Below are 118328 nucleotides of genomic sequence, written 5' to 3'. Positions count from 1 at the left end.
CTCCCCAATGTTACAGCGCAAAAGTTAAGTAATACAGATGGATATTGAGCAAACAAAAAAAGTGTCCTAAAGCACTTCATCTGCTTGTTTTGAGAGGTCAATCTCAAAACAATGCTTTATTCATAAAGTGCCAAGTATGTGAAAATCTGAAGGAAAACTTTGTCGAATCATTCTCTTCTTTGCAACCTTCCGGGACTGCAAGCTGGAGAGGGAAGAACCAGAGAAAATAGTTGGCAGAGCAATGGATGTGCCCAGAAGCGCTGAGTTCAAGGAAACGTGCCAGCCAGGCAAAAACTCTCCAGGAAGGTGCAAAAGCTGGGTTGGTGAAGGGTGTGTCCTAGGGACAGAGGGTGAATATGGTCATTGTTGTTGTTTAGTCGTTTAATCGTGTCCGACTCTTCGTGACCCCATGGACCAGAGCACGCCAGGCACTCCTGTCTTCCACTGCCTCCCACAGTTTGGTCAAAGTCATAGCAGGGGGTTGGACTTGATGGCCCTTGTGGTCTCTTTCAACTCTATGATTCTATGCTGGTAGCTTCGAGAACACTGTCCAGCCATCTCATCCTCTGTCACCCCCTTCTCCTTGTGCCCTCAGTCTTTCCCAACATCAGGGTCTTTTCCAGGGAGTCTTCTCTTCTCATGAGGTGGCCAAAGTATTGGAGCCTCAGCTTCAGGATCTGTCCTTCCAGTGAGCACTCAGGGCTGATTTCCTTAAGAATGGATAGGTTGGATCTTCTTGCAGTCCATGGGACTCTCAAGAGTCTCCTCCAGCACCATAATTCAAAAGCATCCATTATTCGGCAATCAGCCTTCTTTATGGTCCAGCTCTCACTTCCATACATCACTACTGGGAAAACCATAACTTTTACTATACGGACCTTTGTTGGCAAGGTGATGTCTCTGCTTTTTAAGATGCTGTCATAGAATTGTAGAGTTGGAAGGGATGCCAAGGGTCTGAAACATCCATGGCAGATGTCCATCCAACCTCTGCTTGAAAACCTCCAAGAAAGTCCACTACTTCTCACAAGAGTCCATTCCACTGTCAAACAGCTCTTAATGTCAGAGAGTTTCTCCTGATGAGAATGGTCACTTGTCCAATTCTGTGTGTGTGGCTGTTGCCTCCAGACAGTGGCATAGCGTGGGGGGTCAGGGGGGGCTGGCCGCACCGGGCGCAACATCTGGGGGTTAGGGTTAGGGGGCGCAAATCCACGGGTTAGGGGGTGCAAATTGCTTGCCTTGCCCCAGGTGCTGACAACCCATGCTACGCCACTGCCTCCAGAGCCTTGCCATGTTGTAGAGGCTGTTTTCGCTTCCCCCCGGCCACCGTTGAGCATCGTGGGCATCGCCAGGCCCTCAGTTCAAATTTGGCCATTCTGCGGCAGCCTAGGACTTAGAGAGCGGACCTGAGGTTTGCAGTTTTCATTCAGGTCCGCTCCCCGGGCATAAAAGATGGGTGACGCTGCTCTCAGCCGCTCAGTCGGCGAGGAGCATCAACCACCTAGCCGTCCCTCTAGGAATCACTGTTGCTCTCATTATTTTCTTTTAACCTTTCCTTTTCAGATTTGCGGACTTTGCTATGGTTTCTCAGCAGTTGCCATATTCAGAGGTGGGAAGGAATTTTTTCTGCGCTGCAACTTTGGCAATTTAGGCCTTGGTCAGAATCCTTTAGTCTGTCATATGACCTGGGGGTGAAGAGGTGACTCACCTTCAATTCTGCAACGGTGACCCCCCCCCCGTTATGTGCAAATACAGTAGTACCTCGGGTTAAGTACCGTACTTAATTTGTTCCGGAGGTCCGTTCTTAACCTGAAACTGTTCTTAACCTGAAGCACCACTTTAGCTAAGTACTTAACCCGAGGTACCACTGTATTTTCTGCAGAGAAGATACATACTGCTATTTCAAATAAAGGCAGCAAACTAGAAAAAAAATACTAATACTTTTATTTACCTGAACATTTCTACACAATTCAACCTGTCCACAATGCAATCTTAAGTTAATTATTCCACTTCTTGTCACTGTTTGAAGAGGAATGTTGTAAACTTAGAAACTCTGAAATTGAAGAATGTTTGAAGCTGAACTTCACCAAAAGTGTACCGATAAGACGGGTACAATTTAGTCAACGTCAGAAATTAAGGAGAAGGGTAAGACTGAACACTGCTTCATAGATATTTACAGGATTATAATAATTTGACCATTCATATCAAATTAAAAATATTTGAGTCGCTGCTCATGGTTTTTTTGGAGCATGGGGTCAGTAAGTCATAGTTCCTCTTCATTCTACACTGGTCAGAGACTGCATCTAGAGTAGAATCGTACAAATCCTGATCAAATTTGCACATGACACCAAACTGGGAGGGGTGGCTAACACCCCAGAGGGCAGGATCACACTTCAAAACGACCTTGACAGATTAGAGAACTGGGCCAAAACAAACAAGATGAATTTTAACAGGGAGAAATGTAAAGTATTGCACTTGGGCAAAAAAAATGAGAGGCACAAATACAAGATGGGTGACACCTGGCTTGAGAGCAGTACATGTGAAAAGGATCTAGGAGTCTTGGTTGACCACAAACTTGACATGAGCCAACAGTGTGACGCGGCAGCTAAAAAAGCCAATGCAATTCTGGGCTGCATCAATAGGAATATAGCATCTAGATCAAGGGAAGTAATAGTGCCACTGTATTCTGCTCTGGTCAGACCTCACCTGGAGTACTGTGTCCAGTTCTGGGCACCACAGTTCAAGAAGGACACTGACAAACTGGAACGTGTCCAGAGGAGGGCAACCAAAATGGTCAAAGGCCTGGAAACGATGCCTTATGAGGAACGGCTAAGGGAGCTGGGCATGTTTAGCCTGGAGAAGAGGAGGTTAAGGGGTGATATGATAGCCATGTTCAAATATATAAAAGGATGTCACATAGAGGAGGGAGAAAGGTTGTTTTCTGCTGCTCCAGAGAAGCGGACACGGAGCAATGGTTCCAAACTACAAGAAAGAAGATTCCACCTAAACATTAGGAGGAACTTCCTGACAGTGAGAGCTGTTCGACAGTGGAATTTGCTGCTAAGGAGTGTGGTGGAGTCTCCTTCTTTGGAGGTCTTTAAGCAGAGGCTTGACAACCATATGTCAGGAGTACTCTGATGGTGTTTCCTGCTTGGCAGGGGGTTGGACTCGATGGCCCTTGTGGTCTCTTCCAACTCTATGATTCTATGAAATCTGTCAATTTTCGTTACTCTCTTCATCTCATTTTTCCAGTCTTCAGCCCTTCACGTCACTTAGTGATTAAAAAAAAGTCCACATTAAAATTTCTAAGTATTTTTGTGCAAATATATCCTTATATATTGCAATTTTGCATAATATACATGTTTTTGCAAGCAATCCTCCCCAATATTATGCATTTTTGAATGTTGTTTTCACTAATGTATGCATTGCTATGCACACTTTACCCTAGTATATGCGTTTTGGAACACATCACTTGGCAGGAGAACTGCATTTCAAAATTCTGAGACGGTTGGATTTCAAAGGACCGCTGTATTTTGCTTCGTGTATTGTTTTGGAAAGTGTGAAATAGGTACGTTCATCTTTAAATATTTAAACTGAGCTGAATTGTTCCCTCTTTCTTTATCTGAAGCACTATTTCTACTTCTGGGTACCACATTTTAAGAAGGATAATGACCAATTGCATCAGGTAGACAGAAGCAGAACCAGGGAGACGAGGGATTCAATATCCAAGATTAAGGGAGGACAAAATAGCGGGCTTCAAATATCTGAAGGACCGCAACGCAGAAGATGGAGCGGACTTTTCTCTGTCGTTCCCAAAGGTAGATTGTAAATTGCAGCAGAGGAGGTTTTGGCTGAACGTTAGCATAAGTATCCTGACAGTAGGAGCTATTTGACAATGAAATAACTCTCTCAAAAGGTGCTGTGTTCTCCTTCACTTGAGGTGTTCAGTTGGACAGCCATCTGTCAGGGATGCTAGCCGTGCGACTAGTTCAAATTGCTGATGGGAGAGCAGGCTGCAGGCATATGGTCTCTGTCTTAAAGAAGCTACACTGATGTTTTCTGCGTTCCAATTCAAGGCACTAACCTTGATGTTTAAAGCCCTAACTAGCATGTGATCTGAATATCTACAATAATGCCTTCTTCAATATCAATCTGCCTATGCTGTAAGATTAGCAATTAAGGACCTCCTAGTGACCACAACGGGGACGCGGGTGGCGCTGTGGATTAAACCACAGAGCCTAGGACTTGCCGATCAGAAGGTCGGCGGTTTGAATCCCCGCGACGGGGTGAGCTCCCGTTGCTCGGTCCCTGCTCCTGCCCACCTAGCAGTTCAAAAGCACGTCAAAGTGCAAGTAGATAAATAGGTACCACTCCGGCGGGAAGGTAAACAGCATTTTCGTGTGCTGCTCTGGTTCGCCAGAAGCAGCTTAGTCATGCTGGCCACATGACCCGGAAGCTATACACTGGCTCCCTCGGCCAATAAAGCAAGATGAGCGCCACAGTCCCAGAGTCGGTCACGACTGGACCTAATAGTCAGGGGTCCCTTTACCTTTACCTAATCACCACAACACAGGATAAGCATGTAGTGTAGGGGTCCGGGGAAGAGCCTTTTTGGTAATGGCTCCTTGCACGTGTAACTCCCTGCCTTCTGAACAGGATGATAACAACAACAACAACAACAACAACATATTATTATTATTATTATTATTATTATTATTATTATTATTATTATTATTATTATTTGTACCCCGCCCATCTGGCTGGATTTCCCCAGCCACTCTGGGAGGCTTCCAACAAAGATTAAAAACACATTAAAATGTCACACATTAAAAACTTCCCTAAACAGGGCTGCCTTCAGATGTCTTCTAAATATCAGGTAGTTGTTTATTTCTTTGACATCTGGTGGGAGGGCATTCCACAGGGCGGGCACCACTACCGAGAAGGCCCTCTGCCTGGTTCCCTGTAGCTTTGCTTCTTGCAGCGAGGGAACTGCCAGAAGGCCCTCAGCGCTGGACCTCAGCGTCTGGGCAGAATGATGGGGGTGGAGACGCTCCTTCAGGTATAATGGGCTGAGGCCATTTAGGGCTTTAAAGGTCAACACCAACACTTTGAATTGTGCTCGGAAACGTACTGGGAGCCAATGTAGGTCTTTCAGGACCGGTGTGATATGGTCTTGACGGCTGCTCCCAGTCACCAGTCTGGCTGCCGCATTCTGGATTAGTTGCAGTTTCCGGGTCACCTTCAAAGGTAGCCCCACGTAGAGCGCATTGCAGTAGTCCAAGCGGGAGATAACCAGAGCATGCACCACTCTGGCATTACAGTCTGCGGGCAGGTAGGGTCTCAACCTGCGTACCAGATGGAGCTGGTAGACAGCTTCCCTGGATACAGAATTGACCTGCACCTCCATGGACAGCTGTAAGTCCAAAACGACTCCCAGGCTGCACACCTGGTCCTTCAGGGGCATAGTTACCCCATTCAGGACAATGATCTGTTCCCATCTCCTTTATAGCCTTATGTGTTTGGGCAAGATGCATCTTTTTGGGTGGGTCTCAGGAGGAAATACCCAGTTAGACAAATGGATTAGCTGCTGCTATTAGTAATGGCCGACAAAGAGTGATTTGTGATGAGTTGTTGTTGTGTTATATTATAGTATTATTTTCATCTTTGAAGGTATTATTGATGGGAAAGGGAGTGCAGGCCTTCTTGATATTGGCACCCAGACTGCAGAACTACCTCCCAAAATAGGCTTAGTTGCCACTTTTCCTTTGCGTTTCAGAAGGATGACAAAGTCTTGTGTTATTCCACTGTACTTTTATTCTGTTTTTATTCTACTTTTTAAATTATTTTTTGCCTGCTGCATCCATCTGTTTTTAAACCAAGCCCATCTCATGCTACTGTTATCATGATTGAATAGACGTAGCATATATTTTTTCAACATGGCTTTTATTTTATGTTAGGGTTTTTATTTTGGAAGCTGCCCTGGGACCCAAGGGTAGAATATTTTTCAAAAATGGGAAATAAAATGGCAAACTTTCATCCAGCCTAGTTTGGCCCTAGGAGTGGCCTGCACACACACACATTATACTTATATATTGCAGGAAAATATAAACCCATCAAATGCTTTATCTACATGCACTTGAAGAAAAAACGGAAGTCTTCTCAGATTATTCTGATGATTCATGTGATTAGGGCAGGATTATGACATGACAACCAGAAACATTCGATTCTTGAAACTTGTCAGATCAGGAATTAAAGTGTGGAAGATTCACTTGAGGTCAACAACCAGAACCTTGGCCCAGACTTTTATCCCCATATAGATAAAGTGACACCAGCCAGGAAAAGCTCAAAGTCCCTCTTTTTTCTTTCTATTTTAAAGTGTTTTGGATAAGGCATATTTGAACTGCCACTGTTCCTTTGAAAGATGGGCTGTGTTGATTGTTTGTTATCCCTGTATTATAGATACAGATACTCCCCCTGGGTATCTGCCTTTCGTTTAAATTTCGTTTGCTGTGACCTATCACTTTTTAAAAGATATTTTTAAATGCCTGACTGCATCCTTTTTAAGAGCCCATCCACCTAGTTAGTCTCAGAGTTTATTATGCACGTGCACGCTCTGGTTTGGACAAATTATATCACTGCCTAACCAAGTGTAGAACGTTACTGGGGCTTGAGCTGTGCTCTGCTTTAGAACTTAAACCATTATTTGGTGGAATAATCAATTGCAAGTAATATTGCATGGTACACCATTTGTTATTATAGTCTCAAGAATACTAAAGTATTGACACATTTGGGACGCAGGTGGCGCTGTGGGTAAAAGCCTCAGCGCCTAGGGCTTGCCGATCGAAAGGTCGGCGGTTCGAATCCCTGCGGCGGGGTGCGCTCCCGTCGTTCGGTCCCAGCGCCTGCCAACCTAGCAGTTCGAAAGCACCCCCGGGTGCAAGTAGATAAATAGGGACCGCTTACTAGCGGGAAGGTAAACGGCGTTTCCGTGTGTGGCTCTGGCTCGCCAGAGCAGCGATGTCACGCTGGCCACGTGACCCGGAAGTGTCTCCGGACAGCGCTGGCCCCTGGCCTCTTAAGTGAGATGGGCGCACAACCCGAGTCTGGCAAGACTGGCCCGTACGGGCAGGGGTACCTTTACCTTTACCTTTATTGACACATTTTAGGAAAGTACTGGCGTTACTATGTTAATTCACTGCAGTGTATCACTCAGAAAATGTTTCCATCTAGTCAACAAATATGCAATTACTAACTTCCATAGAAATGGAACTTTCTAACCTAAAGGCAACAGGTGTGACTGGTCATATATACATTTGTAATTATGCATCTTTTTCTGCTGACATGTAAAAGAAAGACCTTGATACTATGGGGCAAAGTTTGTTTCCTTTTTTTAAAAAAGAAGTTTATTGGTAAAACACACAGCTTTTTATTACTGATAGACTTAATGGAAAAATATACGGTACTGCCCTTGACCCACAAACTTTGATACAGTGATGTTCCTATTTATAAATTCTCTGCATCTGACTAGAATGTATGGAAAGTAAACATTTATTGGGCTTCTTATCAGATTTTTCCTCTGTTGCAATCTTCCAGTTTATCTTTATATTGCTTCATGGCATGTATTTTTAAACCTGGAGATTTTAAATCTGACCCTTGGTTTGTTTCATACTTTAAAGCTGAGTATTTTGGTATGACGATGTGCAACCTGATCCTATCTAATGTTTACTTAGAAAAAGTCCAACCAAGTTCAGTCAGAGAGGTGTGCAGATAACTGCCGTTTCACACAGCAATCCTACACATGTCAACTCAGAAATAAGTTTCATCCACTGGATAGATAAGACTTACTCCCAGGTAAGGGATTGCAGCATACAGTCCTTTGTTCACTATGGTGAATAAGAAATAAGAATGAATAAATCATTCCTAAAGAGGTGGAATAATACATAATACATAATATAAAGCAACAGAATTTCCCCAGATTCAATCGACAGTATATTAACAATAATGTGAAGCAATGTGGTCTAGTGGTTAGAGCGTTGGACCTAGGAGACAAGGGTTCAAATCTTCACTCAGCCATGCAACTCCCTGGGTGACCTTGGACCAGTCACTGCCTCTCAGCCGAACCAGGGAAGAGAAGGGTTAAGCATCTTGACATATCCCTCCACACCAGCACTTTCATGAACTGTCAAAAATCAAGTTTGGGAATTTGTGTTTGCCAAGACAGTTCTGCCCTTGCAGGAGAAGCAAACTCCATTGAAAAAAGGTAAAGGTAAAGGACCCCTGGATGGCTAAGTCCAGTCAAAGGTGACTGTGGGGTTGTGGTGCTCATCTTGCTTTTCAGGCTGAGGAAGCCGGCGTTTGTCCCCAGGCAGCTTTCCAGGTTATGTTGCCAGCATGACTAAACCGCTACTGGTGCAACGGGACACCGTGACGGAAACCAGAGTGCACGGAGATGCCATTTATCTTCCCGCTGGAGCGGTACCTACTTATCTACTTGCACTGGCGTGCTTTCGAACTGCTAGGTGGGCAGGAGCAGGGACTGAGCAACGGGAGCTCACCCCATCGTGGGGATTCAAACTGCAGACCTTCTGATCGGCAAACTCAAGAAGCTCAATGGGTTAGACCACAGCGCCACCCATGTCCTTTGAAAACTCAATTGAAAGAGAGGTTAGCATACAAAATAAAAATTTTATTAAATCAGGCAGGCAGGAAGGGGTGTTCTTTGGGCAACTGCAGACCCTGGGGTCAGCCTTAGCTGGCATTTATATGCTGAATGTGGACTGAAGTGAAGAATTACTCCAGCAGGTAGGCTCAAGGAGCCTCACATTTGCAAGTTGTCTTGGTTGCGAGGACTTCTTCTTCATCACTTCAAGCAAGACAAACAAACTAAAAAAGCTCCTCAACCACCTCTTAAAGTTCAGTGCATGAAATGACAACACCCTCCAAAAGACATGGAAATTTGGCGGGATGTTTATCCCACCTCCAGGGTGGCACTGTGGCGTAAACCACTGAGCCTTGGACTTGCCGATCGGAAGGTCGGCGGATCGAATCCCCGTTGCTCGGTCCCAGCTCCTGCCAACCTAGCAGTTCAAAAGCACGTCAAAGTGCAAGTAGATAAATAGGTACCACTCCAGCGGGAAGGTAAACAGCATTTCCATGCACTGCTCTGGTTTTGCCATGCTTAGTCAGGCTGGCCACATGAGCCGGAAAAACTGTCGGCTTCCTCGGCCTGTAAAGTGAGATGAGCGCCGCAACCCCAGAGTCATTCGCAACTGGACTTAACTGTCAGGGGTCCTTTACCTTTACCTTTTTATTTTTTAAAATTTTTTTAAAAGAATTTTATTGAGTTTTCCAGTAATTGTATAAAAACAACATAAAACAATAATGTAACACAAACACAAAAAAACATAAAATAACAAGTATAATTTCATTACCTTTTTTTTTCCTTATACCTTACTTTCCCGACTTCCCCATACCTCCCCTCTCTGTATTCCAATTTCTATTATGTTAGTTCAGCAAATCCTTCCCCTTAATTTCATTTAAACTTTTAACCCTTCTTTCTTATTACTTATCCAATTCAGCTGAAAACCACGCAATTTCTAAGCCAACGCCATTCTAACATTCATTAATTTTGCAGTATTTCTTAAGATAGTCCTTAAATTTCTTCCAATCTTCTTCCGCTGTCTCTCTCCCCTGGTCTCAAATTCTGCCCCTCATTTCTACCTTTACCTTTTTAATCCCACCTCCAGGTGGGGTCTTTATTTTACCCCCAGCAAATACCTGGAAAAGGGCTGAGGTAATTGTTTTTGGCACAGATCTAGTAACAAAAAGATCATGGTTTATCAGCTCCTAGAATCATAGAATTGTAGAGTTGGATGGGACCTTGAGGATCATCAACCACCTACAATGCAGGAATAAGCAGCTGTCCCATATGGGGTTCGAACCTGCAACCTTGTCCTTATCAACACCAGGGCCTCTAACCCACTGAGCTATCCAGACTGGTAAGCTTCCATGCATTGTGCACACTGGATAGCTCAGTGGGTTAGAGGCCCTGGGCTGATAATGCCAAGGTCACAGGTTCAATTCCCATATGGGATATTCCTGCATTGCAGAGATTTGGACTAAATTATGCTCATGGTCTCTTCCAGCTCTACGATTCTATGGCTGGAAGGCTATATTTTGTTTGGTAAGTCATACGATGTGCATAGAACTGGGCTCACTCATTTATTTAGTTTTATTATTTAAGGTCAAAAGTCAAACAAACCCAAACTAAAGCTAAGTTCCAACTGGACAGAACATATTAGAGACTTTCCCAATATCCATAGCTATCAACCTTCCCTTTTTTGTGGGAAATTCCCTTATTCCAGCGCCGTTTCCCACTGCTTCCCACTGCTATCCCGGATTGTTAGATATCCCGTAGACTGTCCCTGGGACAGGTGAGGCTGCTGATCCCTTATTTTCAAGGCTAAGGTAAAGGTAAAGGGACCCCTGACTGACTCTGGAGTGGCGGCGCTCATCTCGCTTTATTGGCCGAGGGAGCTGGCGTACAGCTTCCAGGTCATGTGGCCAGCATGACTAAGCCACTTCTGGCAAACCAGAGCAGCGCATGGAAATGCTGTTTACCCTTCCACCGGAGCGGTACCTATTTTCTACTTGCACTTTGACGTGTTTTCGAACTGCTAGGTGGACAGGAGCAGGGACTGAACAACGAGAGCTCACCCCATCGCGGGGATTCAAACCACAGACGTTCTGATCGGCAAGTCCTAGGCTCTGTGGTTTAACCCACAGCGCCACCCGCGTCCCATTTTCAAGGCTACTGATCCCTTATTTTCAAATCTGAAAGTTGACAGCTATGCCAATATCCACTATCTGCTTCAAAAAGAATGGGGTTTTGGAACTGGAATTGAGCAGGCAAATCCACTGCTTGCCTCTGATTCTCTGCTGACTATCGTTGGCAACTCCCGGCAGTGTTTGAGTCTACCATCAAGGACTGGCAAAACAAGTCTAACTGACGGCACTTGGCAAGTAGCCTAAGTGGTCCGCCCAGCTACTTGGCACTTTCTGGCAGAGTTAATGGCAATCAGGAAATGCTTTGATGCCAGTTGACTTTGATGCTAAGCTAGAGTGACAAGAGAATGTTCCCCCCAAAAAACCGATTGTGGAAACACGAATAGTGATCTGTAAATAAACTATAGTAACCCAGTGCTAGCAATTCGTTCTTTCCTCATAACGATGTTTGATTATGAGAGATCTGATGCAGGGCTTTTTCCCCCAGCACCTCTCAGGTGGACACCATTGCCATTCTAAGACAATAAGGGAGAAGTTCACGGTGTGTTACGGCACCTCTTTTTCTAGGAAAATAGCACTGGTCTTACATTAGGAAGCAAAGGTAGAAAGTGAACAAACAGTGAAGTGCAATACAACATCTTTTTTTTATTAATGTCTCATGAGGTTCTTTGAGTTCTCTTGTAAAGGTGCTGGAAGAGAAGAATGAGGAATTGCCTGTTCAAAGAACAGTCTCTCAAAACAGAGAGAAGAAATTTTGTTAGGGATTGTAGGAAAAGACCTGCCAAGGAAATTGAAGAACATATTTATGTATGCGACAACGGCGGCAAGAGTCTTAATAGCACAAGGATGGGTGTGGAGTTATGCGACCCTTCAGCCAAGGAGATAAGTAACTACACAACCTTTAGAAGACATCTGAAGCCAGCCCTGTAAAGAGAGATTTTTTAAAAGTGCTCAGTGTTTTCTTATGTTTTATGCATGTTTTATGCTGCCAAGAGTGGCTGGGGGAACCCAGTCAGATGGGTAGGTACAAATGATATTGTTGTTGTCATTTAGTTGTGTCCGGTTCTTCGTGACCCCATGGACCAGAGCACGCCAGGCACTCCTGTCTTCCACTGCCTCCCGCAGTTTGGTCAAACTCATGCTGGTTGCTTCAAGAACACTGTCCAACCATCCTGTCCTCTGTTGTCCCCTTCTCGTTGTGCCTTCCATCTTTCCCAACATCAGAGTCTTTTCCAGGGAGTCTTCTCTTCTCATGAGGTGGCCAAAGTATTGGAGTCTCAGCTTCAGGATCTGTCCTTCCAGTGAGCACTCAGGGCTGATTTCCTTCAGAATGGAGAGGTTTGATCTTCTCGCAGTCCATGGGACTCTCAAGAGTCTCCTCCAGCACCATAATTCAAAAGCATCAATTCTTCGGTGATCAGCCTTCTTTATGGTCCAGCTCTCACTTCCATACATCACTACTGGGAAAACCATAGCTTTTACTATACGGACCTTTGTTGGCAAGGTGATGTCTCTGCTTTTTAAGATGCTGTCTAAGGTTTGTCATTGACAAATTTTATTATTATTATTATTATTATTATTATTATTATTATTATTATTATTAAATAGGACATCCCTATTTTCACCGGAGAAATGTTGGAGGGTATGTCTTTACTGGCCTGACCTTACCACTATTTGGGTTTTGTATCATTGTTTATGAGTTCAGAAACTGTGTCAGAGAACGTGAATGGTTTGCTGCACTCTCTTAAGAATGTGAGAAGGATTAGGATGTTCTAAGAAGTACCATAGAAGTACCTTTCTGTGTATTTGCTTCCTTATTAGCATTTTTGTTTTTTTAGCAGCTAAAGCTCATCATTGAAGGTGTCCGGAACATCTCTGATACTGAAGATTCATTGTGTGCATAAGTGACTACTTAACTAGGTTCACCAATGGTGCGAATGGATAATTTCTGCAAGATCTTTGGCATCCAGGAAGAATGGTAAGGTTTTGTTTTATTTATACACATTTAAATCTAGCCTTGTTCACCTTTCCCACTACTACTGGAGTTCTCTGATTTTGCCTTTGTGAGCTCACCTCACCAATTCATAGCAATAATAATAATAAATGATTTTGAGTCTGCCCTGTCATAACGCAAAACAAAGAAAAACAATTTTGCAGGCAGCTTTAATACTTACAGGTGTACTGCATCTTTTTTATCATTATTTCATTATTATTTATTTATTGCCCATCCTTCATCCTAAAATCCCAGCATGGGTTACGGCATGGGTTACAGATTCAGATTAGGATCAGATACAGCATGTGCCAATCAGTTTCTGTATAATATTTAAAAGGTTATTTAAACTACACACCCCATGTAATATTGTGGCCACAAGGCAGCCAAAATATTTTTGGACAACTGAAGATCAGTACTGGTGCCAGAGCAATTTTATCTGGTCCGTGATGACTCCCTGACAAATTCCAGAGAAGTTGTCAAATATCAACAGTTTTTATCCTCCTACTGGCTCCACTTTTATAATTAGGGGGGGAAACCAAGTATTATAAAAACTATGAAAGACCACTGTGTCTCCTTTACAAGGAAACTGGCCATGTACCACTGTTTGGGAAGAGTGCAATGCTCCATGCAACATATTCTAAAATGGATTAGTTGTATCTTGAAACAAGCATTTTATCTTTTTGGTTTAAAAACACTCAGTCAAATTCATTTCAGCACATGACAATAAATTTGGGGGAATTTGTATCCAACCAATATCTCAATTGGTCACCTTTCACAATCAAGAAGAGATTACACAGACTTGATTAACCAGAGTGAAAGATAACAAACAATGAACTTAAATATTTTGGGGGCAACTTTCTTCTTTGTGACAAAAGAATTGGCACTGAGTCATTATTATTTTTTATTATTTGTTGAATTTATAAATTCGACACAATCCTAATTTTTTAATTTTTCTGATATTAATTGAGCTATAATCTACAAAATATTGCTTTATAGCATATATTAGATTTTGGCAGTTCTGTTAGGTACTCTTCTTACAGAGGCTCTACTTAAATTAATGGACTTTGCATAATAACACATATCACTTGGAAAGAAAAAGAATGAACATTGATTTCAAACCATAATAACTGATCATTTCACAGCAGATCATTTGGAACTCCTGTATGTTTTTAGAAACTGTTTTTTTTTATGGGGGGAAAACTGTGTGCTTGTTTCTGGAAAGAGCTAAACTGGTTTTGACAGTTACTGTCTTGGAAAATGCAGTTTGGACAGGGGTGTACAATTTTCTAACAGAGAATGCTCAGGACTTCATCAAGCTACGGTTTCCAAAATTGTTCGTTCGAGTTACATTGGTTTGCCAAGGCAAACAAAGGCTTTGGTTTCGCTTGCTCATACAACATTTTGTTTTTTGAACAGGGCATATTTAAGCCATCATTCTATATTTCACATTCAAGTCTCAACCTGACTCCCACCCACTACTTTGTATTATTTCATTTTCCCCATCAACCTGTACATTAATAACTGGTTGTCATACAGTATCAGTTGTCATGTTCTGCCCTACAGTACAGAAGGAATTGAGTTTTCATTTGAAAGCCTTTCCATCATCCTCTTACATGGCGATTGTTGCATGGCAAATGTTATAAAGCGTGTTCTCCCTGAAATGAGAGCACGTGTTGCGGTGGGGTCTGCCAGGCCAACCCTCTGTTGCCAGGCAGGTTAAATGGTGATTGCCTGAAGCAATGATTGGATGACCAGGTTGCTGGGGCAAATTGCATGTTGCAAATTGGGTCGGTGGGACCAAAGGCTTTAAATATTGGGGCACTCTGCTTCTGCTTTCTCTTTCGCTGAGTGCATCAAATCACCCGCCCGCCCGGTGTTCCGGTTGACCTTGCTATGCCTGTCATGGGGGTCGTCTGCCGTTGGGGCAGGGGCCTAGTAGGAATTTTGTCCATTTGGCTGATTGGCTGGTGCCATTTGGTTTTTGCCTACTACTTAGCAATTCATCACAACTTGTAAGGTTGTGGTTACGCATGGGTTATAAAAATTGGTGGTGGAGGGGTCAGGATAGGCTGGGCCTGCCCCTCCAATGATGGTGTGGAAGGGAATTCTATTAAAGGAATCCTGGGGCTTGCTACGTTTTCGTCCAATCCCTGAAATGGGACCAGGGCTGGCAAGCCTTGGGGAGCTGGTTGGGTGAGCGGTGAGGGACTGTCGCTCAGCTCAACTGATCCCCAACACTGTTTCCCCTTCATTGGCTTCCGATGGAGTTCGGAAAGTCAGTTCTGTCCCAGGTGGGGAGACAGATAGTCTTAACCAATGCCTAAGCAACCACTCACAGATTATGTATTTTAATAAAGCTGTGGCCAAAATTACACCAAAAACCTTAAACAAAAATTACATGTGATTTGTGAAGGAAATAAGGATGATATGTTTTTAGATAACATGTTTTGTTTTAATTTTGAATAAAAAAGTACTTTAAAAATAATAATAATAATTTTTGCATCCAATGTGATGTGGGTGAGAGGATTCCTCCTTACCTGCCCCAGGCATTTTTTCTCCCACTAGGGATTGAGTTCTGAAAAGCAATCGCTTCCATTCTCAGAAAACATCCACTCACATCTCCTGTCATCTCTCTCTCTCTCTCTCTCTCTCTCTCTCTCTCTCTCTCGTGCCTCACGCCCAGTCCTTAATCTCTGCTTAAATCACTCTCAACTACTCCTTCTACTTCTGTCCCCTCCCAACTTTGGACAATCCTTTCTTACACCCGTGACATTAGGGAGAGGGTGAGAAAAATTAAACTTCATCAAAGTATTTTCTATGTATTTCAAAGTATTCTCCCTTCCTCCCCCCCCCCCCCCAAATTGCTCAAGATAGTTCTGAGAAACAATCTAACCCTCAAGATCACACCCTGCTGCGTTTGTTCCCTGTTCTGCTGGTTTATGACATCTCCCAAAAGGTCTCTTTGGCAATCCCAGCCCAAGAGAGGCCAGTCATGGAGTGAAACTTTGTGTGCATGGATCTGTTTCGTCACATCTGCAACTCGCCTGCGCAATTTTGCAGCAAACAACAGTTTTCTAGCCTGTTCACTGCACCAGGGCTGTACCTGGGGAGGAGGCAAAAATAGGGGTGATAGCCTTGCCCCCAAGCAGTAGCCTTGCTACTGCCCAGCAAGGGTCTCAACCTCTTCCTTTCCTAGGGAATTAGGGTGGAGGGTCTTACTAGCCCTGCTGCTGCTAAAGCAACGACAAAAGAAAAATATCTATAGCTTCCAACATTTTTCAGATGAAAATGGGGGTGTCCTACTCAGTGCCTTTTTTCTGGGGGGGGGGACACAGGGGTCCAAAATAAATGGTTAACCTTACCAAATGCTAAAAAAACCTAATAATTAACAATTGTCTAAAATTGTCACACCTTGAGCCTTTGAACCTGAGGCCCGACCCCAATTGGCTGTGGGGCCCGTCATATCTTGCCTCGTATCACGGCAGTGGAGGCAGTTCTATTTGAGCAAGTGTTTTCTTAATTTCACCTCTTTAATGGCTGCTTTCTAGTCTTTTGGACACGGGTGGTGCTGTGGGTTAAACCACAGAGCCTAGGGCTTGCCGATCAGAAGGTCAGTGGTTCGAATCCCCGCGATGGGGTGAGCTCCCATTGCTCGGTCCCTGCTCCTGCCAACCTAGCAGTTCGAAAGCACGCCAAAGTGCAAGTAGATAAATAGGTACCGCTCCAGCAGGAAGGTAAACGGCGTTTCCGTGCGCTGCTCTGGTTCGCCAGAAGCGGCTTAGTCATGCTGGCCACATGACCCGGAAGCTCCCTCAGCCAATAAAGCGAGATGAGTGCTGCAACCCAAGTCGGTCATGACTGGACCTAATGGTTAGGGGGGTCTAGTCTTTTACAGTGGTACCTCAAGTTACAAACGCCTCAGGTTACAAACTTCACTAACCTGGAAGAGTTACCTCAAGTTGAGAACTTTGCCCCAGGATGAGAACGGAAATTGTGTGTGCAGCGGCAGCAAGAGGCCCCATTAGCGAAAGCACGCCTCTAGTTAAGAACAGTTTCAGGTTAAGAATAGACCTCCGTAATGAATTAAGTTCATAACTAGAGGTACCACTGTATTCTTGTTTTGTATTTATGAGATTGCATTTCTGATCTCTAGTTGTGGTTTTATTGTAAGTCGCCTTGATTGCAGTTCAGGTAGAAAGGCAGGACAGAAATCATTTTAATAAAATAAAGCTCCAAGTCTGAATGTAGATAAGCTCATAGTGTTTGGCATATCTCAGGGTTCAATCTTAACCCCCATTCTCTTTAACATCTACATGAAACTGCTGGGCGGGGTCATTTAGAAGACATCTGAAGTGACATTTTAATGTGTTTTAAATCTTTGTTGGAAGCCGCCCAGAGTGGCTGGGGAAACCCAGTCAGATGGGCAGGCTACAAATAATAAATTATTATTATCTGGAGTTTGGAATACGTTGTCAGCAATATACTCATGACACATAGCTCGGCTTCTCCTTTACATCTGCAGGTGTGGCAGTGGAAGTGCTGGACCAGTGTCTTGCCTCCGTAACGGACTGGATGAGAGCCAACAAACTGAAATTCAATCCAGATAAGACTGAGGGAATTTTAGTGGGTGGTTCACTAGACCGGATGGGTGGGAGATTGCCTGCTGTTGATGAGGTTATCTTCCCTCTGAAGGAGTGAGTATGCAGCTTGGGGGTACATCTGAATCCTTTGCTGTCGCTCGAGGCTCATGTGGCCTTTGTAGCACAGAGTGCCTACTATCACTGGCTCCCGGTACGTTTCCAAGCACAATTCCAAGTGTTGATGCTGACCTTTAAAACCCTAAACGGCCTCAGTACAGTATATCTGAAGGAGCATCTCCACCTCCATTGTTCTGCCCAGACACTGAGGTCCAGCGCTGAGGGCCTTCCGGCAGTTCCCTTGCTGCAAGAAGCCAAGTTACAGGGAACCAGGCAGAGGGCCTTCTCAGTAGTGGCACCCACGCTGTGGAATGCACTCCCACCAGATGTCAAAGAGAAAAATAACTACCAAACTTTTAGAAGACACCTAAAGGCAGCCCTGTTTAGGGAAGCTTTTAATGTTTAATAGGTTATTGTATTTTAGTGTTTTGTTGGAAGCTGCCCAGAGTGGCTGGGGGGACCCAGCTAGATGGGCGGGGTATAAATAAATTGTTGTTGTTGTTGTCGTCGTCATCAGCTTCGGCTGGTGGCCCAGCTATGCCCCATTCTGGACAGGGATAGCCCAACTTCCGTAACACATTATACGTGGGGCGGCCTCTGTAGATAGTTCAGAAAATCAGCTGAACTCACCACTGCAAGACAGTTTGACCGCATAGCACTGACCCTGGCCCGACGACACCGGCTGCCAATTTGCTTCCAGCCCCAATTCAAAGTACTGTTTTTGACCTAAGTAAAAGGTAAAGGATCCCTGGACAGTTAAGTCCAGTCAAAGGCGACTATGCGGTTGTGGTGGTCATCTCGCTTTCAGGCCGAGGTAGCTGGCGTTTGTCCACAGACAGCTTTCTGGATCGTGTGGTCAGCATGACTAAAGCACTTCTGGCACAACCAAACACTGTGATGGGAGCCAGAGCGCACGGAAATACAATTTACCTTCCCACTGCAGTGGTACCTATTTATCTACTTGCACTTTTGAACTGCTAGGTTGGCAGGAGCTAGGACAAAGCAACGGGAGCACACCCTGTCACGGGGATTTGAACCGCCAACTTTCTGATCAGCAAGCCCAAGAGGCTCAGTGGTTTAGACCACAGCGACACCTGCGTCCCTTAAATAAAGCCTTAAATGGCTCAGGGCTGCAATACCTCAAGGACTGTCTCTCCCCATAGGAACTGACCTGGTATCTGCCATCATCACCCAAAGCTCTTCTTCAAGTGCTGTCTCCACGAAAGGTCCTGAGGCAACACGCCTTTCCTGTTGGGCTCCCTGCTTGTGGAATGCTCTTCGCAAGGAGATTCACCTGGCACTTTCATTACATAGCTTTAGGCACCAGGTGAAAATGTTCCTCTATAACCAGGCCTTTGGCTGATTAAACAATCTATGAGCTTTTAAATTGGAGAAGGGTATTGTGTTTGTTACCTCAGATGTGTAGATGACACAACATTGATGGCAGAAAGTGAGGAGGAATTAAAGAACCTTTTAATGAGGGTGAAAGAGGAGAGCACAAAATATGGTTTGAAGCTCAACATCAAAAAAACGAAGATCATGGCCACTGGTCCCATCACCTCCTGGCAAATAGAAGGAGAAGAAATGGAGGCAGTGAGAGATTTTACTTTCTTGGGCTCCATGATCACTGCAGATGGTGACAGCAGCCACGAAATTAAAAGACGCCTGCTTCTTGGGAGAAGGGCAATGACAAACCTAGACAGCATCTTAAAAAGTAGAGACATCACCTTGCCAACAAAGGTCCGTATTGTTAAAGCTATGGTTTTCCCAGTAGTGATGTATGGAAGTGAGAGCTGGACCATAAAGAAGGCTGATCGCCGAAGAATTGATGCTTTTGAATTATGGTGCTGGAGGAGACTCTTGAGAGTCCCATGGACTGCAAGAAGATTAAACCTATCCATTCTTGGGGAAATCAGCCCTGAGTGCTCACTGGAAGGACAGATCCTGAAGCTGAGGCTCCAATACTTTGGCCACCTCATGAGAAGAGAAGACTCCCTGGAAAAGCCCCTGATGTTGGGAAAGATGGAGGGCACAAGGAGAAGGGGACGACAGAGGATGAGATGGTTGGATAGTGTGCTCAAAGCTATGAGTTTAACCAAACTGCGGGAGGCAGTGGAAGACAGGAGGGCCTGGCGTGCTCTGGTCCATGGGGTCATGAAGAGTCGGACATGACTAAACGGCTAAACAACAACAACAACAACAATTGTTTTTGTTTGTTACTATGTTATCTGTTTTTGTGTTTTTATATTGTAAACTTCCCTGTGATTCTCAGATGAAGAGCAGCATAGAAATTTAATTAATTAATAATAATAATAATAGTAATAGTGGAAATTACGTTCCTCATTTCCATGTGATTTGTTTGCAGGGGAAAAAATCTGCTTGCAAATAATATGGAAATGAGTGCTAAACTTGCATGGCATTCTACTTTATTCACTTCGGTTCCGGACGTGGCTTTTACGATGTATGAAAGCTCAGGTATAATATGGAAATCAAGTTAGGGAAATATCTTTAAGATGGAATACACTGCCACGTGAATGCATCCCTAGTGTACAACCTAGAACATAATCGCCCAAATGGTGCTAACTTAATTTTAATTATCCTAACTTGTTTGTGGCGGGGCGGGCAAGATAAACATCACGCCAAAACCTGTGTTATCAAAACTCCCCCATGTAAATGAGTTCAAAGGAGTTGTCCCCAGTACCCACTGATACCAGATTGAAACTGTCTCAATAACTGTAACACCCTTGTTTTCCCCATCTGGTTATTCTACAGCTCAGGGTGAGAGATTTAACACAGAGACAGTTCATGTGCCTAAGGAGGCAGGTGCCATTGTTTCCAGGTGGTTAGAAGTATTGTAATGAGGTGTTTCCCACAGAGATTATCATGGAACAAGATGAAGCATGCAAGCAGTTTACCACGTGGTTAGCACTACAAAGGGTGGTGACCAACAGGGCTTTTTTTCAGCTAGAACTTGCCCGAACTTTGTTCTGGCACCTCTCAGGTGGGCGCCATTGCCATTATAAGAGAAAAAGGTAGACCTTCATGGTGAGTTCTGGCACCTCTTTTTCAAGAAAAATAGCACTGGTGACCAAACCACTTTATTGAGAACAAAACTTTAACACACATTAGGCATGATAAATAGTCAGAAAGTCTCTAGACTTCCCAAGTCTTGTGTAAGAACCTGGAGTGGAACTGATCTAGACTCTAGTGATCTGGAACATCATAAAAACACAGACTGGATCCTTTAACATGACAGATCGATTCACAATGTTCCTGTGTGCACTGTTCAGTCAGCCTATCCTATGCATTGATGCTGTTTTGGATATATCTTTCACTTACTTTGAACATTCCCTAAACAAATAATCCTTTAAAAATATGAATGGTGATAATGGTTGCTTTAATATGTCTTTAAAGCATTTTCCTCTTTCTCAGTAAGAGTATTGGGAAATGATCTATAATGAATTGGGGGAGGGGGGAGAATGTTTAAAAGTACTTTCCCGAAAAAAGCCAGAGTCCTTTCTGTTGGGAATAATTCAAACTGAAATTCCCAGGTGTCAAAAAAGGTTATTTATGTATGCAACAACTGCGTCCCTGTGTTTTGTTAGCCCCAAAATGGAAAATGAGCGGGGAAGAATGTAAATAAGTTTCGATGGATGCAATAATGGAATACTGAATGGCATACTTTCTGTAAAGTATGCATGGATTTATGATATGTAAAATGAACCACGGAAAGAGAAGAAGGGAAGTCATTGATATCTTAAGGATGTAAAAATGAGTACTTTAAATTGGAAATAATAATAATAATAAATTACCCACACAAACATTTTTCCCTTTCTCTTAGGAAAAGTTTCTGGCTTTTCAAAAAGAAGACTGTGTTAGCTTTCAAGCTTGTGCAGCCAACTCTTGTGTGTAATTTCACATTTTAATATCATGTTCAATCACATATGCACTTGTCCCCACCCAGGTCCTCGTAACATATCACAAAGTACCCACAGAGAAGATTACTTTAGAAATCTTACTACAGATATATGTCAATCATAGTATAGGCACCTGAGCATTATGGATTAAATGTAGAGCCCCATATTGCTATGGGCTTGATCAGGATGCTACTCCTAGACTTTTTGTCCATTCTTAGTCTGCAACTAAGTACACATTTTATTTCTGTATTAACAGGTGCCCTTATCAGAGCACAACCAATTTAAGGAGATGGGGGGGGAGGCCCAAAACTTAAAATATTTATTCCAAAATATATAAACAACACTTAAAATACAAAAATCCATGGAGGACAGGGCGTAAGATAACTGTTCTTTCAAAAGATAATTCTAGCCATGACCCTTTGTAGCTTGGGAAAATATTCTCACTCAATGTCATGTGTCACAGTTTACTGATACAGTGGTACCTCGGGTTACATACACTTTAGGTTACACACGCTTCAGGTTACAGACTCCACTAACCCAGAAATATTGCTTCAGGTTAAGAGCTTTGCTTCAGGATGAAAAGAGAAATTGTGCTCCAACGGCGCGGCAGCAGCAGGAGGCCCCATTAGCTAAAGTGGTGCTTCAAGTTAAGAACAGTTTCAGGTTAAGAACGGACCTCTGGAACAAATTAAGTACTTAACCTGAGGTACCACTGTATAGGCAATGACTTTACCAAGCAGTTGACATGAAGATAGGTCCTGCAAGCTTTATCTCACATTAATGCAGATGATCATCTATAGTAGAAAAGATTTCCACATCGTAAATTACCGGTAGTTGTCTGTACTAGCCCAGAACTTGTTCCCTTTGCATTAATGGCAATCATTTCCTATTGAACGGCTCCCAAGTCTTTGTAAAGGATAAAATAAAGGAAATTCATTCAAAATTGTTTACCATATTGGCTTTCTAGAAACAAGCAAGGCATCTGGGTTTTGCTATTGGCTTTCTTTACATTCTGGTTAGCAACTCAGTACATTACTTTGATTTCGCCTGACTAATAGTAGCTCGCGCAAATATTTTGGCATACTTACTAGACCAGCCTTATCCAGTGATTGAATAGCTATTAAGACACTTCTCCTCCCATCAGTTATTCCCTGTAAATGCTCCCTCAATGTCTTCATTAGAAATATGAGTCAAACATGGGGTTGGGAAGCCCAACGTTGCCTCATGACATGCAGTTCCACCCAAAGAGAATGATATCAATCTGCAGTGCTTCAAAGGAAGGAGTACGGCCCAGGAAGGAACACTGTGGAATGGGAATAACACCATACACAAAACAATCTTCAAAACAATTGTTTTCAAAACCATTTTTAAGCTCGTTACCTTTGCTGTCGCTTCTCCCCCTGCCACTGTTTTGCTGCCCTGGAATTTTCTTTAATTCTGTGTGAGTGCAGGTTAACTAAGAGCACTCGGCGCAGTCTTGGAGACACTTTTTGTTGATTACTTCATATATTCCAGGTCCAACATGCACAATTTCAGGAATGTCCGGGTTCAGTCAAACATTCATGCATCGTCTATGTGTTGTCTCAACTGTTGCTGGATAGATGTCCCTGGGGTATGACTTCTGTGCAGTTACTTTTTATCCATGCAGACTACCAAATACTGCAGTTTTATGGAGACTTCCAAGAAGTCCGACTTTCTCATGCTTAAATTTGTCTTCCTGGAAGAATGCGGGATGTTCTTAGACAGGTATAACGGGTAAGATTAGTGGTGCTAGCTTTGCGTGCCATATTTTCCAAAACCTAGAAGGTAGCCTGCAGAAATGGCTTACTTAGTTCAATGGCCTCCCTTAGCGGACTTGGATTAAATGCCACACCCTTTAGAACCTCATCTGAAAGTTCTATTCAGATCCATTTCCCCCACTATTACTGTGCTCAGAAGCATGCCCAGTTCCCCCCTAATCACTTCTGTGTTTCTTCGTAGGCTAGACCTTTCCCCTTTATGCATAAATAAGCAGCGACTGCCCTGCACCCCCTGGGAATTTGTAGAAACCTGAAAGTATCGTGATTTTTAAATAGGTAGTGTAATTTTTGAGTTTGGGCCCATCATGCCAAGAATCGGGTGAAGTCATGCCAAAGTCACATGTTGGTCCACCACCTTGATTCTGAATGATGCCTGGCATTCAAACGTTGACAAATACCACTTCTCCCAGCTTGGAAATCCTCACGCCAAGTTTGGCAATGCTATCTTGAGAGAAGGCCAAATGTACGCCAAAAAATGGGCACAGTCATACCAAAGTCACATTTTGGTCTGCCATCTTGATTCAAAATGGCACCCAGGGTCCAAACATTGACAGAGTGTGCTGCTCCCACCTTGGGAATCCTTGTACCAAGTTTGGCAATGATGTCTTGAGAGAGGTCCAATTGTATGGAGAACAAACCGACAGCAGACAAACCACTTTCCAAAATATACAGTAGATGTGGTGAGCTATTTTTTGCCATAATGACATCTGTTTTTGGCAAGACAAGAAATGAAGAACTTTGCAATTGCATAAAGCGTGCTGTCTTTCATGGAGAGCACGTGTTGCGGTGGGGGCCGACAAGACACTCCAAAGTTGTGGGGCAGGCTAATTGATCATTGGCCACTGTTGTGATTGGGTTTCCCTTGTTGTTGGGAAGAAGTTAATGCTGCCATTATGTGATTGACAGCCTGAAATGTTAAAACTCTCTGCACGAGGCGTAGAGCTTCCTCTTTTCGCTCCGTGCATTGGATTGCCCGTCCCCCCTCCCTATATTTAGGGTTGTTCGTATTGACCTTGCTATGCCTGTCATGGGGTCGTCTGCTCTTGGGGCAGGGGCCCGGTAGGAATTTTGTCCATCTGGCTGGTTGGCTGGGGCCATTTGGTTTTTGCCTACTGCGTAGCAAATTGTCACAACTTGTAAGGTTGTGGTTAGGCATTGGTTTATGGTTTGTTTGGTTGAGGGGCATGGATTGGCTGTGCCTGCCCCTCTAATGCTGCTGCTGCAAGGGATTCCGTTAAAGGAATACAGGGGCTCACCATTGCTTTTGTCCAAACCCTGTCAAGGGGCTAGGGCCACGCAAGAGCCCCTGGTTGCATTTGGGGAGGGCTGAGGGCAGGTTCCCTGCTCTGTCGCTACCCCAAAATGTATTCTTCTTTTCTGACTTTCGCAGGCCTGCAAAATGTCAGTCTGTCCCCCACTGGGGGGCAAATAGTCGCAATCAATGCCTAAGCAACCACTCACATGTTTGTATTTTAATAAAGTTGTCACCAAAAATTATGCCAAAAACCTTAAACAAAATTTCTGTGTGACATGTGAGTTATTTGGGGTGGCTTGGGGACCTCGATATGCAAATAAATACATACCGTATTTTTCTCTCTATAAGACGCACCAGACCATAAGACGCACCTAGTTTTTGGAGGAGGAAAACAAGAAAAAAAATATTCTGAATCCCAGAAGCCAGAACAGCAAGAGGGATCGCTGCGCAGCGAAAGCAGCAATCCCTCTTGCTGTTCTGGCTTCTGGGATAGCTGCGCAGCCTGCATTCGCTCCATAAGACACACACACATTTCCCCTTACTTTTTAGGAGGGAAAAAGTGAGTCTTATAGAGCAAAAAATACAGTAATCACTGCAGCCAAGCCAGGATCTGTTTACTTTTGCCCAGGACATAAATTCCCCTTTTATTTGGGCTAGCATCAGTATGTAGTTCAGTTTGTATAATTTTGCTAGGCTTCTAGGTATTATGATACGTAAAAGCTTCAGTGGGAATTCTGTATTTAACCCAAATGGAGTTTATGTGAGGAATTCAAATACAGGGAGCGGTCGTTTTGCCTATGTCCAACTGATGTGCAACTGCCATCCCATCCCATGGAAAGGATTAATAAGAATTGTTCCTCTCAGCGACATGCTGCTATTAAAAAACACCCCCGAATTTCAAGGTACTTATCTAATATTTCCTACCCGCTGTTGAAAAAAAGACACATACTTGCATCCACTTATTTGGAGAGCAGGTATCATCATATCCCTGTAAGAAATGGATTGTGTATCTGTGGAAATGGTTGTATATAGAATTTAGTTCATTATTTATTGCGCTGCCCTTTGCATGCACGTCCTAGAAAGAAATTGGTATCTTATTTTGTGTCGCAATGGAGCGGGTGCCCAATTCAGGACATAGTGATCCATCTGTTATCTGATGAATATGAGTATATATACTATCAAGTTACACTGTCTGCAATTGCAGCAAAGAAAATTTGAGCAAGAATTTTGAACCAAATGTCAGTGACTCGTAAAAGTAAACTTGTTAATTGGAGAAAGGCTAAAATTAGCAGCAAGCCCAAGGAGTTAATTCCGATCTTATTTGAAGCGGATATGATATTTACTTATGCTTTATGTAGGCGCATTTTAATTGTATTTGCGATGGCCTATGGCTAAAAGCAATAAATATTTATCGTATCGTATTCTTTCCAAGCCAAGCCTATTTACTCATATTACTGCCTTTGAGCCCTGATATAGCCTTCCAACTGTTCAAATAAATATATCTCTCATACCTATTTTGTGCTGCGCTCTCTTGATAAATTTCCACTCCACCCACCAAAGGCTTTGCTGGCATCAAAAGATACTGTTGCCTATCTTTTTTTAGTCGCTTTGCTGAGATGTATTGCATTTAATATTCTCTGTGTGAGGTCCGAGAGCAGCCAGCTGGGAATAAAGTATGTCGGATGTCTATTTATGCATTGCGTGAGCCAGACAACCCCTCCCCCATGACCATCTCCCCAGAAATAAGACATGGGATACTTACATTGGGTCAAATTAGGCCACAGCTTTATTGATTACGGATGTAAGGCTTTGGCAAGGCATTGGGTATAAACCATTGAACAACCATCCCGCCTGCTGGGGTATGTTTGTTAGGGGTCAACCCAAGGCAAGAGTTAAATTATTATTATTTATTCAGTTTAGATTCCACCCTCTATCCAAAGATCTCATGGAGGTGTACACCATCAAGGACATAATTTACACAGCATAAAAATAAAAAACATAATACACAGCATAGTAACAGTTCTTCCACACACCCGTGCATGCAGCAAGCCAAATATTATTTATTTGCCAAAGGCCGGGGAAAAGAGGAATGTTTTCACCTGCCCTGGCAGGTAAAAACATGTAATGATGGCTCCAGGTGAGCGTCTTCGGGGAGAGCATTCCACAGACAGGGAGCCACCTCACAAATATCAGTAGGATACTAGTTTATTGGGACAATTCTTTCACATTAGTGCCTAAAGCAGGCATAGGAAACTCGGCCCTCCAGATGTTTTGAGACGATAATTCCCATCGTCCCTGACCACTGGTCCTGTTAGCTAGGGATGATGGGAGTTGTACTCCCAAAACATCTGGATGGCCAACTTTGTCTATGCCTGGCCTAAAGTCTGTCATGCTAACCTGGTCCCATGCTGTGTTTTGTCATAACAGTTGCCCCCAGTTATCTCTGATCGCCATATATACTAGTAAGGTAAAGGGACCCCTGACCATTAGGTCCAGTCGGGGCCAACTCTAGAGTTGCGGCGCTCATCTCGCTTTATTGGCCGAGGGAGCTGGCATACATGTGGCCAGCATGACTAAGCCGCTTCTGGCGAACCAGAGCAGCGCACGGAAACGCCGTTTGCCTTTCCGCCAGAGCAGTACCTATTTATCTACTTGCATTTTGATGTGCTTTCGAACTGCTAGGTTGACAGGAGCAGGGACCAAGCAACAGGAGCTCACCCCGTTGCGGGGATTCAAACCACCGACCTTCTGATCAGCAAGCCCTAGGCTCTGTGGTTTAACCCACAGCGCCACCCGCATAGCTTACATAAAAATGCAATGGAACTGTAAATAAAGCTGTGGAGAACACTGCTGCTGTTTTTCTGTCCTGCTTTCGTTGTGCTGTAGAGCAAGAGTGCTCTTCAGAACATTGGCCAAGCATCACAAAACAGCTAATAAAGTGGAATTATGTGTGGACACAGCAGTATAAATCCACTACAAATGCGGTATATATTTTTCAATGGCAGATTGCAAAAATACACCCAGAAAATAAAAAGTCTGGAGGGGTCCTAAGAAGAAAGATTCAGTCCCCTCCCTTAAATGGAGTACTGTGTCCAGTTATGGGCACCACAGTTCAAGAAGGACACTGACAAACTGGAATGTGTCCAGAGGAGGGCAACCAAAATGGTCAAAGGCCTGGATACGATGCCTTATGAGGAACGGCTAAGGGAGCTGGGCATGTTTAGCCTGGAGAAGAGGAGGTTAAGGGGTGATATGATAGCCATGTTCAAATCTATAAAAGGGTGTCACATAGAGGAGGGAGAAAGGTTGTTTTCTGCTGCTCCAGAGAAGCGGACACGGAGCAATGGATCCAAACTACAAGAAAGAAGATTCCACCTAAACATTAGGAAGAATTTCCTGACAGTAAGAGCTGTTCGACAGTGGAATTTGCTGCCAAGGAGTGTGGTGGAGTCTCCTTCTTTGGAGGTCTTTAAGCAGAGGCTTGACAACCATATGTCAGGAGTGCTCTGATGGTGTTTCCTGCTTGACAGGGGGTTGGACTCAATGGCCCTTGTGGTCTCTTCCAACTCTATGATTCTATGATTCTATGAAGCTAACTGGATTCTTAACTAAATATTAGATCAGCTCCCAATGAAATGGAATATGACTTCATTTCAAGATTGTATAGGGATGCAATCTCAGCTGTGAGATTCTTTTCCTGCCTCAGTGTTGCAAACATTCTGGTTCATCTGTTCCCCATCAGCACAAAATCTGACTCACTGGATTTGCCAGGCTACATACACCTCTGCAGTTGCAAAACAATTGCAAAATGTTCAACAAGATTAAGTTTGCTTCTGGGCAGCCTGTCTAATGAGCATTCATCCTGATTTATTTGCACAAAGTTTATGGAGAGGTCACATGGCACTGGCTATTTGTTGAGCATCCTTCCTGGTCGGTTATGTCATGTCAAACAATTTTTAATTCCACCGTCTCCAGGGCATTCCGCCTTCAGTTCCCTTACCACAAAACGTCCAGTTTTCGTGGGGAAAGAGGTTTGCTGTGCACGAGTGCAAAATCCATTTCAATTGTACAGCTGGACTTTGCAGGCATGCAATTGGCTTGATGTTTCCATACAGAAGTGTCAAAAATAATTTCACATTTGACGTCCTTTGTCAGTTGCCTGCCAGTTCTGTTCATGCCAGTTTGTTTATTCGCAGTGCCACACAAATCAGTGAAGGGGGGGAAACTGACATGGAGACGGTGCTGCTACAGACCATTCAGGACAGATCGTGCCAATGTATCAGTGGCCAGGGGTGTACAAAGTGGGGGAGAGGGGTGGTCCTCCCCGAGTGCCACTCTGGGGGGGTGACAAGATGGCTCATGCCTCCCCCCATGTGCTGGTCCAGAGGGTTAACCGTGCGGTGAGGTCCGAGTCCAGTCTGAGGTCAAGGGTGCGGTGTGGAGGCTGTCCGTCAAAGCTGAAGCTGGGTCCAAGGCAGGGAGTCGGGTGAGGTCAGGAACTCTGGAAGAAGAGCAGGTCAGGGTGCAGGCAGAAACAGGCTACCAACAATGTTGCTCCTGCAACTTGGGACTGGGGCTGGCTGGCCTTTATCTGCTCCGAGGCATAGGCGGCCCCGGTCCACAGGTGACTCGCCTCTCCTGGCCTAGAGGCGAGCACTCCTCCTGCGAGAACTTAGTTCCCTCCGCCTCTCTACCCTGAGCCTCTGCAGCTCAGGAGAGGCTGGAGGGTTACCAGACCCAGAGGCAACCTCAGCTTCCCTTGAAGAGTGGAGCACCTGCAGGCAATGGGTCCTCCATCACCTCAGGAGCCAGAGCAGACTTAGCCGGTGCCTGCACCTGAGGATTCAGCACAGGTGAGGACCCTTTAGGCTCAGGCCCCAGTCCTGGCTCAGCTGGTTCTGGAGGCGGGGAGTCCTGTGCAGGCTGGGATTCCTCAGGTTCAGCCTCCGAGTCCGAATCCCAGGCCATCACACCAGGTGGTTTGCACCGCCCCTCGGTGTCCGGCACTGGGTGCCGGAGTGGATTCCTCCACCACTGTCAGTGGCTAGAGAGGGCTTTCTCAAGCCTTAAGCAGCAGGATCCACAGGGACAGCAGATCTCAATGTAAATCTTTAATCCCTGCTTGTTCCTGAGGTAGCTCTTCGCTCATCCCTTCTTCCCTGGTCGGGTGGGGTGCACCATTTTGTGGTTTGCCTCAGGCACCAAAATGTCTTGGGCAAGGCCATACATTGGCACGGTCATTGGCATGATCCAGTCAATCAGAAAAACAGTGGATCTTCATGCTACGGGAATTTATTTAAGGAATGCATGATGCTACCATGCTACCATTCATAAGAAAGCCTTAAGTCAGCTTACAAGCATAATTAAAAAATAAAATACAATTTCCCCAATACACTTGAAAGAGCCCAGTGATAAAAAAACAAAACAACAGCAGTTTAATCACCCAGTGCAAAACAAATTGTAGGTGGGTGGGGGAGGTTTTAAGATTCTTTAAAAAATTTAAAAGCTTGAAAGAGATATGGGACCAATGCTGAAATTAAACAGATTTGCATCTTCGCTGTGGCACTTGGTGTACGGAACCGCCATGTAAATATTGCAGTTAGCTCCCAGGCTTCTAAGTTAGCTATTTAAATATTGCAGATAATTTATCCGATCTACATCCACATTCTTGGCATTCCATTTCCTGGAAAGGCTCTAAGCATCTCAAGGCTAGCCAAACAAAACCGGTTAGGATAGATAAATCCCTGTCTCAGTCTGAATTAATTGAGGCACTCCACCATCATCATTAATAATCTGGATCCACCCTGAGTGTCTAAGGATAACGTGAGGCACCCTTTGGTTAACTTGTTCAGCACAGGTGAATAAAAATCCAGCTCTCAGCTGCTGCTGAAACAGGAATTGCTGGAACTCAAGCCTGCCAACTAAGGGCCGAAATTCATGCAAACTTTTTGTGTGTGTTTTTAAGGCAGCACACAACCCCTTTCCTCCGAGATTTCTTAGGGAAATGCAGGTTTAGGATGTGGTGATTTAAAAGTGTGAAAAAGGTGGCTTGGGGAAATTTGGAGCAAGGAAGCTGAAGGCAAGGGCAAACTTCAGCACCACTTTCTCTGTTCCTAAAGCTATTTTTCTTTTTAAGAAAATCCTTCGGAAGGTGTTGAAGAATGGAAAACTGAGCAGCGCTTAACTCCCCCCCCCCCCCACCGCCCGTTTCTCCATTCCAAATCAGCACTTCAGGCTGCTTTGAAACAAAGTAGAAAAGTGATTAAGTACACTCAACGATTCTCCCCAAATTGCTTTTCACCAGAACTTGTTTTCATAAAGAAGTCACACAGCAGTCAGGACTATGCATACCTGTATTTGTATGTAGAAACAAATAACCTATTCAGGTGTTTGGGCTTAAAGCCAGGAGGGAACAAACACCCAAGCCTTACCCCTCACCATCATCCAGACCTCCTCATGTTCAAACAGAAACTAAGCACATTTATATTAAAACACTTAGAATTTTCCTGTGCTTAGGAACCTTGAGATTCCCAATACAGTGGTACCTCGGGTTACATACGCTTCAGGTTACATATGCTTCAGGTTACAGACTCTACTAACCCAGAAATAGTGCTTCAGGTTAAGAACTTTGCTTCAGGACGAGAACAGAAATTGTGCTCTGGCGGTGCGGCGGCAGCGGGAGGCCCCATTAGCTAAAGTGGTGCTTCAGGTTAAGAACAGTTTCAGGTTAAGAACAGACCACCGGAACGAATTAAGTACTTAACCTGAGGTACCACTGTACACTCAGAAGTCCCCTCTGTCGTCTTCTTCTTCTTTGTCTTCCAGGAACAGGGTCTTAACAGTGAGTCCGTAAGTGACTGTGGAGGCCAATTCTGGATCCACACATCTATGGTGGGGACATAGGTTTCTGGGTGGGAGTTGATCACGGTGAGGGTTTGCCAAATGTGCCTTCCTCTTAGCACGTTTTTCTCTTTCGTCCTGAGTTCAAGCATCTTCAAAGTCCATGACACCTTTGGTCAAGGCTGTTCTCCAATTGGAGCACTCGCAGGCCAGTGTTTCCCAGTTGTCAGTGTTTATACTATTTATATTTTATGAGATTTGCCTTGAGAGAGTCTTTAAACCTCTTTTGTTGACCACCAAAATTATGCTTTCCATTTTTAAGTGCCATCCTACTGAATGCGCAAAGGTCTGAGGCAGAACTTGCACATGTGGGAGCATGCACACCGATATACAGCAATTCCATAAACCACGCCCGTTAAAAACAACCAGTTGTTTTTTCAAACAAACAAACACCATCTTAAAGGATCAAATCCAAATATCCCACTGGAGCCCTACAGGAGCAGTGGCTACTGCAAGGAGTGGCCGACCCTTCTCTGCCACTCCTTCACATAGCTGTCAACTTTTCCCTTTTCTCACGAGGAATCCTATTCGGAATAAGGGAATTTCCCTTTAAAAAAGGGAAATGTTGACAGCTATGCTCCTTCAAGGGTTGTCTGGCCACCTTCAAGGATTGTTCTCTGAAGATTCCTTGCTCCCATCCCTGTCTCAATGCTGCCACGTGGAGAAGAAATGCTGTCTTTTGAACTTCAGGGACCTTGCATCCCCCATACACAGAGAGGATGCTCTCCAGGAATTTATCCTAATGTCAGTTCATTTTTACCTTCTACACCTGGAACATTGTGCTCATGGTAGAAACATCCAGGGACGTGGGTGGCGCTGTGGGTTAAACCACAGAGCCTAGGACTTGCCAATCAGAAGGTCAGCGTTCGAATCCCTGCAACAGGGTGAGCTCCTGTTGCTCGGTCCCTGCTCCTGCCAACCTAGCAGTTCAAAAGCACGTCAAAGTGCAAGTAGATAAATAGGTACCACTCCGGCGGGAAGGTAAACCGCGTTTCCATGCGCTGGTTCGCCAGAAGCGGCTTAGTCATACTGGCCTCATGACCCGGAAGCTGTACGCTGGCTCCCTCAGCCCATAAAGCGAGATGAGCGCTGCAATCGCAGAGTCGGTCACGACTGGACCTAATGGTCAGGGGTCCCTTTATCTTTACTAGAAACATCCAAGCAACCTAAAGCTGGAGAGAGAGAGAGAGAGAGAGAGAGAGAGAGAGAGAGAGAGGGAGAGGGAGAGGGGATTTTGAGGAAACATGACACATTTTATTGAACACATCAGAGGCAACAACAGGGCGAGGACACTACCATCGACACATGTCAATCTCTGGAGTAATCTGCTAAAACATTGAGCGTGGTGCTACCTAATGCCTGCAACCAATGTCAATATTTACATGGTTTGTTAAATAATGTACACACAGGGATTTTTTTCAGCCGGAACTCACCGGAACTCAATTCAGACACCTCTCAGATGGGCGCCATTGCCATTATAAGAGAACATGGTGAGTTCCAGCACCTCTTTTGCTAGAAAAATAACACTCTGTTGTGCCTATGATGGATGAGTAAGAGGGAAGAGGGGGTTCCTTTGAGTAAGACCATTTATCTGGCTTTCCTACTGAAAATAAATAAAGCCAAACTATTGCTGAGAGGAATAACTCCTTCCTACAATCCCATCCCTGATACACCGCTATGCACATCTCTTTTTTAAAGTTGCTGGCTTTAAATAACAAAAATTTACATGTTTTAATAGTCGCTCTTTGGTCTCTCCTTAGCTCAGAGTTGGCTCAGATGTACTATTTCTGACAAGAGCATAGCTGTCAACCGTCCCTTATTTGGCGGGAAAGTCCCTTATCCCAGCGCTGTGTCCCGCTGCTGTCCCTTATTGATGATGTCCCTTCAATTTCCTGGGTTTCAAAGGAAGCAGCTCCTCTCCCTCCCTCCCTGCCGGCCAGGGAGGAGGGAGGCTCCAACTGTGTTGCTTGGCTGCAGTGCTCACCCAATAAGGAGTCTAGGAACGACTGGGGGGTGGAGCTTGCATGCCTTGTGCTGATCAAATTGGCTGCGTTGCCTGGGGACTCTCCTTTGCTCAGCGCTTCCCAGCGGAGAGGTGACGGTGGTTTTCCTTGCTGCATCCCCTTTGCCGGGTTGCTGCGCTGTGGGAACCACCAGTTGAGGCTTCGTTTGGCTGCTGGTTGACTAAAATCCCTTATTTTGGCTGCTGATCCCTTATTTTCGAGGCTGCTGGTCCCTTATTTTCAAATCTGTAAGTTGACAGCTATGGACAAGAGCCAATATGACAGCTCTGGCAGATCTGGTGATTCTGATAATAGCCTCTGTGGGGAACCATAAGGATTTCTGGGGGAATCGGGACCTCCAAAAACATAGGGAGCAAGTTAAAATGACGGAAAGGCACAGGGGGACATAGAAAACAATAAAAAAAAATTAAGGCTGCTGCTGCCGCTGCTACCACCACCAACACATTTTGGGAAGATGGGAAGGACAAAAAACCTTTGTGCGATCCAGATAGGTTGCAAGTTACAGTACAGTAATGCTGGCAGTGTTTGGGGTTAAGATAAGTGTTTTCTTTCAGCAAGAGATGTTTGCCAATGGATTAATAACTCAACAATCTGGGGCTTAGCCCTGACTAAGAGTAAACCCTGCCTATTCATCAAGCTGATCTCTCTCGATGCCTGTTTCTTTATCTGCACAATCAGTTCAATAAACAGATAGCTTATCCTAGGTGTTTTCCGATGGTTAAAAAGATCACTGTCACCACCTCCCAGAGCTTTTATTAATGGGCCGCCAGGCCAAAATGGGCCATTTCAACACTTGGACAGCTCAAAAATTCAAGCCGTGAAAAAAGTTGATGTGAAAAATGACTGCTTAACAATATGAGGTGTAAATTGGTGCCTGAAATTATCATAAAAGGACAAAATTATTGAATCTGAGCTTTGAAAAGTCTAACTAGGTTTATCTCTTCAATGAGAGCAAGAATGTATTGATCTCAAAGAAGCGGTGGGGAAGTAGAAGTTTTCAGCTTTCCTAAAATCTCTCCTCTCTCTAAATGTCTCTCCTTATTGGCAAGGAAACGAACGGTTGCTGTTTTTGATTTCTTTGAAGAACATCACAAGTGCATTCTAAGGGCAGCGGTGTCCAAACTTTTTTCAAAGAGGCCCAGATTTGATGAAGTGAAGGACCGTGAGGGCCAACCAAAGTTGTTAACCTTTTTTTAGCATTGAAGTTGTTGAGCTATTTTTAGGGTTGAAGTTGTTGAGTTTTTAGGATTTTACCCCAGGAAATAAAGTGCCACAGGGGCTGGATTAAATCGACCAGCGGGCCGGATTAGGCCCCCGAAAGGAACTTTGGATATGCCTGTTCTAGGGGGTTAAGATACTGCTCAGGACCTGCTTTCAAAGCTTGGGTAGCTTCAGCAAACAGATGTTCTTTTCTGCTGCTTTCTTTCAAAGGATCATAAAATCACAGGCAGTCCTATCCTGTGTGTGTGTGTGTGTGTGTGTGTGTGTGTATTGCAGGAAGCTGTTGAAAATGTGTCTTTGGGGATTAGCCAGACTTACCTTTTGCCCTGCTTGGGCCATGTAAGCTTGGGGCAATATTGTTCCACAAAACTACCACCTGGAAGGTGACAGACGAAATGACAAAAAAGGGCATGTATTTCTCCTCCCTGCTCCATAGCTGGAAAAGGCATTGAGGTGTCTCTGTGTGTGTGAAGCAGAGCAAAAGCATGGCAGATTTGGAGTTGTGAAGAGAGGCTGAATTTTAGATTCTCAAAGCTGACATCATCTTGGGAATTGTCCATCTTCCCCCACAAATCTGGTGGGAAGCAGTGAATTTTTGGGACATCTGGTTAGAATTAAGGTGCATCTCCATTTATGATCGACTTGTAGAAATAATACCATATTATCACAATTTGGTGACAGCAGTCACGAAATTAAGACGCCTGCTTCTTAGGAGAAAAGCAATGACAAACCTAGACAGCATCTTAAAAAGCAGAGACATCACCTTGCCAACAAAGGTCCATATTGTTAAAGCTATGGTTTTCCCAGTAGTGATGTATGGAAGTGAAAGCTGGGCCATAAAAAAGGCTGATCGCTGAAGAATTGATGCTTTTGAATTATGGTGCTGGAGGAGACTCTTGAGAGTCCCATGGACTGCAAGAAGATCAAACCTATCCATTCTGAAGGAAATCAGCCCTGAGTGCTCACTGGAAGGACAGATCGTGAAGCTGAGGCTCCAATACTTTGGCCACCTCATGAGAAGAGAAGACTCCCTGGAAAAGACCCTGATGTTGGGAAAGATGGAGGGCACAAGGAGAAGGGGACGGCAGAGGACGAGATGGTTGGACAGTGTTCTCGAAGCTGCTAACATGAGTTTGACCAAACTGTGGGAGGCAGTGGAAGACAGGAGTGCCTGGCGTGCTCTGGTCCATGGGGTCAGTGGCGTAGCGTGGGGGGTGCAGGGGGGGCCCGGCCGCACCGGGCGCAACATCTGGGGGTTAGGGTTAGGGGGCGCAAATTACTTACCTTGCCTCGGGTGCTGACAATCCACTCAACGCCACTGCATGGGGTAACGAAGTGTCAAACACGACTAAACGACTAAGCAACAACAACATCACAAGAATGCCACAAGCCCCGTGACCTCATTTCAAGATAGCAGAACCATTGAGTTCTCAGCCCTCAGAGATCTGGAGTATGCCATTCTAAAAAGTAAACATAACCTAATTTAATGGTATTTTAATATGAGTATATTACACACACTCTTGTCCATTGTGTTAAGGTTTTTTTTATTTGTGTCGCTTCTATCATCATAACTTACTCTGAGACATTATATGTCATAAGCAACTAATCAATGTAATAAATAATAATACCAGCATCACTTGCATATTATGGTCTGTTGCATCTGCTGTTTTATTTTGTTCTGCCTGCCTTTCAGGACTCATCAAAGCAGCAGTTTTTAGTTTTGAAAAAGGTGGAACGATGCTTTTGCCACACTGCTGCAGTGCCCTCTTCTGGCTCAATAGAGCAGCACCATAAATTTACAGCTGTTACCTGTTCGGTACACCAAACTGCAAAAAAATCCAAGGGCACATCTTCACACCTGAAAAGGCACATTTTTCAAATCCATGAGAGCTATCCCATTTCTTCACGGTCCCCACATATCTCTGTACCAGAACGAAATATTTTTCCCATTTGTGCATCAGAGCTAAAGTCATGTTGCTCATTTTATTTTTATATATAGATAAATTTTATTGGGTTTTGCACCTTTTCCAAACAGCCCATCTTATACAGTATAACAAACCTTTGGCTATCACAGCCTAGGACTTCTGTCAACCTCGACTAATAGTTTTCTAGCTTTCTTTCTGATTTTGCATTTTATTTTAATAGTTATTGCTATAAAATCCAAATCCTAAATAAACTCCTTCTTGGTCCTTTTTTTGCAATAATTCATATAGTTCTCCTTACAAAACTTCTTGCAACCCTAAAAACAATGTCAACTGATTACAATTGTCTTTCAAATATATCAGAATTTTCTTCCAATCTTTCAGGAAAGTCTGGTCTTGCTGGTTCCGAATTTTCCCAGTTTATTTCGCCAACTTGGCATAGTCTATCAGTTTCATCTGCCACTCTTTAGTTGGTAGTTCTTCTTGCTTCCATTGCTGTGCTAATAGTATTCTTGCTGCAGTTGTCGCATATAAAAACAATTTTTTATCATGCTTGTAAATCTCTGTATCTACTATACCAAGTAAAAGGGCTTCTGGTTTTTTTTGCAAATGTATATTTCAAGATTTTTAAAATCTCATTATAAATCATTTCCCAGAAGTCCTTTACTTTCTTACATTCCCACCACATATGGTAAAAAGTACCTTCTTTTTCCTTAAATTTCCAGCATTTGTTATTTGTATTGTACATGTTTAAAAACCCTGCCCAAGGACCCTTTTGCAAGCAGCCCCATAAAACCCACTGGCGCTTCCTTCTATCACTAATTCCAGTGGAAATAAGAAAAAGGCAATCCTCTCTGCTTCCCCTCTATTTTTTTCATGCATTTTCATCTCGTGTAATTAGAAGCATTGAATAAACAGCGAGATAAAATCTCGGCTGAAACGATACCCAAGTTTTGTATTCCATCACCTAGCTACTCCCAAGTTTCTGTTAACCAGCAAATTTCTGTCAGCCACTGTTATATTTTACGCAATCTTAGCTCTTCAGCTAGAGCTGGCAGTTAGTTCTCACTGAGAAGAATTTACAGCTGTGTTGCCCTGAGAACCTACAGAAAAGCCTTATGAACTTTAAAAGATATTTCTCTTAATACCCTGTTTAACCCATGAAGTGTTTGTCATGTCTCGCCAATGATCTCGTGTCTAATGTAGTCAGCATTACAATCAGGAAATTTTTCTTTTCTTTTGAGGGAAAGAATGACATGCTTGGCTCAGACCTATAATAATAAGCAGCCACGAAATTAAAAGACACCTGCTTCTTGGGAGAAAAGCAATGACAAACCTAGACAGCATCTTAAAAAGCAGAGAAATCACCTTGCCAACAAAGGCCCACATAGTTCAAGCTATTGTTTTCCCAGTAGTGATGTATGGAAGTGAGATCTGGACCATAAAGAAGGCTGATCGCCGAAGAATTGATGCTTTTGAATTATGGTGCTGGAGGAGATTCTTGAGAGTCCCATGGACTGCAAGAAGATCAAACCTATCCATTCTGAAGGAAATCAGCCCTGAGTGCTCACTGGAAGGACAGATCCTGAAGCTGAGGCTCCAATACTTTGGCCACCTCATGAGAAGGGAAGATTCCCTGGAAAAGACCCTGATGTTGGGAAAGATGGAGGGCAGAAGGAGAAGGGGACGACAGAGGATGAGATGGTTGGACAGTGCTCTCGAAGCTGCTAACATGAGTTTGACCAAACTGCGGGAGGCAGTGGAAGACAGGAGTGCCTGGCGTGCTCTGGTCCATGGGGTCATGAAGAGTCGGACACGACTAAACAACAATTTATTATTTATACCCCGTCCATCTGGCTGGGTTTCCCCAGTCACTCTGGGCAGCCAACCAAATATTAAAAACATGATGAAACATCAAACATTAAAAACTTCCAGCACATCATAGCTATGCGCTTCTATGCGTTGAGATGGTTGCACGCATACTGAAAATCATGCTCCATGTGTTTTGTCACCATTCGCTCAGCAAACGGTAGATGTGGTCAGAAAACCAGCTCCCTGCAAGGCCCTTTCCACCTGGCCTACTATGTTAAATATGTATTCTGTGGTTGACCTCCTTTGTAATCTTTTACTCTGAAATCTTTAATGTTTTAGTTTTCTGTCACGTTGCTTTGGCTGTATACTCTATATTTGACTTTCTTCAGATTGTTTAATTTATGTATTATTGATTTAATATGCTGTAAACCGCTTTTGAGATTTTTCTTAAAAATTTGAAGCAGTATAGGAATTTAATAAATAAATAAAACCACAAGGACGCATTGTAGAAACTTCCTTTTGAGCCTTCTTCCTCTATGCACTATTGCTCTCAAGCCTCTGTATTCCAAAACTTTACCTCAGCATTTCCAAACTTCTGATAGCAACGGCACTTTTTAAAAAAATATTGAAAATGGTAAGAATGCATTGTTCTTGCATCCTAATCGATTTACCTTTAGAGCCTGTGAAAGCTATTCACCATGGTGAAGTCCACCCTCAGTTTCTGTACAAACATTCTGTTCTGCATGTTGTTGCTCCTGCTTACAAGGCAAGAGGCCCGGGAGCGATGCTTTACTTATTTTATTTTTTAAATAATGTTTATTGATTTTAACATATAAATTATAAAATGTACCACAAAACTTATCACTTATACAATCTTTATAGACTTCCATCAGCACCTCTGATGATCCACCGTTTTAACCACTTCTTATGCATTTCTTAACTTTATATTGCCTTTACCTCACTTAACAAATCATCCTTCCCCTTTTCTATTTTTGCAATACTTCCAATAATACTCCTCACAAAACTTCTTGGAAACCTACAAACGTCGTCTGATCTTCACAAATACTTTTCAAATAGTCCGTAAATTTACTCCAGTCTTCCATGAATTTATGGTCCTGCCGGTTTCGAATCCTTCCTGTTAGTTTATCTAATTCTGCATAGTCCGGGAGCAATGCTTTATAGAAGAATGCAACAGGCAATCTTCTCCAAAAATTTGGAGTTGTTCTGTATCTGCACTGAGCGAGTAAATAAATGCTTTCATCCCTAGCAGAGGAATTTGGCCATCCCCAGAGCAGAGGCTGGTTGGAAGGAATAACAGAGATGCATTTCCTCTATGAAGGGGTGCTTTAGGAGCACAGAAGACTTCAAATTTAATATATTTCTCATGGTATGCAAGCAGTTTTCTCACAGCGCACTAGAACGTCCTCCACAACTCGTAATTACAGTGGTACCTCAGGTTACATACGCTTCAGGTTACAGACTCTGCTAACCCAGAAATATTGCTTCAGGTTAAGAACTTTGCTTCAGGATGAAAACAGAAATCGTGCTCCAGCGGCGCAGCAGCAGCGGGAGGCCCCATTAGCTAAAGTGGTGCTTCAGGTTAAGAACAGTTTCAGGTTAAGAAGGGACCTCCGGAACGAATTAAGTACTTAACCCGAGGTACCACTGTACTGCCAATGCCAAAAAGAAAAGGTGAAATTCTAGTGACGCCTTTGCTGTCTTAAGTTTTTTCCCCAATACTAACATCAGTTTTACTGATATGGGATGAAATAAATAACTGCTGGAGTCTTCACCACCTTTACATCTTGTCAGAACTTTTTATAGAAAACCTTAGCAGAGCTACGTTGTCATCCTATATATGCAAATCTCTCAGTCTATGATTCACAATTCACAAGCTTCTGCCAGGAGTAAAAGAGGAAGACTCATTTTATTTTAAATTTAATATTTAGTGTGCTTCTAGGTGTGTGTGTATGTGTTGGAAAGACATCTTTTGAACATTATGGGACAAAGGCAATATGTGAAAAAATTCAGAGCTGTCTGCACTATTTGATCCTAAACAACCCAAAGTTCATACATTCCTTTGATCTACAAATCCTTTTCAACTACATTTAAATTTAACTACAGAATACAAATGAATTAATGATTGCTGTGGTAAATGATTGACAAATACATGTTTCTCAAGATCAGCTACACCTTTTCTCCCTTTACAGCTACTTCTAAAGAGGAATCTCTGCCGTGTCTGGTGAAGCAATAAATGTTTATTATTCTTCAGCTCATGATAACACTTTAACCACCGTCTTTTTAAGGCTAGCCTATGGAAACTGTAGGTCTAGCCATCAGTTCAGTCCAAAACAAACAAAGTCGATAAGTGTGCACTATTAACTTTGCCCTTGATGCTTATCTGCAGTGATGATTTAAGAAGACAATAATCCGAGTGCATTCTAGGACACACATACAGCAGAACAACCTGAAAGAATTGCTGCAATCCTATATAAATTATTTGTATAAAATCTCTTTAATTTCACACACACACACACACACACACACACACACACACACATTAAAGGCAACGGTCTGGGTTATTACTGTTGATCTCCAGTGCAGGATATGTATTTATTTACATTATTGTATTTTAATATTTTGCTGGAAGCCACCCAGAGTGTCTGGGGAAACCCAGCCAGATGGGTGGGGTATAAATAATAAATTATATTATTATTATTATTATTATTATTATTATTATACATTAAATCATAATGTAACATGACCACTTTCTCTGCAGACACTGGAGGGAGAGCACAAATAGTAGAAGGTCCAGTAAATCAAAGTTCTGTATGATGTTTTAGAAAATACTGCTAAAAGTTCTCTGCTTGTGCAGAAGACTGGTTCTGCTTAATGTGCATGCAGTACATCCTAAAATAACAGTAAAACATTTTGGGGGGCAAGGAGTTGACTTCTTAGCAACAGGCAAACATTTCATTGTTTTATAGATTTTTGTTTCATATTTGAAAGCTTTAAAAAAAAACCACCCACCTTAGACTATAAATTAGATTTAGAAAACACCTAGACCAGTGGTTCCCAACTTTTGGCCATGCCCCAACTAAGCATCTCTAAAATCCTGATGCTTTCAGTTCTTAACCTGAAGCACCACTTTAGCTAATGGGGCCTCCCGCTGCCGCCGCGCTGCCGGAGCACGATTTCTGTTCTCATCCTGAAGCAAAGTTCTTAACCCGAGGTAATATTTCAGGGTTAGCCAAGTCTGTAACCTGAAACGTATGTAACCCAAGGTACCACTGTAATTCTTATTATTCAAACAGTGAACTCCTATTCACGTGGAGGGAGCCTAAAAGGCCATTAACTTGGTCTAAACAAACTTCCAATTGCCCCCCTAAAAAATCAAATGGCCTCGTTGTGGGGCGTGTGCCCCATGCTGGGAACCACGGACCTAAACTACAAATTAGTAAAACGTGGAATCAAAAGCACAAACCACAACACCGTCACTACAGAAAAAATATCACTGTTTAATTTACCATCCATTACAAATACAGATGGGAAACACCAAGTTTAAAACCCGCTTCTCATGTTGCAGTGGGACTGGAAGGGAAGTTTTAGAACCACAACACTGTCTTAAGTTTAAAGGTCAAATATGTGTTTGCACATGGCTGCAGTTGGGTTTGTTTTCTTCCAGCGCTGAACTCATTCAGGCAACTCAGAAGCAAGAAGCAGCACTGGGAAAAGAAAGGAAGAGTCAGGGATGCTTCCATACCCACAAAAGCCTTTTATAAACTAGCCTGGGAGAGTAAAGCCAATTGGCTGGCCCAGGGGGCGTGGCCTCGCCTTACTTAGGTCTGGCGCGGCCGAGGGTCTCCCTCTTTCCCGCGCCGCAGCTGACCTGGTTTCCCCTTCACTCCCACCCGTTAGGCTAGGCTCTCTGACGTTGCTTCGGTTGGTCGCCATCAAGGGGCCTGGTAGGAATTTTCCCAACTGGCAGATTGGCACCAGCCACTTTTCGCCTACCTCGTAGCAAAGCGTCACAACTTCCCGGTATTGGCGGTTAGGCATTGGTAGGGGTACTGTTGTACTGTTATGCAGATGAAGGGGAGGAAGGAGTGCCATCACTTTCCCCCAAATAAAAGTGTAGTCCGGTAAAGGATTCCGGGGGGGGGCGTGGCCTTGTCCTAAGCCTATGGAGGTGTGGGCCCACGGCACGCCCCCGTGCGGTGACCCCGGGGGAGGTCCTAGTTGATATGCATCAGCAGGAGTCCCCCTACTGGTGGTTAACCCTCACTGGTCTTCAAGCATGCAGGCAGAAGCCAGTTAGTTGTTAGGACCAATGCCTAAGCCAATACCGCTCAATTCCTGTAATCTATAAAGTTGTGGCCTAATTTGAACCATTAACTCAAATTCTTGTGTCTCGTGTCTTTATTTCTGAGGGGGGAGGCGAGAACTCGCCACGCAACACATAAGAGCCTGGACAGAAACACTGGCCATCAAATAGGTTAGGGAACTGAGTTTGTGCATGAGACCTGCCTGCATCTCAAGCCCTCCCAGCTCCCTTTTCCTCTTCCTGGAGTGGAGAAGTGGTTTTGTGTTGCATCCCTGCTGGTGCTTACGGCTCGTTTTCTCCTAAACGAACCATAATCGCGGGTGCTAATCCAGCTACTCGGTGGTTTCTTTCCCTGCTCCAGGAAGGGAAGAGCGAAATTAGGCTTGAGACGCAAGCACCAGCATGCAGTTCCTGTAAAAGCTACCGTATTTTTCTCTCTATAGGACGCACCCAACCATAGGACGTACCTTGTTTTAGAGGGGGAGAAGAAGAAGAAGAAAATCTCCCCCTCTCTGCCCAGCGCCACTTTAGCGAAGCGGCAGGAGGCGCTGCGCGGAGAGGGGGATAATTTTTTTTTACCTTGTTCTCCCCCTCTAAAACAAGGTGCCATTCAAGGTGCGTTCAGTCGCCTTCAGGCGGCTACCTTGGAAGCCTGGAGAGCGAGAGGGGTCGGTGCGCACCAACCCCTCTCGCTCTCCAGGCTTCAGTGAAGGCAACCCGAAGCCTCCGGAGTACGGTAATTCCCCTAAGAATGGTTTATGGCCAGCGTTTCGCCCACCTGCAGCCAGCGAACCGGGAGTTTTGTCTCACGCATTGAGACCCGGTTCCTGTTCTCCTATTTCATCTGCTAATTCAGCAGAGCCAGCAAGGCTGCTCTCTTCCTGGTTGCTCGTAGACGGGCAGGGCTCCTCTTCGCCCGCACTGGCCTGTGGGACCATTTCTTCCTCCTCTTCCTCCTCCGCCTCTCCATCATCTTCCACGTCCATTTCAAACACTCGGATGTGCCGGAGGTTTGAACTTAGCTAGGGGAACATTTTAAAGATAGGTCTTATTTTACTGCTCCGATAGCTGCCTTTATGGGCCAAACATGTAGTACAACATGTAGTACAATATTGTACCAGGGTTTCAAAGTGTTGGTGCTGACCTTTAAAGCCCTAAACGGCCTCAACCCAGTATACCTGAAGGAGCATCTCCACCCCCATCGTTCTACCCGGTCACTGAGGTCCAGCTCCGAGGGCCTTCTGGCAGTTCCCTTGCTGCAAGAAGCAAAGCTACAGGGAACCAGGCAGAGGGCCTTCTCGGTAGTGGCACCCGCCCTGTGAAACACCCTCCCACCAGATGTCAAAGAGAACAACTACCAGACTTTTAGAAGACATCTGAAGGCAGCCCTGTTTAGGGAAGCTTTTAATGTTTGATGCATTACTGTATTTTAATATTTAGTTGGAAGCCGCCCAGAGTGAATCCAATATCTTCACTCACAACCCCAGAAAAACAAGGCCTCATTCAACACAGTGGTGCTTATTACTGATTAAACATACAACGAACCATCCTGTCAACGGGTCAAATGCAAAATCTGTCCATGGGATACTCACCACACAGGAGACTTTTCGGATGCCATTTACAGCAACATACTGGGCTTTCATGTTCTCCAACACCCTCCACTGACCTTCGATGGTGACAGACTGTGTAGGAATGTCCTCACATTGCATATCCAATCTAGTTAAGACCAGCGAAGAAAGATGCTAAGACTACAAATTCATTGTTAACTCCAAATGGAAATTTGAAACTTCACTCCAGGCATCCCCAGCCTGCGGTCCGCCAGATGTTTTGGCCTACAACTCCCATGATCCCTAGCTAACAGGACCAGTGGTCAGGGATGATGGGAATTGTAGTCCAAAACATCTGGAGGGCCGAAGGTTGGGGATGCCTGCTTTAGTGTATAACCTAGATTTCATCGCCTACATCTTTGTCACTGAATTTCCTCCTCTGCCATTTTTGCCCAAACCACCCTGATTTCACTGTATGCCTTTGAAAGAAGCTGGAAATAAAATGTAAGGGGCAACGATATACTAATGGATGAGAAATAGGCCCAGAGTTCAAACAGGGCAGCTTAATGTAACAGCAGTTATCATTTATACAGTGCTTAGAATATTCAAAGTGAAATGAACCTGTTATCTTTTTACAATGACCAGGTAAGTTAGGCCGGTACGTATTTTACATTCTCATGAATGTTCAGCTAATTCTTACACAGTTGCCAAATCTCTCAATGCTGCTGGCAGGAGAGTGGAAATGTTGCAGAATAATGCATGCACACATCACCAGCTTTATTTTCAGCACTAAATCTCAGGTTTTACAAAATAGTCTACCTGAGATAATGGGGCCACATCCAACTAACACATTCCATCAACACAAGAATTTCCGTTTGTGCAACAGAAATCTTCCCCCTTCTCCCCATGTGTGTCCCACAACCTCTCCAAATCTGCTCCAGAGTGCTGGGGGAACCCAGAATAGAGGGTACATGGGGAGAAAGTTCTGTTGCGCCAATGAAAATCCTTGCACCGACGGAATGAGTTAGTTGGATACTGCCCCAATAGTGCAAGTTACTGTACTTTTCCGTGTACAGTGGTACCTCGGGTTACATACGCTTCAGGTTACATACGCTTCAGGTTACAGACTCTGCTAACCCAGAAATAGTACCTTGGGTTAAGAACTTTGCTTCAGGATGAGAACAGAAATCGTGCTCCGGTGGCATGGCGGCAGCAGGAGACCCCATTAGCTAAAGTGGTGCTTCAGGTTAAGAACAGTTTCAGGTTAAGAACGGACCTCCAGAATGAATTAAGTACTTAACCTGAGGTACCACTGTATAAGACTAGGTTTTTTAACATTAAAATAATGTGAAAAATTAAGGGTCGTCTTATGCACGGGGCAATCTCCCCCCTATTTTCTTAAATCTGAGTCCCTAAAAATAGGGGGTGTCTTATACATGAGGGCGTCTTATACAGAGAAAAATACGGTATGTACAAGGAAGCTGCTTAAAGAACTACCTACGAGGGCATTTAGGAAAGTTAGAGCCATGCTTGACCTAAGAGGAACAACATTTTGCCATTTACAGTGGTACCTCGGGTTACATATGCTTCAGGTTACACACTCCACTAACCCAGAAACAGTGCTTCAGGTTAAGAACTTTGCTTCAGGATAAGAACAGAAATCACGCAGCGGCGGCGCAGCGGCAGCAGGAGGCCCCATTAGCTAAAGTGGTGCTTCAGGTTAAGAACAATTTCAGGTTAAGAACGGACCTCCGGAACGAATTAAGTACTTAACCCGAGGTACCAGTGTACTTGGGAATGCGCAGTTTCAGTTCAGCAGTTTCTAATAGCCTGCATCCTTCTTAACACTTGGTTACCAAAAGAAAAGGAGGCACAGGAAATGGAGCAAAAGGATTAAGATAAAATCTGGAAGTCCAATCCGTACCTTTGAGAGGAATTCCAGCTGAATTCCACATCCTGGTTTTCCTCGGTATATACGGATGACAATGGCAACTGGGCCAAAATCCTCTCCTTTCCCTCTTGCTCTGAATTCTCCGCAAGGATTACCGTGATCGTTTCGTCGTCGTAGAAATGGGCATCGAGGCAACTGTAACAACTATAAGCAAGGTAAGGTGAAAGAATTCTAGTTGTGGTCAAGGAAGTGATGGAAACTATGGCGTTTGCCTCCTAGGATGGGTCATAAGGAAAGGGTTAAAATAGGTGTGATGTGATTGGCCAGTGAGAATGCAAGGGGGGGGGAATAAAAGTTAGAGTGGGAGGTATTGAAAGTCAGTTGAGTTGAGGTTTGGGAGTTGAAGAAGGAAGAGGGAGGTTTAGGGGTGGGTTGGTAGAGTTGTATTGTGAGAGAGTGAGAGGAATTGTTAGGTGGAGTCAGATAGATAGTTGGAATACAGTGGTGCCCCGCAAGACGAATGCCTCGCAAGACGGAAAACCCACTAGACGGAAGGGTTTTCCATTTTGGAGGCGCTTCGCAAAACGAATTTCCCTATGGGCTTGCTTCGCAAGACGAAAATGTCTTGCGAGTTCCTGCGGGGTTTTTTCCCTTTCCCCCCCTTTCCCTAAGCCGCTAAGCCGCTTATCAGCTGTTCTGCTGATAAGCCGCTTAACAGCTGATTGCTAAAAACCGCTAAACCGCTAATAGCGCTAATCCGCTAAGCTGTCAATGGGCTTGCTTCGCAAGACGAAAAAACCGCTATACGAAGAGCCTCACGGAACAGATTAATTTCGTCTTGCGAGGCACCACTGTAATCAGTTTGGAGTTGTTAGGAGCTAAGAATAAGAAACTGACAAGAGAAAATTTAACTGAAAGCATAAGTTTGTTCCTGCATTTAAAAATAAACTTGATTATTTGTTTATGTTAACAACTGACTGTGTCCCCGTGAGATACGGGGTGGTGGCAGCGGAAAAAGCAACCACAGGGGCAGGCACAGGGTCAGTAGACCGTCAAACGTCCGGGGGCCCTGTGTGTGATCGCCACACACACCAAGAAAACCATTCAGTGCAGAAATGTATTTTGCTGCAATACTGCAAAGCCTCCTGCTGTTTTACTGGATATTTTGCTATAGCACCATGATCTCCGGCCACCACAAGCCAGAGGCTGCAGTTTGTTTCGCCTCCAACAACCCACTTTCTGTAGCCCAAGGGGAGAAGTGGGATAGTTCAGGAAGTACAGCAGGAGCCTCTTAATCTCAGGGCTGTGGGTTCGAATCCCGTGTTGGGCAAAAGATTCCTGCTTTGCAGAGATTTGGACTAGATCACCCTCGGGGTTCCTTTCAACTCTACAGTTCCAGGATTCGATGATTCTTGTGGTTTGCGTGACACAATTTAGGTAACATTAAGCCAAGGATTGTGGTATTTTTCCTCCCAGCGCTAGGGAAGATGTGCAAAGCATTTGTGGTTCGCCTATTTATGGTACGTCACTGCTTGTGACTTACTATGGCCAATGCTCAATGTGGCCTACATCAGAACAAACGTTTGCAAGCAGCTCAGAACAAAACATTGATCATTCCCTAAAATCTGCCATCCTTCGTTTCTAGAATCAAGGGGCTTTATATGCCTAATCAAGTTACAGTGGTACCTTGGTTCTCAAACGCCTTGGTTCTCAAACTCCGAAAACCCGGAAGTAAGTATTCCGGTTTCCGAACGATTTTTGGAAGCCGAACGCCCGATGCAGTTGTCAGCAATTGTTTCCGGGGCGCCTGCACCAATCAGAATCTGCGCCTTGGTTTTCAAACATTTCAGAAGTCAAACGGACTTCTGGAATGGATTAAGTTTGGCGTTTTTGCTATTTATTTTGCATTTTTGTTTTTGAGGCGTTTGGGGTTAATTTGTTTTTTGTGACTGTGTGGAACCCAGTTCAGCTACTGATTGATTGATTGATTGATTGATTGATTGTGTGACGGTGGAAATGGATAAAAGCCCCCTATCCAAACAATGACTATCATCAGTGCAGGGAAGAAAAAAATTAAATTTTTATTTTTATCATCTACAATACTGTCTTATTTATTTTATAGTACAGTACATTGATTATTGCTTTCATTTTATGGATCAATGGTCTTGCTGGATAGTAAAATTCATGTTAAATTGCTGATTTAGGGGTTGTTTTTAAAAGTTTTTAATTCATTTTGCGTTACTTTCTATGGGAAAGCACGCCTTTGTTTTGGAACGCTTTGGTTTTGGAACGGAATTCCGGAACAGATTAAATTTGAGAACCAAGGTACCCCTGGATAATTTGGTGAAGTTACTATCTGGCTAGCTTTTGAAAGTTAGGCATTTTTAGATATACCAACCTCGTTCCTGAATTTTCATTAATACTGCTGTTTAGAAAATTTCCAAAATCAACAGCGAGTAGCCCATTATCAGCAGACCTAAGATGGAAAAATTACCATATGAACCAAATCTTTGGCATTTTACACAGACATTACATGATATGTGAAAATGCACAGCTAAATCAATAAACTGTTATCTAGGCCTGTATTATGCAATGAAAGTGGCTTTGCAGAACTACATCTAGATGTAAACAAAAAATTAAAATTAAAACAAATCCAACAGAAAGCTCAAAATACACCTTTTATTCCATCATACCTTGAAGTGTCTGTATGCCTCCTCAGTATGTATATTTTAGATATGGAGCTTTCTAACATTGTGAACAAAACGTAATGCAAATTGGATGATTTATCATTCCACCTGCAAAGATAATTTGGATACCCGTAAGTAAAAAATAAACCGTAACACCTGGTGACTAGAATGTAGAAAAATAGTTTCATGCTCACAAAAAGGGCAACTTGAAGAGCTGAGATGTTGGATCCTCACTAAAGTGGAAAAGAAACAAGAACGTGAGAAGACTATTTATAATTCCGAGGGCAGTGTACAACATTAAAAACGTATTTTACATAGCATGATATGCAAATCCTATATGCAAATAGCAGATTCATTCTCAGAGTACGTCCTCATGTGAGCAGCATGGGCAAGAGGGAGGTATTAGGCCAACACAAGGTCAACACAATTCAAAGTGTTGGTGCTGACCTTTAAAGCCCTAAACAGCCTCAGTCCAGTATACCTGAAGGAGCATCTCCACCTCCATCGTTCTACCCGGACACAGAGGTCCAGCACCAAGGGCCTTCTGGCGGTTCCCTCACTGGGAGAAGCAAAGCTACAGGGAACCAGGCAGAGGGCCTTCTCAGTAGTGGCGCCTGCCCTGTGGAACGCCCTCCCACCAGATGTCAAAGAGAAAAACAACTACCAGACTTTTAGAAGACATCAAAGGCAGCCCTGTTTAGGGAAGCTTTTAATGTTTGATGCATTACTGTATTTTAATATTTAGTTGGAAGCCGCCCAAACTGGCTGGGGAAGCCCAGCCAGATGGGCAGGGTATAATTTTTATTATTATTATTATTCCAATTTTTTTTAAAAAAAAAACTTCAGAAAAATATTGAATAAGGTGACTACCAAACCCGCAAACAGTCCCATGAAGACTGAGCATGCTCAGTGAGTACAGAATGGTGACTTACTGATGGAAGGAAACAATGGGAAAGATCCTGGAAGACAACGTGGCTGGTAAACTCAGAAGCAATACTCCAGCACTTCCAGCATTTTGTTCTAAGTCAAACTTGGAAAAAGCTATTCCTTATTGCAAAAGCCTTACCTTTTGGATGCTTTGTACAAAGGCATACAAAACGCCTCGTGCACGGATTTCCCAACCACATCCTAGAGAGAAGGACGAAAAGCATTAAAGCAGTAGGGAGAAATTAGTCGGAGCAACACACCCACCGAAACTGAGAGAGCAAATTTGGCCCAGGACTGTGAATGCGACAGTAGATAGGACCCGTGTATGTTTTAAGTCCTGTGGGATTATTATTCTAGCATTCAAAACAAACAGAGCTACACAACGGAAGCTGACTGCCCACAGGACGCAATCTAGGTAACAACAACAAAAAGGAAGTTTCAAGTTTATGCAACGCTGTGAATTCTAGTGGTTTTGCTATCTGAATCTCGTCCGTCTTTCACATGCATAAAAAGAATGGAAATCTTAAGGCCAGATCCAGCCTGGGCAGATTCAGTCAAAGCTGCTGTTTGCCTAAATGCTGGCAACAGTCCTGTGCATAATATTATTATTATTATTATTATTATTATTATTATTATTATTATTATTATTTACCACCCTTCATCACAAGATCACAGGACAGTTCACAAGAAAAAAATATGAGGTAAAAACACAAGTAAACAGTCAAAACAGAAGCAACAAAACAATAAACCCCCCTCCCACAAGCACATTTAAATGGCAGGGTAGAGTATTGATCAGCCTTATGGGAAAAAAATACAAATACAAAATGACATATAACAATTAATAACAATTTTAAACCACCCCACTCCAAATAACCAACACCCACCCAAGTTAAAACCATTAAGCAATAATCTGTGGAGGACTTAACATTATTGCTCTATAATTCTGGGTCATGAAGAAGAGACCTCAGACTCTCTCACTCAAAATGCAGAATGTTATTATTAATAAGAATTTCATTTCTATACTGCTTTTTTATTTTTAGGGGGAGGGAATCTATTAATGCTACAAATCTGGGAGTTTGAACCCCAGCGAGTCTATTTAGCAGGAAACAGGGAGTAGGAAAGCCACCGCCTGCATTCCGCAGAGGGCAACTTCATTCTTGCAAGCTGCTTTTAAAAACAGATGAGAACAACGGCATTGGTTGCCGAAACTCAAACCCCACCAACGACCGAAAACTTACAGCCGGCTTTTGCAGGCACTGGTCGATAATTCCCTCCATCCGCCTTTTGACAAAATGCAAGGACTTCTGAGGGTAGTATGGAAACAGCAACGGGCTTTCTGGAAATAAAGAGGCAAATTAATTACGCTTGGATGAAGTTAGATGGACCTGTGAAGAGAAACGCTGTTTCCCCAGTTCACTCCTATTAAGGCAAACATTGCCAACAAAGGTCTGTATAGTTAAAGCTATGGTTTTTCCAGTAGTGATGTATGGAAGTGAGAGCTGGACCATAAAGAAGGCTGATTGCCGAAGAATTGATGCTTTTGGATTATGGTGCTGGAGGAGATTCTTGAGAGTCCCATGGACTGCAAGAAGATCAAGCCTATCCATTCTGAAGGAAATCAGCCCTGAGTGCTCACTGGAAGGACAGATCCTGAAGTTGAGACTCCAATACTTTGGCCACCTCATGAGAAGAGAAGACTCCCTGGAAAAGACCCTGATGTTGGGAAAGATTGAGGGTACACGGAGAAGGGGACGACAGAGGACGAGATGGTTGGATAGTGTTCTCGAAGCTACCAGCATGAGTTTGACCAAACTGCGGGAGGCAGCGGAAGACAGGAGTGCCTGGCATGCTCTGGTCCATGGGGTCACAAAGAGTCGGACATGACTAAACGACTAAACAACAGCAACAACAAGGCAAACATACAGTCTGTGGAACAAAGCCTCTTTCAGATTGGTTCTCCGCCCGCCCCCCCCCCATTAGTTTTTAGGCTATAAGCTCAGAGAAGAACATGCCTAGACAGTGCCACTGTTTGGTAACAGCATTTATTCTTGCTGCCAGTTTGAGGGCCAGTTTGACAGCGGCTCACATGAAGCGAGAGAGAAATCTAGGACACCAGTCATAATTACTATGACTGGGAAGCAGTGTGTTCTGCCCACCTCCAGACAAAATGGAGACACAAAAGATACAATTCATGCTTCAATTCAGATCTTGTCTCGTGTGAAAAACACGCTTTTAAAAAACTTTCGATTTTTTTTTTAAATTGTTCTCCCAATTTAAGTGAGTCCACAATTACTACCTGCATATTGTAGGGCCTTGTCGGTGGTGGTGCCCACCCTGTGGAACCCCCTCCCATCAGATGTCAAGGAAATAAACAACTATCTGGCTTTTAGAAAACATCTGGAGGCAGCCCTGTTTAGGGCAGTTTTTAAGGTTTGATGTTTTATTGTGTTTTTAATATTCTGTTGGGAGTCGCCCAGAGTGGCTGGGGAAGCTAAGCCAGATGGGCGGAGAATAAATATTATTATTATTATTATTAGTGTGTGCGGCTTTGACAAGGGTGGTTTTGGAACAGTCTGTTGATTTATGGAACCTCTGTTATAAATTGGAGGCAGGACTGAGGTTCTACAACAATCTTGCAATGTAGTGCAACTTAATTATTCTGGCCATATGGACACTGTGGGGTGGGAAACAATTATTAACAACTGATTGTTGGGGTAGGAGACTTGAAAAAAAAAGACTGACAACCAATGAGCCCCTTTGGTTTCGATAGTACATGGGTAAAGGTAAAGGTAAAGGGACCCCTGACCATTAGGTCCAGTCGTGGCCGACTCTGGGGTTGAGGCGCTCATCTCGCTTTATTGGCTGAGGGAGCCAGCGCACAGCTTCCGGGTCATGTGGCCAGCATGACTAAGCCGCTTCTGGCGAACCAGAGCAGCGCACGGAAATGCCGTTTACCTTCCCACCAGAGCGGTACCTATTTGTCTACTTGCACTTTGACGTACTTTCAAACTGCTAGGTTGGCAGGAGCAGGGACCGAGCAACGGGAGCTCACCCCGTCGTGGGGATTCAAACCGCCGACCTTCTGATTGGCAAGTCCTAGGCTTTGTGGTTTAACCCACAGTGCCACCCGCGTCCCAGTACATGGGTAGATAAGCCTGGGACACAAATTTCCATGGCCCTCTAGCAACTATGGTGGCTCATTTACGAGAAGCAATGTATTTCGTGTTAATTTTGGAAGTGTATACTGGATTCTGACCGAACTAAGCCTCCTAGAGCAAAATATACATAGGAGGCTTAGATTAAGTGGTATACAGAGAGCGGAAATAAATTAATCATAAACACTACAAAACCCTCTAAGATACGTGCATAAATTGAAGTTCTCTCCTTTGCTACCCATGCAGTAAGGAACCCTGATTTTCCAACAACTTAGTTCCCGAACGTTTTGGCTCCCATAGCTTCTGCAAACCCGGAAGTGACTGTTCCCATTTGCGGACTATTTTTGGAAGCCGAACGTCCGACGGGGCTTCCGCAGCTTCCGATTGGCTGCAGGAGCTTCCTGCAGCCAATCAGAAGCCGCCCTTTGGTTTTGAACGTTTTGGAAGTCAAGCGGAATTCCAGAACGGATTCCGTTCAAATTCAAAATGTACAACTGCACTGTGAAAACAGGCTGTCAAAAACTGGGTTCTGAAAGGAAAATATTTTGGTACAGCATACTTCTTAGGGTTGTGTCTGTACTGGATACATCCAATGAAATTCACATTCAAATGTCACAATTTCATCTAAAGAAATCAGTTATTGATGAAAAAGCAACCTAAGATTATACTACCAAGACTGAATGAAATGTTTAAATGGAAGGACTCGGTGATTTAGTTTGGCAGTTCCACCTCAGCTCCCTTCCCCTTTTGAACAAACACACTTGCTCACTCACTTGTAAGAACAACACAGCTTGCCAAATCTATACTGTGCCATATTAAACAACTGTACTTGAATGCTTGCAGACTCATCATCTTCAGCTCATCTGGTAATAAGAGAATGAAGTACCTTTGAGATGGTTGCTATTTTGGAGGAAGTTAAACCACTGGTTTCCTTCTGTGTTAGGTGGGGACACGAGGTCATCGTCCTCATCTTTCAAATACTGGAGAGCAAGACAAGACAAGTTTATATCTCAACGATGTTGGGAAAATATGACCAGACCTTCCGATTTCAAATAGATAACCTACTAAAGAAAGTTTTTTGACCTTTTTCTTAGGGCTTTAGAATGTGTTTTATTTTCTGGTAATCAGTTTACTCAAAATAACCTGTTATCTAGGGAGAGTGGAATAGTTTATCAGAGATGGCTATAAACCTTTGCTCTATGAAACTATCATCTACAACTAGCCTCTAGTGATTGCGAGGAGTTAATTAAATGAGCAATTTGTTCACTCCCCTTCATGAAGAATCCAGAGTAAATGGAAGTGCTTATGTATAATTTTGTATTCCTTAACTTTGACATAGTATATTTTAAAAAAAGAAGTTTTTGGGGACTACTGTTCTCTCAAAACAACTTTTTAATTTACCAAGGGATTTACAGAGAAATTCTGCAAGTGTCTACTCTGAAGTAAGCCTCACTGAGTTCAATGACACATACTTTTGAGTAGACATTTATAGAATGTCACTGTAAATCTTTTGGGGAAAATATTAACTCTCCCTCCTCCCTCCTGCTTGCTACTTTCCCCTGGAACTTGAACCCTCATCTTTGCAGCTGCTCAGAGGCTGATTTGTTAAAAAAACCTTCAGGGGCCATAAAATGTCTTCTGTTCTTAAGACTTTTGGCAATCCCAAGGTTTTCTTCAAATCTGTTAAGGCAGCAATTCTAAGCATAAAAAGGTAAAGGGACCCTTTACCATTAGGTCCAGCCATGGCCGACTCCGGGGTTGGGGCGCTCATCTCACTTTACTGGCCGAGGGAGCCGGCGTACAGCTTCCGGGTCATGTGGCCAGCATGACTAAGCCGCTTCTGGCGAAACCAGAGCAGCACACAGAAACGCCGTTTACCTTCCCGCTGGAGCGGTACCTATTTATCTACTTGCACTTTGACGTGCTTTCAAACTGCTAGGTTGGCAGGAGCAGGGACCAAGCAATGGGAGCTCACACAATTGCAGGGATTCGAACCGCCGACCTTCTGATCGGGAAGTCCTAGGCTCTGTGGTTTAACCCACAACGCCACCCACGTCCCAATTCTAAGCATACTTGCTAGGAAATAAACTCCTCCAAAGTCAACGAGATCTTTCCCCCTCTGAGCAAATCAAGTAGGACGGAATGACCGATCCTTTGCAATGTGGTGCATCTGCTGAGAATGCTATCTGGAGAGATTTGGGTCTGCTACTTAACATGAAACTGTTCTTAACCTGAAGCACCACTTTAGCTAATAGGGCCTCCTGCTGCCGCCACACCGCTGGAGCACGATTTCTGTTCTCATCCTGAAGCAAAGTTCTTAACCTGAAGCACTATTTCTGGGTTAGCGGAGTCTGTAACCTGAAGCGTATGTAACCTGAATCGTATGTAACCCAAGGTACCACTGTATGACTGTATTATTATGTGACAGTTTCTGCCGTGTCTGAGTTATGTAAATAGGTAACAAGAGCATTTTGATGAAGTATCATTTAAGTCACACCTGTGTCAAACTGGAGCCACTTGCACCCAGCCATCATCAGAACAGCCGACAGCACCCTCCAGGCCAGTTATATTTCTAAACCACACGGCAGCACTGAGAAAATTCATGCATATTCTGTGGCGGGGGAGGGGGGGGGGTCAGAGGAACACACAATATAGGCCAGCAGTCAGTGAGACGCCTCAAGGAAGCCTGTTAGCATGGTCTGAAGGCACTCACCTTGAAAGACCTACATTGGCTCCCAGTATGTTTCCGAGCACAATTCCAAGTGTTGGTGCTGACCTTTAAAGCCCTAAACGGCCTCAGTCCAGTATACCTGAAGGAGCGTCTCCACCTCCATCATTCTGCCCGGACACTGAGGTCCAGCGCTGAGGGCCTTCTGGCGGTTCCCTCATTGCGAGAAGCAAAGCTACAGGGAACCAGGCAGAGGGCCTTCTCGGTAGTGGCGCCCACCCTGTGGAACGCCCTTCCAGCAGATGTCAAAGCAATAAACAACTACCTGACATACAGAAGACATCTTAAGGCAGCCCTGTTCAGGGAAGTTTTAATGTGTGATATTTTACTGTATTTTATGGAAGCCGCCCAGAGTGGCTGGGGAGGCCCAGCCAGATGGGCGGGGTACAAATAATAAATTATTATTATTCTTATTATTTTGTTCTCAATATTATTTAGATTTGCTGTATATTGAGAGTGAGGAGTGGAAAAGCTTCCCAGCGAAGCACGTTCGTTCACATAAATTCATCTGATTTGCTTAAACGGATTCCAGAATGCTGAACGTGGCTTTACAGAGCGATAGGCTATCCCTGCCATTAGCTCCAACCTGCAAAATATATTTCCTTCAGCAGCTCATTTGCCCACCTCCCTTTCTTAACAAAGAGACTTGATTCATTACCTGACCAACTCTTTCTACATTAAAGTATTTCCCTTTACGATTGTAGAGCTCAGGTGCCTAAAAAAAAGCAAACAAACATGGAATGCAATGTATATTTTATTTTAAGTGGAAACGTGAAGAATTATTAAGATAGCTAACTCCCAAGGTCCCACATTCAATTATATCACAGCCTCGGTGGGATATGTATCAGAAGGAGGCAAGTTAGCTTCCAAATACCCCCAGGCCTTGAGATCTGCAGTTGGTGGTGAAATAGTGCAGAGCCTTCTCCACAGTGGCACCCAAATTATTGAACTGCCTCCTGATTGAGGTATGATTGGCCCCCCTCAGTACTGTCTTTTAGGTACCCTTTTTAAAATACAGTAGATGTATTATTCTAGTTAAGAGAACAGAAACACACAAGCACACACGTGTATATATTTGAGAAATACTACATATAGCAACTTTATACTATATAGAATACATGGATAACTCTTGCCCTGGAATGTTTTCATTCCAAAATAAAATAAAGACCATTGCTCTATCCGTTGCTGACTTTCTCTGCTATAGTACATCAATTTGGTCATTATTCCAGACATCCCCATTTTTCCAATCCATTCTGAAACTAAAGGGGTTGCATTTGTGTTCAAGCTTTCGCAAGAAGTACTCTCACAGCAGAAAGTAAATGTAATGTTACTGACAGGTCCTCTTCCAGTACTGGGTTCTTACAATAACTGAATAATTGGGTTATCCAATTATTTCTGTGCTGAAATTACAAATTATCCTCCCCTCAAAATAGGGTGTATTGTGTCTTCAACATTTACTTTAAGTGTATTTGAGTTAAATCTGTGAGGTGTTAAGAACTATTTGTATAGTAACATTTTATAGATTCCCCCCCCCCCCCGTACCATGGATATAATCTTGGTAGTACCCTTAAGTCTTCTAGATTCTTTTAAAAAAAACATTTATTTCCTCAAGCTGTGGGGAAAGCTGAACCACTATAGTTTTACCTGTTTTGAGCCTGAAATGTTCTCTGTCATTAATTTGTATTACTATCAAGTTTTATTTTGTTTTAAGATATTTCACAGTTATGTTTATATAGTGTTATAGACCACCCTGAGATTTTTGGAGGAAGGGTGGTCTATAAATAAATCACAATAACCCAAATGCACATTTCTTTCTCCCTTCAAATGTATGAGCAGAAATCTGTTTTCCAAATTCAGATCTCCTTTGCTGACCTGAACAGATGTACCTGTTTGCTTTCACTTGAAAGAACAAAAACTCCAAGTCAGCTAGATCATGTGCAAATGTAATAATTTACTCACAGTAGCCAGTCAAAATTAAAAAACTTACCTCATTGAAATGTTCAGTAAGAAAATCGGCAACAAAAGTAATATCTTTCTGAGTCATCTTTGAGAAACAAGAGGGGGAAAAATCACATTTTAAAAATCAGCTGCCAAAATTCTGCAAGCAGGAGCATCAAAATTAAAGTTGTCTCTTTAAAAGAACATGAAAATTACTGAATATAAAATAATTATACAGTAGCAGATCAAACAAGAAAACACAACCCTAATTAACATTAAAATGTCAATAATACTCTGTGAGCAACCATGTCAATTTTATTCTTTGTCAATATTTAATTTAGTAAGGGGGCTAGATATCACTGGATTGCTGTTGTACATTTCTAATTAGATAGGGTGTAATGTATTGCCTTTAAATACATGTAGGAAATGGAAGATACATGACGAAGCACAGAAATACTACCTTGTTCAGCTCTGGAGGGACATGATCTTCTGACATCCTCAGCATGGCTGAATTTTTTTTAAAAAAGAGAGATTACCAGGACAGTGCAATAATTTCCATTCCACTGCCCTCGCTTCCAAAAGAGAAGATTTCACCAAAATACAGCAATGATAAAACATAGTAATTACAGTGGTACCTCGGGTTAAGTACTTAATTTGTTCCGGAGGTCCGTACTTAACCTGAAACTATTCTTAACCTGACGCGCCACTTTAGCTAATGGGGCCTCCCGCTGCCGCCGTGCCGCTGGAGCACGATTTCTGTTCTTATCCTGAAGCAAAGTTCTTAACCTGAAGCACTATTTCTAGGTTAGCGGAGTGTGTAACCTGAAGCGTATGTAACCTGAAGCGTATGTAACCCCAGGTACCACTGTATACCCACAACGGCAGCAACAACAACATGCCATGGTTATTTTTTCCTGTATCTCTTTGTGTAAAATACGAAGGACTACCTGCTCAGGGACAATATTTAAAACTCAAAAGGCCTATCAATATTGCTCTGGGAGGAGGAGATGGACAGTAAGTTGCTCTCCCCTAAAGTTTTCCAAGTGGAAAACTTAAAACCATTCTGCCCACCCCCTTCTCCATTCCCCTTGTCCTTCTTGAAAACCCAGCCCTTCTGGGTGTGGGAAGGAAAAACTGGGAGACCATGGCTTCCCCTCCACAGCCCTAAGCTGTCTTCAGAAAGGAAATGAATGGCATTTCCTATTTCATGATGTCCCTGTTGGTGGGAACTAGGTGACTCCACATGGACAAGTTTTTACTTTTTTTCTCCTCAGAAATGAAAGGCAGCCACCCAACCTATTTACCTTTTAAATAGGTTGGGTGGCTGCCTTTCATTTCTGAGGAGAAAAAAACTTGTTCATGTGGAGTTGCCTAGTAAAGGACCCCTGGATGGTTAAGTCCAGTCAAAGGTGACTATGGGGTTGTGGAGCTCATCTTGCTTTCAGGCCGAGGGAGCTGGCGTTTGTCCATAGACAGCTTTCCGAGTCATGTGGCCAGCATGACTAAACCGCTACTGGTGCAACGGGACACCGTGACGGAAACCAGAGCGCACAGAAATGCCGTTTACCTTCCTGCTGGAGTGGTACCTACTTATCTACTTGCACTGGCGTGCTTTTGAACTGCTAGGTGGGCAGGAGCTGGAACTGAACAACGGGAGCTCACCCTGTCGTGGGGATTCGAACCGCTGACATTCTGATCGGCAAACTCAAGAAGCTCAGTGAGTTAGACCACAGTGCCACCCATATGCTTTGAAAACTCCATTGAAAGAGAGGTTAGCATACAAACTGTTTGTTCACAGACAGCTTTCCGAGTCATGTGGCCAGCATGACTAAACCGCTTCTGGTGCAACAGGACACCATGATGGAAGTCAGAGCGCATGGAAATGCTGTTTATCTTCCCACCACAGTGGTACCTATTTATCTACTTGCACTGGCGTGCTTTCAGACTGCTAGGTTGGCAGGGGCTGGGACAGAGCAATGTGGAGATTCGAACCGCCAACCTTCCAATCGGCAAACCCAAGAGGCTCAGGGGTTTAGACCACAGCGCCACCCGCATCCCCTTACCCAACCTATTACGGCAGAATTAACCATGCTCCCTGGTGGCTAATAAACTAATAAGATTCAGCCCTATCCCTTCATGTGCGTAGGTTTCCATTTTTCAGTTACGCTTCACGAAATCGAACCCTGTTTTATATCATTAGCACTAATTTTTCCTCACCTACGTATAGCCACCGGAAAAAAGCTTTGAAGTTCTTCATACTGCTGTCTATAACTCTGTAGAGAGAAAGAAGAGAAAGGTGTTTCTAAAGCCCATCTCCCTCGTTACAATTTCCTTCCATGCGAGCAGTTCCACACGCTGAAAGATACGTCATCACTGCAATATCATTAATATAATGCAACCTTATAAATACAGTGGTACCTCGGGTTACATACGCTTCAGGTTACAGCCTCTGCTAACCCAGAAATAGTGCTTCAGGTTAAGAACTTTGCTTCAGGATGAGAACCTCTGGAATGAATTAAGTACTTAACCCGAGGTACCACTGTATGTTCATCAGACGTTACTAGCTTGCAACCTTTTTGCTAGTCTGTTCTACAGTGGTACCTCGGGTTAAGTACTTAATTTGTTCCAGAGGTTCGCTCTTAACCTGAAACTGTTCTTAACCTGAAGCACCACTTTAGCTAGTGGGGCCTCCCGCTGACGCCGCGCCGCCGAAGCATGATTTCTGTTCTCATCCTGAAGCAAAGTTCTTAACCTGAAGCACTATTTCTGGGTTAGCAGAGGCTGTAACCTGAAGCGTATGTAACACGAGGTACCACTGTACTTCTATAGGGAGAGGAATAGAGGGGAGGTGTCTTTCTAGCAGACTTCTTGCTGAAATCTTCATTTTTATGCAACAATTATAAGGTCCCTTTTGGCGTCTGTCCAGAGAGAAGGGATGGAATATTCCATCCTTCCTCTGCCAATCTGCAAGCATGGAATTTCATGTACATATGCAATTCCTGACCTCTTCTGGCTAGCAGGCTAGTGCTTAAACACCAGTATGATATAGTGCTTCTACCTATAGTACAGACATGCAACACAGACCTCTTTTCTACCATTTACTGATGTGCACTTAGGAGACAAACACAGTCTATTACTGTCTTTCTTAATACTGTGTTAACTGATTTTGCTTTGAAGAAAACACATTGGGTTAAATCTAGAATTTAGTCTAGCACTTGACTTTCCAGGTTAACTTTTGTGACTAGTATGCAATAGGTTGTTGTCTCTACCTGAGCTGGTGCAGGTTTACCTGAGGGGAATTGGGACATGGGAAGGACCTGCTTGGCAGGGGGTTGGACTCGATGGGCCTTGTGGTCTCTTCCAACTCTATGATTCTATGAAAAGGCAAAGTGCTGCTTATGCACTATCAGTAATATTTACAGCAAAATATTGGTCAGGATCATCACAGAAAGGTGATGACTAAGTTGTACAGACTAAGTTGTGTTTTGGACCACAACAAACTTTTGCTCCCAACATTTCAACAGGAAACCAAAGTCTAAAAATGCTTTGCATCCGACAAGCTAGATGAATACGTACTGAAGCAACTCATTGGCTTTAAGGATGAAGGAGCCCACCGCAGTAATAGCTTCTGTAAAGAGAGAACAGTTATTTAACATCAGCTGAGTTGACGATCAACACGCTAGCCAGAAAGCTAATAATGTGTACCTTCGATTCCTGTTCCATCCAGTCCAAGAGACTCGTACTTTTGTTTCCACAATGCCATTCCTTTCAGTTCACTGAGATGGTAAAGCAAAGCCTCAGAGCCGCTATCAAAGCAAGGCAGCAAAAAACATTTCAGTGAAGGGGCTGTCATCACACACAACACTGCATCATTATTAAAGAATAATAATCTGGAATATTTGATAGACTGAAGGAAACCAAGCAAAAAGAAAGTGATTTATAGTTTATATATGTTTGGTCCACGCTTCCTCCTGACATGAGAAAACTTGGTCTACTTATTTGTATAGCAGTATTCTTGTTTATAAAACCCAATAAAATAAATAAATAAGAAAGAAAGAGAGATGTTTGGTTTCATACTGCTTTTAATTTTAATGTTGCTTTATTATGCTGTTAGCTAACTTGACAGCTCCCCAGAGTTATGCTTTGCTGGGGTAAAAGCTAAAAAAGAAAGTAAGCTCAAGTTCTGCATAACTACAGTGGTGCCTCGCAAGACGAAAAGAATCCGTTCCGCGAGTCTCTTCGTCTTGCGGTTTTTTCGTTTTGTGAAGCAAGCCCATTAGCGGCTTAGCGCTATTAGCGGCTTAGCGGATCAGCTGATAAGAGGCTTAGCTGATAAGCGGCTTAGCGGCTTAGCTGTTAAGCGGCTTAGCGGATCAGCTGATAAGCGGCTTAGCGGATCAGCTGATAAGCGGCTTAGCGGATCAGCTGATAAGCGGCTTAGCGGATCAGCTGATAAGCGGCTTAGCGGATCAGCTGATAAGCGGCTTAGCGGATCAGCTGTTGAGTGGCTTAGCGGATCAGCTGTTAAGCGGCTTAGCGGATCAGCTGATAAGCGGCTTAGCGGATCAGCTGTTAAGCGGCTTAGCTGCTTAGGGGATCAGCTGTTAAGCGGCTTAGGGATCAGCTGATAAGCGGCTTAGCGGATCAGCTGATAAGCGGCTTAGCGGCTTGGGAAAAAGGGGGAGGAGGAAAAAAACCCCGCAGGAACTCGCAAGACATTTTCATCTTGCGAAGCAAGCCCATAGGAAATTCGTTTTGCGAAGCACCTCCAAAACGGAAAACCCTTTCGTCTAGCGGGTTTTCCGTCTTGCGAGGCATTCGTCTTGTGGGGCACCACTGTAGGTTGTTACTCGTATAGTGTGATAGATGAGTGTTAATAACACTTCATGTAGACTCAATGGAATCAATAAATCCACTGATTTCAAGGGGTCTACTCTGAAAACAGCTAATGTTGGTTATCACTCATACTCAGCCTAAGCTAGGATTTCCTTGCGTAAGTGAGAAGTATTTTAGCAATTTTTCTTCCGTGGAATGGGACGGTGGCGGTGGTATTTCTTTTTCTTTTACTCTTTAGCATATTGGTATATTTAAACGTATAGAAACAAGTTTTATTAATAGCAGAGACATATCAACCTTTCTAAACCTAAACCTTGGGAAACCCAATTGCTCAGCTGATCTCTGCAGAAAGCAGCTTTGTCAGCCCAATACACTGCACTTTGCTGAGCATAGGACTGGCAAAGCCACTTGGATTGTGGTTCCCACGTGTTGCACAAGGGATGGGCTGGTGGGCGTGGCAACCCTCATGGCAATCATCCAGCATCATTGTGATATTAGGTAACAGGCAAATTAGCTGCCACCTGTCAAGAATTGTCCTGCAGAGGTGAAAGATCTGACCTGCTGGGCCAAAAAGGTTCCCCATGCTGAGTTAAAGGTTCAGTAACATATGTAAGGCTGCTAAGTTGACCTCCAATGTGAAAAACAATATAGAAATCCTAGAGCAGGATTCTGAATGACATTTTTTAAAAGATTACCTGGATTTAAACGACTACATACTTGAATATATTTTAAAAGGGAGCAGTACAATTGGGAAAATCTGTAAGAATCTACAACCACTATTCTGTCCATGTGTAATGTTTTACACAGCATATCATATTGCTATATACATTGATACTGCAGTACAGAAAATCCATTTAAGTAAACTATTGAATGAATTCAGAGTTTGAACATTATTGAGCAAGTAGTTCCTGCTGTTGAATAGTTTCCTGTGCTTCATGTTGCATTTTCTCAAGCTTTTCTAGGGTAACTGACTTTAAAGTAGCAGCTTCGGCTTGCATAACACCATAGTAGTCACATTTTCTACTGCTAACATCCCTTGCTTGGGCAGTACTTCCCGAAATTTTCATTCAGACATTCTTCTAGTGGCAGAATTGAAAAACAACCACCACCAATCTGTCTTGCCTGCCTGCTTCTATTTGCCGGGCTCAGCTGCTCAACCCACAGCGGGGACCACCATAGCAGCCCAAAGGTGGCGGTGGTATTTCAACTGATTTAAGCATCAAATGTATTCGAGTTTTCTCTGTTCCATAAGTTCCTATATTTATTTGCGTCCCTCTCAACACAGCTTGACATATTACCTTTGCAAGTGACTTATGACAAGCTTCTGAATACTGGAATAAGAGGATTCCATGGACTGGCCAAGTTTTTTTAAGCCCTGTTGGAAGAGACTTTTTTTTTAGCAGCGTAGGTCAATCAAAAGGCAGTAACAGTATTTTAACATGTGCACTAGTATACCTTTACTGTGAGCTGATTCATAAGCAACGCCTGAAGTTCAAGGCTGTATAGGGGAAAAACACCACACACAAATTTCACTTTGCTTGTGAGCACAACGCAGTACACAACTCTGATGAAAAACAACTTCCTACGCAGTACCTTGCTTTGCCCCATAACAGCAACTGCATAAATTCGTCTTGAACGGACGTCGTTGTGTTCTTTTCCTGCAGATTGAAGGTGGCAATACAAACACATTTAATTGTGATTCAAGGACCCATTACCCGCTTGGGAATAATGAAGACACATGGACACATTATTATTATTTAATTATCCATATATAATAATTTATTGTTTATACCCTGCCCATCTGGCCAGGTCTCCCCAGCCACTCTGGGGGGCTCCCAACAGAATATTAAAAACACGATAAAACAGCAAACATTAAAAAATTCCTCACCCTCTAGACCAGGCATGGGGACACGGTGTCATTATAAGTGGACTACCTAGTCTTGAACAGAGCATCTGCGACAATAACCTGTTCCTATTCTTCACATGGGAAAAATATTACGAGAAGCAGTATTAAAATAACGATCACCTGAATTGGAAGAGTTTTCACAATACCTGCACAAATTTGGTTAGCCGTGAATCCATCTGCATCAGTATTTCTTCCCAAGCTTCACACATACACGTCAGCGACAGCTTTATATACTGTTTACAAACAGAGAAAGGACAGAAATGCCTACCTTTTTCTATGGTATTGGAAACAAATGCAATTTTGCAGAAAGAAATATGCCGTACTAATTAAATTCAATCAACCTCAATGCATGGCTTCCATTAAAATATTTCAAAATTGCATAGTGCCATCACTATCAAACCCAGATAAATGCATTTTAAAACTGCATAAAACCAATGTTTATCATATATATTTTAAAAAATCCCTTCTTTCCTCCGATCCTAGATTAAGTTAAAACGGAATTAAAACACACTGGCAGCCTGATCCTCACTACATTTACTTGGAAGTAGTTCAATGAAACTTATCCTTAGGACAACAGTCTAATTTTCTCAAAGATGGATCAATTTAATCTAGACAAGTTAAATCAAGTGGATTTATTCCAGTGGGACTGCAAAATGGGCCAGAGAATTTTAATACAGTACCTGCAGGAGAGTTGAAATGTGTGTGAATTTTCTAGCCATTCGGGTCACTTCTGGTAAATAGGTTGAGAGCAAACTGGTGTCCAACTATAGCAGGAAGAGAATAAAATTATAGCCAGAGGAAATTACACCACCTGGGTTTGTTTGAGCAGCCCCACATATAATGCATTCAGCATAATGCATTCCAGTATCTAACCTAGAATGCAGATGATTCCCTAGCCAGAATTAAGATTTCCGGAAGAAATATCAACAACCTCAGATATGCAGATGACACAACCTTGATGGCAGAAAGTGAGGAGGAATTAAAGAACCTTTTAATGAGGGTGAAAGAGGAGAGCACAAAATATGGTTTGAAGTCTGAAGCTCAACATCAAAAAAATGAAGATCATGGCCACTGGTCCCATCACCTCCTGGCAAATAGAAGGGGAAGAAATGGAGGCAGTGAGAGATTTTACTTTCTTGGGCTCCATGATCACTGCAGATGGTGACAGCAGCCACAAAATTAAAAGACGCCTGCTTCTTGGGAGAAAAGCAATGACAAACCTAGACAGCATCTTAAAAAGCAGAGACATCACCTTGCCAACAAAGGTCCGTATAGTTAAAGCTATGGTTTTCCCAGTAGAGATGTATGGAAGTGAGAGCTGGAACATAAAGAAGGCTGATGGCCAAAGAATTGATGCTTTTGAATTATGGTGCTGGAGGAGACTCTTGAGAGTCCCATGGACTGCAAGAAGAACAAACCTATCCATTCTTAAGGAAATCAGCCCTGAGTGCTCACTGGAAGGACAGATCCTGAAGCTGAGGCTCCAATACTTTGGCCACCTCATGAGAAGAGAAGACCCCCTGGAAAAGACCCTGATGTTGGGAAAGATTGAGGGCACAAGGAGAAGGGGACGACAGAGGACGAGATGGTTGGATAGTGTTCTCGAAGCTACGAACATGAGTTTGACCAAACTGCGGGAGGCAGTGGAAGATAGGAGTGCCTGGTGTGCTCTGGTCCATGGGGTCACAAAGAGTCGGACACGACTAAACGACTAAACAACAACACATATAATGTGTTCCAGTAATCTAACCTAGAGGTTATCAGATCATAGGCAACAGAAGTTAGACTATGCCTGCCCAGATAGGGGCAGGAATTAGTCCCATTTTTCAGCAAAAGGTGAAAATGCGCAAGGTTTCCTCTAAGAAAAGATTAGAAGGTATGGCCTTTTATTTTTGATGGGGAAGGAAAGCCGCTGAAACTATCCCAGCAAGTCAAATTTTAACACAGTTGCTCAGAAACATTCCGAAGACATCCACTGTAGAATGGAACTGACAAGGATGATTTACCCCCCAAAACAACCCAGAGCAAAACATTGCCGCTAAGTATTTCTGCAGTTTTACTCACTTGGAAGTATGTTATTTCTGGCTCACTTTCTGGAGAAACTTCTACTTTTGTAATAACCGACAGGGATTTCAAGTCACTTGATAAGCACAAAGCAAGGCAAGAACCAGTCACCTACAAGAAAACAATGCAAAGGTTATACACCTAATTTTCTTAGTCTTGAGGAACGAATCACGTTTCATACAATTAAGACTGTATAGTTCTTGTAAAACGAAAATCAGGTGGGACTTGGGGAAACCCACTTAACAATGTTTAGAAAAATAAGGATATGACAAGAATTTGTTTGTATTGTTTGTCTTTTCTGTTTGTGTTTTTTATTTGTGTTATAAAATGAATAAAAAAATTGGGGGGGGGGGGGAATAAAACTGTATAGTTCTTTTCCTCCCCAGTTTCAAAAGCACATCTCTGAGTCCACAGGATTGCAGCCTGTGTGCATTTGCTAAAATCTGTTTAAAATACTATTACACCTCACTGAGAAAAAAGGTGTACAGTGGTACCTCGGGTTACATACGCTTCACGTTACACACTCCGCTAACCCAGAAATAGTACCTTGGGTTAAGAAATTTGCTTCAGGATGAGAACAGAAATCGCACGACGGCAGCGGGAGGCCCCACTAGCTAAAGTGGTGCTTCAGGTTAAGAACAGTTTCAGGTTAAGAACGGACCTCCAGAATGAATTAAATACTTAACCTGAGGTACCACTGTGGGAGCCTAGAAGGAAGAAATAACTTTGGGGAGGGAATTTCACATCTTTAGAGCGGTCGAGTATGTGTGGTGGAGAGGCGTCTTTAAATGTTGCGTGATAGCACTACAAATATAGCTTTTTTTCCAGTATAAGGATGCAGTAAAAAGAAAAGAAGTTACATTCTTGTCAGTCTTGTGCAGGGGGGGAGGAGGAGGAGTTTGGGTTTGATATCCCGCCTTTCACTTCCTTTAATGAGTCTCAAAGTGACTAACATTCTCCTTTCCCTTCCTTCCCCACAACAAACACTCTGTGAGGTGAGTGAGGCTGAGAGACTTCAGAGAAGTGGGACTGGCCCAAGATCACCCAGCAGCTGCATGTGGAGGAGCAGAGAAGCGAACCAAGTTCACCAGATTACGAGTCCACCGCTCTTAACCACTACACCACACAGGCTCTCAGGGGGGTTGTGGCTCAGTGGCAGGTGATGTACTTTGCCTGCAGAAGCTCGCCGCTTCAATTTTTCAAGAGCCAAATCTCTCCTTCCATCTTTAGAAGACTTGACTTTTAACATTCAGGAACAGGATATACCTAAGGAGATCTACTGGAACGCTGTGGAACCACGCTCTGCAGAAGTGTGGTGGGAATTGCAAGACCTACTCACCCCCATTACTGTAGCTATCTTGTACATCCCATAAGCGTAGATCTCAATAAACCCAGCATTGCCCCCAAGAACCAGAGCATTCAGCCTAAAGAGAGAGATAATCAGGGCATGGAAATTAGGAAGCACCCTTATACATTAGCAATCCCACCTGCCTGTTTATCTGTGTAAAATATTTATACAACAGCCTTCATAAAAATATTATTATTATTATTATTACTATCAAGCATTACCTGACATTTTCAGAAGGTAAAATTACAATTCTTTGGTTTTCCGAAAGCAGTAGACCTATGAAGCTAAATGTTGTCTAATCGCAAAAATTGTAGATTTGAATTCTTTACACTCAAAACATATTTTTAAGACTGAAGAAATTTGCAAAAATTAAGTTTCACCCACTAAAATGACATGTCCTATTAGTGTCCCTTTTACCTCAGGCTGAGACAGAGGAAAGTGTAAGGCAACTTACTGTTTCAAAACAAAAGCTGCCTGCAGGGTTCTCCCACTGTTTATCCCCCAGAAACTGATATTAAGACATTTACCGCCTTTGAACCTGAGAAGTCGGAGAATTTAGCTCTTGTGCTCAGGAGCCCTTGATGGATTTCCCCTCAGCTAATTTGTCTTACTCTTTTTTAAAGCCATTTAAGTCAGTTAACATCACCACAGCTTGTGGGATTTGCAAAGACGGGAAGTGAGCAAAAGTGCAACGGGCAAAAATTCAGACCCAAAGGCCCCTTCTAATATTTTCATATTTTCGTTCCCAACGTCAGTAAACACACCAGAACCAAAACAACTAAATGCTGCCGTCCACTGATGAACTGAGTAAAGTACTCTTCTCAAACTTTTGGTTGCTGTTAGACTGTAACTGCATTCTCCCTAACCTTTTGTTGTGTTGGCTTGCGGTTGATGGGAATTAACATAAACTGGAGAGCACCAAGATGAGAAATTTCTTCTAGAATCCCCCAAATTATTTGGTTCTTATAGGGACAGAACTAGGGACACGGGTGGCGCTGTGGGTTAAACCACAGAGCCTAGGGCTTGCTGATCAGAAGGTCAGCGGTTCGAATCCCCGCAACAGGGTGAGCTCCCGTTGCTCGGTCCCTGCTCCTGCCAACCTAGCAGTTCAAAAGCACGTCAAAGTGCAAGTAGATAAATAGGTACCACTCTGGCGGGAAAGTGAATGGCGTTTCCGTGTGCTGCTCTGGTTCACCAGAAGCGGCTTAGTCATGCCACATGACCTGGAAGCTGTATGGCGGCTCCCTTGGCCAATAAAGCAAGATGAGCGCCGCAACCCCAGAGTCGGCCACAACCGGACCTAATGGTCAGGGATCCCTTTACCTTTATAGGGACAAAACTACCTACACTGTATAGAAATTTATTCATATATGTGACTATAGCAGCAAGAAAGCTACTCTCCCCTAAATGGAAAGAAGCAGAAGTCCCAGCAAAGGAAGAATGGATACAGAAACTTATGGAATGGCAAAACTGACCAGAAGAATAAGAAATCAAGATAACAAACTTTTTAATAAAATAATGGAAATAGGTTTATTGAATATTTACAGATAAACTGCAAACAGATAAAAACACTGGCAGGATTACTGGCGGTTCCTTCACTGTGGGAAGTGAGGTTACAGGGAACCAGGCAGAGGGCCTTCTCGGTAGTGGCGCCCGCCCTGTGGAACGCCCCTCCATCAGATATCAAGGAAATAAACAACTATCTGACTTTTAGAAGACATCTGAAGGCAGCCCTGTTTAGGGAAGTTTTTAATGTTTGATGTTTGATTGTGTTTTTAACATTCTATTGGGATAGTGGCTGAGGAAACCTAGCCAGATGTGCAGGGTATAAATAATAAATTATTATTATTACCTGCAGTTTCATAAGAGTTTATATTTAAAGTAGTTAAATATAATTAAGTGAGCCAATTAAATGAATTTGGACATGCAGAAGATATTAAAAAATAAATTAAGGAACCACAAGAAGAGGGGGAAGGAAGTCAAACTTTGAAATGTTGAAATGATTGTAAAATTAATGAAATGTATAAATTTGAAACATATAAATAAAAAAAGGGGGGAAATCAGAACTTCTTTCACTCTCAGTATCAACAACATAATTTGGAAAGCTGTTTGTTTGCTATGCATTTGGACACAATTTAAGAGATTGTAACCAAATTTTGCATGATGGGCTGAATGTTTCAAAACTGCCCTGGTTTGTTGTTTGTGGTGTGTTTTCGGCTTCTTAGAATTCCCAAGCAACTGATTTAAAGCTGCTGGTTGTACATAAACCAAATTAGAATAAAAAAAAAATACCTGACATCTCCCATGAGTTTCATAATCTCATCAGATTTTTCTTCACTGAAACGTAATATTTTAAAATATCAGTTACAAAACGAAACACCTTATGTCCTCATAACTAAAAACGAAAAGATAGAACCAGAAAATGAGCCTCACCTGAAAATTTTTGCAGTGGTACTGTAGCTAGGTTAAAAAAAAGGGGGAAATGTCAGCACATTCAATGATATCTTCTTAGTAAGAATCACAAATTCATGTAGGCCATAGAAGGACAACCGTACGCATGTCTTCTCATAAGTGTGCAGAGGATTGCGTCCTTACTTTAGAAGAAACCTTCATGTAACTCAAAGGTGTTTACTTTTGAGTAGACATTCTTAGCATTAGCATAAAGAAGTAGAACAGGCTTGCTCAACCTCGGCCCTCCAGATGTTTTGAGACTACAATTCCCATCATCCCTGACCACTGGTCCTGCTAGCTGTGGATCATGGGAGTTGTAGGCAAAAACATCTGGCAGGCTAAGATTGAGGAAGCCTGAAGTAGACGATGCCTGGCAACCAAGTCACATGTTCTCTTTATGGTATCAACAGAAACCAACACAGTAAAACGTTCAGGATCAACTTCAGAAAATGAAATTTATACATAAAAAATAAGCTTCAGTCGCTGATCTACTCAGAAGGCCTGCAAAAATCTATGTGGTGGACCTGTAAAAGGGTAAAAGAGTATTGGGAAATCATAATGAATGGGGGGGGGGGGACGTTTTAAAGTACTTTTCAAAAAACAGACAAACCTGAGTCCTTTCAGTTGGGGATAATTCAGACGGAAATTCCAGGTGTCAAAAAAGGCAATTAATATATGTCACTACCGCGGCCCGTGTTTTGTTAGCCCCAAAATGGAAAACGAGCGAGGTCCCAACCAAAGAAGAATTGCAACTTAAACTGATGAAATATGAGCAGCTTATAGAATAAGAGAACAAGAAGAATGCATGTCTAAAGAAGATTGGAAAATGTTTATATGGGGGAAAATTGTATACACTTGAAAATGTTGGTAGCATTAAGATAAATTCAACAATGTAAATAAATTATGATGGATGTAATAATGGAATACTGAATGGTTTAAATTGTGTAAAATATGCAGGGATTCATGATATGCAAAGGGAACCATAGAAAGAAGAGGGGAAGTCACTGATATTTTAAAGTTGCTTAAATGAGTATTTTAAATTGTTAAACAGAAAGCCCCCCCCAACCCACAAATAGCATAGCTTGAAAGCTCAACACTTACTTCTTTGGGAGGGGGGGAGGGAGGAAAAATTGGGGGGGGGGATAAACAAGGATAATATGTTTTTGGATAATATGTCTTGTTATAATTTTGAATTTAAAAAAAATTAAAAAACAACAACAAAACACTTACTTCTTTGGCAATGCTGGTAGTTTTGGAAGAAGAAGATTAGACTCATCCTCCGCATTATAAAAGGAAGTGAGGACGCTGAAAGGGAAGATAAAAAGGCTCTTTGGGTTATGCCAAAACTAAAATGACAAAAAAAAATGACAGGTTGGAAAATCAGGTGGAAAGTAATACCATATTCTAAAATGTCTGGCTTTTCTCCTAAAAATAGCTGTATTTAAATACAGTTCTTTCACAGGAGTTATCAAGCTAAGTTAAATTTTAAAATGTAGAAGCTTCATCAGTTATGCAACAATAGGCAGTGCCTATTGCTCTGGGTTAGCTTTCACACAGCACAGATGTGCTTCTATGGTTTTTTAAACACAGTCCCTTCATTTCTAGGTTATTATTGAATTTTGGTTTCCTTTAAGTATAGGACATACTACTGAACTTTTTTTTAGGCACAGATGGAGACCAATCTTCATTTAAAAATCCCAGCTGTTTATATTGCAATCGTGTGACAATTATATCAATACAATGGATAATGTCCAAGTAATTCATACTCAAAATAGACCAACTGAAATCAATGGAGTTAAAAGTTCATTGAGTTCTGCTCCAAATAGAAGTTCATCATATACCAACCAGTATTAAAAGTAACTTATATTAAAACTCAATACAGTGGTACTTCGGGTTAAGAACTTAATTCGTTCTGGAGGTCTGTTCTTAACCTGAAACTGTTCTTAACCTGAAGCACCATTTTAGCTAATGGGGTCTCCTGCTGCCGCTGCACGGTTTCTGTTCTTACCCTGAAGCAAAGTTCTTAACCTGAGGTAATATTTCTGGGTTAGCGGAGTCTGTAACCTGAAGCGTATGTAACCTGAAGCGTATGTCACCCGAGGTATCACTGTAGTCGTACACGTAATTATAATGCAATGGAATACGGAGGAAGTTCAAACTTCCCAGAAAGCTAAAGAAAGCTCTAGATTTTTGTAAATTTGCAAATGTTTCCCCGTTTGGCAACTGCGAGCGATTTGCACCAGAGGTTGCCAGATGAATGGCCCTCATTCTGTGCCTTGCTCCTACCTGCTTTCTTCTGTAACCTCCATCCAGTGCATATAAGTGATAGGAGCATCTACTGAGAAAGAATGCAAGCTCTCTGGTTTCTCCACATCACACAAGATAACTTGCTTAGTATCTGCAAGTGCAAAAGCCAAAACTGCAGAAGGAATGGGGAAATGGTAAATACACAATGCACGAGAGACCACCTCTTCTGTACATGCCAGTGATTAAAAGCAATGGACATAACAAACCATGGTTGAAGCAAACTGTGACCTTAACATATGAGAGTGCTGGAGGTGAAATAGTTAAACGGGCTACCCTATCAGAACCCAGGGGGTGGAGTCAGAGGCACTATAAAACCAGCTCTGGGAGGGGCAAAGGAGGAGTTCGTTGGGAGTTGGTTGGTTGGTTGGTTGGAGTGGGAGTGAATTGGGATAGAGTCTGTGGGTAGGTTGAGTTAGTGTAGCGAAATAAGCTGAGTCAGGAATAGTTAGGGGCCAGGAAGACAAGTAAATATCTGAGAGGTGGTTTAGTGAGTGAGAGCAGGTAGCGGAAGTTATAGGTCTGGATAGGCACCCCATGATTGTAATTGACTGATACTGTTTATGAAACCACACGCTTGTTAAACTGCAATAAATAAAGAGAAGTTTATGTTCCAATTTAACCCTGACTGGACTCAGTATTTCCCAGGTAGGGCCTGGGTGGTGGCAGCGAGAAATCAAGTGGTGGCACAGTGATCAATAGATGGTGAAAAGTCTGGGGACCCTGTGCGATCGCCACACAAATCATGGTTGAGCGCAAACCAAAACCATCACTTGCTGTCCGCAATACGCCAAACTGAGCTGTATTGTCAAAGGACTGCCCTTTTCAGGGTTAGCATTGTCAGCTATTTGAGAGCGAACGAATGACACATTCCTTCAATTTAAAATTTAAACAACTATGAATAATCATAGTTTAGAGGTCCCGGGCCTAAAGGAAGTCAGATTATCCTCCACCAGGGCCAGAGCCTTCTCAGTTATGGCTCCGACCTGGTAGAATGCTCTGTCCCATGAGACCAGAGCCCTGCAGGATTTATTTTCCATCCGCAGGGCCTGTAAGACAGAGCTATTCCACCTGGCTTTCAATTTGAACCTAGCCTGATCTTTTATTCCCCTTCCTTCCCTCCCTCTCCCCTTTTTTATGAAGATTACCTGCTCTGGAATCCCACAGCTAATTCTCCCCTGGTCTCCTCACTGGCCCAAACGGGACTAATTTAGCCAGCTATCCCTGGTGATCATCTAATGTTTATTGGATGGATTTCCCCCCTAAATTGATTTGGAATTTATTGTTATTCATGTTTTATACTGTATTTTATGCTGTTTTTGTTGCACCAATTAAGTGTTTCAAATTTGTTGTTAGCCGCCCTGAGCCCGGTTTTCTGAACCGGGAAGGGCGGGGTATAAATAAACTATTATTATTATTATTATTATTATTATTAAACGCTATTTGTTGCACATTACTTTTGCCATCTGGCCTCCACGCAAGGGCCGTCACTTCCTTCCCGGTGCTTTCGCTGGGTGGCAAACTCCACAATCGCTGGAAGTTTGCAAGGCGATGAAGCAAAACCTAAAAAAGGCATTGAGAAGAATGGTAGAAACATTCAGACTTCCTATCTACAGTGAAAGCAGAGTACAAAAGGAGGCTGTGATTTTATGAAACGGCTTAAGAAAATGCAGTTAAAAAAAGAAAAGAAACCCAGTTTGGACATAAGGTTTTTGCAATTACCTTTTCCCCAAAAACACACAGAGAAAAGCTTATATTCTAATCTAGAGGAAATAGTCTACTGCCCAGTCAGATGTGATCTGATGTATCCTAGCTGATTTTATCTGGTACAGTCCAATAGCTTTTATTAGATTTTTAAAAAATTGTTCTTAAAAAATCTAGGTTTGCAATGGATTGGGAGCGCCTAGGATGGAGGGTAACAAAACCAACTAGGCTTTTCTTGCTCCCGTTTTTTAAAACATGAAGTAGTGTTAGCTACTTGTTTGAAAGAAGTATGTAGAAATTAGCATGCCCTTCCCAATATTTGTTTCCAGAACTGTTTTGAAGCAATGCCTTACTAGGATAACAAAGTGCTAATTTTTAATCATACTTACTTTCTTCAACCAACTGAGAGATCATATAAATTTTCTGGTGGGTTTTCTATGAATGTGCCCCCTTGCCATTTGAAAGCAGACTTAAATTTCAAAAATGTTTGTTCATGTGTGTGTGTTTCTGTTCCATGCATGAGTTTTCCATTAATTCCCATGCATGAATTTTCCATTAATTTCCTTCGACTAGCATATAACTTATTAAATGCCAAAAAAATCTTAAAATGCAAAAAAAAAAAGTTTTATTCAGAACTCTGGAGATATTTTAATGACATATTATTTTTATAAATAATATGATTCTTGCTCCCATAAGGTAGATGCCATGTAAGGGTATAAGAAAGCAGCAAGACAATCGCTTGGTAATTGCCATCTCATGTAGCTGACAAATCTGGTTCCATCTTGTGTTACGTTATAAAGGATTCACAGAACTATTTTTTAAACTAACTCGTTTCAGACCAGACTCAAGACTTTTCAAAGGTTTACCACTGCTACATACCGCTCTCTGTAGTGCATTTGACCACCTTACCTCTCCAACTTTGTTTGCAAGAGCGATCAAATCCCTCTTAGGGGACCAGGCCATGAAAATGACTTCTTGAGGAAGCTGTTTTTCCCCAACCTGCCGAAAAGCAGGCATAGTGGCAGCGATGACTCCCCAGAAGCAGGACAAATAATACAGACGTGGTTGATATGTGGTGGACCTGTAAAAGAGTAAAAAGAGTATTGGGAAATAATTTATAATGGAAAACGAGCGAGGTCCCAACTAAAGAAGAATGGCAACTTACAACTGATGGAATATGCAGTTACAGAATAAGAGAACAAGAACAACATATGTTTAAAGAAGATTGGAAAACCTTTATTGAATATATGGAGGGGGAATTGTATACATTTGAAAACATTGTCAGCATTAAGATAAACTCAACAGTGTAAATAAGTTTTGATGGAAGTAATAATGGAGACTGGAGACACAATGAGGCTGAGGGTACATTTTATCATATGTGGTGGACTTGTAAAAGGGTAAGAGAGTATTGGGAAACAATTTACAATTAATTAAAAAAATGTTTAAAGTACTTTTCCAAAAAACCCCAGAGTCCTTTCTGTTGGGGATAATTCAGACTGAAATTCCCAGGTGTCAAAAAAGGCTATTTATGTATGCCACTACTGCAGCCCGTAAAAGGGACGTGGGTGGCACTGTGGGTTAAACCACAGAGCCTAGGGCTTGCCGATCGGAAGGCCGGCAGTTCGAATCCCCACGACAGGGTGAGCTCCCGTTGCTCGGTCCCAGCATCTGCCAACCTAGCAGTCCGAAAGCATGCCAAAGTGCAACTAGATAAATAGGTATTGCTCCAGGGGGAAGGTAAATGGCGTTTCCGTGTGCTGCTCTGGTTCGCCAGAAGCGGCTTTGTCATGCTGGCCACATGACCCGAATGCTGTCTGTGGACAAACGCTGGCTCCCTCGGCCTGTAAAGCGAGATGAGCATGCAACCCCAGAGTCGGTCATGACTGGACCTAATGGTCAGGGGTCCCTTTGCTGCAGCCTGTGTTTTGTTAGTCCAAAAATGGAAAATGAGCGAGGTCCCAACCAAAGAAGAATGGCAACTTAAGTTGACAGAATATGCACAACTTGCGGACCTAACTTCTAGAATAAGAGAAGAAGAAGAATGTAGGTTTAAAGATCAGAAAACCTCTATTGACTATATCGGGGGAGGGAATTGTGTACGTTTGAAAACGTTGGCAGCATTGAGATAAATTCAGCAGTGTAAGTTAAGTTTTGATGGATGGAATAATGGAACGCTAAATGTTTTCATTTATACAGAATATGCAGGGATTTATGTTATGCAAAATGAAGCATGGAACCATATATATAGAGAGAGATGTAAACTATACCTGGTGGCGCCACTCCTCTCCTTTTTGCAGTCGGAAGGGATGCTCTTGGTCCCTTCCTGCGCCTCGGCCGATCCGGTTTACCCAAAGCCAGCAGCTGCTCCCTTTGCCATCGCTAGGACGCACCCGGCGCCCGGAGATCTCGTCCCTCGGAGATCCAGTCCTCTCGCCCCCAAGCGCTCCTTTTCTCCCGCGCAACCTGCGCCGGCAGAAAAGGCCCAACCTCCGGAAGCGGCGTCGCTTCTCCACCGGTGGGGAAGGAAAGGGGAGTGACTCCGGAGCGGGAGGCGGGCGCTGCGCGCTCTCCAACGCCGCCCACCAGGCTGGGCGCGCGCTTCTGCTTTGCTGCGCCGCTTCGGAAAAGGCGACAGCAGGCAGAGGGAGGGGGAAATCTTTTTACACACTTCCCCCCTTGATGATCATTATATATCATTATTATTATTCTATTAGTATTACAGATTGTGATGATCGTTATGATCACTACTTTAGTGCGTACCTCGCCTTTTCCCCCTGACCAGGGAAGGGACTCAAGGCAGCTTACAGATAAAACGGAAACTGGAAACGCAATAGGTGAACTGGGGGAATCATTTTAAAAAAAAGCAAATATTAAACATTAATGGAATCGAAACACAACAAAAACAGCAGGGCAACTGACGGACTCAGCTGATAAAATAGTGCATAATGTTTTATTAGGTTTTTGTATGTATGCTGGAAGCCGACCAGAGTGGCTGGGGCAACGCAGCCAGATGGGCAGGGTATAAATAATTTTTATTATTATTATTATTAGTCAGATGGGTGGGGTATATAATAATATAATATTATTACTATTAACTGTTAAAACATAGGGTGGGAAACAATGACTTTAAAAGCAGTTAAACATTAATAGGATTGATATTCTATGTACAGTCATACCACGGGTTACAGATGCTTCCAGTTGTGTTTTCTCGGGTTGCGGATCACCAAAACCCGGAAGTACCGGAACGGGTTACTTCTGGGTTTTGGCGGTCAGGCATGCGCAGAAGCGCTAAATCGTGCTTTGCACATGCGCAGATGCACCACTGCGGGTTGCGGATGTTGCGGGTTGTGGATGTGCATCCCGCATGGATCACGTTCACAACCCAAGCGTCCACTGTATATATCTAGAAACTATTGAAAACACACAGTTACAGTGGTACCTCGCAAGACGAATGCCTTGTAAGACGAAAAACTCGCAAAACGAAAGAGTTTTTCGTTTTTTGAGTTGCTTCGCAAGACGGATTTCCCTATGGGTTTGCTTCGCAAGACGAAAACGTCTTGCAAGTTTGTTTCCTTTGTCTTGCAAGTTTGTTTCCTTTTTCTTAAAACCGTGCATTCAGGGGGTGCAGTTGCGACTTAACTTCGAGGAGCAACTCATAGCACGAGGTGTGGTAGCCTTTTTTGAGGTTTTTGAAGACTTTGGTGATTTTTGAAGCTTTTCCAAAATCTGTGCTTCGCAAGACGAAAAAACCGCAAGACGAAAAAACCGCAAAACAAAAAACTCGCAGAACGAATTAATTTCATCTTGCGAGGTACCACTGTACCACAAAAACAGCACAGCACTAGGCAAGAAGATTGTTTACCTGTGGGCAGAACAGCAAGAATGGAACCAGCCAAACTTCTCTAGGAAGTTGTCAGAGCAGCCACTAAGGACCTCTGATCCCATCCAGCTATCACTGACTTGCTGTTTTTTATCCCCATAGGTAAAGGTAAAGGACCCCAGGACGGTGAAGTCCCGTCAAAGGCGACTTGCTTTCAGGCCGAGGGAGCTGGCACTTTTCCACAGGGATTCGAACCGCCGACCTTCTTATCAGGAAGCCCAAGAGGCTCAGTGGTTTAGTCCACATTGCCACCCGCGCTTGCCACTGCAAGAAGGGTGCAGTGGTAAACAGGATAAATCTGTAAGGAACCAGCCTAAATCACATCTAACAATGTGGATCTTGGAGGTAAAAGCAAGTGGAGGGCAACAAACGAAGGAAATGCAACAGACGCAGGTGGCGCTGTGGGTTAAACCACAGAGCCTAGGGCTTGCCAATCAGAAGGTCGGCGGTTTGAATTCCCGCAGCGGGGTGAGCTCCCGTTGCTTGGTCCCTGCTCCTGCCAACCTAGCAGTTCGAAAGCACGTCAAAGTGCAAGTAGATAAATAGGTACCGCTCTGGCAGGAAGGTAAACGGCATTTCCGTGTGCCCTGGTTTCCGTCACGGTGTCCCGTTGTGCCAGAAGCGGTTTAGTCCTGCTGGCCACATGACCCGGAAGCTGTACGCCAGCTCCCTTGGCCAATAAAGCGAAATGAGTGCCGCAACCCCACAGTCGGTCACGACTGGACCTAATGGTCAGGGGTCCCTTTATCTTTACCTTTACCAGAAGAGAAGAATGCCTTCGCTAAATAGTTCCTTATTCCATGTTTGACTTTATCCATGTAAATATGCTGTGTGAATAGACCATTTCAGATCTGCATTTGTCCAGTCCTGTAAAGTGCTTCTGTCTTGTTAATAAGAGACTAGCTTACCATGTTCATACAATGGTGGGAAGTTAATTCTGGAGCCATTCTGACTATAAAACTTTCTATTTTAAATGAATAATCCTTAGGAGAGTTTTAGTGTTTTATATCTCTGGTTGATTGGAGGCACCAATTTCCATATCCATGGATACTGAATACTTGAATGGAGCGATGGAATTCCTTGCTTAAGTAATTATGTTTGTTTTTAAAAAAATATTTTATTTTGACAAAGTAATAATAATAAATAAATACGAATAAAAATGTGCACCCCACCACCAAGACCATTCCGTTGCAACTACCCAACCTCCCAAAATTTCAATACCTCTTGCGATGGTTTGACCCCTTTCCGTTTTAACAGTACAAATTCTACAAACACTTTCCATATCTCCTCAAAATCATTTCTCCTGCATATTCCCCATCTTACCTTAATGGCACATGTTAATTTATCATTAATAGCTATATCCCACACCTCTTTATACCATTCTTCCATTTTGTATTCTGCTTGCCCCTTTCACTCCCTAGCTATCATAATTCGTGCAGCTGTCAATAAATTTGTGAGCAAGTCCATCATAGTCTGTGAACCTTCCACCCCATCGTAAATTGATAATAAAGGTACCTCTGGACTTTGGTCAGCTTTAAACCAGTGATTGCCGTTATCTCCTTAAAAACGCTTTGCCAAAAAATTGTACATATATACACCCCCACCATATGTGAACATAATTCCCGGTTTCCTGACATCCCCTCCAACATAACACCAAATATTCATTGTTTATTTGATTTAATCTGACTGGTGTTAAATACCATCTCCAAACTAATTTATATATTTTTTTATTCTATGCAAGTAGATAAATAGGTACTGCTGCGGCGGGAAGGTAAATGGCGTTTCCATGCGCTTTGGTTTCCGTCACAGTATCCCGTTGTGCCAGAATCGGTTTTATCATGCTGGCCATGACCCGGAAAGCTGTCTTAAGGACAAATGCCGGCTCCCTCGACCTGAAAGCGAGATGAGAGCCACAAATCCCATAGTCACCTTTGACTGGACTTAACCATCCAGGGGTCCTTTACCTCTTGCAATTCTTGATGTGCATCCTACTGCCTTGCTAGCTGCTTTGAAATATACTTTTTAGTAAGACATGAGCACAGTCATCGAAGTCTCCGGAAAGGTAAGGAAACAAAGACAAAATTTCATTTTGCAAAAATATATTAATATTTATAAAATATTAACTCAGTTACATTGTTGTGCATTGTTGAAAGTGTATATACACAGTGTGCTAAAAAGACTGTAATATTGAGATATATATATATATGTTTCCACACATTTAGCGCATCAGCAAGAGTTGGTGTTTTGGTGACATTTGCAGAGTTGCAAAATATAGCCTCCAATTCAGTCATATTCAGTATCCAGATTAATATTTGGAGAACACTGAATGAAGGACTCGTGCAAACATAGCCCATAATTTATACTGCACTTCTCATCTTCTTTCCACCTATCGTTTTCGTAGCATTCGCATCCACCAACTTCTTCTTCTTCTTTTGCCTTGACTTTTTCCTGCCTCTGCAAAGCAAGGCAAATAATCTTGAGCACTGCATTTTCAGATCTATAGAACAGGTAATGTGAATTGCAATAAATAGCTGCCAGAGGGAAGATATTAAGAAGGGAGGTTTAGAATCCCTCCCCTTAAAAATATATATATTCAGAACCTTTATGGATGTTGACACTGTAAGTACACAGTAGATAATGGTAGGATGAACTTACTGGTGTATTCTCCTAACCACATGTAGATTAGGGCATGTGGCGCGTTTATGGCCTGTCGCTCCACAAATGAAACATCCCGTCTCAGATCCAGTGTCAGCATTCTTACAAGAGTGACTCGGCAGAGCACAGCGACCACAAATGCTGCAATGAATCCAAGCTGTGAAGGGCGGGAAAAGTAACAAGGAAAATGTGTAAGTTGTTAAATTCTGTGAGAATTCCAGCCACTGGGATCATTTCCTGCAACCCTTAAGGGGAATACAGTGGTACCTCGGGTTACATACGCTTCAGGTTACATACACTTCAGGTTACAGACTCCGCTAACCCAGAAATAGTGCTTCAGGTTAATAACTTTGCTTCAGGATGAGAACAGAAATCGTGCACCGGCAGCGCGAGGCCCCATGAGCTAAAGTGGTGCTTCAGGTTAAGAACAGTTTCAGGTTAAGTACGGACCTCTGGAAAGAATTAAGTACTTAACCCGAGGTACCACTGTATCCTGTTCAGGTCTCTAGCCAGGCTAGGAAAGAGTGGGCAACAAAATTCAAAAGGAGCCATGTTCTTCCACAACACAGAAGAAAACTCTGGGCTGTAGAATCTTAAAATTGGAAGGGACCCCAGGGTCATCTAGTCCAACCCCTTGTCAAAGTCCCTTATTGATTAAGGGTATTTGTTTAGAGTCTGTCTTGTTGAGTATAGCTGCTTAACATTTTTAATAGTTTGAGCTTGATCTTTTTATTGCAAATTTTATGGTAAAAAGTGATCATTTGTAATACTTACAGGGTTTTACACATTTTTTGCAAAGGGAACAATGCGTCCAACGTCTCCCATCCTATTTTAAAAATAATAAAAGTTGTATATAGTTTAAAAATGGAAAAATTTAGCACTCCAGTTTTTAATTCTCCCCCTCCTGCTTTAATACAAATGTCCCCTTTTCCTTGCACACATGGCATATCTTCCTTGACTAGAAGAGCAAAATTTTCTTTTCTTTCTCGATATTCCTCTTACAGGCCACATCGTTAGAAAGAAATGTGCTAACCCAAAGTGGGCAAGTCTGTATCCTCTTGCAGTCCCACAAAAATGCTATTCTGCAAGATACGTACTAAAGTTTGGGACCAAGTCTTGCTAAAACTCTTTCTAAACACACTTACTTTTGATGTGCATGAATCACAGATTTCACAGTGCTGGTTGTCTGAACTAACGTACCGCTGGCAGATGGAGCAAAACCTGGCAGACCCAGAAAAAACAATTAAAATTCTTAGGCGGCTGTAAGGAATATTCACGATGCAGCACTACAAGTAAGTAAAGAGATTTCTCAATAGGCCACACAAACACTTTGTAAACACTAATTTTTAATAAAGTAAAATTCAAAAATCTTTTAGCTCCTTTCAGGTTAAACAAAAGCTGTACCTGTATCCTTCTTCCACAGGAAGCACTATCAAATGTGGTGAAATGTTGGTAAATATACGAACTGGGGACTGTTTACGACCTGTTTTTCCGTGCTTATAAAGGGCATGATTATCATAGTCCACCTAGAAAATAAAAGACAACAGAGTTGAAACACACTGAATAGCTTTTATCAGCTAAATTCCAAGTCAGGAAAGAGACCTCATGTACATTTTCCATCTGTTCTCTACCTATGCTTATAATATTTAGAAGTAGAGTTCCCCAAACACAAGAAAAGAGCAAGATTAGGGTGCAGCTGTTTTCATATTTCAGTCCATCAGTAGCTCCACTGAAAAGCCTGTCTAGAATGATAACGTGTGTGACTTTGGAGAGAGTGAAATATTCTGTATACCAGTAGTCTCCAGCCTTTTCAGAGGCTGGATCCACCTTTACCCCAAAATAGATGGTGGGACGAATTTTTTTAAAAAAATTACAATGCATTTTTATAGTGGGTTCTTAAAGACCATTGCTCTACAGTGGTACCTCGGGTTACAGACACTTCAGGTTACAGACGCTTCAGGTTACAGACTCCGCTAACCCAGAAATAGTACCTCGGGTTAAGAACTTTGCTTCAGGATGAGAACAGAAATCGTGCTCCGGTGGCACGGCAGCAGCAGGAGGCCCCATTAGCTAAAGTGGTGCTTCAGGTTTAGAACAGTTTCAGGTTAAGAACAGAACTCTGGAAAGAATTAAGTACTGAACCTGAGGTACCACTGTACATTGCCTCCCATTGCAGCACAAAAAGCATCATTCAGAACAGGAAATTCAAAGTGCCCTGACAATGGGTTTCATCTCATCCTAGCCAACACAAAGTAAATTACCAGATTCCATATCCACCAGGAAATGACTAGCTTTAGAAAAAAGAATCCTTTTTTTCTTTAACTTCACAATACTACTTCTCTGGGCCCATACCTGATAATCCAGCATACTGAAATTTGGAAAAAATTCAAGAATGCGTGACTCAAAGAAGTATGGAAATATCCAAAGTATGGGTAAGTTGTTGTCAGCAGGATCTAGGAAAGCAAAGGGAATAAAAAATGTACTTTTCATCACATAAAGGAACAGATAAACACATAAAGGAACAGCCCTGTTCAGGGAAGTTTTTAACGTGTGATATTTTACTGTATTTTTGGTTTCTATGGAAGCCGCCCAGAGTGGCGGGGTATAAATAAAAAATTATTATTATTATTATAGATAATAAAAATCTGCAAGCGCTGTCTGAAAGCCTGTAAACAGTTTTGTAATGGCTGTTGTTCCTTGTTCTTCAGATAAAGCTTTAACGGATGAGTACAAATGGCAAATATCGCCTGCATTGCTGCATTCTATTTGTCCAGCAAAGATATACCATTTGGAATTAGAAAAGCTGCCTTCATTTTTCTAATATCTTTTTTTTTTTTTTGTGCATAATTTTTATTGGTTTACAAAATCGAAATACAAACAAACATAACAATTCTCTACATATTCTATAAGAAGATGACTTCCTTCAGTCTTACCACGAATCGTCCATACTACTAATAAACATTATTTCTGCGTTTCTTTGTTTGTAATGCCATAAGTCATTTCCATTTGTACATTTCCTTTTGGACATTACCCTTTACCTCTTACAGAGCATCTTAACATTTTTCTAATATCAAATTGATCGGAATTCAGAAATAGTTACCTGCACCTCCTGTTTGTCTCCACATTGCAATCAGCTTTTTGAAACTAAACGCCAAAGCTTCAACCAAGCCTCCAAAGGGAGGATCAGCCACCATGATGACGTCGTTCCCACTGTCCTCCTGCAAGAACTTCTCACATATCTCATAAGCAGCCTGCAAGAGATCAGAGACAACTTCCATTTCAAACTACCGTATTTTTCGCTCTATAAGACGCACCAGACCATAAGACGCGCCTAGTTTTTGGAGGAGGAAAACAAGAAAAAAAAAATATTCTGAATCCCAGAAGCTAGAACAGCAAGAGAGATTGCTGTGCAGCGAAAGCAGCAATCCCTCTTGCTGTTCTGGCTTCTGGGATAGCTGTGCAGCCTGCATTCGCTCCATAAGACGCACACACATTTCTCCTTACTTTTTAGGAGGGAAAAAGTGAGTCTTATACAGCAAAAAATACGGTAAGTGGTGATCTGTCAGTTAACCTACAGGCATCACTTTGTAATCTCAGAAGTAGTGAAAAATGTTTCTAAGGCATGAATTTAAAAGTATGATATAATAATGGCTGATTGCCGAAGAATTGATGCTTTTGAATTATGGTGCTGGAGGAGACTCTTGAGAGTCCCATGGACTGCAAGAAGATCAAACCTATCCATTCTTAAGGAAATCAGCCCTGAGTGCTCACTGGAAGGACAGATCCTGAAGCTGAGGCTCCAGTACTTTGGCCACCTCATGAGAAGAGAAGACTCCCTGGAAAAGACCCTGATGTTGGGAAAGATGGAGGGCACAAGGAGAAGGGGACGACAGAGGACGAGATGGTTGGACAGTGTTCTCAAAGCTACCAGCATGAGTTTGACCAAACTGTGGGAGGCAGTGGAAGACAGGAGTGCCTGGCGTGCTCTGGTCCATGGGGTCACAAAGAGTCGGACACAACTAAACAACAACAATAAGGACGCGGGTGGTGCTGTGGTCTAAACCACAGAGCCTAGGGCTTGCCAATCGGAAGGTTGGTGGTTCGAATCCCTGCGATCGGGTGAGCTCCCGTTGCTCGGTCCCAGCTCCTGCCAACCTAGCAGTTCGAAAGCACGTCAAAGTACAAGTAGAAGGTAAACGGCGTTTCTGTGCACTGCTCTGGTTTTGCCAGAAGTGGTTTAGTCATGCTGGCCACATGATCCAGAAGTGTCTGCGGACAAACGCCGGCTCCCTCAGCCTATAGAGCGAGATGAGCGCCGTAACCCCAGAGTCGTCCGCAACTGGACCTAACGGTCAGGGGTACCTTTACCTTTTTATGTGTAAGCATACATAACAGATCTCTAGCGTGTGGAATAATTTTATCTGTTTTACACCCACATTTAATTTGAGAGAGATTCTTGAGCTGTATTTTTCTTAAAACATTTAAGCTGCAATTCTATACATGCTAACCTAGGAATAAGCACCACTGAACTCAGCTGGGCTTCCTTCTGAGTAGCCAAGTACAGGGCTGCACCTTGATGAGACAGGAGAAAAATGGAAAGAACAAGCAAATGTGTGTTGCATTGACTATGCAAGTCTTTGAATCCCCAATGAGCAGGTCCCCCCCACAAAAGACTGCCTCTTTCCATATGAACCTACCCGGACCCTGAGATCATCTTCTGAGGCCCTCCTTCATGTGCCTCCTCCTCGAGAGATCCGGAGGGTGGCAACACGAAAACAGGGCCTTCTCTGCAGTGGCTCCCCATCTGTGGAATGCTCTCCCCAGGGAAGTTCGCCCGGCGCCTTCATTATGCACATTTAGGTGCCAGGCAAAAACGTTCCTTTTCAAACAGGCCTTTGGCTGATCCGATTTACATCCTATCTCCTTTTAAAATGTGTTTTTTTTTGGGGGGGGGGGGCTATTGGGCTGTTGTTTTATTTTTATTAGGTAACTTGTGGTTTTATATCTTGATTTTATTCTGTGAACCACCCTGAGACCCCCGGCTATAGAGCGGTATACAAATTCAACCAATAAAATAAATAAATAACAATAAATATCTGCTTAGCTCCTAATGTTCATTCAAAGAAATGATAGAAGTACTAGGTTCCACAAGTAGTATTCATAAAAAATTTCCCAGTATTTGGCTAGGCCTTACCTCACCAGCAAAGAAATGGTGGTTAAACATGTTGTAATGGCAGAAGTCCTCCTCTGTATAAAACTGGGAGTACCTGTAAATTAATTATTCCCATTATATTCAAAAAAGAAAAGAAGTCTGCCAAAAATGACTTGTTGCCTCAAGTCAGCATGTGAAATGGCCTCCGTTTCCTGTCTTCTCTGGCCTTAAAAGTTGCCACCTAGACTCCATCAGGTTCCTTCTTCTCAGTGCCTTGTCATAGAATCACAGGTTTATAGAATTGGAAGGGCCCAGGAATCTCAACACGTGGTCTCCCATCCAATTTGAAACCACACCAGACCCTTATCTCTCTCGCCCTGACCTAGCCACTGTGATCCATGCGACGGTCACCTCCAGACTGGATTATTGTAACTCGCTCTACGTGGGGCTGCCCTTGAGACTGACCCAGAAACTCCAGCGGGTGCAGAATACCGCGGCGAGACTCCTTATGGGGTCTTCACTGCGAGATCACATTCACCCAGTACTATACCAGCTGCACTGGCTCCCGGTGGAGTACAGGATCAGGTTTAAGGTGCTGGTTTTAACCTTTAAAGCCCTATACGGCCTAGGATCCTCGTACCTACGGGACCGCCTCTCCTGGTATGCCCCACAGAGAAACCTACGGTCTGCAAATAATAACATCCTCAAGGTCCCAGGACTCAGAGAGGTTAGGCTGGCCTCAACTAGAGCCAGGGCCTTCTCGGCTGCGGCTCCAATCTGGTGGAACGCTCTGTCACAAGAGACTAGGGCCCTGCGGGACCTGACATCTTTCCGCAGGGCCTGCAAGACAGAGTTGTTCCACCAGGCCTTTGGTCAGGGCGCAGCCTGACTCCCTCCTCTGGCAACCTGCACAGAATATTACTTAATTGGTTGCCATTAATTTGATTTTAATTAATTTTTATAATGAATATTTTGAATGTGTGATTATTTGATTGTTTGATTATTTGATTATTGTTAGCCGCCCTGAGCCCGGCTTCGGCTGGGGAGGGCGGGATAGAAATAAAATTTATTATTATTATTATTATTTGCAGATGTGCTAGCGGTTCTATTGCTGCATCACTAGGACTTTCTGCCCTTCTTTTCTCCCCTCCCCTGACCTCCAGATACCTCTTCACTTCTCAAGGTCTATTCCTGCTCCTAGGGTCCATGTGACATTCTCAAGAGAGCTGACCGTTTCCCCATATCTCATAGATGAAGTCTACATCTACACAGCAGAGGGGAATAATCATTTATAATGAGTCGTAGCCAACTGCTGCACAAAGCAAAAGAATGCACATTATCAAAGTTGGTTGTTCGACAAAGTTGTGCAAAGAAGAATCAGTTGTTTCACAACAAGCTTCTGCTAGCACAACTGTTGCATTTTATTCCTTTTTTTGCACAGCCTTTAAACTCTGCCACCTGCTAGCACAAGAGCTCTTACGCTGGCAAACAGAGAACACTGACCACGGCCCATTGGCTAGATAAAATAAGCTTTGTGGTGGTTTTGATCAGAGGGGGGAAATAACTTTTAAGAAAAGCTTACCTGAAATCAATATCTAACAAAAGGCTCTTAATGCAGATTTTCTGTTCCTGCGATGTTTGGAATTTGATGAATTCATGGAGCCTGGAAAGATTAACATGAACCATTTAAATGTAAGATACGTGAATATCAAGATAATACACAATGATAAAGAATGTTCTATTTAAACATACGAGGACACCACCTATCCCCCCCCCCAAATAAAGCCATGAAGCCCATTACTATATAAGTAACAGGATACAAGCAATTCTTTACGTAACTGGAGGGATACGTAAGCGGAGGTACGATCATTTTAAGGTTTTGTTTCATTAGCATCCAACACTGAATGTGGGAACATCCAGTAGGCTCTGCTAATGCTTCTGGCAAGCATCCAAAGCCACTTTTCCATTACTCAGGAGAAAGAAGGTGCTATTTACTTCAATGAAGTTGTTTTAGAAATAAGTCACAGTCCGTTATCTGTTTAAGCAACCCCAAGACTACGCCTTTTAGAACCCTAAAGATAAAGGAAAAGGGACCCCTGACCATTAGGTCCAGTCGTGGCCGACTCTGGGGTTGCAGCGCTCATCTCACTTTATGGGCCGAGGGAGCCGGCGTGCAGCTTCCGGGTCATGTGGCATGACTAAGCCGCTTCTGGAGAACCAGAGCAGCACATGGAAACGCCGTTTACCTTCCCGCTGGAGCGGTACCTATTTATCTACTTGCACTTGCACGTGCTTTTGAACTGCTAGGTTGGCAGGAGCAGGGACCGAGCGACGGGAGCTCACCCCGTCGCGGGGATTCAAACCGCCGACCTTTTGATCAGCAAGTCCTAGGCTCTGTGGTTTAACCCACAGCGCCACCCGCGTCCCGTTTTGAACCCTAATAGGTACCAATTTCCAGGTCCCACTGGAACCAATACAGTGGTACCTTCAGTTGCGCACGGGATCCATTCCGGAGCTCCGGTCGGATCCCAAGGAATTCACAACCGGAGGTGCCTGTTCTGCACATGCACACGGTGCGTAACCCGCTTGCACGCATGCGCAAGCAGCGAAACCTGGAAAAATACTTCTGGGTTTGCCATGTTCGCCTCCTGAAGGATACGCAACCAGAGGTGTGCATATCCAGAGATACCACTGTATACTCACCTTGGGGTGCCAACACAAAGCACCCTTTTAAAACCCAGCGTAGTGATAAGGTCCAGCAGGAACTGGCAGCTTCTCTCAGTGAACAAGTATTGTGCGTTTGTCTTCTTATTCTCCAGAGGGATAAGGAGCTGGCTGGGCCTTTGCAGATGGGCAACAGAGACGTCACTAAGGACCTGATGGCCCAGGTGTCTTCCCCACTCTGATGGCAACAGCAGCAGCTGGCATTCTCTGCAAAACCTCCTTTCCGACTGTGGCAACGCTACATACTCCTTGTACCTTATATTTGAACACAAATTGGAAATCCATCACAGAGCTGTAACAGCATTTGATTGCCTTCGTTCACTGTTAGCCTCACTTCCAACTCCTTACCCTAAGAGTGTCTCTCCACCCATCTAGATCAGGGGTAGGCAAACGAAGGCTCGTGGGCCGGATCCGGCCCAATCGCCTTCTCAATCCAGCCCACGGACGGCCCGGGAATCAGTGTGTTTTTACATGAGTAGAATGTGTGCTTTTATGTAAAATGCATCTCTGGGTTATTTGTGGGGCACAGGAATTCATTCATTATTTTTTTCAAAACATAGTCCGGCCTACCACATGGTCTGAGGGACAGTGGACCGGCCCACGGCTGGAAAAGGTTGCTGACCCCTGATCTAGATGAACTCTGCTTGTGCATGCTAAAGTTGAGATTCTTTGCGGGGAGCCGGTGATCTACCAGTGATCTACCACAGACATCCAGTGATCTACTGGGTAGATCACGATCTACCTGTTGGATGTACCTGGTCTAAGATAAAATTATATGGAAATGATATATCAATGGTATCTAACACCGAGGAAGTTGGCAGAAATGCATAAATCTAAATCAAATAAGTGTTGGAAATGTAATGAGAAAGAAGGTTCTTTCTATCATATGTGGTGGTCTTATAGTAAGGTCAAAGCTTACTGGGAAATGATATATAATGAAATGAAAAGGATGTTTAAAATAACCTTTGTTAAAAAACTAAGAAGCTTTTCTTTTGGGAATTATAGGGACAGAACTACCTGAAATGTATAGAAACTTCTTAATGTATGCTACTGCAGCAGCAAGAACGTTACAGTGGCACCTCGGGTTACATAAGCTTCAGGTTACAGATTCCGCTAACCCAGAAATAGTGCTTCAGGTTAAGAACTTTGCTTCAGGATGAATAAGAACTTACCAGGAGAATAAGAAATCAAGAAAACATGAATGAAAACGGTTAATTGAATATTTACAGATTATTGTAACAACCTGCGGCTTTGTAAGAGAATGTATTTAAAGAAGATGAATAAATGAGCAAATTAAGTTAATTTGGATATGCAGAAGGTATTGAAAATAAATTTAAGGAACCGCAGAAAGAGGGGGATGGAAGTTGAGTTTTGAAATGTCAAAATGAATGTAAAATTAGTGAAATGTATAAAACTAGTGAAATGTATAAACTTGAAAAGTACAAATAAATAAACAAAAGATTCCCTGGAGCAAAGAGGGGGAAATTCCTTTCTGCAAGGAGAAATCTCTTGCACTAGGCAGTACAGGAACACCAAATACTACCCCTGGTTTTTTGTTTTTGTTTTTAAAAAGGAATACTGATTCATTCAAATAAAAATAATAATTGTATAGGTACCTCTCTACATTGTCTCTGTGAGATAATAATGGTTGATGGCGTTGGTTGTATATTTCCCGTGCTGAAAGTCTAGCTTCTGATACCTGAGGAAAACGTGTATGAAATATACGTAGAAAATTCAATATTTACATATTTACAATACATAAAATATTTATCACAAACAGATACGGTTTTTGAGAATTCAGTCCGGCTCAAGTTTCAAATTCTTCTCTCCGAATCTATGGCCCACTCAGAAATTTTAAAAATCCAAATTTTGCCTCATAGTAGTCCTCAGTACTGCATACTTAAGTGTTTGCTTCATTTGGGAAGAAGAACTACTGGGTTGTTTTTGCTTTTATTTGGATTATATATTTTGTGGCTTTATATTCTGATTTTATCCTGTGAACCGCCCTGAGACCCGCGGATATAGGGTGGTATACAAATTTAATTTAATAATAATAATAACAATAATGCAAAATGTGGATTTTTTGCTGAATGACTGAAACATGAATTCAGATGTGCACATTCACTCTGGTTCTTTCTTCTAAAATCTTCAGCCAATTTTCCCCTCTTCTCCCCTTCTTTTATGTCCATCTCTGCCAATGACGCACAGCTAAAAAAACACTACTGAGCACTGCTTTTTTCCTGGGGGTACGCATACCCCTGAACCTTTTGTGAATCTAAGTTTGGCCTCATTGAGGGGTAGTATTTCAATATGAGTAGAAAAATGAGAGTACCCCTAAACTTTTTTTTAAGAAAAAAAGCACTGCCACTGAGTATTCTTTAGAGTACCTAGTTCTCATACGGACACACTACTATAGTATGAATTCCTGCGGTTCTGCAATATACCATACTTTTCGCACCATAGGACGCACCGGACAATAGGACGCACCTTGTTTTAGAGGGGGGAGAACAAGAAAAAAAAAATTCTCCCCCTCTCTGCCCAGCGCCCCTTCAGCGAAGTGGCAGGAGACGCTGCGCAGAGAGGGGGAGAATTTCCCCCCTCTTGTTTTCCCCCTCTAAAACAAGGTGCCATTTAAGGTGCGTTCAGTCGCCTTCAGGCAGCTACCTTGGAAGCCTGGAGAGCGGGAGAGGGATCAGTGCACACCGACCCCCTGCCAAGCAAGAAACACCATCAGAGCACTCCTGACATATGGTTGTCAAGCCTCTGCTTAAAGACCTCCAAAGAAGGAGACTCCACCACACTCCTTGGCAGCAAATTCCACTGTCGAACAGCTCTCACTGTCAGGAAGTTCTTCCTAATGTTTAGGTGGAATCTTTTTTCTTGTAGTTTGGAACCATTGCTCCGTGTCCACTTCTCTGGAGCAGCAGAAAACAACCTTTCTCCCTCCTCTATGTGACATCCTTTTATATATTTGAACATGGCTATCATATCACCCCTTAACCTCCTCTTCTCCAGGCTAAACATGCCCAGCTCCCTTAGCCGTTCCTCATAAGGCATCGTTTCCAGGCCTTTGACCATTTGGGTTGCCCTCCTCTGGACACGTTCCAGTTTGTCAGTGTCCTTCTTGAACTGTGGTGCCCAAAACTGGACACAGTACTCCAGGTGAATACGGTACTTAACTGTCCAGTTGTATTGGTGAACAAAATTCCAGCAATATGTAGATACCAACATATAAAGATACCAGCTATATATCACACCTTAACATTTATGAGGAAGTCTCTTATGAGCTGGATCCAGAATGCAATCCTAATCCCATTTAAAATCGAGCTGTTCTTAATGCTTTGAGAAGACCTGTTGAAATCAGTGAGATGACTCAGTCGTGCCTACCTTAAATCACATTGATTTCAATCAGGGTGGATAAAAATAAATGATTTTCTTTTTTAAAAAATTCAAAAAAATGATTTTTTAAAAATTTTAATTGGATTTTTAAATTAAAATGCTTTTGGAGGAAAAATCATTCCAAAGATAGTTTTCTATTTAAGTTACATTATAGTCCAAAGGTTATTCATCAGGAAATAAGGATTTGTTTTAAGTTTTTCATGCGTGCTAAAACTCAGTCTAAGTTTAAAAATAAAATATAAAATTAACTACATCAGTTAACAAACATGGTTGTTGTTGTTGTTTAGTTGTGTCCGACTCTTCGTGACCCCATGGACCAGAGCACGCTATAATGTTAATGTTTTAGTTAAATAGATTGTTATTAAGGAAATTATTATTTTTCTCCTTCCAATAAAGTACAGCAGAAAAGTTGTCAAACTATAAACAGTTAACTTATTAAATCTCACAATAATTTCATAATTATCTATGTATTTCTAATAGTATAGCCAAATCAGTAATTTTTGATATAACTGTAAAAACTGCTCTGAAAATTTATTATTCCAAAAATGAAGCCTTCATCTGGTTGTAAATATTAAGATTATACCATCAAGAATGAATCAGTCTGTAAAAAAATGATTTAAATCAAGTCTTACGGACTAGTGATTTAAATCAAGTCTTACTGACTAGTGATTTAAATCGTGTTTTAAATTGATTTATTTTAAATTAAATCCACCCTGATTTCAATGGGTCTAAGTATGATTGTATCTGGATCTCACCCTACGATTCCACTCCTTAGCAAGCTCTTTGCTCACCAGAACTCTACAAACCACAGTTAAATACTGTGTGTGCTTAATCCTCTTAACGGAAATCAATGCAATTTATGGGTGTTCAAATTTGGTGTTTTGACAACGTTCTTGAGGATTAAATGTATCAACTGTACTGTTAAAACCTTTATTCTTTCGGTATACCTTTTCATCTTCCCACTGAAAAAAGTTACAGTCTCTTCTTTCTCTGCAAGCAGAGCAAGCGTAAAATCTTCTTCCCTCTTCTTTCCCTCGAACAATCTTTGCAAACAGAAGGGTGGGGCCTAAAAGAGAAAAGCATTGAAAGATCTATATTCCGAAAACACTGGAATTATTTTTTTCGGGGGGGGGGGGGGATAATAGAATCTTCCAACAAGCAATTGCAATAGTCAATGTTTGAGACTGATAACAAAAATGAACTTAAGGTGACGCCCCAATGAATCAGACGACGTTTGTAGGTTTGCAAGAAGTTTTGTGAGGAGTATTATGGGAATTATTGCAAAAATGGATAAGGGGGAGGAGGATTAGTTATGATAATTAAAGGGAATAAGAACTTACGAAATGCATAAGAAGTGGTTAAAATGGTGGAGGTGCTGAGGGAAGTCCAAAAAAAGATTGTATAAATGATATGATTTGTGGTATGTATGATAATTTATATGTTAAAATTAATAAAAATTATTATTGAAAAAAGAAGAAGGTTAAGCCGCCTTGAGCTCCTGGGGAGGAAAGGCACCCGGGGTGCAAAGGCGACAATTATATGGATAGGCGAGATTTGCCCGGGGTGGGGGAAGAAAGCGGAAGAAAAGTGGGGTGCAGCATGCTTGTTGTTGTTGTTTAGTCGTTTAGTCGTGTCCGACTCTTCGTGACCCCATGGACCAGAGCACGGCAGGCACTTCTGTCTTCCACTGCCTCCCGCAGTTTGGTCAGACTCATGTTTGTAGCTTCGAAGACACTATCCAACCATCTCGTCCTCTGTCGTCCCCTTCTCCTTGTGCCCTCCATCTTTCCCAACATCAGGGTCTATTCCAGGGAGTCTTCTCTTCTCATGAGGTGGTCAAAGTATTGGAGCCTCAGCTTCACGATCTGTCCTTCCAGTGAGCACTCAGGGCTGATTTCCTTCAGAATGGATAGGTTTGATCTTCTTGCAGTCCATGGGACTCTCAAGAGTCTCCTCCAGCACCATAATTCAAAAGCATCAATTCTTCGGCGATCTGCCTTCTTTATGGTCCAGCTCTCACTTCCATACATCACTACTGGGAAAACCATAGCTTTTACTATACGGACCTTTGTTGGAAGGTGATGTCTCTACTTTTTAAGATGCAGCATGCAGCCATCGTTAAAGATGGGGAGAAATAATAATAATAATATAATAATAATTTATTATTTATACCACACCCATCTGGCTGAGTTTCCCCAGCCACTCTGGGCGGCTCCCAATCAAGTTACAATACAGCGTTAAATATTAAAAACTTCCCTGAACAGGGCTGCCTTCAGATGTCTTTTAAAGATAGGATAGGATAGCTGCTTATTTCCTTCACATCTGAAGGGAGGGTGTTCCACATGGTGGGCGCCACTACTGAGAAGGCCCTGTGTTTGGTTCCCTGTAACCTCACTTCTCACAATGAGGGAACCGCAAGAAGGCCCTCGGAGCTGGACCTCAGTGTCTGGGCTGAACGATGGGAGTGGAGACGCTCCTTCAGATATACTGGACTGAGGCTGTTTAGGGCTTTAAAGGTCAGCACCAACACTTTAAATTGTGCCCGGAAACGTACTGGGAGCCAATGCAGATCTTTCAGGACTGGTGTTATGTGGTCCCGGCGGCCACTCCCAGTCACCAGTCTGGCTGCCGCATTCTGGATTTGTTGCAGTTTCCAGGTCACCTTCAAAGGTAGCCCCACGTAGAGCACATTGCAGTAGTCCAAGCGGGAGATAACTAGCTTCCTCAAGCTCAGCCCTCCAGATGTTTTTGGCCTACAACTCCCATGATCCCTAGCTAGCAGGATCAGTGATCAGGGATGCTGGGAATTGTAGTCTCAAATCATCTGGAGGGACGAGTTTGAGGACGCCTGCTCTAGTAGTCTACCTCGCAGGGCTGTTGCAAGGAGGAAACGGGGAGGCGCAAAGCTGCAGGTTGAGCCGCCTTGAGCTCCTGGGGAGGAAAGGCGGCGTGCAAAGGCGAGATTTGCCCAGGTGGGGAAGAAAGCGGAAGAAAAGTGGGATTTGCAGCATGCAGCCATCGTTAAAGATGGGAAGAAAGGGCGACTCACCGTGGGGGCAGCGCGGAGCTGGGCTGGAGGGGTCCCGATCCAGCACCACCGCCACCCCGGGGCGCTGCCCGTCTTCCATCGCAGCTTCCCCCCGGGCGGCTCTTCCTCTCCCCAATTGCAGGCGGAGCCAAATGCAAATGGCCGACAAGCGGCTGACCCGTCACTCCGCCCTTTTTTGCTGTGTTTTCCTTTTTTGCCTTCCCCGATCCCCGCCCCACTCCTCGCCATTTCGCACCCCTTGCGCGCGCGAAACACGAACAACCCTGCCAGGGAGGTCAAGGCTCGGACAGGCAGCGACCGCAAGGCTAAGCGGGAAAGAACTCAAGCCTCCCCGAACACCCTGGATCTTCAGCGCCTTTTTTTAGCGCCCGAGTAGGAGGCAGCTCCCTCCGACACAACAGGAACGATAGTTAGGCTCTCTTATTTTTCCTAGCTCTAGGATTTATTCCTCTCTCTATACTTTTCATATCTCTAGGGTTTATTTCTCTACCTTCTGCCTATCGATAGGATTTATTCTTCTCTCTATTTTTTTCCTATCTCTAGGGTTTATTCCTCTCTCTATCTTTTCTTCCCTCTATATTTTTCCTATCTCTAGGGTTTATTCCTCTATCTTTTCTTCCCTATCTCTAGAATATATTCCTCTCTCTCTATTTTTCCTATCTGTAGGATTTATTCCTCTCTCTATCTTTTTCCTATCTCTAGATCTATTCCTCTCTATCTTTTTTTCCAATCTCTAGAATTTATTCCTCTATATTTTTTCTTATCTCTAGGATTTATTCCTCTCTCTATATTTTTCCTATCTCTAGGATCTATTCCTCTCTCTATCCCCCCCTCCCCCAATCTCTGTCTTTGGCTTCCCAGCGGAACCAAGCGTGGGTGAGGATAAGAAGAAAAGATTAGTAGATCTCCAAACTAAGCAGGCCTTCCCAAGCGTAGGGTTTCCCTAGCTGTTTGTTTTTTTTCTGATCACAATTCCCATTATCCCTGACCCTTGGTCCTGCTAGCTAAGGATGATGGGAGTTGTAGTCCCCCCCCCCCAAAAAAAAAACAGCTAGAGAACCAGGTTTGGGAAACCCTGGTTTAGATTTGTGTGTGCATGCCCTGCCTCTTAGTTTCCTGCCTGATTTTTTAAAAATGCACCTTTTGTTTCCTTTTCCATCTCTACCCCCCCCCCCCAATAGCTTGACGGACTGAAATATTTTCTGTTCCTGCCTAATTTGAAGATTCTGTAGCAGAAAGTGGGCCGTGGGCTGCTTACACCCAGCAGGAGCCAGAGGTGGTCAACGATTTTGTTGACCTGGGCTCCTCCATTTACACTGAGAAGTCCTCTTGTATTTAAAACACAGGCACTCAGACCAAGAGACCTGTTGCTTTGGGGAAGAGTTGTCCAAACAGGGTTGCCAGCTCCTGCTGTCCCATCTTGTCTCAGTCACTAAACAGGTGTGAACATATCACTAGTACTTTCCTGGGTGCAGCTTGATACCTTATTTCAGGCATGCCCAACAGGTAGATGGTGATCTACCGGTAGATCACTGGACGTCTGCGGTAGATCACTGGCTACCCTCAAAGAAGCTGAACAACTGTGGCTCCCCTAAGAAAAGCTCAACATTTCACCTCCTCCCTGAAAAAAACTCAACAACTCTGACCCGAACCCCCCAAAAATGGGCCTTCCTCCTTCCTTAACCCCAAAAAAGGAGTAGATCACTGCCAGTTTTTAACTCTGTGAGTAGATCGCAGTCTTTTGGGAGTTGGCTACCCCTGCCTTATTGAATGCTGAAAAGTGTGCTGCTTCAGTGAGTGGCACCACAGTCGCCGCCTCGCATTGTTGAAACTGGGTTGGATCCAGACTTTTACTCAGTGGAGTTACACGGGGCACCAAAGCAAAGTGGCAGGGTGGTGGGTTTTGTTTTGTTTTTTGTCATTTTCTCCTTTTCCTGTAGCCCCCTATTACCTCTCTCCCCCCCCCCCACTCACCCACGTAGAGAAACCTCTGGCTTCGCACCCTGAGACTTTACTCCCCATGGATGCTAAGGCAGCAATAGCTGAAACCCTGAAGCTTTGGTTCAGACCCTCCCGAGATCCAACAACTCGAGTTTTCCCATGCTCACATGCAGCCCAATTAAGATGTTTGTTTACCTGCAAGCAACTGCTGAGTTGGAGAGGAATTGAGATTTGCACCAAGCATTTCCACGCATACAGCTTCCTCATTTCATTGAAGATCTTAATTTGAGCTATGCTCATGACTCATCATGAAACCAGTGTGGTGGTGTGGCTAGTGTGTTGGACTAAGATCTGGGAGACCAGGGTTCCTTCTAGTCCACATTCAGCCTAGGGCCAGTCACCATCTTTCAGCCTAGTCTACCTCACAGGGTTGTTGTAAGGATGAGAAGAGGGATAACCATATATGTCACCTTGAGCTCCTTGGTGGAAAGGTAAATAAAAATAATAAATATTACCATAAACACTCATCCTCCCACCCCCATTATTCTGCCTGTATAGCATAAACTTCAATACCTTGATTCTAAGATATGAAAACTTTACACCAGGCACCCCCAAACTCGGCCCTCCAGATGTTTTGGGACTACAATTCCCATCATCCCTGACCACTAGTCCTGTTAGCTAGGGATGGTGGGAGTTGTAGTCCCAAAACATCTGGAGGGCCAAGTTTGGGGGTGCCTGCTGTACACCATCGTTTCTCACACTTTTAGGGTTGATGACCTCTCCTATGAAGGTTGCCCATGAAAATAAATTTGTCTATGCAGCACATACACATGCTATGCCCTTTGGATGCTACGCATAAAGACTAGCAAGTAATTTTGATCTTTGATGCATGGTTACATCATGAATGTAGCCAGTACAGTTGGAAGACATGAGCCAGAAACCGAAATTCGAATCCTATTCAGTCATAAAATTAACTGAGTAAACTCAGGTCACACTTCCAGCAGCCTGAATTATTAATTCACATAACTGTTGCAAGGATGATAATAATAATACTAAAAAGTGGGGGGACGGGATCCATGCATACCAGTCTTAAGCTAAGAAGTGGGATACAGATGTAATAATTATGAGACAAAAAAGAGGTACATTTCAGACCATCATTTTTATTGTTTCAAGAGAGCAATGTCTGGTGATCTTACGCATTCATAAAAAAATTACAAGGGTTGATAAAAACTGAAGCCACAATAAACTTAGAAATGTGACAGTTTGGTTTTTTTAAAAAATCCACAGTATGCTTTACATTTTAAGGCTTAGACATTTTATTTAGTATATTAAGTGCATTGCTCTAACATGCTACATTTTATCAACCCCCTCAAAACATAAAAAAATAAAAAGGCCAATCTGGGGAGTTCAGGAGTATTGCTTAGCAGCTTGAGATAACAGCATGGCTAAAAATTCAAAAAACATTTTCCATAGAAGCAATCTTTCCTACAGATGGTACCCGAGGTCCTCACATTCAAGCAGAACAATGAATGTACAACAGGTGTTACTAAATTCCAAGTTTCTGTAAAATTACCTCTGCAACTGATGTTTTATGCCAAGTTAAATCCAACAAAATAGCTCTGGGTTGCTGAGGAATCTCATGAAGATAAATGGTCAGGAATCCCCAGAATAAACTTCTGATTCAGAGTCAGGTTTGGACGGAGTTGCGGTACTGCTATCCAACAATTCAAAGGAGCGGGCTCTTAATATATTAGTAACAGGAGGTTTCCACTTTGGCGTCAGCTGATGGATTTAATGGACATTGATAACAGTTTCAAGAAATATAATATTGTGATTGATCAATATATTAACCTTTTCAATTCTCCATCTATACAAGTGAACCACAAAGAATCAAGACAAGGCATAGCTATGCAAAGAGACAAGCTGTTATGTGCATTCCTAAAAAATGTAGTGTCACCCCAAATCCTGAACTCAATCTACAAATACACCTTGGGAGACCCTGAAGTATCAATAAAGGACACTAAACATGCCTTCATCTTCTTTTCCCTATAAGGATTTGTTTAAGCATTAAGAAAGTGGTCTGTGGCTGGTTCAACTGTTGCTGGGCAGGGGGGAGAACACTACCTGTGAGTGATTTAGAGAATATTCTCACACAGCCCCACCTGTACCGTTTATAGATGGGGGAGTTCATCAGCACTCCTCCACCTGTTCATCTATTTCCAACGTATAACCTGAGAGCTTCATATATATTAATTGGACCCATTTAAACAATTTCACTTTTTTTTAAAAGCAGGGGTGAAATCTACACACACATTGCTTGTGGGATGTACATCACACAATATAATTTAAGTATGTGAGGGACATAAATTTGAGGCTCATTCCTATTTTCACCCTCCAAGTGTTGATGCAGAAGGAAAGAGGGATACAAGCCTCACCATTTAGGGGGTTTGTGTATTCTGTTAAAAAAAAAAACAACCACCAGAGCATAAAAAACTATGAAATAATTAAGGTTCCTTCGGATTTGCAGGATTAATTTGGTCTTTCATGTCATATATTCTCCAAATTAAGATGTAATGGTATTGGTCCCAGATCTCCACAGTAAACTGATCAAGATATAATTCTGTAATATTTGAGAATATAAATCTGTAATATTTGAGAATATAAACCTGTAAGAAACCCATGCAGATATTTGGTAATTGTTGCAAAAGTTCAAGCAGCTTTCTTGCAGTAGAGGAATGAGAAGGCTGTGCTTCATTTCCAACAAGGAAAATTAGACTTTGATTTCTGACATTTGTATCCAACAGAGCAGTTCTTTCCTACAATTTATGCAAAAGTAGTCTTTGGCATCTGTAAACTTCTTTTCCCTTTTAATGTTAGATACAGAAAACATTAAACTGTCTATAAAAATACAGTATAGGACAAGCGCATTTCCCTGAAGTAAAATTTCACAATTTTAAACTGTAAACGTATTACATTCAAAACACAAAACTTTAAAAAGTTCTGAGGTTTTGGCAGTCCAGCACTTTGTGTACAGCAGAATTACATTATTCTAAAACTTTCACACAACAGAAAGTCTTGCTAAATTGAAGACATTTACGTGTCTCTACCAAGAGGAAAAGAATGGCTTCCGGCTATGGAAAGTCTGTGTAAACGCATTGCTCAGGTGAACAATTCGTCCTTGACTTCCACCATGACTTCTTTCCACAATCACACGAGGCATCTGAACAAGCTGAAGAGGACTTCTTCCATCCTTTAATGCCTGAATAAGATTAAGTATCTGTAGACACAAAAGTATATGGCATCAAACTGCCTATAAAGATAGTATAGTACAAGCTCCTTTTCCTGAAGTAAAATTTGATGTGTGAATGGGACTGCTTTCTGGTGGCACCCTGGCAATATGACATTTGGGTGGCACCCACTTTGATAGCATTCAGGCACCAGCTCAAAACATGGCTTTTTAACCCGGGCTTTTGTGAATGGTCACTGGTGTGTAGTACCGTATTTTTCGCTCTATAGGACGCACCTGACCATAGGATGCACCTTGTTTTAGAGGGGGAGAACAAGAAAAAAAAAACCTCCCCCTCTCTGCTCAGCGCCCCTTCAGCGAAGTGGCAGGAAAAACAGAAACCCTTCCATTTCTCCTCCCGCTTGGCTGAAGGGGCACTGCAGCTCTCCCTCTCTGCTGAAGCCAGGAGTCTTGATCTCCCGGCTTCAGGCGGCTATCCCTGAAGCCTTCAGAGCGCAGTGCAAGTTCCCACTGCGCTCCGCAGGCTCTGGGTTCCTTTTGCTGAAGCTGGGAGAGCAAGACTCTCCTGGCTTCAGCGAAAGGAACCTGAAGCCTCCGGAGCGCAGCGGGAACTCGCGCTGCGCTCCAAAGGCTTCAGGCAGCTATCCCTGAAGCCTGGAGAGCGAGAGGGGTTGGTGCACACTGGAGGGAGCGTCCTATAGAGCGAAAAATACGGTACTACACACCGGAGGGAGCACTCCCTCTGCGCTTCGGAGGCTTCGCGTTGCTATCGCTGAAGCCAAGGAGCCTGCATTCACTCCATAGGACTCACACACATTCCCCCTTAATTTTTGGAGGGGGAAAAGTGTGTCCTATAGAGTGAAAAATACGGTAATTGCTGTGATTTATGCAATTCCAGTGATTTTATGATCTTAGGTATATGGTATTTTATTGAATTTTGCCACTACCTGCCCTGAGATCTTCAGATGAAGGGCAAGATGCGAACTGTCTAAATAAGAATTTAACATGTTTAGAGGGGACTTCTAAAAGAAGTTTAGGGGACAGGTGGTTTGCATTAGGGGATGGCTATTTCCTTGCCATACTATCCAGTACTGGGGGCCCAAGTATCAGAAGTACTATGAGCTGACTTTTTGACCTTTCAAGTAGAGGTATAGAAACTTTTGAAGGAGGGACAGTTGCTAGGAACTAATGTTCTCAGCTGTGGGGCTACCCTAGGGTGCAAAGGTATTGGATATTTTTAACTGTAAAGGTAAAGGTAAAGGTACCCCTGCCCGTACGGGCCAGTCTTGACAGACTCGGGGGTTGTGCGCCCATCTCACTCAAGAGGCCAGGGACCAGCGCTGTCCGGAGACACTACCGGGTCACGTGGCCAGCGTGACATCGCTGCTCTGGCGAGCCAGAGCCGCACACGGAAACGCCGTTTACCTTCCCGCTGGTAAGCGGTCCCTATTTATCTACTTGCACCCGGAGGTGCTTTCGAACTGCTAGGTTGGCAGGCGCTGGGACCGAGCAGCGGGAGCGCACCCCGCCGCAGGGATTCGAACCGCAGACCTTTCGATCAGCAAGCCCTAGGCACTGAGGCTTTAACCCACAGCGCCACCTGCGTCCCGATTTTTAACTGACCTACTGCTAAATTTTAGGCTAACTTATATTTCTGATAAATTTGAAATGAAAATTGTTTCATGATCAATGTTATATCATAGTGATGCAGTATGACTACTGTATTTAGACTTCCATTTTCTATTAACCACTCTGAATACAAATGTATTTGCAGACAATGCAACATACAAATAAATTAGAATGGGCAATACGGCAATATCCATATCAGTCGGAGTGTGTGGTGATCCTTACTAGGTCAACTGCAAGATCAGAAAAGTCAAGAAACTATTTGGAGGAACAGGGGGGTTGTTGTACAGACTGACCCAGTAGTTTCCAGGCTGTTTAAGAATAAGAAGTTATTGGTTATGTGGCCCATCAGTTTATAGTACCGGTTAAGTCGTAACCAGATTCAATGTTGTTTATAGCACAATGCTATATACCTCTAATCAGAAGTACCATTATGTCCTAGATAAGTCTGAATAGGATTACTGACTTTGTCTTTAATAAAGAGCAACTGAGGAATAATTGTTTTCTGCACAAATATATTGCAGAAGTGTATTTTTAAAGGAACAGTTACAATGAAAAGCATTCTTACCTGCCCTCTCATCACGGACATTTGCTTTTCAAATGTAGCCTTGTCAAAACCTTTGTCAGTCTTAATTGGAAAAAATGAAAAAGTAAAGTTTCAGAAAGTTTCTTACCTCCAAACCTATCCCCTATGCAACCAGAGATTTATAGCAGTACACAGCATGCTACCTTAAATAATAAATCATATTTTGCCAGGGGTCCAAATTTGTCATAAATATTTTGCAAGCATTTTGCTTTCACAGCTATCGCTAGTTCAAAACATTTACACTTCCTGCCAAGGTATCGCACACTACTTTAGCTAGTTCTACCGAATATATTTTTGAAGTTACCTTAAACAATTCATAAAGATCTTCACAAAGATCCTGTACAAAGTTCATGTCAGAAATACGAGGAAGAATCAAATCTATTGTTTCTTGAGAAAAGGGGACCTTTGCTTGTGGAAGCCAAGCCCAATGAAATGGATCTAGTGGAAGATAGGAAGAAAAAAAGGTGGTTTACATAGTCAAGCTTTTAGATGCATTTGCTGACTTCAGGAAATGCAACTTGATATACACAATCCTGCTTACAACCTTGTGCTAAAAATTAACTAAAATTAACCTGTTAACTGACAAGTTGAAAGACTGGGGGGAAAATGCAGCTGAGAAGAGCAATTTATGCCAATTTAGTGCTTAAAACACAATAAATACAAAATATAATAAATATAAAACAACCAGCTACAAGTTAATAATAGATAACATCGTTCTCTTTCTTTTCAAAAGCAGTTATAAATAATGACATTCTGCTAAGATGATGAAAGCTCAAAAAAGTGGGGGAATAGTGAACTTCCTTTGAAAGGGTTTTTCAAAAGGATGGGTAAAAAGGTAAAGGACCCCTGACACTCAAGTCCAGTTGTGAACGACTATGGAGTTGCGGTGCTCATCTCACTTTACTGGCTGAGGGAGCTGACGTTTGTCCGCAGGTTTTCAGGGTCATGTGGCCAGCATGACTAAACCTCTTCTCGCAAAACCAGAGCAGCGCACGGAAACGCCATTTACCTTCCTGCTGGAGTGTTACCTATTTATCTACTTGCACTTTTAATGTGCTTTCGAACTGCTAGGTTGGCAGGAGCTGGGACTGAGAAACGGGAGCTCACCCCGTCGCAGGGATTCGAACCGCCGACCTTCCGATCGGCAAGCCCTAGGCTCAGTGGTTTAGACCACAGCGCCACCCACGTCCATATAAAATGCCCCACTATGCACCTTTGCCACTACAAGAGACAGGATGCAGAGTCTTGCATTGCCAGCAGACCTTAGTGCTTAGGGAGGTTCACATAGGCGACAGTGATAGCTCTCAGATTTTACACCATCTATGAGCAAAATACATAATCACTATAATGAACCACTAGACAAAAAAGTTATTTAGAAAGAGATAGTCACACATATGAAAAGTAAATACATTTATTCAACTTCTTCTTGTTGTGTTTTTTTTTTTAACTTACATGCTCTCCATTCATCAGGATGTTTGAAAGGAAAAGCTAAACCATTATCAATTGCTGCAATTTTAATAATAGGTTCTTTTTTATCAATCCACTGAATATCCTGCAAGAAAAGTACTTTTAGTTTTAAAATTATTTTTATTCTGAATAGTCACAGAAACAGGATTATACAATAAACAAAGATACTTATAATGCTACATAGATGAAAAACAACTCAAAAAAATCAAATATATTAATTACTGGTTATAACATGCTCATTATCACATCACAAACTCGATCCAACAATATAAAAAATTCCACGTTGTACATATAGTCCACCACTGGATAGAACTTCACTCTTGCCTTATTGCAACATTAGCTTAGTGTTTTTATTAGTCTGAAAGGGCGTGCTCACTTGTGTTGCTCTTGGCCTAATGTAACGGGATGATAGTTGTTATCAACTATTTGTTCTACCTGCAGTAATTCACATAACATTAATAATTTTGAATGTAACATGTGGTATAGCATAGTAAGTGTAATCTGTGTGGGGGATAAAACAACATAACAACAAAGCTTTCATATTTGAATTTAGGGTTTAGGAAACATCACTGCAACATAGCTGTGTGCCTGTTATTTCATTTCTCTCCAACTGTCATCTATCAGCAGCCATTATATGAGGTTACAGCTGAGAGACACACATGCATATGGGGCTTCAGGGCTGAGTTGAGAGATCAGCAACCTTTGGCTCCTCCTCTTGTGGAACTCTTTCAATTTATTCTGGTTGTTACAAGAACTAAGAATTACTGCCTACGCCTGCTATTTTCCTCCTCCCTCCCATTTCCTTTTCCTTTTGTCTCATGGCATTTAGATTGTAAGCCTGAACGCAGACACTGTCTTATTACCGATATCTGTATTATTTAATGATAGCACAAGCATCTTTTGTCTTCTTACCTTATCAGAAAGTTCACTCTCATCACTCTGCTTTTCATATCTGACTAGCCAATTGTCATTGCCTCTATCTTCAAATAAAATAAGGGGGGGGGGGCAGAATCAGTGAAATGCATTAGAATAAAGCATATATTTGAAATGAACAATTCCAATATAATTATCATAAATGTATCATTTTTAGAGAACTGGGATAGTTAAATAAATAAAAATTGCATATAAATTACAATGCCACGTTTTTTCATGAAGCAGCAATAGTCAGAAAATGCTATCATGATATAATTCATATTCTGAATTGCATTATATGGGGTTTTTTTGTCCTCCCTGCCCATTTAACTACAAGGGGGACTTTATTTGTGCTGAGGCAGAAGTTCACAAAAATATTTGGGTCCCTTTTTCGGAACAGTAAGAATCCTTTGCTTATATACTCCTTTACTTATAAAGGAAAAAACAGAACAAATTCCTCCTCTGCTCACTAAACATTTGAGGAAGCTACAGCAGAATGGAGTTGGACATGGGCCAAGATTCAGCTAAGATAAATATTGATAAAGCTAAAGGAAAATGTTTATTAAACGCTATACCAATCTAACACCATGCTGATCAAGTCACATATATCCAACTGTGCAAAACTGTTTCTGCAAAGTCAACGGATCTCTTTCAGATTTTATACTGTACACATATTTTGACACTGTCCAATAATACAAAAAAATTTGGAGGACAATTTGTAATTTCATTACAGAAATAATAGTGGATCCAATACCATATGACCTTAAAACACTACTATTATGTTATCTGAAATATACAGTACTGGAGGGGGATCTGGAAGTAATACATTACCTCCCAGCTCTGAAAATATATATTGTCAAATGCTTGTAAAAACATGATGGGACCATTAGTTTCAGAAAGGCTGTGGAGAATTTGGGATGTTGTACTAATGACAAAATCAATGTACTACAGAAAAGCAAGCAATGAACAAAGTTTCTTAGAATGATGGTCTTTATTTTTTTTCTTTTGGAATGAAAAATTCCAGGACAATATCAATATAACCTAGTCCTATTATAACACTGTCTTATGAACTGCATCATGTGCATGTCTGGGTTGTTTTTTTAAATGATAAAATAAATAGGCATTTGAGGAAGGAGCTTCCTTCTACCTATCAGAACAACTGGTGGGACAGTTTTTGGAGACTTAAGAATATATGGGACTATCAGAAAGAAGAAACAGGAGCTGGTACCCAACACTAGTTAATCCTCCTCTGCAGCTGCAGTTGCCTTTTAGAAGTGACATTTTCTAACAGGAGACATTTCCCGCTGACTATGTCAAAGTAGCTGCTGAAAGATCAAATGGTAACCTTAAAAAAGCTATCCACAAGTGTAAGCATTGGGGAGTCATAGAACCATAGGATTGTAGAGTTGGAAGGGACAACGAGGGTCATCTAGTCCAGTGTTTCCCAACCTTGGGTCTCCAGCTGCTGTTGGACTACAATTCCCATCATCCCTGACCACTGGTCTTGCTAGCAAGGGATGATGGGAGTTGTAGTCCAAAAACAGCTGGAGACCCAAGGTTGGGAAACACTGATCTAGTCCAACCCCCTGCAATGCAGGATCCTTTCGCCCAGCATGGAGCTCAAATCCACAACCCTGAGATTAATAAGAATCTCATGCTCTACCAACTGAGCTATCTTCAGCTGAGTGTGAAGGTCAAACATCTCTGAAGAACCACTGCTGCAAATAACACTATGTTGCTACAGTGTATATCATTTTAATGGTCCCATAGATAAATCTCACACAGTGAGGCAGTAGATCAGAGCTTTCCAAACTTTTCATGTCAGTGGCACGCTTTTCAGACATGCGTCATTCCACAACAAAGTAATTCAGTTTTACAGTGGTACCTCGGGTTAAGTACTTAATTCGTTCCGGAGGTCCATACATAACCTTAAACTGTTCTTAACCTGAAGCACCACTTTAGCTAATGGGGCCTCCTGCTGCCGCTGCACCGCCGGAGCACAATTTCTGTTCTCATCCTGAAGCAAAGTTCTTAACCTGAAGCACTATTTCTAGGTTAGCGGAGTCTGTAACCTGAAGCGTATGTAACCCGAGGGACCACTGTACTAGCAAACTGGAGGTTACACTAACCCCTTTCCAACCCCAGGAGGAGTGTGGGGAACGCTTGCGCGACACACTGCAGCCGATACACTAATGGTGTTGTGACACACAGTTTAGGAAGTTCTGTGGTAGATAAAGCCACGGCTATTCTGTTACATGGGCCAGTTATGATATTTTGCTGCCCACATTTTTAAAGGATCACCAGCTAAACTACTGAAAGAACACTGATGAGGAAGCCCTTGAACACAACCATCTTGACTATGATGTGACAGTTTCTGTTTGGTTGAGCCCACACTTTCTCATTTGTTCCTAGGAACAAATACGAAAACCTGATGATGACGTTTGAAAACCTGATGATGATGAAACGGTAAAGATTTCTACTCCCCTACGAGCAACAAAAGAATACTGCTGCTGCAAGAGACAAACACAGCTACCCTTCTAGAAAGGGTTTATGCATAAATGAGCTACCTTTTATAATCTCAGGAACAGAGAGAGATGCAAGTATCACTCCAACCCAAACATTTGACTGGCAACAAGTCTCAGAAGCCCTTCTCAAATTAACAGTATGAGAAGCCTTTCCTCTAAAATGCAGAGGAATGCCTTGCTTGATTCATAGTACATCACAGCAAAGAATGGACATTCATAGCAATTGCCCTTTTTGGGGCACAGAGATAGGACCCTGGGGCCAAATGCAGCCCTCTGTCTGGCCCTTGGGACTCTTCCTAGGCTCACCAGCCCTGCTTTGCACCCTCCTTGAGTAGTTTTGCAAAGCTGAAATACGACCCTGGATTCTGATAATGCTTCTTGTTTTCCCAGCTGGGGGATAGTCTACTATACAAAATTAAAATTCACATCTATTGTCTGCTCAAGCCTACCACTGCCATGCGGCCTCCGAAAGGTTGCTCAGATGGGAATGTGATCCTTAAGCTGAAACAGATTCCCCACCCCCGCTCTAGCACAGTATAAGCATATTACTTCAAACAGTGTCAAATCTCTCAAATAGGGTTTGAAAACCTCCAGCCAAGGACCTAATGAATACTGGCATGGCTCCCAATTTTATCTGTGAGGCTGTTCCCCACAAACCACCGCCACTTGTCCCAGCCCTGACTTCACCTGTGTGGGGCAGGTACAGATAGGGCTACAAAGGAACGAATGAGAATTTAAGGATCAGCACTAACATGGACCCCCCACTAGCTGTCCTAGGAAATTTCCCACTGGGAGCCCACCTAATTATTTGTTGAACAGGTATGCCAGAAAAATGAGTATGAGCTATGGAAGTAAAAAACAAACAAACTATTAAATACCAGTGTTTCTGATTACGTAATCAAGCACTACCAATCTTTCAAACTGAGACTGAAACTGTTTCCTTGTATTCTCGGGCAAAGGGTCTGTTTCAAATTTCCTGAGCCAATAGTCAGCTTCTTTGTAGCCTTCCACAAATAGCTGAAAGGAGCCAACCTGAAATTTAAAATAAACCCTGCATTAAGAAAAGGAACAAAATAGATTTTTAAAGTACCTAATATCCAAGTAGTGTTCTGTTCTCGATTTGCATGATATCAACTACTTATTTTAAATTTAAATCATTTATTTATTTATTTAGCGTCCTGCCTCAAGAACAAATGTAGCATATGAACAAAAGAGCAGCCCTGCTGATTCTGGCATAAATAAGAACATAAAAGAGCCTGCTGGTTCGGGTTAATAGCCCTTCCAGTCCAGCATTCTGTTGTCGCAGTGGCCAACCACAGGCCTACAGAAAACCCACAACCAGGATACAAGTGAAATAGCATGCACCCACTTTCATCCTTAGCACCTGGTATTCAGAGGCATATTCGAGAAATAATAATAATCATAACCAGAAGCTATTAATAGACATCCTCAAAAACTTTGGACTTGGAATAGATTCAGCCCATGAAACTGATTCAAGTTGAGATCTGAGAGCTGTTAAATTTGAGTTAAAATAGCCAAAAATATTCAAGCATGTGCTAGGGAAAAGAAAACTGAAGCAATAGGTAAGGCTGGGGTTGCCATATTTCAATACCGTAACAAAAAATCCAGACACAAAATTTGTTGAGCTTTTTGGGCAAAAGAGAGCCATTTTTAAGGATAATTGCCAAAAATGATACTGCCGAGATGGGTTGCCATACATCCGGATTTTCTTGGACATTTCAGTGATTTCCGCCCAGACACTGTTTCTGACAGCCAAATTCTGGCTATGTCCAGAAAATTCTGGACGTATGGCAATCCTAGATAAGTCTGGCAGTTGTGGAACTATTAAAGACATTCCCTGTTATGGACACATTAGAACTCTGAATTTGAACAGCCTGGTTGTGGAAACCTGTGAAAATAATGCAAGTTTGAGATATATCTCTTGATTTGTATTATTTTGACTATGCTAATCACGGTGGGAGGCATGAACTATGCAGGAAATTGCATCACCGCCTGTAACAACTGAAAATGTTATTCAGCAATTTTCTTGGCCATATTCTTGTTTCTGCGCTTCTTCTGAATTGTGCCAAACAGACAGCTGTGCCTATATTTTCCTAGAGCCTGGGTAACTTCTCAGTGTCATTTGTAGGACTCTTTTGAGCAACGGGGATTATACAGAAATCTGAAGATAGTAAGAGTTAATGGGAAGTGGCAGCAGTAAGGAGGTAGTGATACCAGTCTTAATAAGGCCAAACAAACAAAGAAGATCAAAGAAAAGACATACAAAACCCACAAAGTATTATTTCGGAAGGAAAGTAAAACCATGAGCATTGGTATACCCAGTGAGGTGTTTGGTTTTCTTTTTACCTTTTCTTGAGACGCAATCCCTACTTTTAAGAATTGGGCATTTGGTATGAGGAGATCGTGTTTTCTGAATTCTGACCAACAGAAAGGGAGGAAATCCCTTGAAGCACTATGGAAATAAAGCATTTCAAAGGGCTTACCTTAGGAGGCAGTCCTATTCGATGAAATTTTTTGCCAACTTTTGGCACTTTTTCCAAAGCATATTTTTTGCCTCTTGATTTAGCACGATCTATTGCACTGTAGTTGAAGGTCTCACTAACAATCCAGATAACCTTAAAACAAACAACATAAAACAGGATTTAGAGTCTTTAGCTTTGGAGACTATAAGTGTGGACACTTAATATAAGGAATAAGGTGTTGGCTTAGATAACTGGGCCTGAACCATTTTGAACTTCAAAGATTAAAAACACTTTGTCTAATCCAGAAACAACAGGAAGCCAGTTTAAATGTTCTGAACCTAAGTGTAATGTGCTTCCTTCAGCTTAATCCTGTAATTAAATGGGCGGCCTCAGTTTGAACTAACTGAAGTATAGGGTTAGGCTTCAAAAGCAGACTATGTAGAAAATGTTGCAGCTGTCCTGGTTAGACATTAAGATATGTGCCACAGTGACTTTGGTCATCACTTCCTAGGAACCAGAATCCCAGTGCCCAAGCCCCATTTTGCTCTGGTGCCTTGCATGCCCACATTGCTTTTTCGGACAGCACTCCCAGTGCCCCCCCCCCCCGTACGCTGTAGCTCCCAGTGGCCCCCACCCTCCCTGCACCCCCTAGTTACACAGTTTAGGTTGCAAAGTCTTATTTCTACAGAGTCAACTCCTGGTACAAATCTGTCTTACCTTTGTTTTAGGCACCACTCCCAATCCCAATTTACTGTCCACAAGATAGGCACCAGTTTCAGAGAGGTATCCCTGATTAGGAACAAGACAGCCTCTGCCAAAACAGCAAGGGCAACACATTTTGTGAAAATACTTGGTCCATTTTGGATTTAGGTGACCATAAGGCTCTTCAGATTTTGGTTTAAATACTCCAATAGATTTCTGAGGAAAGAAGTAAGTAGTTTGTATTTATTACAATGCCTTCATTCTGAAAGTAGTCAAAGAACGTATTATGTCCACCTGGTATTTTACAATCTATGGAACAGTTTGGCTCCTGAATAGCCTTGGCTAGAGTTCTCACTAGGGCCACACCTATTACAACTCACACTGTGGAATGCAACCATGTTGTTGTGCCCTGTGTGATGTGACTTTGCGTCACACAGTTGGAGAAAACAACAAGACTATTTCTCTGGGTTTTGTTAAGGTGACTAGCAGCTCTTACAAAATCTCTTCTTTGTGGCTCAAGTACAATATAAATACACTTTAAATAAAGGCAGCAAAACAGGAAACAAAACATCAACATCTTCATTTGGTACAGTATAAAATTGTCTGCAAATTCTAAATTCGTGAGAAAAATGGCCCATGAATGTGTAAGCATTCCCTTCAAACAAGTACACACACTTTCTCAAACAGTGTACACAGTAACACATATTTCACATTTTAAGTGGGAGGAATCAGATTCTGTGCCTTTAGCTTCTGAGTTCCAATGCCTTCACTAAACTACTCAAGTGAGTGGCCTAGCAGAATGGCTTAGAGAATATATGCAGCAGAAATACAACCTGCTTTACCCATAGAAATTGAGTATTTAAAAAATAAAAAGACAAAAGCAATTGCTTTTTATCTGGGATCAGAATTGATCTATGTTAGAATGGAAATACAGTGGTGCTTCGCAAGACGAAATTAATTCGTTCCGTGAGGCTCTTCGTATAGCGGTTTTTTCATCTTGCGAAGCAAGCCCATTGACAGCTTAGCGGATTAGCGCTATTAGCGGTTTAGCGGCTTTTAGCGATCAGCTGTTAAGCGGCTTATCAGCGGATCAGCTGATAAGAGGCTTAGCGGCTTAGGAAAGGGGGGGAAGGGGAAAAAACCGCAGGAACTCGCAAGACATTTTCGACTAGCGGGTTTTCTGTCTTGCGAGGCGTTAGTCTTGCGGGGCACCACTGTAATATAATGCAATTCTATTCAGCTGAACTCTATTTCTTTTCAGCTGAACCTCTATTTAGCTGAACTCTAGCTCTGCATATGAGCATTGAAAGTGGCAATTTTATTAGATTTACCTTTGCAGCAACCAGACGTATGCTGAAAGACTGACTATGCACTGAACCGAGTACTAACTGAGAATAATGTCAATTTAGCCAATGCTTATTATTATCTATGAGGTTTGCTATACTGAACGACCAAAATAATGATGAAACCTACAGTAAAATACCCTAAGGCACTATGGATAATGACTAAAAATGTGCAAATGGAGTTTTCAAAAGTAATTAATTTACAGCTTGCATCAAAATACTGTATATAATTAAGCTCAAACTCTTTTTAGAAGGAAGCATTCTGCTAAAACATACAATGCAAGCTTTGCTGTAAAGTGTGTACATGACTGGCTGCTTTGGGTTGATCTGCTGACAGTAAAAGACCCCTAGAGAGAGAGATGATAGATATCAAGTGTAAGTCACTGACAAGAATATGACTGGACCCAGAATCTACTGCTTTATTACCAAGGGCTCATTCATAAATACATTCACTAGTTACACATCCTGCAATCAATGACCTCCATTAGACATTGTCCAAAGGAATAGTTAAGTAAGAGAATTAGTGAACATACATTTTGCATTAAAATCGGATTATAACAAAAGGAAGAGCATTCAGTCACTTTAAGTCAGACAGAAAGTCTTAGGTTGGCAATCAGTATTTGAGTTCATTAGATCACCATTATCTTTCACTATATTAAATTGCTTTGTCTGCAGCATCCTTCAGCTCACATAAACATACGCAACCACTTTCTCAGTTCCAGTTGACTTCCTGACAATGATGGGTAAGTTGTTCCCTAGAGACAATTCTTAAAAATGTAGTGAGAGAGCACCCACATATGGGTGGCCTGAAGATGTGGAATGCAGTTCTACTATTGAAGTTGAGCAGGCCTGTACCTGTAAACTGCTTAAATGGGAGAGAACGAGGAAAAGGGGCGTAGTTTAATAATGATTTCTTGTTTTGTGTTGGAACAACATGGCACAGGGCAAACAACTGAACTCACTGCTATAGTAGTGTGGGGTATGTCATCTGCATTCTAAACAAAAGAGAAATTTGAGTTCATATTTTAATAAGTATGAGTCAAAAACCCATGTCACAGCAAATCAGCCAGCCTCTAAGGTGCCAGAATACCTTTTGTCTTATTGGTTCTATTGCTCAGAACAGTTCTCTTAGGATTTTACAACCCATTAGCCTCTCTATATAATAAAAGTTCTGCTAGAAATCTTCTGTAGGTAAGAAGTAAAGGGACCCCTGACCATTAGGTCCAGTCATGACCGACTCTGGGGGTCATCTCGCTTTATGGCCGCGGGAGCCGGCGTACAGCTTCCGGGTCATGTGGCCAGCATGACTAAGCCGCTTCTGCCGAACCAGAGCAGCGCCCGGATATGCCATTTACCTTCCCGCCGGAGTGGTACCTATTTATCTACTTGCACTTTGACGTGCTTTTGAACTGCTAGGTTGGCAGGAGTAGGGACTGAGCAACGGGAGCTCACCCTGTTGCAGGGATTCAAACCGCTGACCTTCTAATCGGCAAGTCCTAGGCTCTGTGGTTTAACCCACAGCGCCACCCGCGTCCCTCGCAGGTAAGAAACATTAGCTAAATAAGACAAATTTAAAAGGCTCAGAATGGCTGAGTCAGTACCTTGGTTTCTCTTTTGCTACCAATGGTACACACATGGCATGGCATGGGACAATCCCCCTACCAATAATCATTGATATGGTATACCAGAAACTAGATGCTGCCTCAGGGAAATGAGTTTCTGGCTCTGAATATACATTAGCTATTGTCTCTTACAGCTAATCACATAGCTCCAGCCAAAATGGTTGCTACTAAAAACACCTGTGCCTGCTAGTCAATATTCTATTTTCTGACCTTACTATCCTATCTACAGCCCTGTGTCTTCCCCCTTTTTATAGCCAGCCCTGTATCGGGCAGTTTTTAATGTTTTATTATGTTTTTATATTTTGCTGGAAGCCGCCCAGGGTGGTTGGGTTAACCCAACCAGATGGGCAAGGTATAAATATCACTATTACTAAAGTACAGGTTTCCAGAAAAACTCCCAGTGCCCTAAAATCAACTGGGATCTTGATTTAACACAGTTCATTTATATTCAGCAAACCAAACTGAAATAATACACCATGTTAATAGAATTGTAGAGTTGGAAGGGACGCAAGGGTCATCTAGTCCAACCCCCTGCAATGCAGGAACATTTGATGTTAATTTGATGTCCATATATAAATATATCAAATGCTTTTCAGAACAGTCAAAAGTTGCTGAACTCAGAAGTCCTGCTGAATTAAATGGGGTATACTCCCAGGTAAAGTGGAGTTAGGATTATAACCTAAACCTGTGCTCACCCACACAATTCTCCAAACTATCCCTAAACAAGGACACAAGCCACACGAGTTACAACTACACCCTGGCACTCCTGATGTATTCTGGAACATACTTTGGCAATATAGCTGTTGCAGACCTCTCACTTAGATATTGCATGTGAATACAAATGAGTTGAGAAAGAGACAAAGATTTGCTTATTGCCACAGGTAGTAATGAGAAAGTCACAGAACTGGTTTGAAATACAATGCTGCAACCCAACAGATTTCATGTTAAAGCTGTTTTACTTGAATTCTTCAAGCCCAATTTCTTCACTGAAGTTGAAGAGACCACGAGACCATGGCAAGAAATAAATATTTTCTGCCACTCTCTGGTCCACATTTTTCAATCTCCTTCTCAAGGATGCCATGCTGGATGAAATCTTCCTGAAGTTTAGTTAATATACCAAAATTTATTCTATTAACCAAAGGCCATAACAATTTCATATGCAACTTATTCCTTTGTCTTTAAGATCTTACGTTATAAAAGTAAGCAAGTGTTTTTTGACCTTTTACCATCATTTTAATATGATCATTTGGGGGGGGGTGTATTTTTTTCCAGGCTCTTCATTTCATCTGCAGAAACCGTAGTGTGGGATTAACAAAACAAGCCCCAATATGACAATGTGTACTTAACTTTGCCCATTAGTTCAGCATTCCACCTTTTGTTTTTTTACCAATCAGGTATACACTTGTCTGGGAACCAATGCACTCACTCTCTTAGGATCTTTGACGAAGTAGCTCCCACTGGATCCCTGTGAGATTCTTTCTGGAAAGACTCCACTTTCTATGGCTTGTTCTGCTTGCTGCATGATTTCAGCAAATTCTGGATCATCCAAGAAGAAGTTCATTTCTGCAATACTTCCAACATTTCCTGTATGTGCTAAATAAAACAGTTTAAATTAGGACTCTCAACAGCGTTTATCACTTACCACACAATCCTTGGCATGTCTTTGCAAAATTAATTCCCATTAGGTCCCAACATAGAGTATACTCCCAGGTAAGCAGGCATGGGATTAAAATAATAGTTATAAAGCACCTATATTTCCTAAGTGCTATAGGTAAAGGTAAAGGGACCCCTGACCGTTAGGTCCAGTTGCAGATGACTCTGTGGTTGCGGTGCTCATCTCGCTTTACTGGCCGAGGGAGCCGGCGTACAGCTTCCGGGTCATGTGGCCAGCATGACTAAGCCTCTTCTGGGGAACCAGAGCAGCGCACGGAAACGCCGTTTACCTTTCTGCCAGAGTGGTACCTATTTATCTACTTGCACTTTGACATGCTTTCGAACTGCTAGGTTGGCAGGAGCAGGGACCGAGCAACGGGAGCTCACCCCATTGCGGGGATTCGAACCGCCAACCTTCTGATCGGCAAGCCCTAGGCTCAGTGGTTTAGACCACAGCGCCACCCACGTCCCAATTCCTAAGTGCTATACAGAGGTTAAAATACGAGGTAGCCAGCTGCTGCCTGAAGGTTCACAATCTATCATATGAGAGAAAGGAATGGGAGAGAGAAAAGCAAACTAATTCAGGTACCAATTCAGGTTATCTAAACTTTGTACCTATTAGCAACTGTTCACTATGATAGCAAAATGGAATATCTATACCTACTGAAAAAAACATGTCTGTTTGCCAGACACAAGGGCCAAACAGTGCTTTCATGCACTGTTTTGCTAGAATGCATCTGACCAGCCATATCATCAGGTGGACTTTTTGCTTTAAGACAGAATGGCATTTCTGAATTGGGGACTTCTTGGTTCACAACTCACTTCTACAAGGAGCTCATGGAGTAAGCAAAGACAGATTATTAATCCTCCCCTTCATGTGCAATGTACAGATAACAGCAGTAACCTACTTTAGGGAGTTGTTCCAAGGATTACTTAAGCTTGGTCTGAACATGCAAAAGAAAGAATGGCATGGTGGAATATACTATGCCACCTTAGTATTCAGGCGAAGGGATGTGTTTTGGGTTTGTTGATCACAGAGTTTAAGACTTGTGTTCATGGCATTATCCCCATAATAACCCTAACGAGGTGGATTAGACTGAGGCAGAGTGACTGGCCCAGGTCATCCAGTGAGCTACCAGGCCGAGTGGGGATTTGAAGCTGGGTCTCCCCAGTTGTGATCCAACAGCAAGTAACGTATCCAATTGGTCCAATAAAATATTCCCAACACGCAAGTACATGGGGGTGAAAGGCTCCAGCCCGGTCTCCTGGCTTCCTACACCTGCAAGAAGCTTCTTTTCTAAAAAAAATAAAGATTAGCAATCACAAGCAGCCAGCACCTGCCACCTCATTCTGTTGCACCAGGTTTGCGGACCGGGGGAATTAAGCACTTGGAAAGCTAAAAACAACAACTACAGTGGTACCTCAGGTCAGGTACTTAAAGGTCCGTACTTAACCTGAAACTGTTCTTAACCTGAAGCACCACTTTAGCTAATGGGGCCTCCTGCTGCCGCCGCTGCACGCTTTCTGTTCTCATCCTGAAGCAAAGTTCTTAACCTGAAGCACTATTTCTGGGTTAGCGGAGTCTGTAACCTGAAGCGCATGTAACCTGAGGCACCACATTATTTACGGATGCTAAAAATCAGGAGGACTTAAAAGAAAGTCGAAATGCAGATGATACGCAAAATAAAAGCGGATGGCAGTGGGCACACAAATGTCAAAAACACAAGCAGAAAAATAGCCTTTTCCCTGCTCCCCCCCCCCACCCAGATTAACCTGACAAGAGAAGCCACGTCCTGGTTTCATGACAGAGGGGGGGGGGCAAGGGGCAAGGTTACACTCGAGGAAGCAAAACGGACGGTTCTATTTCAGCTGCGGGGATGTGGGAAAATTCATCTACTGGGGGGGGAGCCCACCGCCTTAATTAAGTGAAAGGGGAGGAGGGAGGGGTCCAGCTCTAACCCCCTCCCCCCCTTTTTTAAGGGCAAAATAATAATAAATTAAAATACTCAGAGGCCCCGGATGACAGCCCGACCACCTTCCCCCCCCCCCCGCAACCTGGGCGCTGCGAACTCGCCTCACCGTGGAAACGAGCAAACAAACCGGGGAAGAACCCGGGCGCGCGGAGGCGGCTCTGACCTGTGGCGCTGCGGCGGCGGCGGCGGCGGCCGCCCCTCCGGCCCGAGCCCAGCAGAGGCTCCTCTTCTTCGTCGTCGTCGTCGTCGTCGCTCCCGTCGCCCTCCGCGTCGCCGGCTCCCCCCTCGTAGTCCAGCTGCGGCCCAGCCGCCCTGCCGCCCCCGAGGCTGACCCTGACGGCGCCGCCCGGAGCCCCCCTGGCGGCCCGGCTGCCGGGCGCCGCCTCCGTCCCCAGCTGGAGCAGCTCCTCGTCGTCAGCCTCTTCCTCCGCCGCCGCCGCCTCCCCGTCCTCTGGGCCGAGAACCGGCTCGGCCCCGGACTCCGCCATGAGGGGAAAGGAGCAGCGCGCGCTTCGGGGGGGGGGGGGAAAGGTCCGGCCGCCTCTCCCTCTCGCGAAGTTGAGGGGAAAGTCAGGGCAGCATTGGGAGAGCGAGTGGGAGCGCGGGTGGCCTACTGCGCGTGCGCACGGTGGGCGCGGGAGGAGGGGAGGAGGCAGGCAGGCAGGCAGGGCGGAAGCGCCTTACCTGAGAATTTAAAGGGCCAGCATCCCGTTGCTACAGGTGGAGGTGTATGAGGAGGAAGGCCTGTCATTGCCAGGGAGGTGAAACTCAGTTTTATTATTCAGTTTTATTATTAGTATTCCCCCCCCCAAAGAAATGTTTAGGGGTACTCTCATCCTGGATGAGGCTGTTGCAGGAATTTATGTATAGGTTGGGGGGGGGGGGTTGCCCCTCCAGCCCATATAATGCACATACAGCCCACTACCAAAATCAGCACCATCACTTTTGTGACTTTGGTGATTTGAAACTTCATCACGGTTTCTTCCATAGCTGTCCACTTACAGATTTGAAAATAAGGGACCAGCAGCCTCGAAAATAAGGGATCTGCAGCCAAAATAAGGGATTTTAGTCAGCCACCTGAAATACGAAGTTAAAAGGGACCAGATAATTTTGGAGAGCAGCGTCGTTTTTTAGCCCTTCGTTTCCACAGGTTGCTGCTCAAGCTGATGAAACACTGCAATTAAATAACTACAAGCAGCAACCACTTCCCGCGCAAAACGAAGTCCAAGCTACGAAGATGCTACCCTAGGCAGAGAC

At 43.0% G+C, this 118328-nt stretch overlaps 3 protein-coding genes across 5 annotated transcripts; all 3 read right to left on the bottom strand.

Annotated features, from left to right (window-relative positions):
- Positions 1-41820: 41820 nt before the first annotated feature.
- On the bottom strand, positions 41821-75172 carry ANAPC4 (anaphase promoting complex subunit 4). Its single transcript, XM_083754904.1, has 29 exons — positions 75042-75172; positions 73886-73991; positions 72411-72543; positions 71355-71429; positions 70107-70133; positions 69966-70010; positions 67665-67749; positions 66326-66436; positions 64942-65025; positions 64408-64494; positions 63949-64013; positions 63811-63853; positions 63654-63730; positions 61225-61325; positions 61096-61147; positions 59737-59792; positions 57980-58026; positions 57569-57625; positions 56240-56296; positions 53740-53833; positions 50937-51034; positions 49838-49899; positions 48966-49004; positions 48778-48879; positions 48483-48560; positions 46118-46288; positions 44239-44362; positions 43425-43668; positions 41821-42047 (listed from the first exon to the last, which is right to left on the bottom strand). The coding sequence occupies exons 1-28, from the start codon at positions 75147-75149 to the stop codon at positions 43453-43455; spliced, it is 2400 nt and encodes a 799-aa protein (XP_083611030.1). The 5' UTR covers positions 75150-75172; the 3' UTR covers positions 41821-42047; positions 43425-43452.
- A 4922-nt stretch (positions 75173-80094) lies between these two features.
- ZCCHC4 (zinc finger CCHC-type containing 4) lies at positions 80095-95203 on the bottom strand. The gene is made up of 13 exons (XM_083755024.1): positions 94992-95203; positions 92890-93008; positions 90160-90242; positions 88523-88798; positions 87402-87482; positions 85862-85934; positions 83768-83918; positions 83020-83120; positions 82072-82193; positions 81813-81888; positions 81442-81493; positions 80668-80824; positions 80095-80466 (listed from the first exon to the last, which is right to left on the bottom strand). Exons 1-13 carry the CDS (start codon positions 95068-95070, stop codon positions 80370-80372), a joined length of 1467 nt encoding a protein of 488 aa, XP_083611150.1. The 5' UTR covers positions 95071-95203; the 3' UTR covers positions 80095-80369.
- A 2869-nt stretch (positions 95204-98072) lies between these two features.
- Positions 98073-117687, bottom strand: PI4K2B (phosphatidylinositol 4-kinase type 2 beta). Of its 3 annotated transcripts, none has more exons than XM_083755017.1 (10): positions 117235-117687; positions 114872-115029; positions 110496-110696; positions 109800-109931; positions 108174-108327; positions 104771-104838; positions 103844-103943; positions 102696-102829; positions 102374-102433; positions 98073-100209 (listed from the first exon to the last, which is right to left on the bottom strand). In XM_083755017.1, exons 1-10 carry the CDS (start codon positions 117557-117559, stop codon positions 100036-100038), a joined length of 1506 nt encoding a protein of 501 aa, XP_083611143.1. In that variant the 5' UTR covers positions 117560-117687; the 3' UTR covers positions 98073-100035. The 3 variants fall into 3 exon arrangements, with proteins under 3 accessions (XP_083611143.1, XP_083611144.1, XP_083611142.1); XM_083755018.1 differs by having other exon boundaries at positions 114872-115038; positions 117178-117681; XM_083755016.1 differs by having other exon boundaries at positions 114872-115038; positions 117235-117681.
- Positions 117688-118328: the final 641 nt, after the last annotated feature.

This window comes from Podarcis gaigeae (genome assembly GCF_964106915.1).
Source record: "Podarcis gaigeae genome assembly, chromosome: 9".
Lineage (NCBI taxonomy): Eukaryota > Metazoa > Chordata > Lepidosauria > Squamata > Lacertidae > Podarcis > Podarcis gaigeae.
Note: the sequence above shows the minus strand (reverse complement) of the source record. Positions and strands in the feature narration are given on the sequence as shown.

Excerpts from the sequence above, each read along its gene's own strand:
- ZCCHC4 (XM_083755024.1), bottom strand. The coding sequence starts at position 95,070 with ATGGAAGACGGGCAGCGCCCCGGGGTGGCGGTGGTGCTGGATCGGGAC. Across the intron at positions 85,935-87,401 it reads TTGTTAGATATTGATTTCAG|GTACTCCCAGTTTTATACAG; the intron begins GTAAGCTTTTCT and ends ATTAATTTACAG. Across the intron at positions 83,121-83,767 it reads GAGACAAACAGGAGGTGCAG|ATCCTGCTGACAACAACTTA; the intron begins GTAACTATTTCT and ends TTGCTTTCCTAG.
- ANAPC4 (XM_083754904.1), bottom strand. The coding sequence starts at position 75,149 with ATGCCTGCTTTTCGGCAGGTTGGGGAAAAACAGCTTCCTCAAGAAGTC. Across the intron at positions 49,005-49,837 it reads TTGTACAAAGCATCCAAAAG|TGAGGATCCAACATCTCAGC; the intron begins GTAAGGCTTTTG and ends TTTCCACTTTAG. Across the intron at positions 46,289-48,482 it reads AATGAAAATTCAGGAACGAG|TTGTTACAGTTGCCTCGATG; the intron begins GTTGGTATATCT and ends CCTTGCTTATAG.
- PI4K2B (XM_083755018.1), bottom strand. The coding sequence starts at position 117,559 with ATGGCGGAGTCCGGGGCCGAGCCGGTTCTCGGCCCAGAGGACGGGGAG. Across the intron at positions 104,839-108,173 it reads TTACGTAATCAGAAACACTG|ATAGAGGCAATGACAATTGG; the intron begins GTATTTAATAGT and ends TTTTATTTGAAG. Across the intron at positions 102,830-103,843 it reads TCCTGATGAATGGAGAGCAT|ATCCATTTCATTGGGCTTGG; the intron begins GTAAGTTAAAAA and ends ATCTTCCACTAG.